Source organism: Magallana gigas, chromosome 7, assembly GCF_963853765.1.
Source record: "Magallana gigas chromosome 7, xbMagGiga1.1, whole genome shotgun sequence".
NCBI lineage: Eukaryota > Metazoa > Mollusca > Bivalvia > Ostreida > Ostreidae > Magallana > Magallana gigas.
Genome location: NC_088859.1, coordinates 27,722,411 through 27,848,617, shown reverse-complemented (window position 1 = coordinate 27,848,617; position 126,207 = coordinate 27,722,411). Strand labels below are relative to the sequence as shown.

At 34.1% G+C, this 126,207-nt stretch overlaps 8 protein-coding genes across 9 annotated transcripts; 5 read left to right on the top strand and 3 right to left on the bottom strand.

The window, feature by feature from the left end:
- The first annotated feature begins 4,156 nt into the window (after positions 1-4,156).
- Positions 4,157-10,968, top strand: LOC105348077 (major facilitator superfamily domain-containing protein 1). Its single transcript, XM_011457382.4, has 13 exons — positions 4,157-4,440; positions 4,738-4,844; positions 5,080-5,192; positions 5,519-5,574; positions 5,864-6,007; positions 6,251-6,409; positions 7,067-7,182; positions 7,614-7,714; positions 8,111-8,219; positions 8,400-8,537; positions 9,057-9,196; positions 9,533-9,650; positions 9,845-10,968. The coding sequence occupies exons 1-13, from the start codon at positions 4,407-4,409 to the stop codon at positions 9,968-9,970; spliced, it is 1,461 nt and encodes a 486-aa protein (XP_011455684.3). The 5' UTR covers positions 4,157-4,406; the 3' UTR covers positions 9,971-10,968.
- A 4,102-nt stretch (positions 10,969-15,070) lies between these two features.
- Positions 15,071-17,890, top strand: LOC105325776 (tripartite motif-containing protein 2). Its single transcript, XM_034458630.2, has 2 exons — positions 15,071-15,184; positions 15,949-17,890. The coding sequence occupies exon 2, from the start codon at positions 15,951-15,953 to the stop codon at positions 17,670-17,672; it is 1,722 nt and encodes a 573-aa protein (XP_034314521.2). The 5' UTR covers positions 15,071-15,184; positions 15,949-15,950; the 3' UTR covers positions 17,673-17,890.
- An 18,766-nt stretch (positions 17,891-36,656) lies between these two features.
- LOC109618439 (tripartite motif-containing protein 2) lies at positions 36,657-41,816 on the top strand. Its single transcript, XM_066067805.1, has 2 exons — positions 36,657-36,764; positions 40,025-41,816. Exon 2 carries the CDS (start codon positions 40,031-40,033, stop codon positions 41,717-41,719), a length of 1,689 nt encoding a protein of 562 aa, XP_065923877.1. The 5' UTR covers positions 36,657-36,764; positions 40,025-40,030; the 3' UTR covers positions 41,720-41,816.
- Positions 41,817-43,841: 2,025 nt separating this feature from the next.
- LOC105325777 (uncharacterized) lies at positions 43,842-46,683 on the bottom strand. The gene is made up of 9 exons (XM_066066772.1): positions 46,544-46,683; positions 45,691-45,805; positions 45,502-45,539; positions 45,088-45,205; positions 44,852-44,898; positions 44,595-44,712; positions 44,291-44,328; positions 44,046-44,163; positions 43,842-43,949 (listed from the first exon to the last, which is right to left on the bottom strand). Exons 1-8 carry the CDS (start codon positions 46,593-46,595, stop codon positions 44,048-44,050), a joined length of 642 nt encoding a protein of 213 aa, XP_065922844.1. The 5' UTR covers positions 46,596-46,683; the 3' UTR covers positions 43,842-43,949; positions 44,046-44,047.
- Positions 46,684-48,006: 1,323 nt separating this feature from the next.
- LOC105325778 (coiled-coil and C2 domain-containing protein 1-like) lies at positions 48,007-69,272 on the bottom strand. 2 transcript variants are annotated; one of them, XM_034458477.2, is made up of 29 exons: positions 69,077-69,272; positions 68,271-68,418; positions 67,607-67,716; positions 67,082-67,276; positions 66,552-66,669; positions 66,251-66,403; positions 65,752-65,867; positions 65,093-65,177; positions 64,764-64,835; positions 64,416-64,564; positions 64,214-64,286; positions 63,747-63,986; positions 63,374-63,516; positions 63,139-63,195; positions 62,556-62,684; positions 62,022-62,080; positions 61,745-61,861; positions 61,349-61,422; positions 61,032-61,087; positions 60,550-60,601; positions 60,134-60,233; positions 53,784-53,874; positions 53,370-53,507; positions 53,118-53,132; positions 52,985-53,019; positions 51,044-51,101; positions 50,581-50,710; positions 50,060-50,184; positions 48,007-48,835 (listed from the first exon to the last, which is right to left on the bottom strand). In XM_034458477.2, the coding sequence occupies exons 1-29, from the start codon at positions 69,134-69,136 to the stop codon at positions 48,794-48,796; spliced, it is 2,940 nt and encodes a 979-aa protein (XP_034314368.2). In that variant the 5' UTR covers positions 69,137-69,272; the 3' UTR covers positions 48,007-48,793. The 2 variants fall into 2 exon arrangements, with proteins under 2 accessions (XP_034314368.2, XP_019921704.3); XM_020066145.3 differs by lacking the exons at positions 48,007-48,835; positions 50,060-50,184; positions 50,581-50,710; positions 51,044-51,101 and adding an exon at positions 52,389-52,662.
- Positions 69,273-69,473: 201 nt separating this feature from the next.
- On the top strand, positions 69,474-86,281 carry LOC105332786 (E3 ubiquitin-protein ligase RBBP6). Its single transcript, XM_034458476.2, has 19 exons — positions 69,474-69,582; positions 72,027-72,247; positions 72,769-72,868; positions 73,033-73,069; positions 75,690-75,740; positions 75,904-75,992; positions 76,168-76,276; positions 76,390-76,526; positions 76,772-76,941; positions 77,219-77,666; positions 77,870-77,927; positions 78,138-78,204; positions 78,470-78,497; positions 78,602-78,672; positions 78,947-79,145; positions 79,396-79,476; positions 79,581-80,213; positions 80,331-81,365; positions 84,547-86,281. Exons 2-19 carry the CDS (start codon positions 72,082-72,084, stop codon positions 85,625-85,627), a joined length of 4,560 nt encoding a protein of 1,519 aa, XP_034314367.2. The 5' UTR covers positions 69,474-69,582; positions 72,027-72,081; the 3' UTR covers positions 85,628-86,281.
- A 3,909-nt stretch (positions 86,282-90,190) lies between these two features.
- On the top strand, positions 90,191-92,185 carry LOC136269859 (uncharacterized). Its single transcript, XM_066065289.1, has one exon. The coding sequence runs from the start codon at positions 90,733-90,735 to the stop codon at positions 92,068-92,070; it is 1,338 nt and encodes a 445-aa protein (XP_065921361.1). The 5' UTR covers positions 90,191-90,732; the 3' UTR covers positions 92,071-92,185.
- Positions 92,186-96,340: 4,155 nt separating this feature from the next.
- On the bottom strand, positions 96,341-122,986 carry LOC105325781 (kinesin-like protein KIF19). The gene is made up of 20 exons (XM_066065697.1): positions 122,517-122,986; positions 121,928-122,008; positions 117,829-117,939; positions 113,589-113,676; positions 111,599-111,735; positions 107,614-107,739; positions 107,138-107,417; positions 106,329-106,513; positions 105,285-105,438; positions 104,195-104,279; positions 103,810-103,887; positions 103,444-103,505; positions 102,854-103,038; positions 102,136-102,349; positions 101,318-101,439; positions 100,855-100,961; positions 100,081-100,567; positions 99,762-99,810; positions 97,450-97,521; positions 96,341-97,100 (listed from the first exon to the last, which is right to left on the bottom strand). The coding sequence occupies exons 1-20, from the start codon at positions 122,559-122,561 to the stop codon at positions 96,994-96,996; spliced, it is 2,775 nt and encodes a 924-aa protein (XP_065921769.1). The 5' UTR covers positions 122,562-122,986; the 3' UTR covers positions 96,341-96,993.
- Between the last annotated feature and the right edge of the window lie 3,221 nt (positions 122,987-126,207).

Sequence of the window (126,207 nt, the reverse complement as noted above, 5' to 3'; positions counted from 1 at the left end):
AGTACAGTATAGTCAACTTGTAAGTGTCTGTACTTCCGTGCTTTGCAAAATCATCAAAGAAAAAAATTGGTCCAGGTCAAAAACTTGTATTTACTGACAGAAATATGTTACTTTTTGTTAAACTTTTTTATCACACATTAATTTGGGAAAAATAGTTTAGCTTATTCTTAAACCTGTATTAAGTAATGCAATGCCATCAACATATATGTCAATGTTTATAGCCTTTGCTTGGTATCGTCGAGTAAAAAGAAAGGTTCGTGTTGCCCCCGAATTTCCAGGCAACAGTCCATATCTAAGTACTGTTTAGCTTTTATGGGGATTTTTCTTAAAACTGTTTGGGCTTGTGCGATATTTTAACTACGAGTTAATGACAACATGCGTCAAGTTTTGTTAGAAGCGGTTGTCACATTTCTGAAAAACAGGTCCTTTAAATCGTTCCAAACTTTGTGTAGCGGTTCTCTAAATTTTAGAAATCAGTGTGAAATCGATACTTGGGGGTTATCAATCTCGCTTATCGCTTTTGATCTTCTATTGATTAAAACATTATTGATATATCCCTCCTCGTTTTAAATTCGCCTATAAGGACTCTAAACTTTGTAAACTTTGATTTGAAAAGGTCGCTAAACGATGTGCTAAGAATCCAATTAAAATTTAAATTTTACATTAAAAAAATATAATTTCCAGCGATCGATAGGGGTCTTTGTTCGTTTGTGTCATATTGTTTTAGTTTGACAGGGTTTGGTGGTGTATATTGAATTTCTAAGTACGTATTTTATATCACGCATTGTGTCTATGCATTTTATTGCGATAAAATGAATAATTTATGGCATGCTTGATACAAGGACAACTTGAATGACAATGTCGTATCCAGAAGAACGGAACTTAACTGTAACTTGTAGTTCTCTCTCTCTCTCTCTCTCTCTCTCTCTCTCTCTCTCTCTCTCTCTCTCTCTCTCTCTCTCTCTCTCTCTCTCTCACACACACACACACACACACACACACAAGGGTAGAAAATGTCAGTATTACGGTACATACTTGTATATATACTTGACTCATTAGCGATTTTTTTCTATAAAAAAATTTAAAGAAGACATTGCGCATAACAAAATATCTTTAAATCGAAAAGTATAATAAAAGTAAGAAGAAGAGTATAAAATTTGAACCCAAGACGTGCAAATCTACGGTGCTTTCGCTTCTATAAAGGCAATGTTAAGGGAGGAATTGGTGAAATCAAAATCACTTCACTAGTAAATAACCATAAACAAATACAGAGAATGTTGTAACGAAAATACAACATGATTATGGTAAATGTATAGATCTATATATTTAAAGTATTGTTTTCTTTTATACGATGTTTGCATAAAAATCGAATCGTTTGAGTGATCAGTGAATGTACATGTATATATATATATATATTGATTTTGTCAATATGAAAATTTCCGCACAAGTTTTAGGCAAGTCTAGTCTTGGATAAAATTTTCAAAAAGTGTTTTTTAACTTTATATGTCCCAGGGTTTTTATCGTGTACTACTACGATGGCAGACAAATGTTTTTATAGATGTACATGTAATATGAAAAAATACGCAGGGAGGGTAATCTATTTTTTGTGTTTGAAATTTCGAGTCGATAACGATATTCCTGTGATGAGAAAAATGCCAATTTTTCTTTCTAAGAATACTACGAGTACATTTTTTATTTGTGGCTTTTTTCTTCTTCTTTTTTTTTTGGGGGGGGGGGGGGGGTGGGGGTGGCTCGGTTTAAGTTATTTTTTGGGGGTAACATCACTTTTTTTTTAATTACTTAAAGTATTTCTTCTTGAAAATATTGATAACCACCACCCCACCCCCCCCAAAAAAAAACAAAACAAAAAAAACAGCCGGTGACAAACCTTTAAATTAGTTTTTTAGAATGGTTGACATTCTAAAATATCATATTGACAAATTAAAATTGTAAATTGATTGATCTGTCATTTTTAACTATTTGGAATAGGGTGCAATTTTAGTTTCAAATCAAATTAACACCAGTTCAGTCTGTAAGTATATTTACCTCTGATTGTTGTTGTTTTAAACTAAATATTTTTTTAAGAAGCATTTTAAAATTTATAATATACTACCTTTAGGTCACTATAACCTTTGTCAGGTCTAACATTTACTGTGCTCCCATAAATCATTCTGTCAACTTTTCCGATCGTGATTGGTTTTTGAATCAATATTTGATGCATTATTGGTGTAACACTTCATCGAAATATTCAAAACAGGAAAAACTTTAGTGCGAACTTTTTCACTGATTTTTTTTTCTATTGCTAAAATTATTTTTCATTTTTTAATATATTTACTATTTATTGGAAGAGATGAGGGAACACATTCTGAACCTCCATGTGTAGTCAGACAGTGAGGGTAACGCATACAAACCAGGTGAATCCTTTTTGTAATTTTTTTATATTTTCAGATTAATTTGAAAAAAATATTAAAACTTACGTTTTGACAGCAAAATTCACAACAAACTGTTAAGAAGGCAATGGGACGACGTGCTTTATAACGTCGTCAGTACCTTATTCCCCGAAAAAACCTCAGCTTGATTCTCTAAGCCCCAAAACTTCAGCAAAATTACCCCTAGAAGCATGTAATCGTTGCCGTTGCTTAAGAAATTAATCAGAGCTAATCCTGAAAAGACCCACTTTAAACAAATTTCAAAGCTCGATAGGGAGGCCCTAAGTCAAGTATCGATCAATTCGTTATCATGCCGTCGGTGAAGAAACATTGCATGTGGTTGTATTCTCAGCGGAGAGAGACCAAGAAACAAGGCATTATTTTCCAATGTTTCCAAACAAGTCATATCGCTGGGCTCTGATTACATTCCTTTTACCTGCCATTGGCAAATGTTTGTCCAGTTGCTCAACAAAGTAGTTTCTGAATAAAATGTAAACGTAACTGTTAAGGAATTTGATTGAATTACTGGAGTGCATTTCCTGCTGGCACATCGAAAAATATTTTATTTTTTATTTTAAGAGAACAGATGAGAATCTGAATTGATTTTTACTTTCCGAGATACTGCAAAACTGCCTTTCCGGGAAAATGAATCTTTATTCTGCAAACATGGAAACCTGTCTTTAAAAGATTACATCGACGATTCTTATTTGATAAGTTGATTTTGATACTACATGAACAAGTGATGTAAAACTGCTTTTATATTGAAAGAAGTTTAATTCTTAAAAAACTTTTGCCTATAAAACATATTATATTTTATTTGTTTATCATTATTTTTCGGGGAAAGATTCTCTCTGACATCCCCCCTCCCCATCTTAAAAAACGATTCTACGTGCTTGAACATTAATGAGAAAAATGTTAAATTAATTCTCTCGATCCGGTCAGTGCAATAAGATACACGTATATGTTGGTCGTAGCCACCAGTCCGCTCCCCATCCATTGATCTTAAACGAGGACTAAAATAAAGGAGAGTCAGTTGTATATACATGTATGTAAACTTCGTTGCATATTACGTGGATAAAATTGAAAGACTCATTTCGTTCTGCGAATTCCGGACCATGGCTTGCGACGATAGGTTATCAGTGAGATTTAGTATTTTCGTGTTCGTATGAAGGAAGCGCACACCAGTCTAAGACGTGCTAGTTAGTACACGTGCGCGTCTTTGTGCACTGATCTAGCAGTTCCATGCGTGGACCCAGAACACTTTTGCCGGGGGGGGGGGGGTACGACGGCTATTTGAGTTTGACCCCCCCCCCCCCCGACCCTACCCTACCCTCACCTCTAGATCCGCGCATGAGTTCCAAATTCGATAGTTTGAAAATCCAGTGCAGTGGAATGGAGTTTAACCTGGATCACATTCTGACCGATATGATTTATGTACATGTAAATGAAAGTGAGACTCATATCAGAAGTGAGGTCGTCCAAGCTGTGTAGTTGGTGAAAATAGAAAGGATTTGTAAATATCTTTCTGATTTTTTTCTGCAATGCTAGATACCTTAACAATGGGATAATAATATATAAAGATTAAGAGAAATAATCATTTCTGAGAGCAAAAACAAAATAATTTTTCAATATTAATTTGAAATTGTAAAATTCTGAATTATTAATGTGATTTCACGAATAACCCTGCGACCGAGATGTCAAAATATAAACTCATTTCATGTACGACTTGGTCATCTCAAGTCAGCTGATTGTTATTTTTGGAAGTGCTTCCACTATTATTTGACAAAGTCTAACTTAGGGACGTAAATACCATAACTATCATATTTGCATATTGATAATTTAGATCACAAGGACTATGACCTAAAAAGCATATGAGAATAAACTTACTCTAATCCATACAGATACCATTTCTTTTGTAGTTTAGTATTTTTTTTATAGCTACAGCTAGTGTATTTGAGCTTTTCCTAAAATTGGAGAATGGAAGGTCCTTGTGGTATGGATCCTTCTCGGGGTAAGATATTTGTTTTGGGAGTTATTGGACAGCTGTTGGACAAGTAATTAAGCTGCACTGATAAAAGTCGCATGCATTTGGAATATTTTTAATACAATTAAATATTTAAATATCCAGGTGTAAGAAGTTGGCTGAACATTAATAGTTTTTAAGATACCTGTAACACAATTATAAAAAATAAACTCTGTGTCACAGTTTGATAATTCAGGAGTACATTGTAAACATGGAATAATAAGTCATTTTACTCTCAAATTACAAGTAACAATTTTGCAAAATGTATATTTTGTGCATTTTCAGCACCTTACAGGTTTCTCGTCCTTTTCTTCAACTGTATGCTGACATTCGGTAGTTATTTCTGTTTTGACATGCCAAGTGTTTTGCAAGACGATTTTACCAACAGTGAAGTGAGTATATGGACTCATTTTTGAAAGAGAATTTTTTTTTAATTATTCAGTTATTTCTGTTTTGTTTTGCAAGACAAGTTTACCAACAGTGAAGTGAGTATAAACTCATTTTTGAAAGAAAAAAAATTAAAATTTAGTTATTGATAAATATATAATGATGTAGATTATAACTGTTTCTTATGTGTGCAATATAGGAAGTTAATAGATTTGGAACTATTTATTTCATCTATAACAGAACTGTACCAATGTTACCGCTGGAAACGTGAGCCACCAAGTCTGTGACTGCGATGGCTGCCTGGGAATGTCCGACGATGACTACAATCTGCTTTATGCTATTTACGCCTGGACGTTAGTATTTGCATCTTTCAGCATTCAACTAGTTTAAAGAAGAAATATGATAATAAGGACGCAAGATAACAATTAATGTTGTTATTTAATAAAGTGCAACTTGGAATGACCTTAATTTTCCTAATTTTTATTATTGATTGTAAAATAGCAATTTCCTGACCAGTAACTGTCTATCTAATAATCTCGAATTGATATATATTTCATCTCCTCAAAAGTCTTATCATTTTGATGTTTTGGTATATTTATATTAAGGAAATTTTCAGAAAAAAGATTCCTTTATCTATATAAACAAGATTTGATGTTATTTTGCATTGTTTTCATTACAGAAATGCTTTGGTGGTTATAGGAGCAGGATTTTTAATCGATAAATTGGGAAACAGATGTGAGTCGACTCTTTTTTTCAGCAGTAAAATAATCATCACTGTATGTGCACCCATGCAGCCATGTTTCCGTTTTCAAAAGAAAATTACAATTTGATATACAAAATGAAAAGAGCAATCATGCTTTATAGATTCAAAATGAATTTTCTGAAACAAGGCTCGATCAACATGTACATTGATAAAAAGATGTATAAAATTATTTATTGATCAACCACATGTATATAGTAGTATAAAATTTGAACATGCACAATCTAAAGATAATTGTAATTTGTCAATTGATTTCAATTACAGTGGGCGTTTTCCTGTTTTCTTTCCTGTGCGTTTTGGGGTCATGTACATTTGCTGCTGGTGCTTTCCTTAAGGGGACATCCTATTTGCTGCCAGTCATGTTGCTTGGAAGATTATTATTCGGATCAGGCAATGGCTCCTTAACAAGTAAACAGTTCTTTGATTTATTTATTTTTAATCTTATTTTCAAAAGCGCATACTAGTACATGTAGTAGATGTCTTATGACTTTTGAAATGGCTTGAAAATTAAATTACTTTGATTGCATTGACTAAATTTCAACCTTGTATTGAAAAAATCAGTATCATTGCAGATAAAGTTACAGATTACTTTAATTTATGGATAATTTTGAGCAGAAATGAGATGTCACAATCAAAACTTTTTCTCTTCAGTTGTACAGAACAGAATTACAGCATATTGGTTCAAAAACAAAGAGCTGGCCCTGGCATTTGGAATCACTCTGGCCTTCTCTAGACTCGGGAGTGTTCTGAATTTCTTCCTTACACAGAGTTTTAAAGATGTGCATGGTTTACCATGGACTTTATGGGGAGGTAATTCAATTTTTGTTTTTCCAAAGACATTCAATGAACAACATATTGAATTACAGTAACATATTTATTACATGTAAAACTACATTTGGGTTGATGCGTCTTATAATTTTTTACAAATTTTGCAAAATTATAAATTAACATTATTATTAAAAAAAATTCTGTAGTTTATAATTGAAGGCCCAAATTGGCTTCCTTCATTTAGCAGAAAACAGCACCTTAAGTAACCCCTAAAAAAAAGATAGTGTAGATACTGAACTGGGTTTGAACCTTAACCTTTCCTTTAAAATGTTCTAATCGTGGTGTTTAACATAAATATACAGAAGACATTGTATTGAGTGTATAGAAACATACATATATATATACCAGTACTAATTAAATGTTCATGTCTGTCCTAGCTCTTTCAATCATCCAACTCATATGTTTATTGAATGTTTTATGTACATTGGATGTTGTATGTACAATCTCCATGTTGCCCCTTGAGAGCCTTTAATTGGTAAATAAAGAAATTGAATTGTACCAGTTAGCAACCAAGTCAAATTTTATTATTTATTTCATTTGAACCTAAAACCTTAAATATTTACATGACCTACCATTATGATGGCAAATATCCTCAGCCAGTGCATTACTAACTCAATATCTTTGTTATCACTATGATAGGAGCCATGCTGTGTGGACTTGGTTTTATCTGTGCCCTTGTGGTCAGCTTCCTTGACAAGATGGGGGTCAGGGCCTTGGGGGATGAAGATAACCTCAAAATGCAGTCCAAGAAGCTGGTAGGTCAAAACAGGGCTTTCATTAAAGAGCGACAGGAGGCAATTTATTGCTGTTTAAATTTCAAGAATCAGAATTTGCCACAGCCTTTAAACTAAAATGGTGTTTGAAAAACAAACTGTATGCAAGAACCATAAATCACGTCTTCAGATGGTTAAATTCATCTCTTTACTTCTTAATGATTAAAAGTTCCTTTAAAAGCGAGTTTTCCAGAACATTACTTATACTGTAGGAGATCTCTCACCTATTATGGTCAATATACAAATGAAAAAAATTGTCAAAAATTTCAATTTTAACTTAAGATATTGAGTTTTTGTACAAATAGGCACTTAAAATACATGCATTGTAGACATTTATAGAATGTTTTGTAAAAAAAGTAGTAAGTAAATTAGTCCATGTCACATTGTTTTTCATTTCTATCTCTCTTTTAAAGAAAGTAACAGACATCAAGCATTTCTCCCTGTCTTACTGGTTGTTGGCCCTGGCAATTATGTTCTTCTACAATGGAGTCTTTCCCTTTGTGGCAGATGCTAGGTAAGATTTGATAATGCTATTCTTGGTACACATTTGATTATTTCAGTTCATATGATAGAAAATTGCAACTTAGTGAAAGGAATAACTGTATTGCTTATTTTCAACTACAGTATTTCAGAGTCTGTTCTTTTATTAGTGTATCTAAATGTTTAGGGGAGAAATCTATTACATTTGTAGTTTAAGAGTATATTGTACTGGGGTAATCATGGAAATTTCACCTTTCAAAGAAATTTAATATTCTGATCCAGTTTAATGTGACATAACTCATAAGCAAAATTTAGATACATTTATGCATAGTTCATTGACTCACTTTAGCTTTTTCCAGAAAGTAGAAGTGTTTATATATTATACTGACACTGCTTTGTTGCTTAGATAAGACTTGGTTTGTTTATACAGTAAATTCATTCACTTAAAATACCATATGGATCCAAAAGTCAGTGCTTACATAGCTGGGGCAGTTTATGATGTTTCTATGGTGCTGTCACCCTTTCTAGGAGGGATTATTGTGAGTACTATATGTAACATACAATGTTTTATTACAGAAATGAAGAAGATAAGCGAGAAATATTTTACCATGCCTATTTTAACAGAAGAGTGGGTTCTCTATAACTTTTTGGAATTGTTTTATCCAATAAAACATCTATTGACTCGAGACTTAATTATTGCCCCTGTTGTATTTTTGTAGGATGTTATTGGGAGGCGGGGCATTCTGGCCCTTCTCTGTTCCTTGCTGACCATTCCACTGTTTGGACTTCTAGCCTTCACCACTGTGTACCCCCTTGTCTGTACCCTGTGGCTGGGAGTCACCTACTCCTTTGCTGCTGTGAGTCCTGGTTGCAATATTTATTCAGAGAATGTGAATTTTATTTTGCTCCTGTGAATATAAGTTTCTTTCAATTGTTTAGGGAACAGGAATGTTATTTGTCTTTGCAATTCTTTGATTTACATGTATGTTGAAGGAGGGAATTACTAACGTGCAATAATCACATACTAGTATACATTAGAGACCAGTACTTGACCGTCAAAAATTTCCGGAACTTTTTTTTATACAGAATTGTTTATTAATCACCCTTCACTAGATTTAAAAAAGTTTAATGTCCATGGCTCTTTTAAGCTATTTAAACTTCAAGGAAAATAAGAGTATTATATGAATGAATGTAGGAAAATACTTACACTTAGTTAAATTCTAAAGCTAAAACACTCAGTACTTTGAATTTACTTAAATACTCAAATACTTTCATGCTGATTTGATGGAATAATCTCCAGCTTCCTTATTAGTATGCATCCTAAATTTCGCAATGTAAAAGTATATTTTGTATCTTTTGATTTGCTTTCATTTCAGGCTAGCCTGTGGCCCTCCATTCCACTCGTTGTTTCCCAAGCCACTGTTGGAACAGCCATGGGACTGACCACGTCTATACAGATGATTGGAATTGGAATCTCCAATCTTATAGTGGGCCAGATCCTTGGAAAGAATGACAAGTCAGTGCACCTCTAATAATACTTTGGAATCATCATCGTTTGTGGGGGACCAATGTTTGTGGCTTTCATGGATAATTCTTGCCCACGAATTTACATCCCCAAGAATGTATATACAAGCATTTGTTAAATACCTATTAAAATAATCCTTAACTTGCTACCAACGAAATTACGACCCCAAGAACCAGGAAAATTTTGGCTGCCCACGAACATTGACCCCCACGAATAAAAATGATTCTGCAGTATATTGTGACATTAAGCATAAGTAATGAAGCTATTGAAGAGTTTATTTTACATTACTGTAAGGATGTAACAAACTAGATACCGTCTATATTCCAGAGACCAGGATGCAGATCAGACACTGAGGAGATGGAAGTTTGTGATGATATTCTTGTTGGCCAATTCCTTAGCTTGTGTGGCCACAACCACTTTTCTGAACATTAACGACAAAAGGAAGGTATGTTCAGTGTACTTTATTCGGCCCTTTCTAAAGAAATGTTTTTTTAACTGGGTTGATTATCTGAGGAAGGTTATAACCTAGAAATCACATGAATTGAGTGGTTTATATACAGTGTACCAATGCTTGGATTTACATCTCCATGTACATATATCTAGTGGAAGTGTTCTAGTTTCATTTTCTTTCTTTCCCAGGGTGGCATATTGAACATCAGTAGAAAAGAGAGGCAGCAACAAGAGTTTGAGAAATCCATAAAGCAGAAGGATGAAGACGACGAAGAAAAGCCATTGTTAGGAAGGCGGGAACACAGAATTAATTAGTGGCACTCATAGTTATGATTATGAGTGAAGCTCTGAGAAGTGGGGTGTTATATTTATTAAAAAAAAGCCGTACAGATCTAAAGATTATATTATTTTGTAGGGGAAAAGGGACGGAAATAACAGAGGAGTGAATACTCTATGCCTGTATTTTGTATGAGAATTGTTCTTTTTGGTTTATCAATCTTAAACATGGAAGAGCAGTAAAAAAAAATGAACAATAGATTTATTGAAATGTAGGCAAGGTTTTGATTTTCTTTTGGCCAAAAATTGCATGAGACAATCGAAATTGGGAAAATTTTTCCCAATTTGTTTTTTGCAATGATCATATTGAAAACCTTTATAATTACATACTTTTATTTGTATTATGATAGCCTATAATAACACATTCTCATAACTTGCAAAGAAAATAATTGTTTAACAAAAAATGCAGGAATAAATGGTGATTTTTTGTTAAATTTCCTAGATATAATAAGTTCAAACTTTAATGGTTTTAAATGCTGTACAGTAAATACCGGTATACAAAGCATTGATTAGTATTAATATGCAATTAAATAGAAAGAACATTAAATATGGATGTCATGTTGTTTACCAGTATGCAATCTTACTTGTAAATGTTTGTTTTTTGTCATTACATTGTATGAATAATTATGAAAGGAACCCATTTCACCATTAGGGATGAAATTGTATTTATGTCAAACTGCATTGGATGTAAATTTACAAGCTTAAAGGAAAGTGTAAACTATCTGTTTAAACATGTAACTTTAACTACATACATACTAGTACAGTGTTCACACATGTATTGAGTACTTGTAATATGTACTAGTATAACTATTGTTATTTTCATTCATAAATGTGCCAAAAGAATATAATTTAAAAGTGTTTTGTGTATACCCATGTGTAGATTGAAACATTGAAATTATATAAGTGTAGGATGTGAACATGTATGTAGGTTGTATCTGTCTGTCTCATCAATAAAGGTTATATTTTTACTTAAACAAGTTTTTCTGATTTGCATTGAATACTTCTTGTGCCCTACCAATTTCCTCTATAAAAAAAATCAACCCGGGTCTGATATTTATCTTATAAAGCCATTGAGCTTTACTGGATTTGATAATGCACACCCTGACCAAAATTCTCAACTTATAGTACTCATAGAATGATTCCTTATTCCGTCAAAAGATAAATAAAAATATGCAACTGCATTGTGTGTAACATGCATGTATATTTTTTTCTTTCTTTTGTGGGGGGGGGGGGGGGGGGGGGGGTTGATACCGTTATGGTTAATGTATAGGGAATATCAGGTTCTTAAGTTGTCCGAAAACTTTATTTTTTGAAAATATTGTCAAGATTCTAGTAATGGTAGCATAAAGATGTCGACAAAATAATAAATACGCATATTAATGTAGAAGACACAATATTGATTAAGGAATAAGGAATTATTCTTTGAATATTACGAGATGATCAGTATATATAAAGGGCTTCATGATACATGTAGATTTTATCTCGCCGTGACCCTAGTAATACTAGTATAAACTCATAGTATTAAAAAAAATATTTCTTATTATTTCTAATTACTTAATATATATAGTATTCAGTACTTATTAACATTTCTTCTGTTATAAGTAAGTATTCCGAATTAAAACCCGCTTGCGCCTCAACGTAACGTCATGTGCGTAAATGAAATTAATTGTCATTGATTCATACGTTACATATTTGATTCGTTTGTATTATCAGAGACAAAGACACTGGGAAATGTTTTCTGATAGTATCAATCTTGCGACATAAATCAATATTAGGAACGTGTTGGAAACCTTCAGATTTTTATTACTTATTTTTTCGAGAAAAAAAACAATGAAATTATTATTTACTACTAGTATACTTGCACATTTTTTACCTTTTACAATTTTGATGATTAGCCCTTCATGCGCTAGCACTCGTATTAAGTCGAGGAGGACAGCAGACAATGTATGTAGCATTTCTTGTGGTTAAACTGTTTAACTGGGTGACTTGAGAAAATGTTTAGTAAGCCAGATGACCTGGATTCAAATCTCAGCAAGAACAGTATATATGTAGATCTATAGATGTTACAGAATAAACAATAGACGTTATGTTGTAGTTTTTATATCGACCAACCTTCAATGGTAAGAGGTTAAATGTCACCCCTGCATTTTCAATGCACCTGTACTTCTGTAGGCAGTAGATATCGTTTTTAAAAGACTTACCCAAAATCCTGACAAAAAAATAAATCTTGATTTGATTGGCACATGTAACTTATATGAAGTTCGAATTAAAATATAGGCTACTCAGATAGATAGATAGATAGATAGATATGTATTATTTAGAGAACGAGACAGGTTCTCTATGTTTGATACAAATTTGGGGGTGGACGAGTGCGTAGCACGAGTCTACCCCCAAATTTGTATCAAACATAGAGAAACTGTCGAGTCTCTCTAAATGATTTGTGACACGATTCAATCAAAATGAGCATCTGACACATCTAACTGATCAGAAGTGTCATGTAAATTTCAATTCTTCCTAAATCGAAAAAACGGGTGCATTCCCGGGTCAATAAGTGTATTTGAGTTAGATGTTTATTACACAATTTCCGCAGATCGGGTGAGACTTTGTATCAGTTTAGATTTGACCACAGCTAGGGTAAGATGGACGGTAAGATGAACATGAGCTCTCTTGATTTCCTAACGGACGAGGTAGACGATATTACCCTATCGCAGGTATGCGAAAGTATAGAGACAGAGCATCACGTGTTTGAAGGACTTCAAAATCTTAGTTTTTGCGACGATTCGAATGCGGGCAATGCAGACAGCTTTTTAATGGACTTTGATTGCGGGGATATTATGACTTTATTGGACTGTGACGTTCAGAAAAGCGAAATTAAAGAAAACACTGCATCTAGATTTGGACCAGTCGTAAACGATGACGAATTAAGAAATCTTATTGAAGGTCAGGAAAACCGAAACACAAAATATAATACAAAATGGGCCTTGAATGTGTTTGAAAAATGGCGCGAGCAGAGGGAAGGGGGCGTTATAGAACTTCACTTAATGGATGCTACAACCATGAACCATTGGCTTGAACGTTTTATTGTTGAGGCTCGAAAGAAAGACGGATCAGAATACCCCCCGAAATCACTGTACCTTATTTTGTGTGGACTTTTGAGGCATTTGAGACAGAGAGGTGTATATGATAAAAACTTTCTTGACGAGAAAGAAACATTTTTTATTGGAATGAGAAACGTTTTGGACGCAAAAATGAAATCGCTCATTGATCGGGGAGTGGGATGTGAGGTCCGCCAAGCTGATCCTATATGGCCGGAAGACGAAGAGAAATTATGGCAAGAGGGTGTTTTTGGTAAAGAGAACAGCGAACAGTTACAACATACACTGTTTTTTTTATTCGTGTAAATTGTTTGGTTTAAGGGCGTGTGATGAACACCACAAATTGCAGTGCGAACAATTCTCCATTGGAAACGATGTTCATGGACAGTTCATTCAGTTTCATGGGAGAGCATCGAAAACTTACAAGGGCGGTTTGGGGCAGATGAATGTACAGACGAAGAATTTGAAGCATTACAGTGAGCCTGGTATGTATTAGCGTTTATTTGATTCAATTTATGGCGGGGTGTCACTAGCTTGTATTTCAATGGCTAATCATCATAGGCGTCAAAACCGGGGGGGGGGGGGGGGGGGGAGACAAGGGGATGCTTAGGGCCCACTTTTTTTGGCAGACATTTTTTTTTGCTACATTATTTCTGATAACTTTAGCCTCCCCCATCCCTGCTTTCAGTTTGCTTCCAACGCCACATATTATTATTACACGTATATATATCTTAGCAATGTATTGTTTTAAAATTTGCAGGTAATCGGTGCTTAGCAGAGTATTTCCGGATCTATCTTGATGCTCTAGACGGCCAGGGGCCATTCTATCGACGTCCTCTACCTGGAACCCCCGACAGGCCAATACGCTACGGCACACAGGTTGTGGGAATAAATAAAATAAAAACTTTTATGAAGTCTATTGCGAAAAAAGGGGGACTACAAGGGAATTATACAAATCACAGCGGCAAAAAAAACGTGCGCAACACAGCTTTACGTAGGAGGAGTCCCGGAGGCCGAAATTATGACCGTGACAGGGCACCGATCACAACAAGGAGTGAGGAAATACATGCGAAGTAAAGTTGACATGAAAAAGAATATTTGCAAGATCTTGGATCCGCCTATATCAACATCGGAGGAATCGCTGGAACCGTCAACAACCCAGGAGTCGCTGGAACCGTCTTCATCATTGCAGGAGTGCAGAAAACGGTCCTTATCTCCGGTTAATTCTGATAATTCTGAAGACGACGCGAAAAGGTTTTGCCCGGAAAACCAACACATTTTAAAGGAATTGTCCAACACTGCTTCAGTTTTTAATAACTGTCAGTTTTCCTTTTCGTTCGGACCTTAATAACTCTCAGTGGAATTAAGTGTATGTGTTCCTGAATGTTAAAAATGTCTTAATTCTCTTTGGGAATTTTTATTGAGATGTCCAAGAAGGACCCCTACTCCCTTTCTTGCTATGTTTATTTTAATAGTTTTGAATATTATTTGCATATTGATTTCTTAAAAATTGAAATTAAAATTGAATCCGTTGTACTGATTGTTGCATTGATTTTAAGATCGTTCTGTATTTAAGATACAGAACAGTTGGCTAATACAGAATGGTTTATTCGGTAATACAGTACAGTTTATCACCTAATACAGTACAGCAAATAGCTCCGCCCCCAGTAGCCTTGTACTGTGTTGTTAATACAAAATGGTAAACTTCAAAGAAAAACACCGCCATTGTGTCACAATGCTAATATATTAATGTAAATCTCATCAGAAACGATAATTGGATAAAATAAGGGGGGGGGGGGGGTACTTATTAGAAAATCACGAGCAAATATAATACTATCTAATTAAGAACAACGCAAAAAATTCAAACTTTATACATTTATCATGCAGAAAGAACTGAAACCGACAAAATAAAAAAACTACCAGATTTTGTTTTTCCGAACTGTCGGACTGTGGTAAGGAATAAATTCTACCTGTTTATCTACCTTTAACAACGAGGAAGTATAAAACAAGTCTCGTAAAGTCTCGTCCAGATCTTTATCTTATCGACATTCCAACGCCTGACAACATTCATGCAATTCATTTGCAGAAGTTTTGAACGGTAAGTTTTCATCCAAGATCTAGATACAATATACTTGATGCCAAATGGCAAGTTTGAAATAAATTATAATTAGTTCAATAGATAATGGGTCCATCAAATAACAGATTAGAAAATCTTATATGATATAGAAGACCTTGTAGATCTATTTATATAGAAAACCTTGTAGATATATTTCAGTATAAGTTTATCAACTACTCGATCAGTAGGTAGGTATATGATATGAACATGCATTCATCTTGCATTAAAAATACAATTTAATATTCGTAATGCATCGGTCAAACCATTCGTATACGCAAGTCAAATGGCAACATATTAAAACGAATATAGAGTACAAAGCGAAACCATTTTTTAAAATAAAATTTCGTACATGGTTGAATAAACTTAGCTTGTTGTATTTGAATCAGGGTAGTTTGACGCTACCAAGTTTATATGGAATAAAACAAGTTGACTTTTTACAGAAACATCATATAGAATACCTGTGTATATATATATATATATATAGATTTACCCGCATTTGGGCGTGATCCGGGACTCATCTGGCTCTAAGCTCTGCGTTTATGAAATGACCCCCCCCCCCCCAAAAAAAAATGTCAGATCGTATAGAGATAGAAGATGTTTTAAGTTGCTCATTCAAATGAAATACATATACATGTATATGCATTACTTTTTGGTAGGAAAGATCAGAATTATAGTTATACCCAAAATCCCTTTTTTTTATTGAGCATATGTTTTGATAATCGAAGATATCATTATCTTTCTTTTAGAAATGGCAATGTCCGAGGAAGAAATACCTGACACAGCCCAGCACTACTTGGTGTGTGGTACTGAAGACTGTAAGAAGAACTGTCAGTTTTACTGCAATCCTTGTCACCGAGAACTTTGTGAACAATGCAGAGACAAACATCAAAAGAATCCAGACACCGAGAATCATGAAGTGGTCCATTACAAACAACGCAGGCCACAACTTCCAGAAGTGAAATGCAAGCTACATCCTACACGAAATGTAGAAATTCTTTGTAAAGAATGCAATATTCCTCTATGTCCGAAGTGTATTTTCTTAGAAGAACACTCTGGTCATAAATTCGACGACTTGGAAGAGGGTTATGCGCAGAAGGTTAAACTGTGCCGAAATGAAATCACCAAAATCAAAGAGTATATTCTCTTGACATCAACTGAATTAAAAACGGAAATAAAGGGAGATAAAACAAGAATAGAGGAAACAATGAACGACATCAGGAAGTCCATAAATGCTGAAGCTGAGTCTTTAAAAGACTTGGTAGATAAAGTGACCTCAGATAAGTTAACACAAGCAAATACAATAGAGGATTCACTGAAAAAGTCATTAGAATCCCAGGAAACAATCTTTGATGATTACATTGCGTACATTGATCAACTTATTAAAGATTTTCACAGCTACTTGTCCTCAAGCAATCTCGAAGTTTTGTTTTCTGAAGATTTTGAGAATTTGAAAATCCAGTCCATACCAGAGACAACACAGCCAGTGCTACCAGTGTACACTGATGGTCAGTTCTGCAAAGATGATGTCACTAAGTTACTTGGCAGCATCAATTGTCCGAACACTATACCTGATAAAAGAAAAATAAAATCGATAGAGACTGTCTCTACACAATTGAAACCTACAGGCAATGAGATGATACGCGACAGAGAGAAATCTAACGTGAAAAAAACACTGTCTCTGTCTTCCTCTGTCAGCAAGGTTAGGGAGTACACGGTACCAGGTGTTGACAGTGTAAATCATATATCACTGGGTAAATCAGGCAGACTCTGGGCCAGTGACAAAAAAGGTAACCTTGTCCAAACAGATCTACAGGGGAATAAGCTACAGGAGATACAAACCAATGGTGGATATGGCTACCACACAGTCACACAGGATGGGGATCTCATCTATACAGACACACACAACAAAGTCATCAATAAAATAAAACAGGATAATACAGCCACTGAATTCATTAAAACAGAAGAATGGGAACCAATCAGCATACACTCCTCCCACATCAACGGGGACATACTGGTAGGGATGAGAAAGGATAAAGAGGCAAAAATCACCAGGTACAACAGGACAGGGGAAGAAATACAGAACATACAGAGGGACAACAAAGGACAGGACATGTATGGTGATCCACACTACATCACAGAAAACATCAATGGTGATGTCTGTACATCAGACTTGAACAAACATGCTGTAGTGGTGGTGAATAAATCAGGACAACACATGTTCTCCTACACAGGTCAGAGGTCACGGTTTTTTCCCTATGGTATCTGTACTGATCTCCTTGGTCACATCCTGATATGTGATTCATATACTAAAACTAATACAGTTCATCTTCTTGATCAAGACGGTCAGTTCTTATCCTTTTTACTCCCAGAGCGAGTGAAATCCATTAGTGTCTGTGTGGATAATGAGAACAATCTCTATGTGGGACATTATGATACCAAAAAAGTGAAAGTGTACAATTATCTACAGTAATTTCATATGTCTGCAGTCAAACGTGAAGATTAAAAACTTAACATGAATGTATACATTTTCTTACTATTTTATACATATTCATTGTACATACCTGTGTACCGGGTAATAATATTTTGCAATAGTATTTTTCACATTTATGAAAATGCATGTAGTGCCTTTGAATACTGTCTTAATAAAAAAAAATCCGCTATAATGCATTTAACATTGTATTATACGGTTCATATGCTAGTAAACATGTACCTTTCTACATAAAATTTGAAGGTCTCTTCAATACTTCTATATTGATTAAAAGAACCTTTAATCAAAACAGAACTAAATGATATCAAAATATGTTGGCATTCAGATCCACAACGAGAAAGAAAATAAATAATCGAAATATAAAATGATAAAAAATGGAGACTGCCCCTGTACAGATTACCAAAGTGACACAACTTTTGATATGAACTGAACACTAGTATGACTATAGAGAGTAAGAAAGCATTTATTTTGAGCGTTGTGATAAAGCGTGTGGGGGTGGGGGTTGCATGTAAAATAACTTGTAAAGTAAATTTAGGCTATAGTTTTTGAACTATATAAACGATGAATTGAGGCAATCTACTGTGACCAAGAAAGGACCACGTTTTGTGTTTAACCTTATACAGAAACAAACATGGGAGACATTCTGAATGTCCCACTATAGGACTAAACAAGAAGAGCAAGAGATCCACGAGCCACACCGCTAACCTGAGCAATAATTTACAATTTAATTCCGATTCACAAAATATAGTAGCTATCCTTCCCTCCTTCTCCGCAAAGATAGCATTGATGTCACAGTGGGGCCACATGGAGAGGATATAGCTTTTAAATTAAATTATATAATTCTTTTTTAATTTGAAGAAAATGGAAGCTTTTGATTGTGAAAGTAGAGGAAAAATTGAAAGAAATTTAAGAACCAATATTAAATCATACTGTTGCTCCTGCGATCACACAGATGGCATTATATCAATTATAGATGTTATATGATATACTAAGTGTATTCAGCTAATTCGATCACTGAGGCAGAAGTACTGTGCCACTGTGTTGCAGCAAGCTAATTTAATACATAGATGGTTTAATTCTGTGATGTGCATTTATCATTATGTAATTTGTATTTTAATATCATTATGTGATGTGCTTTTCTCATTAAATGATATCGGTAATGGGCGAAATGTCAAAGGAAGTGTTAAAGTTGTCTTAAATTATTACTGGATTCATGATTTAGCCAGAAAACAAAAATGAAAGAAGTTTAAAGAAAATTACGATTATTGAGTCTAATTTTGCGTTTTACCGAAGAAAAAGAATACATCAGATTTGTTGTTTTATATTCATTAAAGGCGCAAACATTTAGTAAAAACACTATAGAGACATTACTGCACTTAACGAAATTCTTAATCAATTTAAACTGAACTTCAAATAGAGGGTCTATATAGTGAAATCGAAATAAATCCAAATATACTTGTAATGGTGATTAATTGATACTTGTAATTAGAGTAAGTGCAATATAACGATGCAAAATGAAACCCCCAAAAAACCACACACACACACACACACACACACACAAATAAAAATAAGATAAAATAAAAACAAAAGACCCCCTCCCCTTGCTATTGTAACTTAATACAATCCTAGATTCGGGAAAATAAAACAGAAATTAATAACTGGCACATTTGAATTCTTATTAAAGATGAAGACTGCAGTGCGATATTGTCTGAATTAAGGATTGTGTCATATAAACGCAATAAAAATTTGGGTTATGTACTCACTTACTCTCTAGTTAATCATATAATCTGTACAACAGATGTACAAATAGACTCCTGATTAAAGCAGATTAGCAGATTAAAAGTAGAATAGAACTGTAGAATAAAAAAAAAACACATTAAAAACAAAATAAAAATCATGAAAATCGTATCACAACACTAAATTAGTGTCGAGTTCATTGGCGGATTCCAAAGGGGGGGGGGGGGGGGGGGGAGGGGGGGGCAGCGGGGGTTAATGCCCCCTTTCTCTGGGTCAAATATGTTTTATTCAACTTTATAAATGTTTGTTTAAAGGCGATTTTCCCCATCTGTAATCCATATTCTATAATTATCTAAAATAAATGCTCTAAAATTGCTTATTTAATAGAGTTTCGCACAACAAACCTTAATTTAGTTTTTATAAACAAAGCCCTTACGATATTTTATCAGGGTAAAGTACTTTCCTTCATCATCCGGTGTTTATTTTACCGATTAAAAATGTGGAAAATTAAAAATAAATAAATAAAGTAGTATCGCTAAAACACAAATTTATGTGATTATACACTAGGTATTTTCTTCTCTTTTTCTAAAGAAAACTCGTAGTTCTTGTAGAACTTGTAGTTCATTTGAACAATTAAATGCTTTCTCTGGTGATCGATAAGGGATATGAAGATGGCGACATTGCAGAAAAAAATACATAAACCGTGGTAGTTTTCTTTTTAATGAATAAGAGGTTAACTAAAACTGAATTTTAAACATAGTGATTTTCATCAACTCCACTCCACCCCTTTTCCATATTGTTGGATCCGCCTCTGGAGTCAAGTGAGGTGGGTGGCTGATGAGAGCCACTTTCATTGAAAGAAATCAAGTCTGTGTCAATGAGACTTTTGCATCATTAGATCATTTACGTTTGCGCCCGTAAAGTTTACAAATAAGATTAAAATCTTCCAAACCAGTTTTGACTTTTGCCGCTGGATCTTTGTCTGCCATCTTTAAACTTTACACTTTAAAAGTTGTCAAGTGACATTAATCATCATAACGAAAATTGCACACCACATAAGGATGTTTGTACATTACATAAAGATATTTTCCACTATAAAATATACACATGCACATGTATTTTTTTCTGTCTAAATATATACTACCTATATATTGGTTTACAGGCTTACTATAGAGGCGTGATTGTGCCGAGGTTGTTACTGCTTAGACAGGTCATCTCAGCAAGGCAGCATTTGATCAGGATCTCCTCCCCGGTAGAGTAGACACGCCCATAAAACAAACACCCGCCTACATAGAGAAAAGGTCTTAATTATACACATTAAATATCTAGTACATTGTTCTAAATGGAAAAAAAAATGTTGTCCACCGATTTTTCTACACTAAGTCTAAAGCCCGGTTCATAACTGAGAAACATAATTGAAAGAAGCTTATTTTGTCCATCTTCGATACGTTTTATCATTAAAACAATTCGAACAATCATTAAATGTAGGCATACCCGGTATGCTCATATGGAAATAGATCATAGAATGAAATTATATTTGCACTAGCAAATCTTGCTTGCGCAATATTGATATTAAAGACAATATGAGTATAGGTCCTTACTTAGACAAGCCATCTCTCCCAGACAACCAGGGATGACAACTTTCTCGTTCTTCTGATAAAGATCAAACATACACCCTGCTTTGAAAAAAATCAATGTTGATTTGATCCTATTTTTGCACTTATAATTTGATGCTAAAAAGGAAAAGCCTTACTTTTCGAATACTAAATCTTTTTAATATTAAGACGCACACTAAAGTGCGATCTATCGAAAAGGACATTACATGTATATGAAATGACAGCTGATGGAACAACGATGCTAAATTCTGTACTTTTATTAATGATTAAACCTTTTTAATTATGAAACTTCACATGAGAGTTTGCTTAAAGGGTTTATACATTCAGATGGGACCGTTTACATAATATTTCAATATTATTCAGCAAAAATATTCTAAAAACATGACACAATAGATTAAATACTTATTTTTGGCAAAATAAAATGCCCCAAATGTCACCAGCAACAATATTAAGATAGTAATTAAGGTCTTCCGTTTCCAACGGAAGACCTTCTTGTTATTGCTTTGTTTCTGTTTCCCTTATTAAGGTCTTCCGTTTCCAACGGAAGACCTTCTTGTTATTGCTTTGTTTCTGTTTCCCTTATTAATAAGGTCTTCCGTTTCCAACGGAAGACCTTCTTGTTATTCCTTTGTTTCTGTTTCCCTTATTATTATTCTTTTTTTTTCTTACGCATTTTTGTGCACGCGAGTTCTCGGGAACGGCTTGGCTGATTTTAATGAAACTTTCAGAACTAACACATATTGATCTGAACCTTATTGGATTTTTTTTACATTGATGACGTCATTTTCGTTTTAGAGATATTGACGTTTTTACGATTTTTAGAGGGTCGGCTTGTCCGGTGTTTTTCTCCTAAACGAAAACAGATATTTGATTCAAATTTTCAGGGTTTGTAGACTTATGTTTGTGGATATGACAGAAGCATTTTCATTGTTCTGTGACAAAAAACACCAAAGCTCGCCTGCGCTTAAAAATTGAGATAAAAAGCGTCATGATTTTTTTGTGGTTTTCTTTGAATATCTTTTTTCTCAAAAGTATTTTGTTAAGACTTATAGAACAAAAAAACTTTAAAAAGTCAAGAACTTTCATTTGACATTAGGGAAAAGGGGCTGACCCTTTATATTAAGGGCCGAAAGGGCTCTAAAGTATTCTAATAATATCTTTTTAATGTGAAATATTTTGTTATACTTTATAGAAGCAATTATGTTCATCGTAACGTTATGTACCTACACATGACAGTTGTTTACTCCTTTGTTACGTATTTAGGGATTTTAAGGGGCCAGCAGTCCGAAATTTTGATCTTATATATCTGAAAATGGAGAGAAATTTTGAAAAGCAATGTTGAACAAAAGATGCTCCAAATAATGTCGTTAACAATTTGCAACCATAATTTTTTTGTTATCCGGTCCCTAAAAGGAGTTATAGGGTCGGCCCTTAAAACGATCTCTTCCAGACATCTCAAGAACGGTACATAATTTCTACATACTTGTTGAACAAACTGTGTTTAAAATGACAAGAGCTTTCTTTTTATATCACGAAAAAGGGGCTGGCTATTCAAATTAGGAGCCGATAGAGTTCTAAAGTCTTTTAATCATAACCTTTAATTGTGAAATATTTTGTAATACATTACGGAAGCAATTATGTTAATCGAAATGTTATGTACCTATACATGAAAATTGTTTACTCCTATGTTATGTAATAAGAAATTTTAAGGGGTCAAAAGTCCGAACTTATCATCAACGTCCCAAAATTAAAAAAAAAGCAATTTTAAGGAGCATTATTGAACAAAATACGCTAAAAAATGTGATTAACAATCTGCAACCAAAACTTGTTTGTTATCCGTTCCCACGATCTCTTCCAGATAAATCAAGAACGGTTACAAATAACGTTTTACACAAAATGTATCGAAATCAAAAGACCTCTTATTTGATATGAAATAAAATGTGGCTGGTCCCTAAATTAGGGATCCAACGGGGTGTATTATCCTTCATCCATCGCTCTTTTAGATCACATCTGCATTTCCTGATATGTTTCGTTGATGAAGATAAAAGGCAAAGTCATTTCCTCTTCTAAAAATCGGACGGAAGACCTCCTCGTTGCTCGCAACGAGATCGTGTCTAGTTATTCTTCTTTTTTTTTCTTACGCATTTTTGTGCACGCGAGTTCTCGGGAACGGCTTGACTGATTTAAATGAAACTTTCAGAACTAACAGATATTGATCTGAACCTTATTGGAAATTTTTTACATTGATGACGTCATTTCCGTTTTAGAGATATTGACGTTTTTACGATTTTTAGAGGGTCGGCTTGTCCGGTGATTTTCTCCTAAACGAAAACAGATATTTGATTCAAATTTTCAGGGTTTGTAGACCTATGTTTGTGGATATGACAGAAGCATTTTCATTGTTCTGTGACAAAACACACCGAAGCTCGCCTGAGCTTAAAAATTGAGATAAAAAGCGTCATGATTTTTTTGTGGTTTTTTTAAATATCTTTTTTCTCAAAAGTATTTTGTTAAGACTTATAGAACAAAAAAACTTTAAAAAGTCAAGAACTTTCATTTGATATTAGGGAAAGGGACTGGCCCTAAAAATTAAGGGCCGAAAGGGCTCTAAAGTATTCTAGTAATATCTTTTAAATGTAAAATTTTTTGTAATACTTTATAGAAGCAATTTTGTTCATCGTAACGTTATGTACCTATACATGACAGTTGTTTACCCCTTTGTTATGTATTTAGGGATTTTAAGGGGCCAGCAGTCCGAAATTTTGATCTTATATATCTGAAAATGGGGAGAAATTTTGAAAAGCAATGTTGAACAAAAGATGCTCCAAATTATGTCGTTAACAATTTGCAACCATAATTTTTTTGTTATCCGGTCCCTAAAAGGAGTTATAGGGTCGGCCCTTAAAACGATCTCTTCCAGACATCTCGAGAACGGTATATAATTTCTACATACTTGTTGAACAAAATGTGTTTAAAACGACAAGAGCTTTCTTTTTATATCACGAAAAAGGGGCTGGCTATTCAAATTAGGAGCCGATAGAGTTCTAAAGGCTTTTAATCATAACCTTTAATTGTGAAATATTTTGTAATACTAGTACATTACGGAAGCAATTATGTTAATCGAAATGCTATGTACCTAAACATGAAAATTGTTTACTCCTATGTTATGTAATAAGGGATTTTAAGGGGTCAAAAGTCCGAACTTATCATCAACGTCCCAAAATTAAAAAAAGCAATTTTAAGGAGCAATATTGAACAAAATACGCTAAAAAATGTGATTAACAATCTGCAACCAAAACTTGCTTGTGATCAGTTCCCACGATCTCTTCCAGAGAAATCAAGAACGGTTACAAATAACTTTTTACACTAAATGTATCGAAATCAAAAGACCTCTTATTTGATATGAAATAAAATGTGGCTGGTCCCTAAATTGGGGATCCAACGGGGTGTATAATCCTCCATCCATCGCTCTTTTAGATCACATCTGCATTTCCTGATATGTTTCGTTGATGAAGATAAAAGGCAAAGTCATTTCCTCTTCTAAAAATCGGACGGAAGACCTCCTCGTTGCTCGCAACGAGATCGTGTCTAGTTTTTTTTATTTTTGTAATGACACGCACTTTTTTTTGTAAAGCTTTAAATAATTTTAGACAACCTAATTCACGGATATTTACAAAAGACTCAAAACATTACATATCTAGCTCTGATCAAAGAACCCCTATTTCGACATAAATTTATGGTAGTCTCGCCCATTTTAATACAAGATAGATTCTCGATTCCTTATATAGGATAAGTGGGACAAAAACACTCACAAAGAAAAAAGAAAGACCTGCTCTACCTAATTTATAACGTAGTTGTAAGATAAGAAAATTCGACCAGTATAATAATCGACGTTTCTTGTCAGATATTGTATAACCTTGTTGTGATCGTTTACACAAATAGGTGAAGGAATTGAAGACATGCCTAAAGAAAATATGTCGAAGTTAGGCATACACCGTGTCACATGCCAAAAAGTTTTATTGAAAACGTTTAAAAAATTGGATTTGATAGGAACAAATATACTTACCCCTCCCCCCACCCACCCCCCTCTCACACACACACATACACAAGCCACGTTTGTGGAAAGGCTTTAAGCCCGGTCCAGCTTTCAAAAGCTTATGGCTATGAATATCTGTATGTTTTGGATTTTTTAAAAGAATGATTTGTTCTGATACAAGACAAATGTAAAAATTGTTCTAATGGACATACATACAACACAACTAATGTTTTACATCGCTAGCAATGGTAGAAGTTATCTCAAAAACCAATATGTCTCGAAGGATAAAATATTTTACCTTTAAAAAGATAACGCACGATAACAAATCTTTAACACTTAATGTCACATAAATCTCCACTTTAATCGACCAAGCTGTACCTTGTATTAAGCGTCTTATCTATCACAATTTCAGACTCTGACAAGACCTGCAGAGGCAAATGATTATATGCAGAGGCAAATGATTATATGGTAAAAGTAAGTAAAATTATTTTAGTTTTTCATATATTTCATTTTTGCAAAATTTCCTTGTAACCTATCAATTTTAAGATTAACTTTAAAGTGAATCAATTAAGAAGTAAGATTTCAAATCAACATCTTGGGTATTGTCTTGTAACAAACAATGTCTGTGATATCATGAGGAAGAAAGCATCATCCTAGACCATATTTCAGAGTTCAACAACTTAGTTTTTATTTATTAGTAATACATAAGTAGTTCGTGTGTTAGTGATTTTAGAATTTCCAGTTAAAGAAGGATATGTTCAATTCAAACGATCCCTCATAAATGTACATTGTAGAAACTAACCACTGAGCAAAACATATTTGAGCAGCCTTCTCTTCCTATATACTTTTCAGGAAACTGGATTGTCCACTTACACGTTCTATAGCCCTAATTCAACGCCTTCTCTTGAAACAAAATCATTAACTTAACTTAACTCTCTATTGACCTATAAAAAGATTTTGGTTTTGCTTTACGTTAAGCAACATATGAGTTTACCTATCACAGTGTTAGATATTTGACAACACTCGGTCTACTGAATCATATCAAAATATCTATATTACTTGGAAAGGAATAGCAAGATGATAAAAAATTTGATTTTCATTTACGAATCTAAAATCTCTAACTTTGATTATTTCTGAAAAAAGTATATAATTTTTAAAAATCTTGAAATTTCATTCCCAATGAAGTTTGTCTTTAACGAGACCGGGTCTCATTTTCTCTTTCTTGAAGTTTTACTTCAGTGTCAATTATTTTTAGATTAAAGATATTTTATTTATTATCCCGATTTCTTAGGAGTTGTACCGAAAGTTGTCAATTTTACTATTGAGCAAAATGGAGAATTGTTGTATATGTGCAAAATGTTCACCTTTTTTCTATAGTTTTTGTATTTCTGCCCTAGGGTTTTCCTGTATGAAAACTTTTGTAAAAATTTTGACAACCTGCTTTGGTCAAGCAATTATATCAAAGTTGATTTTTTTCAATTTACGATATACATTGGCAAAAAAATTCATTATTAGAAAAATAATTTCAATTGCTTAATATATATTTCTTATGATGTCATGTAAAAAAAAAATCCTAACTAAAAACCTTTGTCCGCTTCACATTTTTTTCTCCGGCTTTATGCATAGTTTACATTGCAGGAAAACGATGTTGTCGTAAGCGCTGTTAAATCTTTTTATCAGATTAAGTATATGTTTTCACAAATTCTCGATTTACGAACGTAACAAGGAATCTTAACTTTGAATAAAAACAAGATGCAAAAGAAAGTGAATGCACCTTCAACTCCTTGAAAATAAAAAGCTGCGTAAAACCATGCGCACTCGAACTGTACTCAACCTCGTTAAAACAGTTGATTGTGCTTAAAATGATGATAAATTATTGACGAAAAGCTAATAGTGATATCAAGACTTTTGAAAATGAGACTAACCGAATCCCAAAATTTATCGTGTCCAAATGTGATAATAACTCTTTATTGAGTATGTCCTAGATTTCTGAATTTTTAAAAACGTGTTGGTTTTAGAAGCCTAAAAATTATCATATTGAAATTTTACTTGGACCATTTAAACTAAATAAACAGTTTATGGCTAGAATACCATCAACTTCCATCTCCATTTTACATTTATCTAGACAATAGGTCTTTGTTAAGTCACTTCTTCGTACTAAAATTTGTTACTTGAAGAAGTTTTATTTTATTAGTAATTGATATATTTTCATATGCAAATAAAAGATTCTGAAAATGATTGCCAACAAGTCAACAACTGATTTACTGATAATGTTGGTAACTGATGCATTTAATAACGCCTTACTTAAGCTTTTTTTTTATTGTTTTATTCTCATGGAATTTTGTATTCTTTTAAATTGAAGATCAGAATTTAAGTTTTATTTCATTTTATTACATTTTAAAACATGTATATTAAAATGAAAATTTAAGATGAACAAACTATAAAAACTATTTGATATTACAGAATAATGCAATAATACTAAATGCAATTTCAGATTTTACAATGTCTGAAGAAGAGATACCCAAAACAGCCAAACACTATTCGGTATGTGATATTGAAAAGTGCAAAAATTACTGCCAATTTTACTGCATTCCTTGCCACTTACAATTGTGTGAACAATGCTCATATGATCATTGGAACAGTCTGGAAAGCAAGAACCATGAATTGGCCTTCTACCCACTATGCACACGACAACTCCCCGAAGAGAAATGCAAGCTCCACCCAACTCGAAATCTATACATTCTTTGTAAACATTGCAATAGTCCTCTATGTACTAAGTGCATGCTCATGGAGGATCATTCCAGTAATCAAATGGATGATTTGGAAAACCATTATTTGAAAAAGGTTGCATTTTGCCAAATAGAAATCTCGAAAATCCAGGAGTATTTCCTTCCAACCTCACAAGGCTTGAAAAAGGATATAGATGACGATATAAAGAAATTAAAAGAAGTAATGATTGACATCAGGAATTCTATAAAGGCTGAAGCTGAGTCTCTGAAAAAGCTGGTAGATATAGTGGCGTTAGAAAAAGTGAAACAAGCCGTTAAGATAGAAGACTCACTCCTCAATGCGTTAACATCACAGAAAACAACTTATGATGAATACATTGCAGACCTTGAGAATTTCGCCCAAGAGTTTCATAACTACATGTCCTCAACCAATGTCAGAGATTTTTTTCCTGATCAGTTTGCAAAATTGAAAATTGAGGCAATACCAGAGGCAATTCAATTAGCCCTTCCATCGTTTACTAATGGTAATTTCAAACACGACGATGTCTTTAAGCTTCTTGGCGATGTAAACGTTAACAACAATGAACAGGTAAAAAGGAAAATAAAATCTCAGTCTTTCTCTGTCACCAAGGTGAAAGAGTTTACGGTACCAGGCGTTGGCAGTGCATTTCACGTATCAAATGATAAAACAGGCAGACTATGGGTCAGTGATGATGACAATAAACTGGTCCAAATAGATTTACAAGGGAATCAGTTACAGGAAGAACAAACCAGTGGTAGCCATGGTTACCATACAGTTACAAAAGATAATGATCTGTTATATACAGTATTATACAAAAATGTCATCACTTGGGTAACTCTCGGTAATGAAAGAAATGATTTTATTAAGACAGGAGGCTGGGCACCAATCAGCATATACGCATCTCAAATAAATGGGGACATTCTAGTAGGGATGATAAAAGTTATCGAGGTTAAAGTCACCAGGTACAACACAACAGGGGAAGAAATACAGAATATACAGAAGGACAACAAAGGACATGAATTGTATAATAAACCACACTACATAACAGAAAATATCAATGGCGATATCTGTACATCGGATATTAAAAGACAAGCTGTAGTAGTAGTGGATAAATCAGGACATCACAGGTTCTCATACACAGGTCAGGGGCCGGAGTTTCGTCCCTATGGTATATGTGTTGATTTCCTTGGTCACATCATTGTTTGTGATGGTATCAGTAACACAATTGACATCCTTAATCAGGACGGTCAGTTCCTGTCTCTTCTACTGACACAACGAGAGCTACAATGTCCCCGCAGTGTATGTGTAGATGTTGACAAAACTATTTATATTGGACAATGTGACACAAACATAGTGTCAGTATTCAAATATCTGTAGTAACAAAAGTAAACCTGTATATTTAACATAAAGATAAATTTCTTTAAACTTTCATATACAGCACAAGCTGAATAAACGCTTTCTTTTAATATTAAAAATAAATTCAATATCTAATATTCTTTAAGGTAGCTGGCGTGTTTGCATTCGTCATCAACTTGGACGATTCTTGTGGCCGTTTTGTGCATATTGGTTTAAGACGTCATAACGGAAACACCTCATGATTTCCCGCTTCGCTTTTATTACGTTAAATGCTAGGAGTAATTTTAAAAAATAATTATCAATTTTATGTTTGGTTTGAATTATATATGTGGTTTTTCATGTACGAATCACAAGTAGAAAATGGAAACAATTACATTTTATCATAATAACATAGATAATCCGGAAGTATTGAAGCTATTTTTTCAGTCTAATAGTATCTTAAACTGTACGTAAAACTAATTAATATCAGTGGTGTCAGAGCGAAACGAAAGAGACAGACAAACAGAGAGAGAGAGAGAGAGAGAGAGAGAGAGAGAGAGAGAGAGAGAGAGAGAGAAGGGGTCTGTAAAATGTCATCTTCTAGTTTGGCGATAAAATCTTTATCAAGGAACAAAGAAATATTATGACACTACAATACAAGCATAAACTATTTACTATATCATGTAACCATATTGGCCAAAAATAAGTGGGAACACAGTCGCGCATATGTATTTTCTGACCTAATAGTGAAGATCTTGATAAGCAAATTAAAGGCCACGCATGCGATTATCACCCGATTTCGAAATTTGAAAATGTTTAAAGTAATAGTTTACAAGATAATGTGAAAATCTGGAATCGGATAATATTGCACATGCTGACAAATCTGTAACCCCCTCCTTCCCTAGTCTCTTGATTATGAATATGAAACTTATTATGCTCGATATGCGTCCTCTGATTTGGAATAAGAGGGGGGAAATTGAGGTTTATTCAATTTATTATTTTTGATAGATATCAAATAAACGGATCTATTTTAATTTCTCTTGAAATTTCTGTATAATACAATAACAATATGATAGTTTTTTATATTGAAAATAATAGAAATAATTTTTTTTAATAAAATTATAGTTATTAACAGGTCCATACAATCCGGAGGCACACGGAGGTCCCCCCAAATCATGACAATAATATAATAAATAACTTTTTAAAATTGTTTGTTATTATGCTAAAGTAAGTTTATAATTTTAGGCGCTCTAATCACTTTAAATCGGAAAATCACTTTAACTGTAACAAAGTTTATATAATTGTATGAATATGTACATATACTTTCTCATTTCTGTAGTTTTGTGGGCTATATTCATGTAAACAGATAAATATGTGCTATCATTTAACCTTATATCAGGAAAAGTTTCATATTTAACAGTTTAAATTTTTTTAGTAAATGTTATCACTAAGTTTGTACTTCACCGTCAAATACGGAAAAACAAAATTGTAAAATAATAAAAAATATAAATTTAATAGCAAAAAATCTAGCAATTACATATATACATTTTTTTTATATAAAACATTTGTAAATCATTTTTTCTTTACGCATAGAAACATTTAATTGATTCGTCTAAATTGTTTAAAAGTTATTTTCAATTTCTTAAAATAACTACATCCATAGAATAAAGAGGAAAAGTAAGCAAAGTTGATAAAAATTTTACATAATGAACCGTGCATCCTAAGAAAATATATGACAAATTTTCAGGGTGTTTTCCCGTGAGATTTTTATAGGGTAAACACGACCCGCCTTAAGGAAAACGGGATTAAGTCTTTATTTGATTAATAGGTTTTTTGTAAAGGTTAATTGTGACTTAAACAAACAGGTTTTAGTAAACATTCTCTAAATAGTACCGGTGTGTCGATCTCCAGAACATAAAATAATGTACTAAGATTCCTCTGATATATTAATATGACTATGTCAAAGCAGACGGCATTAATTGCAGTTGACTATAAATCTGAGGCAGGCAAAGGACTGTGTCGACAATAACAAAATAATATAAGACTTCAAAAACGACACCATTTTACAGAGGACGTAAAATGAAAGTTAACGTTTATTTAATTTTAAAGCAATTGGAAGCAAGTTTTCATGAAGTGTTTATAATTGTTCTTTATGTTCATATCACTGTGAATGTACGAAAATTTGTCGCAGTCGCAATGCTTTGCAAATCGTTCAGCAAATTAGAAAACAAACAACAAATTAAGCTTCCAAATTCTGTTGACATAACAAAGTTGTTTTTAACTATTCAACTCTATCAATATCAATGATATAGATTATATATTTTACATACTTCCTTTATATTCCCAGGAGCAATAAAAGCTGCTTGTTTAACAACTTTGTTTCTGGACATCTCAAACATTTTGTTACATTTTTTTTTTTGAAATATTATATATAACTTTTATCTTTATTTATTTTTCTTTATTCCGGTACATACTTTATAGAATATAGAGTACTTTTATTAAACTTCTTTTAAAATACGTTTGTAGGGTATGAAATGGATGCAAAAAGTTTAAAATCAATTAGTTAGAAAAAATTGAATTTTCAATCCAACAAAACGCTCTAGATAATCAAGTGAAAGACAAACCAAAAACCCCACAACTTTGTCAATGATTCACAGAAATCCTTTAGATTTCAAAGTAAGCTGTCAAGAGGCAATCATAAAATACTAAAAGCTACGAAATTCCTAAAATTTCATGTCAATTAACTTTGAACATTCTGCGACTGTTTTCTTTCAAGGCTCCCTGAGTTAATGCTAAGGGATCTTCTTGCACCAGCGTCACAAACCTTTGTGGGTTCTGTGTTGTATTCTGAGAAGCAGTAGATCTTAATACATCTATTGAAGACGAACACAAGTTTCTTTTGAATCGAGTGTATTAAAAGAACAAGTTGTAAATGTACATCAAATGTCTCTCCGTTCTGCTTTCCCTCTCCTGTCTGTCTTCTTTCTCTCTCTCTCTCTGTCTGTCTGTCTCTCTCTCTCTCTCTCTGTCTCTCTGTCTGTCTCTCTCTCTCTCTCATATATATACTCTACACAGAGACCTAAATGTTAGCGCAGCAGGGCAGGAGGCTCCGGTACCAAGGCCTGCTACACCATTAGGGCACCTGTTAGGACAGCAGACACCAGTAACAGGGCCTACTGCACTATCAGGGCTCTAGAATTAGGGCACAATAATTAGGGCACCAATATTTGGGCTCCTATTGATAGAGCTTAATGATAAAAGAAATTACTAAACAGTAGTTATTTATAAAACAGGATTACATAAAACAAAATCGCTACAATTCAATATTAAATACTTTCAAATTAGCTAACCTTAGAAACTACTTTCATTCATTTACTCTGATTGTCTTAATTTTTTATATCAATCTTTTATAATATAAAATATGTAAATACTGTAAAGTAGGTGTACCTCTTGCTATAAATCTAACAATAAAATCTTTTCTTTTCTGGTTCGTTGGGTTACGCACTCCCGAGGTATTGAGTAGTGAAAATATATATGATTCTTTTTCAGCAATGATCACTGTACATTCATAGCCTGTGCGAATCACACACACACACACACACACACACACACACACACACATATTTATTGTGTAAACTATCAGGAGAAAAAGCATTTTTCTGTTATGTTGACATCTCGCTCCCTCTATCTGAAATTCACTTTAGTCATCCATACTGTATTAATAAAAAGTGCGAAAATTATCATTGTTGCCACTGTGAATGTTACCAAGAAAAACAGCAAATTCTCAACCAAGTGAAAAGTCATCACTATTTGGAATTATGCCTCCAGTCAATGCAGTTTGTACTCTAAATAAACTTAGATTTCAAACGAGTAAGATTTATCCATCATGACATTTTAATAGAAAAGTAAAACATAAGACACTGCTTAATGTAGTCCTCTACTCTGAACTAAAAGATTAATTTTAAATGATAGAATATAGATTAACCACCTAGCAATGGACATAGACATAAGAGGAGCCATTGGAATTAAGGTCAGACGACTCGTTCCTCAATTTTAGATAACTTTTTCCAGGAATTTGTTAATGGTTTACAACCACTTTGACAAGCTTTCTTGCAAAATATTAGGGTACCTTACCAGGCATTTCTGCAAAATACTAGAGTATGCAATGTCCTATATAATCTTCAAAATACACTTGAATTGCTGATATGAAAAAAAAATACATCTACAACACAGCTAAATTCACTATAATAGAACTATATCTCCGCTGGGGTGTAGCTTTGAACTCACAACCTATACGCTTCTGGCAGTGAGCGGCCACGGTTCTAACCACTCGACCATCTAGGCATATAACCAAACACAAGTAAAGTTTGATCATTTTTAAAGTAATTATAGAATTTTAAAAAATTGTTGGAACTCTTTATGACGAGGAGATACAAAAAAATTCTCGAGGAACGTGTCGTCTGACCTTAAGTGATAATTTTTTGGATATATTTATAACCTCTCAGCATTATTAGCGTTAGCAACTACGTTAGTCTATATTTCTGGAATACGCATGCTCGACTTCACGATCTGGCATTCTGGGAAAACTACAATAGATCAATTGTACGATGACCAATTCGTTCCATCATAAAAATAAATATGATTCGAATTCTGATGTTTCCTAATTTATTGTCTAACCTACACATAACAGTTCAAGAAAAACTTAGGTCATAGTGTGCCAAGATTGTAGATATCAATTGATAAAACCTAGCTTTCCTTCCCAGCCCTGATTACGGCGTGCGCATAGCCTCCCTCCTCCCTCTACCCCACCCCCCCCCCCAAAAAAAAAAACCAAACAAACAAACAAAACCCCTCAAAATATCTTTTCAGGGTATGTTAGAGAGACAAGAAGTGACTAATACACTACACTGATATAATTCTTTAATTTTTCTTTTTTCCTTTTTAGCCCACCTGAGCTGATAGCTCAAGTGAGCTTTTCTGATCGCATTTTGTCCGTCGTCCGTCTGTCCGCCCGTCTGTCTTTCCGTCTGTCTGTAAACTTCTTCTCAAAAACTACTGAGTCAAATTCAACGTAATTTAGTCTAAATAATCCTTATGGAAAGGAAAATATAAATTGCAAAATTTATGGGCTAATTCTATTTCAAATTTGAGTAATTTACGAAAATAATAATAAAGAAAGAATGGGGGGGGGGGGGGGGGGGGGAGGTCGATCAGTTTATAACTTCGGGTTCGGTATTTCGTATATCGAAAACGGGACGGTGTAAAAGTAGTTAGGTCCATATGTCCCGCGCTGTCCCAATTTCCTTTTTTGCGTCTAACTTATTTTCCAGTTATTTTTTTCAAATACCATTAATCAAATATCAAAAAGCATCTCAAGTTTAGTCGATTGTACATTTATGCTTCATATTAAACACTAATGAGTTTAAAATCGTCAATTTTTCTTCGCCAAAAGTGTAGATTCGACATATGTCCCGGACTATTTTTACACCATCCCATCGAAAACCAGGCAGCCATGTTAATATATGCCTTTAAACTTGATGGGAGCTATCGCTTGTGTTTTGGAATATTTACGTGTCAAATCAAACATAGCTGATTGTTTACCTGCGCAAAATGAGCAAAATCTCATGCACTAACAACGTATTTTAAAATATAGTTCATTTGTACTATTCATTATACATGTATTTGTAATTCGGTACGATCTCTACGTAATCGTTGAATAATGCAACGTGATTTGTTAAGAAGCCCAGCATTTTCAGTCTAAACGGAGATTTTTTTCGCTGCTAGAAATATAAAGGTATATTTATGATGAAAATTAAATTGTGCTCTTTCTTTGTTTTAGAGTATTTTTTCTTGTTTTAATTGTTTACAATTTTCTATAAATTACTGACTAATCTAAGAGTCAAGTTTCTAGTTATAAGCAAGATACAGAGCTTTGTGCACTATACTATGTTTGTACAAAGAGCTGAGGTCATACTTTAATTCGTTTATATTCTAAATGCTGAATAGAAAATACCAAGTTTCAAAATCTTAAGTTGAATGTAATAAATTCATGTAAACAAAAACATGACTTAAACCAAGGTCTGTATCTTCCTTATGATTTTACGATTGACGCTGAAATTTTGTTTAATCATTAGAAATGTCTTGCCTAAAGGATGATATGCAGTAACTACTTTCTGGTGCCCCTTCTTATATAAATTACATATATAAAATCGACACCAATTTTGATAGTTTTTTGTAAACACAAGTAAATATCACAGTATTGAAGTACTGAAAGCCGGACTCTTTTGGTGTGTCTTTATGCATATTGTGTAGTAAAGACTGAACATCTCTCTCTCTCTCTCTCTCTCTCTCTCTCTCTCTCTCTCTCATAAAAAAGGGAAACTTGAAACTTCGCAAAAAACTGGAGTTTGTTTAAATGACATAAGGGTAAAAAAATAAAGAGTTTTGCTTTTGTAGTTTTTCTGCAAAAAAAAAAACCCCCAAACCGGCCTCCTTAAATATTTTTCCAATATAAATAAACGATGAAATGAGTCTGCAGCTCAGATGTAAGCAAGATTCCTACAGAGACTGATACACCTCGGGCATTTTCGTTTTAATCAATAAAATACATCTTTTTGAAAACGATTCAATAAATAACACTTAGAATTATCATGATTACTGATATTGCCAATTAAAAAGTTCAGGTATCTAGCTTCATTAACAGACTGCTGAATTTGGATCGGGTTCAATATTTCTGTCTGTAAGATTTCGTGTCAGTATTTCGATACACTCGCTGGTACTAAGTCAAATTATATGATCAAGGCCTTTCATAGATTGGACAGTTCAGGCACGTAGCATCGTTTTTGAAAGTGGGGGGGGGGGGGGGGGGCAGATTCATCCAAAAAATCTAATATGGTTGATATTATAGACGTTGATAATAGGCCATGTTGCGATTGTACCATCTTTCAAACATCTACAGCTTATTCTGTACCAGATGTAGACAATATATGCTGGCGTTTTAGTTAAGGTCCTCTGCCTTGCAAAACAAACACAGTAGTCATAATGCTTTAGAGCTACACAAACAAGTCTAAGAATAGTAGGAATAGTGGTATATACCTTGCCTCCTCTTATTTCAAAATTCAGAGTACCAGGGCAAATTCCGATTATTCAACTCTGATTCCTACATGCATTTGGGTGCGAAATATTGAAAGATATTGCCTTTGACTGGATTGCATGTTTCAACCAGAGTCCTCTTCTTTGCATTGCTTACCTACTGCCCCGGGCTAGTAAAAATGCCATATATCTCTAGCTTATCATTTCTATCCGTAGAAAGCACAATTACGTTCTTTTTCTCACAGAATGGATAGTTTTCGGGTTTATGTCCTTTACAGAAAATAAACCAGGAAAATAACACACATGTATATTTACTCATTTTTATCAGATTTTGGGATCGATTTTCTACCCTTCACGAAGAGGAAGTAGAAAACAAGTCTCGTAAAGTCTCGTCGATATCTTTATCTTACTTATATATCAACGTCTGACAACACCCATGCAATACAAATAGAGTAATCCAACTGCGATTTTGTTATAGACCTGTACAATTTTTCACATATATCTAAGGTAAGTTGATGTCAAACATATATATGAGAGAACACCTTAATATAAAATAAAGGAACCTTTTCCAAGGTAAAAATGAATTTGTTATGAAAATACCGTTTAAAGATCGATATGCATTCGTCAAACAACCAGTTAGCACCCTTTCATTGTATAGCTTAAATGGCAGCGTATAAATGCGTATATTTAAGAAATGAACTCAATGTCTACCCAAGTTATACTCGTATAACCTGGGTTGGGGCAATTTACGCTTTATAATCCGCGAAGCGGATTATAAACAAGAGGCCCATGGGCCACATCGCTCACCTGAGGAACAATAGGTAAGATAAAGTCAGCTTAATGGAGTCATAATACAAACAATCTAGACAATGTACAACAATACGTGTAGATCCTGTATAAATAAAATCCATTTTTCCCCCTTGGAACTCTGATAGCCCTGATTGCTGCCAATATTTACAAGAGCAGACTTTAATCACCGCTCCTGCACATATATAGGGACTCAAAGTTACGCAGGCAGGGATGACCGCACACCTACGCAACTCAACAGGTACCAACGTTTACGCAAGCAGGGATGACCGCACACTTGCGCCAACAGCTCAACCTAACGCAAGCAGGGAGTGCCGCACACTTGCACTAGAAAGGCCTGAACACCAGCAGGGATGACCATACATTAGTGCTCCGCCGCTACCACCACCAATACAAACAGAGTTGACCGCACACTTGTATTAATGCGATACAGGGCAGGAATGACCGCACACTTTGTATCGAAGGTTAGAAAACACGTAGATTAGATAGAGCAAGGATGTTCACACACTCAATCTATCCATACCTGTTTAAGTTTGACCCCAAACAGTCGCTCAATGAATTGCAATAGACACTGTCCCTATATATGTGCCAACCTAAAATAATTCATAGTATCTAAAAATTGGAAATCAAAAATAAACAAACTAATCCGGCCTTACCCAAAACTTCTTATGCAGAACAACTTATATATATTGAATATTTATTATTGTATAAAAATAATCATCACAATAATTGGTTAACAGTGGATGCATTAATTAAAATAATCAAGAATCAATAAATCAAGGGAACTCAATACAGTAATACAAAAAGATTCTAATGAAAAAATAGCTGCCTGCTTCAATTTTATAGTCATATCGCATGTTGAGTATTGCAGTTCTCAAAAAGATCCTTTACAATTGTTTATATATGGGATATTTAGCTACATCAAACTCTGAACCTTCTTGTGAGGCCGAAGAATTGTCCTGGAGCCAAAGTTTTAACAATTATAAAGAATCATCTTGCTGATTAGTTTCTGAGAAGAAGATTTTTAAAGATTTACTCTATATATTCCTATGTAAAACTTTAACACCCCCCCCCATGTGGCCTCACACTACCCCCAGGGATCATGATTTTCACAACTTTGAATCTACACTACTTGAGGATACTTCCACACAAGTTTCAACTTTCCTGGCTGATTAGTTTCTGAAAAAAGATTTTTAAAGATTTACTCTATATATTCCTATGTAAAACTTCGACCCCCCATTGTGGCCCCACCCTACCCCTGGGGGTCATGAATTTCACAACTTTGAATCTACACTACCTGAGGATGCTTCCACACAAGTTTCAGCTTTCCTGGCTTTCTGGTTCTTGAGAAGAAGATTTTTTAAAATTTCTCGAAATTTTTCATTAATTTCTAATTATCTCCTCTTGAAAATGGGTGTGGCCCTTAATTTTCACAACTTTGAATCCCCTTTGCCTAAGGATGATTTGTGCCAAGTTTGGTTGAAATTGGCCTAGTAGTTCTTGAGAAGATGTTGAAAATGTGAAAAGTTTACGGACGGACAGACGGACAGACGGACGACAGACAAAATGTGATCAGAATAGCTCACTTGAGCTTTCAGCTCAGGTGAGCTAAAAAGCGTAAATTGCTCCAACCCAGGTTATACGAGTATAACTTGGGTAGACATTGAGTTCATTTCTTATAATTTAATTTTCTGGAATTTGCTGTACAAATTGAGTCCGTTTTACTTTAAAAAATGATATAAATCTGTTCAAAATTCAAACGTAACGTCAAGTGAATTAGTACGTTGGTGCATTGTGACGTGTCTTGTGACGTGCAAACCAGGTTATACAAATTTAACTAAATTTTTCTATCCAATCAAATGCCGCGTTACAACCAGAATTAAATTATTTATGTATAGTGTAAACGGAGGCAAATTAAATATTTGATCGTACGTAAATTCCATGCACGTTACAAGATGAATCAAGCTTATTTGGTTTTAATTCGTTTGATTTCACTCTTTGATAAGAATTACTGTAGAATCATCATATTTTGTGATGGCTCAATTTTCGTGGTGTTCGTGGGTAGCTCTTCCCCACCAATTTACATCCTCAACGAAAACAAATTATGAAAGAGTTATTTTTACTGAAACTAAAAACCGACGCATCCACGAAATGACATCCCCACGAATAAGCATAAAACCCAGAATCCACGACAATTTGCCCCCATGAATTTAAATTATTTAAGAAATGAACTCAATGTCTACCCAAGTTATACTCGTATAACCTGGGTTGGGGCAATTTACGCTTTATAATCCGCGAAGCGGATTATAAAAAAGCGTAAATTGCTCCAACCCAGGTTATACGAGTATAACTTGGGTAGATATTGAGTTCATTCCTTATAATTTAATTTTCTGGAATTTGCTGTACAAATTGAGTCCGTTTTACTTTTAAAAATGATATAAATCTGTTCAAAATTCAAACGTAACGTCAAGTGAATTAGTACGTTGGTGCATTGTGACGTGTCTTGTGACGTGCAAACCAGGTTATACAAATTTAACTAAATTTTTCTATCCAATCAAATGCCGCGTTACAACCAGAATTAAATTATTCCACAGTAGACGTTTCCTGCATTTGCGTAAGATATTCCTCTGACTCTAACCTCGCCTTTATGATCTGACGTTTCCTTCGTAAATTTCATGTTATAAAAGGGGTCAGATAAGTATTTTTGTTTTTTAAAATATAAAATTAATGTTAATATATTCTTGTTAACAGATTCCAATTTTTACGCGTTTTCCTTACTTGTGTAACTTTTAACTAAATGTCAAAGACTTATCATGATCTCAAGCTAGTTACTTTCAAAACAGTTCAGAACTATAGTTTTCATTTAGAATTGAGCAAAAGCAATTATAATATAATACCAGTATTGGAGCCAATCGTAGTATCAGATTAGGTACAATTAGAAAAAAAACTTTCTTTCATAGATTACAATGTCTGAAGAAGAAATACCCGACACAGCCCAACATTATTTGGTTTGTGGTACTGAAGAGTGTAAGAACAACTGCCAGTTTTACTGCAATCATTGTCATCGACAATTGTGTGAGGAATGCACAGATGAACATAAGAAAGGTCCGGAAAACAATAACCATGAAGTGGTCCCTTACAGACAACGCAAACCACAACTTCCTGAAGAGAAATGCAAGCTTCACCAAAAACGAAATGTTGATATATTTTGTAAAGATTGTAATGTTCCACTGTGTTCTAAGTGCATCTTCATGAAAGAGCACTCCAGTCATCAGTTTGACGACTTGGAAGAAAAATATGCCGAAAAGTTTGCATTTTGCCAAAATGAAATCTCCAAAATCAAAAACCATTTCCTCTCCACAACACTTGATTTCAAACAAGAGATAAAGGAAGATGTTACAAAATTAGAGGACGCAATGGAAGACATCAGGAATTCTATAAAAGCTGAAGCAGAGTCTTTAAAAAAGTTAATAGAAAAGGTGACATCAGATAAATTGGCTCAAGTCAATACAGTAGAAAATTCTCTTAAAAGGTCATTAGAATCCCAGGAAACAGTTTTTGATGATTACATTGCGTACCTTGATAAACTTGTTAAAGAGTTTCACAGCTATATGTCCTCAAGTGACTTCAATGTTTTATTTTCTGATGATTTTGAAAATTTGAAAATCCAGTCCATACCAGAGACAACACAACAAGTCCTACCGATGTTTACTGCGGGTCAGTTCTGCAGAGATGAGGTCACTAAACTACTTGGTTGCGTAAACATTCCTAGCCATGAACCCGAGAAAAGGAAAATAAAACCCATGGAGACTTCCTCTTCACGGCTGAAACATACAGGGGAAAACATGAAACCAACACTGTCCCTGTCTTCCTCTGTCACCAAGATCAGGGAGTACACAGTACCAGGTGTTGACAGGGTATATCATATATCATTTGGTAAATCAGGCAGACTTTGGATCAGTGATAGACATGGTAAACTTGTGCAAACCGATCTACATGGAATTCAGCTACAGAAGATACAAACCAGTGGCCATGGTGGATATGTATATGGCATCCACACAGTCACACAGGACAGGGATCTGATGTACACAGACGAAAGAAACAAAGTTATTTATAGGATAAAACAGGATAATACAACCACTGAATTCATTAAAACAGGAGACTGGACACCAATCAGCATACACTCCTCCCACATCAACGGGGACATACTGGTGGGGATGATGGCTAAAGTCACCAGGTACAACAGGACAGGAGAGGAAATACAGAACATACAGAGAGACAAAGATGGACAGAGTCTGTATGATTGTCCAAACTACATCACAGAAAACATCAATGGTGATATTTGTACATCAGACATAAACAAATATGCTGTAGTGGTAGTGAATAAATTAGGACAACACAGGTTCTCCTACACAGGCCAGGGGTCAGGGTTTCTTCCAAAGGGTATATGCACCGATCTTCTCGGTTACATTCTGGTATGTGATACACATATAAATAATGATACAGTTCATCTTCTTGATCAAGACGGTCAGTTTATATTATTTTTACTCTCAAAACAAGTGAATTCTACTAGTGTCTGTGTGGATAATGAGAATAATCTCCATGTGGGACGTCATGATACCAACACAGTGAAAGTGTACAAGTATCTACAGTAACTTCCATGTGTATGCAGTCAAACGTGAAGATTATAAACTTAACATAAATATATACATTTACTTACTACTTTATACACTTACTTACCTTTACAATTGTATTTTTCACATTTATGAAAATGCATGTAGTGCCTTTGAATATTGTCCTAATACAAAAAGTCCGCCACAATGCATTTAGCATTGGATTATACAGTTCATATGCTAGTAAACATGTACATAAAATTTGAAGGTCTCCTTAATAATTCTATACTGAGTAAAAGAGCCTTTAACCCAAACCTAAATTTGATATTAAATTAAAATGTTGGCATTCAGATTTACAACGCGAGAAAGAAAATAAAGAATCGAAATATAAAAATTAAAAAAAAAAATAGAGACTGCCCCTGTACAGAGTACAAAAACGAAACATGACAGAACTTTTGATATGAACTGTACACCAGTATGAATTTAGACAGTAAGAAAGCATTTATTTCGAGCGTTGTGATAAAGCGTGTGTGGGTGGGGGTGCGGAATGCATGGAAAATAACTTGGAAATTAAAGAATGTGTTGCAGTTCCTATGCTAATTTTCCCTAAAGGAGTTGCAGATAAAATAGAAAGATTAACTTATCTGGAAAGTTTATGTTAACTTTTATAAGAACATTATACAAAATTGAAAATGAATTCACAGACAAATGTGGCAAATTTCACGCTTAATAAAAGTGGAATCCTCATTGTTGTGAAAAACTGCCACCTTGAAACAAAATTAATTTAATCATAACGTTTAGAGTAAGACGATTTTTTAAAAACTGCTTTTTCCGATTTTTGTTTCACAGAGGCATATTTTTAGAAAATCTAACTCCTGGGAAAAATCATTTATACATTTGAAATCTAAGAACGCCATGTTTTTCCCCACTAAAAGTTATGTTAAGAATAGTCGGGTGGTAACGGTGTAACTGTGACCGACATTTTTGATTGGGTTCGAATCCCGAACCAGCTGGAATTTTTTATCAGATATTTCTTTTAATCGCATGAAAAGGTAATGTATATAGAAAATTTAAGAATGTCGGAATAAAGTAATTTAAACGCTTGTTCTTGTAATATTTTGTATGCGTTCTTAATTTTTCTCTTAGATTACCGACTGTGTGAAGTTGTGTGTGAATTATAAACATTTTCTTCTTAGAAGGATTTTAAAACATTGTACGCATCAATATAATAAGTTGATCCCCCCTTTTTATGAACTATATGCCGATTTCAAAATCATTAAAAAGGAATAAATCGGTAATGAAGCAATAGGTTAATGACAATATGTACAGATAAAGTTGTTTCCACCTTTTTATCTGGACTAGGCGTTTATATACTATAAAAAAGGTGTGATGATTATGATTACATCTCTGGCTCTAAAGAGCCAGAATCAGATTTATCGATGTTAAGCTCCAAAGAATGACACTTTGAATACGCTGGACCGTGAGTACAATGTCAAATTGATATAATCTGTTAACATCAAAATACAGAATACATGTATATGGCCATCTTCCTAACTGTATTTGGTAGTTGTCGTGTTCGATAGAAATGCGCGTAAAATGTGTATCACTGTATTTTCCCTACATATGAGATGTGTCTATATATTTAGATATGACTCTTCAAGCGATACGAATACATGTATTTAATTAAAGGTCCTTTCCACGTTAGGGAATATTCCCGCTGTTTTGCAACACTCTGTTTACAGGCACGTAGCATCGCTTTTGAAAGAAGGGGGGGGGGGGGCCAGACTCATCCAAGAAATCTTGACAAGCCAAAAGAAAAAAGGGGGGGGGGGGGCAGTATATCTATAACTTCAATATACCTAGTACATCTAAAACTTCAATTTAACTTCATTTTCACTACCTCTAATTTCCTTATTTTCATATCAGTTTTTTACATACTCCCAAAAAAGTGGGAAGGGGGGGGGGGGGGCAACGCCATGATAATTTAATTTTTATATGTAAATTTAAAACAATTTGTTGCTGCGAGAAAAGTGTGTGTGTGGGGGGGGGGGGGCAGCCTCGGACCCCCCCCCCCCCCTTCGAAAAATCTCCCCTCGCATGGGAGCATATTAGGGACCACGCCATGCAGACATTGATCAGTCAGTCAATCATCAAAAGGAAAATATTTGATAAAAACATGTTTAATTTAAAAATAACACACATGAAGTAATGGATGTTGATCTGATGAATCATGACGTTATTTGCTCATCTTGTCTTAGAGCGCCGCTCCAATCTAAAAAAAAAAGTATTCAACTTTACTAATATTTGAATCAATTTGACAGTCATGCATGAATTGAAATGTTTTGTTATAACAAGTCAGTTTTAGAACCTTTAGTGAATCAGTTCTTTGTAAAGGTTGTGTCCCAGACAGACGAGTTCTGTGGTGGTTCCTTGAATAGTGATGGTCTCTCCAGCATTTAGAACGAAGCCATCGTACAAACATCCGTCTGAAACGTCAAAAGAACGCTTTAAATTTAGACGTTTAATTAAAGCAGACGGCAGTACTGATGTAGTAGAAATCCCATCAAAATTGTTGTTGATTTTTTTATGCATTTTGAATTAAGCAATACCAACCTTGACCATTGCTGCTTCTTTTTGTTTCACAGTTTCCGCTACAAAAACACACATACAATTGTTAGCTAAGTTTCAGAAATGAAACTAAATATTAATAAAGGTTGATTATCAAAGGCCTTTTATTACCAAAAGTTTACAATTTTTAGCTAAGGTATAGATAATCTGAGATTCCTGACTTGTCAATCTAAGGGTAATGGTACTCAGGTGACCGTTCAAACCTTTGGGCCTCTTGTCTTAAGAAATAAAGGATCGAGGAAATATTCGGTAGATTTAAATATACTAACTTTACACTAGATTTGCTTACTATAGAGGTGTGATGTTGCTGAGGTTGTTTCTGCCCAGACAGGTCATCTTAGCGAGGCAGGGTTTGATCAGGATCTCTTCACCGGTAGAGTAAACACGACCATCAAACAAACACCCGCCTACATAGAGAAAATGTCTTAATTATATACATATATTGAAATTCCAAAAAATGAAAATGTGTTGTGCGCCAATTTTTAAATATTTTTAAAACGGTTTGACCAATGAACTATAAATGAGACACGTGGTTGAAACACTTACTTTGTCCATCGTCAGCACGTTTCGTCATTGTGTTAGAGCAATCACCGCTGAAACAATTCGAGCAATTATAAACTGACTGCATATCCAGTATATTTATATCGGATGTGAGAATAGTGACGAATAAAATTTATATTTACGGTAGTAAATCTTGCAGGCGAAATATTAATATCAAAGGCCAAAAATTGAACGATGTACACACTTAATATTTCTATATAGTTAGTCAGTACAAGACTTACAACAGAGGAGTGAGGCTGGAGTATAAGTTGTTACCCAGACATGTCATCTCCCCCAGACAACCAGCAATGACAACTTTCTCGTTCTTCTGATAAACACGGCCATCGAACAAGCAACCAGCTGTCATTAAAAAGGTTGACTTTTTTTTCTTTTGCAGAAATGAATTGCATAATGACAAAATGCGCAAGGAAAAATATTCTGCTTTTACCATTTATTCTATGATGAATGCAACAAAAGAAAATTGAAGTGGTTGTGTTACAATGCACATTTGACGTTGACCTGATAAAACATATGACCAAGACTTAAAAATCGACCAGAAGTCGTCGTTGGAAGTGTGTCATATTGCGACCTCTATTGATCTCATTTTACATGTAATCGAATTTTCAAGTCATCATGATTTTACACTGCATACTTACTTTGACCATTGGCTGCTCTCTTGTGTGGACAAACGCCCCTAAAAAGTATAGATATATTTGAAACAAGTGTATAACATGTTATACTTAAACTATTTTTTTCTATTACCGTACTATAATAAGAAATGTTAGCATGTACTTAGACCTTTAAAATTTGGAAGAAGAAAAATTATCATGATAGTACATGGTTACCCCCATTGCTGCAAATCGCCGTAGGCGTTGTTTCCTAGACAAGTCATGGCGCCTAGGCAGTGAGCTATCACTATTTGTTCTCCGGACGAGTACATTTTTCCGTCAAACAAACATCCTGCAAAAGGAAGAAACTTTCTAAAATCAAACTAAACGAAACATCGTCAAATTTGAAAAGATATACACGTATTATTATGCTTTGGATTCATCAGCTAGTGTGTTTTAACTTTTTTTAAGCAAACACACGACAAAAAATGTGTTTGAATTTTTCCGGGAAAACAAGAATTTTCATCCAAATCAGATGCGATGTTGATTTATAGTTTGAATTCATTAGAAGGAATGCTCGTTTAAAAAAAATTGAAATAGAATTTTGGTAATTTTCCTTCATTTAATATAATTTTTAAAAATAACTCCGATTCTGAATTGTACAACGTTTTAGTTTTGATTCAATCTCATAAAAGTATATACTAGTAAGTTAAAAAAAAATATTTGAAAAATAGTTTACTTGTAAACCGTGCATTATTTTTTTTCATCACAATTTTAACATCTAAACTAATCACCAGTATACATATAGGTACATTCTCCATTGCATATTTTTAATTTTAAAAAATCATCAATTTTCGTGGAGAAAAAATATCTGTGAGAAAGGTAACTGCATTGGCTTTACTTGTATTAAGCTGCTGCAAAAAAGTAACTGGAAGAGTCATATCCTATATGCCAATGCGTTGTGGATCTTGGCAAGCAACCAAAAAAATGGACGAAAATTCAACCTCAACGGTTTTTTTTAGGCTTTCGCGGTATTTTTGTCTGTTTCTGAAACGAGTCTTTTGAAAAAGAAAATCATCGTCTTTCTCACCTTGTTCGGCATATGCAATAGACAAAACGGCAGCTGCAATAAGGAAAAACATGTTTGCCAATCAGCGACTGAATTCGTCAAAATCCGAGCGGAAAAGGTTCTTACCAAATCATATATATTCTTTTATATTTATACTCACATGTTAGACCATGCTTCTGGGTTTATGTAAAGAAGATAAGGGAACACGTGAAAAACGGCGGGTCATGGTTATATTCTATAGTTATTCCAAAAGTGGCGCGATGTAATGATATTGTTACCAAGAATTGCGTAGATGATACCGAACTTGACATATATTTATGCAATGTCACGGTTAAAATATATATTCCTTATTCTTTTGAAAAGATATCGAATGACAAAAAGGGGCCGAAATATACAAGCAGGGAATGACTTTAGTAACCATGACATGGAAATCTTTTTCTTTGTTAAAAATATCCGTTTAGTAAGAATATTAGACTATGGGTCGTAACGCCAAAACTGTATGGCCCTTATTTTAAAAGTTACAATCTTTCTTTTGCGAAATGAATTTCATTTTCTTTCATTTCAGAAAAATAAAAAAGTTTAATAATCATTCCTCATATTGCTATGACAGGCAATAGAAGAATTAAGTTTTACAATTGTTTTTAATTTTTATTTTAATTAAATTGGATTGCCAAGAAATATATGATACTAATGCCATCACAAAAATAAAGCAAAGTACATTGTATCTATGGAAAAAATTTATAAGACATTGTTAAAGAACGCGGCGTCATTGTAATCAATTTTGTCTTTCTAAACAGTAATCATTTTCAAGTACGGAAAAAGTTGGAATTCGCTTTAATACCGTTCTTAAGATATTTACACTAACATTCAATCACGTATCGCAACGCAACCTATGGCTGATCGAATGGCAATCACACAGAACCCGTAACTGATTCAGCTTGTATGGAATATGGTTAATTATCCAAGTGTCCTCAATTATCCGATTTGAACCATGCGCGGATCCAGAATTTCTTCCTGGGGGGGATGGGGGAGGAGTCCGAGGGATAAGTAATAGTGTTTGCCAGGAGGAAGGTGCCCGAAGCGTATTTTCGATAATTTTACTATGTAAATTTAATATTTTTTTATTTTCCGGGGGCCGGGGGGGGGGGGGGAGGGTCTGAACCTCTCCACCTGGCACCCCCTGTAGATCCGAGCATGCTTGGACCACATATAATGAGTTGTTTGTTCAATCTCAAGTAAGTGACACAATTTTTATAATCTCGATTATAGACAACAAATATGTCATAAGTGCATCGTGGTGCATTTTGAGTTGTTTTTTTGTTACACATTGAACTGTAATGAGAGAAATCCAGAGAGAGAGAGAGAGAGAGAGAGAGACGGGGGCAAAATATAGAAAAAGGTGGAACAATGGGGTTTTCTATCATAAATTTTAATCATATAACAATAAAACTAAGAGGATAACAACATTACATACTAACAAAATGGACAATTAAAATGTGCTACGTTACATCGTAACCTTACAAAAAAACCATGGTTTTCACACACAACCATGTATATATATATATATATCACATGATTAATCATTTATAGAAGCAGAAAAAATATTTTGTAGAACTGGACAGAATACAATAGTTTTTATCCTAAAAAAAAAAGATAAACTTTATTTTAAAGGGTATATTATGCACGTAATTAAAAGTTATTCCCAAACGCTTTTTCTTGTTACAGTAAAATATGCTTAGTATAACACAATTTACAGTTTATGACGATTCAAAATGGTCTGTCCCAATCACATACAACTATAACTGTGTTTTACTTTATTTTATTTAAAGCAGTCAATGATAATACACGTATCATTTTATCTGTAATACCCAGGCAATATTAAGCTTAATTTTAATTATAATAATTTTCTCTTTTTTTACTAAACATATAAACTTATTTTCATTCATGTAGTTTTGAGCAATAGCAAATCATGTTCAACTCAAGCTATCTTTCTTTTATCCTCATAACAAATGCCCCTCAAAAAGAAAAATAATATTGTATGTTTTTTATCAAATTATTTTAAAACAACAGCGGCTGGCAGCTATGATATGGTTATTTTGCACCGTCCAAATAACCTAAATCCTTACACTTTTGAGAAATGTTCCTGTGGTCACTCAGTGTAAAGAAAAAGGACTTGGCCATGGAGCATCACGTATTCCCTACGGATTGTGTAGACTTCCAATTCACACTGTACATTTACTGTTGCTACAATTCAGTTGTGGTAGAACAGCTTTATCCAAAAAGCTGGGGATATTTAGTTTTTATAGCATTGATCTACAAAAAAAGAAAAAAAAGTTTTAAAAGACATGAATTTTCATTTTATTACATTTTTCTTTTTTTTATACATTAAACTTGCACATATCGAGGAATGCGCAAAACAGTTTATCTTTACACAGCATTGTCATTTTTCAAACCCACAAAAAATATTTTATCAAAATATTCAATTCGATGAGTTAGAGCCAGTAAGTATTTTATTACATACTTGTATACCACTTTCATGAATTAAAACTAAACTTTCCTGAGCTGAAAATCAAACTACTCAAGTTAAAAATACGATATTCGGGCTCATTTGATGTGTATTGAAAACTTTTTCATGAAATGACATTATAACAGGCTTAAAAAAAATACTGAGTCATCATTAATAAACTAACTGAGTTTATAAGTATATTAATACAGTCATATATTTGTATTGATATCATAAATATTATAAATCTAGCTGCATGGTTGTAGCTCCTGGTCTGAAAAATTTTGTAACAACAACCTGCAGCTACATGTATTTAAATTGTGGGAGGGTTAAAAACTATGATTAACTGTTTTACATGCTATTTATCAATTAGTATCCTCAGCTAGATAACGGGTCCCTAATTAGAGAATTACATAGGCTATTAGTGTAAACAATTTATTTCGCTGCTCAGCAACTTTACATAGCAAACTCGAAGTAATTAGAATGTTACAAAGAACAGGATTACTATGTATGGATAAATATATATTTCATGTATATCAAATATATATATCATGTAAACTCACACTGAACAACCATAATGTTAAACATTCTAGATTCTCTTTTTAAGAGGGAACTACTTTTTTTTAGGAGAAAATTATTTCAACTATTGTTCATGCAACTCTGGTAAACTGTGCATCATAGCTACAGCCTGGTCATTGCTTAGGCCTAGAAAAAAATATTGTGTGTTTAGGGTAACCTGACCAACATACAAAAATGCCCCGATCCTACCATTTTTAGATGTCTGTTTTTATCCAATTGTGATTTTCAAATAATTTCCATTATTAAAGACCCGTTTTTTAAAAATAACACAAACAAACATTCTTTGGATTTCATAGTTGTATTTGTGCCCTCATGCAAAAAAATATATAAATAAAAAAAATCCCTACCTACCTATGGTAACTTATTTATTCATCTGTGTTACCCTAAACACGCAATTTTTTTTTCTTCGGCCTTAGACAATGAACCTGTCTAAAAATGATTGAAAGTACATGTACCTCTCGTTCTGCATGTTTTTTCTTGGTCAGGATGATCTGAGCTTTATGCATGTCTCCGAGTTTTGCTAGATGACGAGCCTCTTCTTCATAGGCAGCCATGTCTGCCTTCACAGTCTCAACATATTCTTTAAAACAACAAAAAAAAAACCTATAAATCAAACCTGTCAAATTGAAAATTCTTAACTCTGCATCCTGAAGCATAGATGTATTAATACCAAATGCAAAGAGCACACTGTTTTTAATTTGTTATAAAGGTTATTTATTATAAATCCAATAAGTCTCAGATATGTTATACATGTAGATTAGGGAGAGAGAAAGTGACTTCTTTGTAAAGCTATAAGTATGTTCTTTACAGCTGTGTTTTACTCTAAATAAATATATGCCCTAGCTTGGATGACAAATCTTTAACATTTTCCAAAGAGCAAAAGGTTGAAATATGTTCCCATATTCCAGGTTGAACATGGTTGCTTACTGTAGATGACTGAGAGTTAAGAAACACCCTCCATTCCATCTCCACTTACTTATGAGTCCATCAGCCCCTCCTTTCTTCAGTTCCTCTTGTTGCTGCTCCATCTTCTCAGTGATGAGCTTACTTTTCTGCATTAATGCCCTTGTTTGTTCAACAGTCAGTCTGTCCCTTAAGCTTGCAATCTATTAATAAAACAAGCACCACTGACATCTCATAAAATAAACACTCTACACCTGGATTTTAATATCTACACATTCTTACAATCACTGACTAAAGTAATAAGTATATGTACTGTAAATACAACTGTACTGTAATTGAATTCTATCTGTTTTTTTATAAAGTAGCTTTCATTTAATGAATAAAGTGCATCACTAATTGTCATCTGTTAATACAAATGAATACAAAATAAAGTTTAATTTTTGGGGGCCTTATATATACACCATAATTACTAGTAAATCCTATTAAACATGTTTTTCCCTATAGTGTTTTAAGTGTCACTGTGACCTATCCCATACCTGTAAATCTAGCTGTTGTTTTTCATACTTCAACACTTCTAATGATGTGGTTCCCTGACTGCAAATATAGAGACAAAAATAAGCAGCATAAAAATGCCAACATCTTACTGCTGGGATAATGGATACTCAGGCACCAAATGTAAATGTTCCTTGTAGGAAAATTTCAAGATTACTTCAACAGAAAAAAAACCCTTCTTTCTTATGTTATATATATTTTGCAGCATACTGAGGAATAATATCAATTATGGTGGCTCAAACTGTGATCCATTAAAACACAATATTTATTACATGTATCTTTTATCAATAATGTAAATTGTCAAACCATTTTCTTAAATTACCTATTAAAACTTGGGCAGTCAACAAAAAATGACCTCAACTCCTCTCCCCGAAAATTAACTTAAATGCATAAGTAATTTTCGAATAGAATGAGGGCTTTTTCAAAAGAATTTTTATTACTGTTGGAATATTTCAGCAAAAGTTTCATGGTATTTGTGATTTTTACTTATACTTGAAAGCTACTATTTTTCACTCTTTGTTTATTGTTTAAAATGAATACAGTATTTCAAAATTCCATACTGATTCTAGACTTTTAACATATACAGTAAAACACGGTTAATAGCGAACACGCTTATAATGAATTGACGCTTACAGCGAAGTGAATTTCATTCCCCAAGTCTCTATTTCATGTTGTAAACTTGACGGATATAACGTATTACGCTTATAACGAAGTTAAATTGGCCGTCCCTGGGACTTCGTTATAAGCATGTTTTACTGTAAACTGTTACTTACATTTCCATACTGGATTATTTTTCGAGCTTATAAAAATAAATCAGATTAATTTTTTTGTATATATAGTATTTAATGGCAAGTTCTTTATTTTCACAACCAAAAACAGTGTACATGAAACAAAAATACAATTTGTAAATTATTGCATTTCATCACAAATAATTTTTTTCACCTTTTCCTTTTTGATCATTAAAAAAGACTGGGTTTAATCACAGTTAGGTTTCAATAAATCAAAAATCTACACAAAAAGTTGGATTGGTTGCAATGGAAAGACATTTAACTATATTTGTACATTTTTATAAAATATATAATTACCTAAATATATATTGAGATATATGTTGTGAAATGAAACCATATTGTGTTTCAATCAATACTGCTATACATTTATATCAATAGCTCTTTAAAAAATGACTAAAAAAATAATATGTAAATGGAAAAAGCAAATCATTCAATTTAAATATACATGTATATTGAGGTCATTGGAAATACGAAGTATAATATGTCCAAAAAAAAAAAAATTAATATATAAAAGTAATGCTTGTGTACATGGTATAGATGCATGTAAAATAAAACGTGTGTAGAACTTCAAACTTAAATTAAAACAAGAGAGGTAAAAAAAAAAAGATTTATAGAATATAAGATCACATTAATTATAATTATTACAGATTTATTGCACAAATTAAGTTCATAGAAAAATGTCACCAATTGGACGGAGATTTTATGAGGAAACTTTTATCATAATTCTTCTCTCATTTTTCAAACTAAGGATCCATAACTTGAAATGACAGCAGGTCTATCCTCAACTGATGGTACAAATGCTTGATTTTACTTTGCTGCAAAAGACAAAGCATTGATCCATCAGCTGATTGAAATAAACCTCTGTCACGTGCATTATTAGTAATCATCTATTATTTTCTGACTACCAGTACATGCAGTTAAAAGAAAGCTTTTCTTAATTTGATAAAACCAAAAACCCCATTACAGTTTTATATGAAATTCAAATTGATTTAAAAGTACTGGTACACAGAGAGGAAATATTAGGAAGCATTGCAAAATTTGTAAATGAGAGAGAGAGAGAGAGAGAGAGAGAGAGCAAGTTTTAGAGCATAGTTAATTTTTGTTGATAAAATATATGTTCATTTATAGCTTATTTACCTTTTGTTCACTGCTTGTTTTGGTGGAGCAGGTGCCTTCAAAGGAAAATAAGTATTCATTTATTTAATATTCAGTTGAAAAAAAAAATATTGAATATACATGTTAACATTCTAACATCCATGTAAAAACTCACTCTTCCCTTAGATGTCTGAAAGTAAAAAAAAAAAATTCGAAAGTTGCAAGTTTTGATAGTGCAGAAAGTTATAATGTGTACGAAACACACTGAGTGTTTAAGCATTAGCATTCCATCATTTAATCTTATTTTCAGCAATATGATGAATTTACATTGATGATTTTAACTTATCATTATATAAAATTTATGACACTAAGGTAAATTCCATTTCAATTTCTTTTCTGATACAAGTAATCTACTATTAAACTGTACCTTGTCAATTGTCTTGAAGAACTGGTCAATGACCAGCCATTTTTCCTTCGTCTCTTCCACCTGCTTACTTTTGAATGGGTCTCGTATTCGTATCTTTACCTCTAGCTTCCCCCCAACTGTCTTCCTACCATCAGTTACCTGCAAATCACAAGATTTTTAAACTTCTTAAAAGACAATGATTGCAGTGAAGATAAGCACATCTACATGAATCAATATGATTTTATTTTTTTGCATTCAATAATTTCTTCAATTGTTCTAGTACAGACTATTCTTTATGAACATATATTGCAGCAAAAATTAATGAGGAAACGGCCTTAGAGTATGGAATCCAGCTTATCTAAGTTCATAACAGAAGAAATGAAATATGGTTCTTTAGAATAAACAGTAAACTTTATTCTCCTTCAACAGACTCACATCATAGCTGTCATGGACTGTACACTTGTTATCCAGAGGTTGTAGTTTGACATTTACTGTGCCAATCAGCTTATCACTTTTCAAAAACCCTCTGAAGAGATTGAAATTAGAAATTATTATTGTAGCAAAATTTAAAGTCTGCAATTCTAGAGCAATACATAAATCAACATATGAAAAGAATAAATATCTTGAAAAAATAAGTTTAATTATTTTGATGTTACTATAGTTGCCAAACTATGGATCATGGTCAAGATTTTCAGAATCCATTTAACAGTAAATATTATAATCTAGAATTTCTTTTTTTATTCCAAAATCTGCAACAACTCAATATAAAAGTAAATATTGGTTATACAATATCCATATTTAAATACATAATATACCAAACAATAAGAAGATGGGATACAGCAGTTTATGACTGTCTTTAGAAGTTTGCATTAACGTGTTGTAAATTTTTTAGACATGCATAGCTGCCATTGAATCAGAATGTTAAATTAATTGAACAGTCATAATACGCGATAGCAATGATACATGTATTTTGCCTGACCATCAGTGATCTTGGTATTTATGCAGTTGCACCAGTATTCCAACAGAACGTAATCCCAGAGCTTTGCTTGTTTGCTATTATTGAATACAGAACAAGATATGCAACAGTTCACAATTTATTATTTGCCAACACAGAATCAATACACAGATGAGTGACTAAGTCAAAACACAAACATGTTAACCACAAAGTCCATGGGTATTGGCGAAAGGCCACACTGTCCTTGCTCGGCTATGGAAAGGTCTGGGGGTCCACCGAAATACCAACACGCAAAAAGGTGCACAACGGGCAAGACGGGGGCCTTGTGTTGATCACAAGTGCCAGAGATGTCCCATGCTTGATGAATGACATGTGGACGGGGATGACTCGGGACATGACTGTTTACCCTGTTTTCCGGTGATTGCTCCCTGGTATATACTCGTACTTGCTAACCTTGAGTACACCAGGTGAGCCTCCCCCCCTTTGTTAGGAGGTGGAGGGGGTCCCAAGTATGGCGTGATACTTGTGAACCCCAATCATTAGCACATGGGATGCCGATTTCCCAACACATGTATACCAGCCCTCCGCCTAATTGACAGATGGGGGAAAACGCACGGGCCAGACATGTCCCGAAAAGACCTCCCATTAGGTCCCCCAGGACCCACCACGGAGGGCAGTGTGACAATATAGTGTCCTAACGATTAAAATTGCTAGAGACATGAGTATTTTGTTGCTGAAAAGTTATCACAGCTGTTCGACATGGCCATTGGCTCCAAGATGTCAAGATGGACTCTGGTATAGAATATACTAGCATTGCTGGTTGTCAATGGTCTCTTTACCAAGACGGATTAAGGAGAGGCATGGTGTCTAGTCATCTTCCAGTAGGTTCTGATGAATCTGAAAGATAGGAGATACTGGGCGCAGATTACTGAGCTTTAGTGAACAATTGTAAGCAGATATGAAAAATATTGGTAAAAAGCTTAAAACATAACATATAGATTAAATTTAAAGTCAGGGCTGGGTGGGAGGGTTTTTCAGAGGTGGATTTTAACAAGGGCTTTACTTTGGCGGGAACAAGAAAGAGGAAGTTGAGGAATTTGATAGTTTGTACCAAGAATTACCTTTACTTCCTGTGCATGTTTGGTAGTTGATACCAAGTTTATTCACCTTGTGATAGCTTGTACAATTGTATTTAACACCGTTATATGTGTTGTTTACCAATATTCCGTCAATTAAGTTTGATTATTTGTATATTGCATAAAATAATCATTATTAATTGAACAGTCATAATACGCGATAGCAATGATACATGTATTTTGCCTGACCATCAGTGATCTTGGTATTTATGCAGTTGCACCAGTATTCCAACAGAACGTAATCCCAGAGCTTTGCTTGTTTGCTATTATTGAATACAGAACAAGATATGCAACAGTTCACAATTTATTATTTGCCAACACAGAATCAATACACAGATGAGTGACTAAGTCAAAACACAAACATGTTAACCACAAAGTCCATGGGTATTGGCGAAAGGCCACACTGTCCTTGCTCGGCTATGGAAAGGTCTGGGGGTCCACCGAAATACCAACACGCAAAAAGGTGCACAACGGGCAAGACGGGGGCCTTGTGTTGATCACAAGTGCCAGAGATGTCCCATGCTTGATGAATGACATGTGGACGGGGATGACTCGGGACATGACTGTTTACCCTGTTTTCCGGTGATTGCTCCCTGGTATATACTCGTACTTGCTAACCTTGAGTACACCAGGTGAGCCTCCCCCCCTTTGTTAGGAGGTGGAGGGGGTCCCAAGTATGGCGTGATACTTGTGAACCCCAATCATTAGCACATGGGATGCCGATTTCCCAACACATGTATACCAGCCCTCCGCCTAATTGACAGATGGGGGAAAACGCACGGGCCAGACATGTCCCGAAAAGACCTCCCATTAGGTCCCCCAGGACCCGCCACGAACATTGATATGATGTTCTCCATTACCCAAAGAATAACAGTCCTACACGCAGTCACATGTACCCAAAACAAGAAAAGAAAAACAATTTCACCTCCCTCCTGTAAGATTGATAGTCAAACAAAAATGTCTTACGAGAATTCCCTGGCAGTGTTTGATAAGAATGCTAACAAGCCCCCCTCCAAATTTTTGAGGTACAATTCATTTCCTGTTCGAGACAGGTGTGTGCCGTCATGTCTAAATAATTGCGTAAACTTTGCTAGGATGTTTCGGTGTGAAATAACCATCCCTCCCAAATCTAATACAATTGATCGAACTTTCCTATTGATTGTTTTTCTTTTCTTTTCAATTTTTTTCCCCGAATTAAGTGGTGCCCCATGCCAGTAGAGGCGAGGGAGAATAGCTGACCATACCAATGTGGTTTCAGGCATTAGCGCATTGTATCTTAAAAGAGCACACTCGATTTCCTTGATAAGTTTTTTACTGGTCAAACCTTGTGTGGTTAGGTCGTTGGAACCAAGATGGACGACTAAAAATTCTGGGGGTGGAGAGTTTTTTAACAATTGCAGAATATGGGGATCGAGTTGGTGCCACTGCAGTCCCCTTATTGTATGCCATTTAACTCTGGCGGAAAGGTTAAGGTTCCTGCCACCAGGTTGGGTGGCTGCCAGTTCTCCGGCCCAGAAAGGGATTGATGATCCAACTATCCAAATGTTTTTCAGGGTGCCTGAAAAACTTTGCTTGGATTAGTGGAAGCTAATAATTTTTTAGATGCAATAAAGGTAATAAATCCCACCCTATACCTACAATCTAACATAAGAGGAAAAAACTTGCGACCTCCACCTGCCTGAGGTTTTGATTATTTGATCTGGGACCCCCTGTGCTGCCATATCAGTTGCTCTCCCAATTCTGAAACTATGCGTACTGAAGTGCCCTTGGTGACTTATGGTGGAGAGTGCTTTCTGAAGAACTGAGTTAAATTGGTATCTTGTGAGTGGCTTGGAGTCGGCGTGGATGAAAAAAGGAGCAGTAGGGGCTGAATGGGGGCGAATGTTACTGTAATTTAAGATGGCCTGAATAGGACACAAGGCCTTCTCAGACTCTCTAGAAATGATTAGTGTGGAAGATTTGCCTGTTTGGTCTGTCTTAGAGTGAGGTATAGTGAGTCTCAAATTGGACTGATGACTATGAACTGTTACGTTTTGAAGTTTTAAACAGTGAGTGGATGGTGATTTGTTAGTGGTTGTGAATTCCCCTACCCTAAGTAGGCCAAAATAAGCCAATGAAAAGGCGGCGGTGAATAGCGTGGCCTCGTATTGTGAGGAACAGACGGTTGGGAGGGATGAAATTAATTGTCTCAGGAGGGGACGAGTGATTGGACCTCGGGTGTCGACTGTCTTGCCCTTGCTGCGTTTCAGGCCTTCGATTGCTTTGGATACAAGAAAAGACTTTGTAGTGTCGTGTTGTGCCTTAAGTTTATGATTGAATGAAAGGGCACGTACGTAGAGTTCTACTGTCTTAGCTGAGTATTTTTGAATTGACAAGTATGCAATGTATTTGAGTAAGGTATCAGTAGGTATGGGCAAGATGTCTGGCAGGTTATAGAGATCAAGGAAAAAATTATATTTTTTGTGAGCTGTACTATAGGCTAGTTTGGAGTTGTGTGACAGTGATGACTGAATTAATCGTTTCGATTCGGTGACCAAACATTCCAGATCTGGCTGGGAAGTTGAGTGGGCTTGGGATCTGCGTCTGGTGCCAGCTGTTGGAATTTTTTCCACTGTGAACGAGAAATGCAATCAGCTATAGAGTTTTGTTTAGAGGGAATATGTTGTGCTCTAACAGTGATGTTACACTTGAGTGTTACGAGGACCAGTTCACGCACTATTGCCATAACTCTCTTGGATTTGGATGTGGAGTTGTTAAGGACATGTACAACAGCCATGTTGTCAATGTGGAAAAGAATACGTTTGTTAGACAAGGAATTGCGCCAGGTCAATATTGCCACATAGACTGGGAACAATTCCAGAAATGTCATGTCATAGATGACATCAGTTTGTAGCCATTTTTCTGGCCATTTGGCGTGAGCCCAGCTTCCCGAAAAGAAAATTCCGAAACCCCCGTTCTCCCCCCCTGCGCTGTCAGTGAATAGCTGTAAAAAGGTATCTGACGACCAAATGTTATTTGAGATCACTGTAATCCCATTGTAGTTTGCTAGAAACTGCTGCCATACTTGGAGGTCATGTTTCATTTCTGCTGTCACTCTAATTCGATGATGTTGTTTTTTAACGCCCATGGTGGCGTCAATCAGCCTTCTGCAAAAGGCTCTCCCAGGTGCTACTACTTGACATGCAAAATTGAGCAGGCCAATGAGAGATTGAAGAAATTTGAGGGTGACTTTCTGATGTTGGATGGCGGTTTGAATTGTCGCTAAGAGGAGACTCAGCTTGTCTTGAGGGAGTTTCATTGACATGACAGTTGTGTTAAATTCTATTCCGAGATATGTGATAATTGTGGCTGGGTTTGTAGTTTTGTCTTGTGCAATGGGAACCCCCAAGTCTTGGCATATGTTCTGAAAAATGACTAAAGTGTTTTGGCACTGGTGAGAATTGGCTTTGCCGGCAAAGAGAAAATCATCGAGATAGTGTAAAATGTTTGGATTGCGAGATGTGTTTTGAGTTAACCAGTGTAGTGCTGTGGCAAATTTTTCCCAGAGAGCACAGCTAATTGAGGCACCAAAGGGCAGCATTTTGTCGAAATAGAAACTGCCTTGAAATTGGAAACCTAGCAAATCAAAGTCAGATATTGCAACTGGTAATAATCTAAAGGCTGACTTGATGTCAGATTTTGCTAATAAAGTGTTCTGACCTAACGAAGCTATCATGGCAGCTGCGTCATCAATGGAGGAGTAATGAACTGAACATGCTATTGGATCTAGGTAGAAGTTAATCGAGTCCTGATCTGGGTAAGATAGATGGTGTATGAGTCTGTAATCTCCATCTTTCTTTGGTACCAGGCCTATTGGCGATATTTGGAGTGTTGGAAAAGGGGGTTGTTTGAAAGGACCCCCGATTCTTTGTAGTGAAAGTTCTTTGCTGATTTTTTGGTTAATGATTGTTGGGTGCTGCTTAGCACTTTGTAGATTGTTTGCATGTCTTGGTCTTCTTGGGCCCGTGTATTGTAGTTGAAAACCATGTTGAAACCCATTGAGCAGAAATTGTTTTCCTCCCAAATTTTTTGCTTAAGTTTTAGGGGGATGTGGCCGCCAAGTGAGTCAAATGTTACAGTTTGAACTGGTTGATAATCACTTATGTCAAAAAGATTAAAATCTGATTCCTCAATAATTGAGGGGATGTTAAAAGACTCACCAGCCTGCTGTGGTGGTTGCTGACTCTCTTCTATCATCTGTGTGGGCATGATGGATGCAGACACATTGACCGTATCTGAAGACGTTGCTGCTTCGTCAGGTTGAACTGTCCTTCGCCTCCCTCTTCCCCTAGCAGGTGAGGTCCTCTGCCTCTGGACTTGTTTGTTGGACAATTTGGACTGTCTCAATCGGACGGGTGGCATGATGATTACGGATTTTTATCAGATTTTTTCAGAGGTGGATTTTAACAAGGGCTTTACTTTGGCGGGAACAAGAAAGAGGAAGTTGAGGAATTTGATAGTTTGTACCAAGAATTACCTTTACTTCCTGTGCATGTTTGGTAGTTGATACCAAGTTTATTCACCTTGTGATAGCTTGTACAATTGTATTTAACACCGTTATATGTGTTGTTTACCAATATTCCGTCAATTAAGTTTGATTATTTGTATATTGCATAAAATAATCATTATTGTTTTATCTTCTTAATTTATCTTACCTTTTGTGAAATATTTCAAACTTTGCGGTTTTTCTTTCTATGACACGAGCAAATGCTCTGGATTTCCGATTAATTTCTACTTTAAAAGATTCTTTGTATTCTGTAAAAAAAATATCACATATACTAGTAATAGTTTGATAGATAATGTTCTATTTGATTGGATTTGACAAAAAATAAAACCTTGGATCTCCCAATGTAGATCTGAATGTGTAAATTAAAATATTATCTTTAAAAAAATAGTATCAATTAATAAAATGTATTTTTACAAAGGCTTGTTTTTCAACAGTTAAAAATACATTACTTTCAAAGACTACTGGTAAACAATAGAAAGGCCACACCTCTCTCTCTCTCTCTCTCTCTCAGATTTTATTTTCGCCCAGTTACCGATTACTACAGGTAGTAGAATTAACATTCACCTGGATTACAGGATCCCTTTACGGTCTCTGACTGGGCCGTTTGGGAATCATCCTGTCACCAAAAAAACACAAATCTTTACCATAGAAACACCATTCAATTTTTAAACTACTGTCAAAGATTTTGTCTAAAACTTCAGTCAAAATGTCATTACAATTGAAACAGAATCAATGTGTTTAAATAGGAACAATTGGAAAAAGATTTGATGAATAAAGCACAATCTATAACTTTTTAATGGGAGAAAATACAGGTGTCTGGATAATGGATATCTTTGTAAAGGGTTTTTCTGAAGATTAACGGTTTACATGTATTTATGCAAGTATAGGGTGAATCATAAATATCTGTATCTATTTCAAAGTGAACATATAATTGATTAATTGTATTTCATGAACTGGTAATTTTTAATCTTCATTGTACACAAAGTATTGCCAAATCATAATTAGATGTAACGATAGATATGCATGGATAAGTATGTCATACTTACAGTAGGGAAAGGAAATTCAAATTTGATGTACGTATCTACATCTTTTTCTGAATATTCTGAAATTAATTAAATGAATGAAAAAACTTGTACATTTGAAGCTGTATTTCTAGATAATTGAAACTGCAAATGAACATAAATCTTATACTGCAATGTTGGTCACATTCAGAAATATAAAAAAAATAACCAAATATTCTATTTTACTTGTTTCCAAACAATGACGGTTACACTTGAGAAACTAAATGTACATAAATGTGTACGGTATTTATTTCATTAACAGTAAGGTGAAATGTATATTTGATGAGTACAAGCGTACTTACTATCAGGTAAATTATACTGTAATCCTCGGATAACTTCTACTTCTAAATCATTTTCTCCTAAATCTGTATTACATCTGAAAACAAATCATAAATCATGAAAGATCAAACCGTATCACTATGATATCTTAGTGCAATCACATTATAAAATACATCAGTTTTTAACATTATGCTACTTTATACATGTAGCTGGTATAATTGTTTCATCAATTGTTTAAAGCTTATAAGTACTGTGGAATCACATCAATAAATTTTTAGGAAGACAATTTTCTTAGGTTGTCACATTTTCCCAAGTTCATGGAAACTTTCAAGTAAATAGGTGGGTGAGGGAGGCCTATGAATTCAATTAATACTAGTGATTCAAAAGGAAATTTTGAAAAGTCTCCACCTGTTACTTACTGCACTAAAGAAAATGTTTTATTCTCGTAATGAAACTTAGGCACTGGGTCATTGTGTTTGAATGCATTTTTCAGGGCATCTAAATCCTTTCTACAACCATTCTCCATCTTCTCAAACCTAAAAATAACAATATGAACATTGTAAAAAATGTTTAATCAATGTTCTACACAGCTAAAATACAATAACAGTGAAACACCGGTAAGTCAAATATTGGAGATTCTAGACTCGGGGCAATAAAAAGATAACCGTATCATATTAACAATGTTTTTATTTTTACCTAGCAGCTGAAACCACATCTCCAAGTTTAGTAAAATGCTGAGCGTTTGTTGCAGAAATCTGAAATGAAAAATGATTTGAATATGAAAGTATGACAGTACTCAACTCTTGAGTCATTCAAATCATGATGGTTGCTTTACTACACATAATTCTGCTGCTGCCAGCTCTTTTATTCCTGTTTTTATTACTTTAAAAGTAATGTTGCTCTCCTTATCTCATTTTGGCGATGGGATACTTTTTGGGGTGCTATTTAGTCACTAACCCTTATCTGATTAATGAGGTCCTGCTCTAATTTCTATCCTTAATATTTTATAAGTTCCATTGCTCTATGTACCTGATTTTGCTCTGAGGTGCTGTTTGTTCACTTTTACTTTAAAATATCTGATTAATGAGGCCCTGTTCTCTTAGTCTATCCTATATACTTAATGAAGGAACACTTCTATCTATATCTGATGCTGTTGGTAACTTACTCTGATATGATTAATGAGGTCCTACTCTAACTTCTATCCTATATCTGATGCTGTTGGTCACTTACCCTGATCTGATTAATGAGGTCCTGTTCCAGCTTCTGATACACCTCGGTCCTATCTCCACTCAGCTCCACATCTTCCTTCTGAACCATCACAAATGACGTCTCCTCTCCTTCATCTAGAGAAGGGGGAATCTGAAAATTTTTAAGAATCATAGTAGCAATATAAATATAGATGTAGAAATACTGTATATTTTTACTTTACATGAGTACTGAATTCTGCAATCCGACGATTTTTGGTTTTTTTTGTCAAATCAGGAGAATATCAAATCGTAAGCAACAAAGTTTTGTTATAATTTCTTATAAGGTGCTTCTCACAAATTTACGTGGAAAATAATTCAAGGTGTCTAAATGGGAATTTACAGTAGTCAAGTTTTCTATGCCTCAGTTGTTGATTTACTGGTTTACAACCAGTATTTGTCATTGAAATATCTATCTACCAGGTACAACATCAAATGTTTTACAAGTATCTTATGGAAAATACTTCACATGTGAATCTGATATACATGTATGTGTAGATTATTACATATCTACAAGTTTCAATTTTATTCATGTAGATGTTGATATATACAGAAGTATTGTACACTACCTGAGACATGTCAACAGGAAGTCCTGACTCAGCAGCCTGTATCATTGGCTCAAATCCCTGAGAGAAAAAAATAACAGGTAGATAAATATAGATCTTGACCCTGTGTTCAATCATATCATGTACATTTTATACATGTAAGTTTATAAGAAAAACCACACAATTCTACAAATATCATTTATATCAATCTTTAAACATTGCAATATTAAATTAGATAAACAATAAAATAAATGACCACCTTTGCTATCCTGAGGTACTTCTTAGCCAGTTCTATGTCCCTGTTCTTCTTGGCCTTCAGAGCAGCTTGTTTGTACTCATTCATTCTCTCATTCAAGAAGTTCAGCTGCTGTTCAGCACGAGAAGTGGGACTCCTCTTTAGTGCTGTAAAAGACATCCCAAGAGAATTTTTATCCCTCAAAACAATCTCAAGACATTTTTTTATCCTTTAAAAACAATCAAAACCTGAGGTCTCTTCAGTAGAGTAGGTACTCCAATTTAAGGCACTGCATGAAAATCCTACAACAGCTAAAACAATTTTTCTGCTAAACAGAGTTCAGGTGCCATTTACATGAGTAATACATGAAAACAAAATTAATAATCTTTTGTCTTACAATGTCTCGACGTCTGTCTGTCTGGGGTAAGTTTCTGTGGGTGCTGTTGCTGTGTTGATGCATTTGGTTGCGAGGGACTCTTCTGTGGCTGTGTTGCTCCTGCCGCCATCCTTGCAGGTGAGGGCGTTCTCTGATTCTGTGCTGGTGACCTTTGATCCATGTTTGGTTGCAGCTGATTGGCTGATGAGGATGATGAGGATGGAGAGGCTTGGGGAGGTCCAGCAGGTATTGGTGCATATCCTGAAATAGTTTTTTATTAGTGTAAAAATTCTGATGTTTTGATTCTTAGGCAGAATCTAAAATAAAATTTTAGTCAACAGGTACAATGTACACCGCAATAATGTACTGTTTATATTAAATAAGGGTTTTTCTTTTTCTCTTTCGTTTTCTGTTATAAAAATGTGAAGGAAATTCATACTATAATTGTATAATTGCTATATTTGAGCAAAAATGGTTTTTGAACTCACCAGGAGGGGTAGGTAACTCATCATAATCCACAGGCTTTCCTGCCTTGTAAGCTTTTATGGCATCTTGATATTGCTGTTAGAAAAATGCCAAAACAATTTTTTTAACTTTTTAAACAGCATGTACCTGTACTCATGGTTAATGATATACAATTTGAGATTTGTTGATAAAATTAGCCATCTGTAAAATATTATTTCACATTACCTTGACGATTCTTCCATATCGACGAGCTTTTGATGATTCCCCCTTTTCTTTGGCCTCAACCTCTGTGTGCTTGTATTTCTGGAGACGTTGTTCCAATGCCTCTAAAACAGTCTTTGGTGGATCAGGGGCTCCAAAGAGGGATTTTGCTTCTATTTAAACAAAAGTTCGAGAAATCAAGAAACAGAGAAGAAAAAGTTGTTTTTTTTCAAAGAGTATACATGTGTTTCATTAGGATCTCTGTTTTTTAACCATGCAAAACATCCTGGTAAGTATTATGAACTGTATAAATTGAAGATATTGCTATATCAAACATAATTATCTCAATGTTTTTCAGACATATATTGATACCTTCAGCAGTGGGCTCAGGGGGCAACTCCGGGGGAGGTTTGGACTTGGCTGATACCACAGTTCCCGAGGACACTGAAATATACCACATATACATTGTAATTTATAAAGGAATCAAATGAATCTTTTACACATTTACACATTTGAATACATGTACATTGAAAATATTTCTACAAATGGACATGCGTTTATGTGCACAAACATTTCAACATACGGTTTTAGTCAGTTGGAAAGAAAGTTGAAAAAATTCTATTAGATTTCCTTGAAATGACACTTGTTTGCATTGTTGTATCTTAATACGGCATCATTTGATAACTAAATTTGGAGCATACCAGAAATAGCCTCCGGAGGAGGTGGCATCTGGGAAAGATCTATTTCTTTTCCTTCTTCTAAGGCTTTAATTACGTTATCAAATTGCTGCAAATCAAAATCAATATATATGCAATGTAAACTTGTGAAGTTACTTTACTCTAACAAGAAAATTTTATAATTCAATACTGTATACAGGGAAATATTCGCCCCCGTTTTATTTTCATACTTTTCGCCCTTGTTGTCTGCGGGCGAATTTAAGAATGGGCGAATTCCAATGTTTCAAATTATCTCTCTTTAAACAAAACTTTGTCTGGACGAATTCAAGACAGAGCGTAACTGTTTGCAAGTGAAGAAGGGTGAAAATAACATGGGGCAAAAATAATCCTGTATACACTAGTTATATATTTTAATTATCATATATGCACAATTGGCTTACTTTTCTAAATAAAGTATGTGGGATGCATGACTTACTGGTAACAATTAATGTCAAATACATGTACATGTATATAACTAATGCTAGGTTTCAACATTACATTGTACATATTTCACTGATACCAAGTGTTAGCATAGAAAGTCACTGATACTTAAATTATAGAATTGTTATTTAGACACATAAAAAACCTCTACAAGACAAACATTTATAAGAACATATCCTTGATGTTGAAGTACCGATAGTTACCTTGGCAACTTTGACATGCTGTGTGGCAGTGGTTATGTCCCCTGTGTGTTTGGCCTTCAGTGCAGCATGTTTATACTGATCTCTCCGCGCCGCTAACATTCTGTAAGTCTCTTTGTCTGCAGAGTCAAAGGTGCATTTTCTCTCTGTACTTTCATGTGAAATTTTGCATATGCCAAAATAATTCAAGAAAAGATATGAAAAACATTGATGCAAACATTTTCAGCAGACCTTGTAAAAGCAAAATTTTACAGAAAACTCATTGAATATATCATTTTTGCTAGCAAAAAACTTTTTAAAATATTGAATAGCAGCTGACCTCTTGGATAGCAAAGATTTCAATCTATTATTTCATAGTAAAATGTATCTCCCTTATCAAATAAACAATGTACATGAACTGTACTTTCAAAAATGAGCAAAATTCAAACAATGGTTATCAGTTTAAAAAATATATATTCATCCCCATAAGTCCCTTGATTTGCCCAAAACTTCAACTACAGACCTTTGTCTGACAAATCCAGATGAGCAGAAACTGATGGGGATGCTGGTTCTGGTTTTGGAGGGGCTGGCGCCGGTTTTGGTGTTGGTCTTGGTAAAACAGGGACAGGCTCTAGAGTTGGCTGTAAAACTGCTGGTTTCCTCTCTGGTTCTGATGCTACCAATACATGAAATCAAAAACAAAGAATTAGTATACACTGGTACAAAAATTATAGTACAAGACATCACAATTTGTACATACCACAGAGAACACACAAGATTTATTGGTTATAACTTAATGACTTCATTGGAATGCTGCACAATACCTGAAATGTTTACTGGTGAGGCCCCCCTTGAATTTGAGCCCAGGGAGACAGTGGGTGGGATGTCATCCTCTGCTACTGGCTTGTTAGCTTTGGCCTTCTTCAGTAGATCTTGAATTGTCTGTTATTAAAATATTTTAAAAAATTGAAAAAATTTACATTGCACACCATTTCACATTTAGAAAAGAAACTGAGAAAAAGAAAATTTTCAATTAAATTTATTGCTTACTTGTTTGAATAATTATTACTATAAAATAAGTGTTACACAATTATAAAGAATGATTGAAAAAATTGAAATTCTCCAAAAAATAATCTAACTTAAGAAAAAAAAATTAATTCTCCACAAAAAGTTCATCTTTAATTGTAACTTCATAAGAAAATTAAAAAACTTCATAACAAAATTAAAAAACTTCATAATATTTATCTTTAACTTAAAGAGAAAATTAAAATTTTTCCAAAAAAACCCAAAAAACCCATAAACTTTAACTTGGTGTACATATCTTTATCAACAAATCTATTACTGAGAAACACACCTTAGCTCCTCTGTCTAGTCTCCTCTGCTTGCTGCTGTCCCCTGCGGCCCGGGCGTTTTCCGCCGCTGTGGTGTACATCTGTAATCGACCCTCCAGTAGCTCCACCATCCCCATCTCCGGATGCTTGATCTGGGGGACAGAGCTAACAGTGTGGGATTTGCTGGGCCCCTCATCCTCATCATCTCCTGCTATTTCCTGAGAAGAAAATGATTACAAGATTTTCAAACAATCAAAAACAGAAACAAAACACCATTTAAAAAAAAAAGAGAGAAGAAGGTGACATGTAAGATCCCTTATCATTCCTGTTATAGCTTAAGTTTACAACAAATATTTACTGTTTTACATGACAGTTATGTGTAAATGTATCATGGGGTGGGATTTTTTTTGGAGGAGTTGCCAGTTCACATATAATTTACTAAGAATTGCTTGTGAATTTTATTTGTACATTTGCAAAGTACAATTTGCATGGCTTTCCACAATGACAGTTCACCTGTGTAAATACTGTAGTCATGTATTTTATTTTACCTGTAATTCTGCCAGCAAGTCGGGATCCTCTGTATCTGAAACTTCCTCATCACTCCCAATGTCTCTCAAAGCTTCTGCTGCAATTGTTTCAATATTCGCTGTTCCAATATCTGCAATATGATTTCTTTCTTTTTATCTTTTAATACAATGTATCAATCATTTTTTAAAGTTTGCCATTCATTATCCAATAAGTATGCCATTTATAAGGTATACCCAAAGTGAAAACAAAATATATATCTTTTATACTTTATATAAAGTATCAGCTACAAGTATGTCTTGAGGACATACATGGGATAATATTCAGTATTGAAGATGGGAATTTATTGGCAGATTTTTAGAAGTTAATTGTGGGGATAAGATCAAATTTCAAGTGGCCCACAGAGGAATGGTAAGGAGGACTGACACCCACCCCCGGTCTGGGGATTTCTCAGGACATTCTTACTGGACTTTTAAGCCTGTATATACAGTGCATATTATTATATAGATATTGCACAATACATAGATCTGAAAATCTTATAAAGCACCACTAATTTCTATGCTGATTTTAATTTTCATACTAATCAGAAAAAATTATTAGAAATGTTTCTCTTAATCTACGGTAACAATAGGAAGTTAACACTGTTATCCCTAAAACAGTTGTACAGGTCTTTGACTATATACTCACTGTGTTTTCTCCTGGGGGCTGGTCCGGACTGACTCCCTCCTCCACCCTCCTCTCCCTGCAAGGCCAATAACTCTGCCTCTAACTCGGCATCATTTTCCAAATCTCCATACAACTCCTGTTCTATCTGCCCCATGCTAGTATAGCCCATCTTTAAAGTGATATCAAAGGAAAATGAATAAACAGTGTAAATATATCAACTGCAGGACAAAATATAATATGTTAAATAAACCAGGCCTAAGGATCATGAAGCAATTTCAGACTTAAGTCAAAATTTCAGGCAGTCATATAATGATTGTTTATCATATTATGACTATTAAAATTTGTAATTGACAACTGTATATCAAGACACTTTTAATTGCATTTCTATATTTTCAGTGATTTCAATCAAGAGACATATTAGACATTTTATAATTACAATTTCTGAATTAAGTCTTGCTTAAATATTAATCCTCAAGATGCATATCAACAAAAAAATGACAATTAAACTTACAAATAAACGTCAGCATAATAGTTATGTCTGAATAAAATTTAAAACAAACGTTTCAATTGAGCGATGACAACATTCAAAGACAAACATGTATATATTATTGTATCTCACATTTTTAGATCTATCAGAAAAAAAATTAAATTATGTGAATGAAGTTATTTTGTTCTCAGAAATCCTGTACATAGATGTGTATTGTTTACCGTACCAGTAAACTGTCCTGAATCCTTGCCATATATGTGCTTTTTGTATCAGTACATTTATCCTACATTGTTGAAACTTTTGGTAGAGAAAATTCGAAACATTGTAACATTATTTATACCTGATCCATTAGATTAGCCCCCTTTCTTTTCTCGGGGACATCCCCTTTGCGCCTGAACATTTTCCTATTGATCACTCTGCAGTCTTATGATTGTGATTTGAGTGGTACTTAAGATTATTTACAATCATCAGTGCCTGTGGTCATTCCATTTCAATAAACGTATTTATGACTTCCTTCTTGGTCAATGTTCGAGAAATGTTTTATATACATTGAGGTGTAATAAATAAATTTTTAAATATAATTATTTTTTTTAAATTAAAAATAATAGTAACAATTCCTTAACATTATGCCAAATGATTGATTATTGAAATGAAAAATCTGTTATGATTTATTTCTATAAATTCTGAAATACATCCAAACTTTCGTACATTAGTAAAATCATTTTCTCTACGCATTAATCAACTTCCGCTTTGTTGAACAGGTTGAACAGCCATCTTGAATAGATCTCTTTGTCGAGAAAACATGTCTTCGGAGGTCACCTTAGCGTAAAAGACCGTTTTGTCAAGGTTTGTTTATTTAAGTTTGTAGAGATACTACTATTTTGATATTTGTTAATAGTATTTAATCTAGAGTAAACAGCATAATTTTTGCCGTGATGTACAGAACATATTTTATGATTTTTTAAAAACATTTTTACTTAACATTTATTATAATATACCCCCGCTTCAAAGGAGAAGGGGGTATACTGTTTACCCTTATGTGACTGTCCGTTTGTCCGTAACAAAAATTTTTGTCGCATTTTTCTCGGCAATCCATAGCAGATGCTTGAAATTTTAACACACTATTTGTTTAGGCATGCCATATCGTGGGATATATTTTTGTACCAATCGGACGACAACTTCCTGTCAAATGACGTTTTTGTTTATTTTGAGCTTAAATTTCGAAACAAATTTTCGTCATAGATTTCTCAGCAACTACTCATAGCAAATGCTTGACTGGGCTAGACAAATAGCATTGCCCGACGTCCGGGGCGAGTATTTTTACTGGTCTGACAACTAATATGTTAGGAAGTAGTTGTCCCCGGACAAGTACTTTTTTCTTAGACATTAAATCATTTGTATTTCCAATATGATAAAAAAGTTGACGAAAGTTTTCCGAGTATCGTGAAACGAAAGTAAACTCACAAACATTAAACTCATTTTATAAAATGAAATAAAGAAAAGTCCCGATAATATAGTCAATTATTTATACCCCCCTCTTAGGTCGTAATGAGAGTTGTTCTTGTTGTTTTAACGCTTCAATGGGATGTTTATCTGAGTAGCGATGCAAGCTTTAAATTAAAATAGAGCGATAGAAAAATGGAGAACTTCGTGACTAATCGGTACTTCAACTTCAAATACGTCCATAGTAGCGTCTCTAATTTAAAAATGAAAGGCAGACACAGATCTATAAAAACTACATTCCATCCAAACATGCTAAAACAATCAAAATGTTAGAGGGGGTACATTAAAGCAGAGGATAATAAATGACTGATCAAGTGTTAGATTTTGATGACTTAATCAATGAGTCTGTTACAGAATAATAAATGAACTAGACACCAGTTATTTGGTGTTGTTTTTTGTTATTGTTTAAGTTGAAGGTAGGGTGAGCAATTTTTTTGGTAGGGCAGATAATTTTGTGATTGTGACCTGTCCAAGGGCAAGTACTCTAAAATTCTATTTGTGTACCCCTGCTTGAAATTATTACACACTACTTGTTTAGGCATGCCATATCATAGGATATATTTTTGTAACAATCGGGTGTCAACTTCCTGTCAAATGACGACTTTATTTATTTTTAGCCTAAATTTTCGTCAAAGATTTCTCAGCAACTATTCACAGCTGATGTTTCATATGAAACATCAGCTGTGAATAGTTGCTGAGAAATCATATGTAACACACTATTTGTTTAGGCATGCCGTATGGTTGGATATATTTTCGTACCAACCGGACGTCAACTTCCTGTTAAATGATAACTGTTTTTTTTTTAGCCTTAATTTTCAAACAAATTTTCGTCAAAGATTTCCCAGCAACTATAAATTGCAGATGCTTGTACCAATCTGATGTCAACTTCCTGTTAAATGATGACTTTGTTTATTTTTAGTCTAAATTTTCAAACAATTTTTCGTCAAAGATTTCTCGGCAACTATAAATTGCAGATGGCAGATGCTTGAAATTTTAACACACTATTTGTTTAGGCAAGCCATATCATGGGATATATTTTTGTACCAATTGGACCTCAACTTCCTGTTAAATGACGACTTTGCTTATTTTGCATATTCGCCTGAGAGTGGGGTTTTACTAGTGAGCATTAGCTCACAGATGTGAGCATTAGCTCACAGATATCTTGTTGTTTTTAAAAACGGGTGAAACATTCTAGTTTTAGTATTATGTCGATATATTTAAAATTCATTTTATTTTTTTCCAGTAAGTTTATAATTGAATTTTTATCTGTATTGTGTTTAGCATTGCATACATCATACAATGGATACATAGGCATTATTTTATATCGTTCAATCCTAATGTTTATACACCAAAATTTATCATGACTTTCATTTAATATCAATGTTCAAGGCTAAGTTTAAAACTCTTTTCCATATAGACAAGATGAGTGTAGATGCAAAGATGCACTGCACTGTTGGTCAGTTTATCATTAACTAAACAGCAAAATTGATACTTTAAAAAAAATGCTGTTATATTATTCATTAGTAAGACCAGATACAATGTTTCTTTTTAAACTATTAATTTAGGGTTTCCTAAACTGGATGTTTATGAATAAAATATGGCTTAAATTAATTGATTTTATGGTAGCATTGGTTTTTATTAAAATTTACAAATGACAAGAGTTATAGAAATATTGCACGATTCCACATTTTTTTTTTAATTTATAAGGTAGTTCAACAAAGAGTAATGCATAACTTCCTATTCATCAGATTATATCTATTTTTATTATTTATTTATTTTTTTTGTAGTATTGGTGAATCGCCAAATCTTCTTGAACTTGGGTGAACAGTTGGATCTGCAGCCATGGCCTGTATCCACTTCAAGTTCAAGAACAGCCTGGACTATGATTCCATCACGTTTGATGGTCTGCATATTGCCCTGCGAGATCTGAAGAGGATGATAATGAACAGGAAGAAGCTCAGGGACACTGATGACGATCTACAGATAATCAACGCCATCACAAAAAAAGGTCAGTCGGATGAAGTCCAAAGTTCTGGACCTAAAAAATCAGCCTTTGTTTTCTTATTGGACTATTTGATTTATTCTTTATAGAAGGCATGATGCAATATATGCAGGGTGCCTAAATTGGTTAACTGTTGTTTCACCAATACTGTAAACCAACTTTAATTCGCGAGCGAGAAATTTTTGCGAGGTGCACGGGAGCATCATTGTCCTGAAAACAAGTCCATGCCAAATGGATGTAAATATAACAACACGGATTTGTTTAAGGTTTAAGCGCAAAAATTAGTCATCACCAACCAGATTATCTTCAGTAACTTGCAAAATTTAAGTTGTCTCGAATAAAAGTTGGTTAATATGTTACAGTATTTGTTGAACTGCAATTTTCAGGAGTTAGACACATTGAATTGTTTTGAATCAACTAATGAATTAATCTGTGCACCACACGTCTTTTATCATTTACCGTAATACCTTTACATTTGAAAATTCATGATGGTGTTTACAAATAACTAATGGGTCATAATTTTACAGCATACACAAATGAAGATGAAATGATTCCAAAAAATTCTTCAGTCATTGTTGCAAGGATACCTGTCACTAATGCTGCTCCACGGAATGGACCAAAAACACTGTAAGTGCCTAGTATCAGTCATCGTAAAAATGTTGAAGCTCAAAATTTTTGTTTACTTTTTGATGAAGATTGTATGGGGTTTCCATTTACAATAAATGGAGCTGCTATATGTGAATTATAGAAGTTAGAAGGAAAATTATTTTCTCCTTTTACTAACTTTTCAGCAACCATCCCAATGCCTACAAAGAAGACCCTAAACCAGTATGTATAAATCTTTGGTATTGTATAAGTCATGCAAATTTAATCTCTGTTTGAAAAAAAAACAAAAAAAAAAAACATAAATATCATTCAAAGTTCTACAATATTCATGAATCTATGATACAATTTTGTATTGTAAATCTGTCTGAACATGTCCTTTTGACTTTGTTTGTAATTGTGTGTGCTTTGTTGATATTTACATGATCTCAGATATAAGTGTCACTCAAAATGAGCTTTTTGGGGGTTGAATTGTGATTATTGGATTAAATGTACTCTCCAGGAGCAATCTTTTTTTTACTGAAATCTGATGTCTCATGTCAAATACTATACTGAAATGTTGTTAAAAGTTGGCCATATGTTGCACAGCATTTTGATTATGTTTCCTGCATATGTTCTGGTCAGTACTAAAAAAAATGATCAATAATAGAAGGAAATGCTGCTACATCTGTTAGATTTTCATAGGATTATGTATTTCCTGATATTCAATACAAAAAGTTGTATGATTGTTTCAGTACTTAAAAAAAACATTTATTATTTGTCAGAAATTGATATTGTTTCAACACTTTTGTTATTGATGTTCAAAATTTGAAAAGAACAGGTAAATATTAAGTTGTGTAATTCTGCAATGAATGTCTGTTTAATGTGTCACCAAAACTTGCGCAAAACTTCAGAAGAAAGAAGATTAAAAGAAGAGCAAAGCAGTAATAGACACTGAGTGATATAAAAACGCGTGTGAGCTGTTTATCGCGTGCGGGAACCTTGCCGAAAATGGACTTTTGTTGTTTACATCTCATTGTTCATTCATATCTATTCATTAGTGTTTGGGATATCAACTCAATTGTATAATGTTATAACTTATCAATTTTTGTTGTTGAAGTATTCACAAAAAAATAAAATGATGGGGAAAATGTTGATTTAAATGTAGAAAATCTTTGCAAAATTCATACATTCAACTTGTACCTACACTTTCATTTTGTGAAGGGGAAAATATTTTTTTGCCTCACCAAACAATTTGTAAAACTTATTTTCTTATGAAATTTGTTGTAAAGTATTTTACAAATGTATATTGTTTGGTTTGGCAAAATCTGTTTATTTCATCATCATTTCCCGAGTACATTGTATGTTGTATTGTTAAACTTACAAATGGTTTTTGTATTGATTAAGAATATCAAACTCAAGAAACCTCACACAGGACCAATTCCGACTGTTAAAGGTTCCTTGAATAATTTATGCTCACTTAACAATAATTTATTTTTAATCATATGCCTGAAATGTGTCAAATTATACATTGTACCATATATAAATTTATGGTTTTTGAGTACAAAAAAGTGTTTTCAGTTTTAATCGGCATAAAATAGGCATGTAATATACAGAAGCATATGTATTTGCTATTTTTCTGTAAACACTGCCTTACATTGCTATATATTGATTACTGTGCCAAATTATTTACTATGTTTATTTTATATATATACATGTCTTAATTTATAGGCTACGAGTTATTATCTTTTTAATGATTTACAATTGTTATTAAGCTGTGAATAAACACACAAAGACTTCCATTTATTGTCATAATTTGGATGCACTTGTGTGAGTGAGAGAGAGCCTAAGGATGAATGAATTCAAGTAATGTCAAAAAGTTAATATGGGACACAGTTGGTAATTCTCTCTTTCTTAGTCTACCATAAATTAAACTCCATTTTCCACATTGGTAATATAAATTCAGATTGAATGTTTGAGCTGTTAAAGTAAAAAATGTATTAAGTAAAGAGTCAAATTCTAGTATTTGAAAAATGTTTCTAAACCCAGCAAGATAATGAATTTGTGCATTCAAGGTTGCATCCGTATGTTATCCCAATCATAATGAAGATGAGAAATATTATATCCTAACGTCTTGATAATTGATGAAATGGAAACCATCAGAGAAAAAATGTGATTAAAAGGCCCACGAACTGCTTTGCTCAACTATAGGCAAAGTTAACACAGCATACACGATTTACTTCTGAACCTATTATAATAGTACCGAAAAGACAACAGGGAATGGGGTTCTAATGTCCACAATATTTAGGTGGTGGGTAACTGGGATGTATGTTGAGAATGAGTGAGTGCTTAATAAAGTCATCTTTTTTCAGTGTTCTGATTTTGTATATAGTGCCAGTAGTTTGACTCGAGCTATTGGAAGAAGAGATCCATATGTAACAACCAAGAACTGATTTAGATATTTGAAAATGTGCATAAAGGATTAAACAAGGCAACCCTGAAGACCTCTTGATGTTGACAGCTGGATACTTTATGAAAAACTGTTGTGACAGTAATGACTTGCATTTTTAATAGACGGACTGAAAGACCTAATGTGACTGAGAACCTTTGGGTTTTTAAGCATTGTCGCTGATATGTAATAAATTAGAACTAAGGAATAACAATAAATAATCATTTATTGCAGATGTTTAAAAAAAATATATTGATTAAGAAATCTTGATATGCATTTTTAATTAATTTTTTTTGGTTAATTTAATGAGGCTCTCAGTCACTGACATACTAACTGATATATTATATCCTTCTTCAAAAAGTGAGAAGGGTATGATACATGTGTGATGTTAACAAAGACATTTTTATTGAACAACAGGTCAGGAAGCCCATGGAAATTCCTGTGACTAAGCCCCAAGATCCTTTAGAGGTAAATGAAATTATCAAGGGTCCACTTATTTTGGAAAATTTTGGGGAGGTACCTAAGTCATTGCTTGTCAAACTTTGATATTTCATGGGGACACAACTCAGTTGAATGATCATGTTGATGTAATAAGAGAGTAAGATGGTTTATAATTTTCTGTTGTTCATAGACTGGTAACCTTATCGATTCTAATGCGTCAGAGGAAGACAAAATCAAAGCCATGATGAGGCAATCAACCATGGACTTTGATCCTTCAAAGTAAGAACCAGTTCTGTTGTACAGATTGAGATTTATCATGATATATTAAAAATCTATTCAGTTTCACCACTTTATTTATATACAAAAATTCTAGATTGGATATCTATGTGTGCATTTGAAACATTGTCAACCATGATAATATATAAAACGATATCAAAACTATCAACTATTACAGCTATATCAATAACAAGAAAGCTCCCATTGGAACTCCCTCACCTACCTACATTTGTAAGAAATGTGGAAAATCTGGCCACTTCATCCAGAACTGTCCAGTGGAACCAGGGGTAACATTTCTTTTAAACGTTTAATGATGAAACATCTTTATCATGATTAAAGTTGTAGTGCTTTATTGCATTCAGTGTAGTCCTTTCTTAAATTAATCATTTCTTATCAATAGGAGGCCTTTGACAAGGAGAAGATCGCCAAGAGACCCACAGGAATCCCCCATTCCTTTCTGACCAAGGTTAATGACCCTAATGCCAAAGGTGCATTATTGATAGGCCCCGGGCAGTATGGAGTACCCACCATTGACATGTAAGTTTTTACCCGATTCTTCTGTTAAGTTCATTTAAGCATATGCATGCATGTTTTACTATAAATGTAGGCTTTATCAAATTCCTCTCTTAGACAACTTCATTCGTTTAAGCATATGTATATGTATGCATGCTTAAAGAACTAACAATGGTAGATTATTTATAACATGAAAGCAAACTGATATTGCTGCAATATGCATTAGATGAATTCAGGTATCCACTAAGCATAATTTGGCTAATATATAGGAATGCCTACCAGACGAAGAAGAAGGAGCGACCACCTTTCCTACCGGAGGAGAAGCTGCCTGAACCGAAGAAGGAGGAAATCCCTGCGGAACTCCTCTGTCCTTTGTGTAGGGATCTGCTCTCAGATGCTGTCTTGATCCCATGCTGTGGAACTAGTTTTTGTGATGATTGTAAGGAGCTCTGTACACATATTACTATTCCATGTATTCTGCAGTTTGTGTTATTCAATGTATTTGATGTAGAATGAAAAATATTTTGTCAAGTACATTCTATTAATGATACATATGAAGTACATTGTATGAAAATTTATTAATTGTGTACGCTTGGTGTTTAACTTTGTGAGTCGGAAAAAACCTAGCTTGTTTAGTAGTTAAGGATTGGAAATAAAGGTATAAATATTATATACTCTTAAAAAACCCAATAACAATGGAATAAATTTCACTGTAGGCATCAGAAATGAATTGTTGGACTCGGAGGATCATGAATGCCCCCAATGTCATGAGACTGACAAATCACCGGACAGTCTGATTGCCAATAAATCTCTCCGGTCAGCCGTCTTTAACTATCGTAACGAGACTGGCTACACAAAGATCACCAAGGCAATGCTAAAGTCACAACAAGAGAAGGTGGCAGTAGAAAGGGCCGCAAGGAAATCAGAAGTTAAAGAAAAACGCACAGCACCTGCAATCTCCCGACCTTATGAGAAACCTGCTTCTGCACAAGCTATTCCAACATATGGGATGAAGGCAGGACAACATTACAAAGTGGGAGGATTTCAAGGGGGTCGATCTCCAGGCTCACCAGCCAACGCCTCGCCCAAGATTAGCGACTCACAGAATGGTTCGGATCCATCAGCTGGGACCAAGCCCTCCCTGTTAGTGTCAACCACCCCAGGGTGAGCATGAACTGCATTTCTTTGGTGTTTGAAAATAAAAGGGTTGGGGGAGTGTATAGAATCATTGTAAAAGTCAAGCCACTAATTAATTGTTTAATTTTTCAAAAGTCAAGAGAATTTTGCATAAATTAAATCTTATAATACTTGTAACACATAAACTGTAATGATATACTATTAACATATTGTTGACTTGATTTTGACAGCCCAGTCCCTGGGGGTCTCAGTCCTCCCACTCCCTGCAAGGATGAAGCAAATCTTTTGGTAAGACATTGCTATTGATCCCTCATACTGTATCGAGAACTATTGGTCATGTAGTACTTGCTAGTTAAATTAAGTATTCAGTGTAATGATCAGCAGTTACCAGTATTGAAATATGTAGGACTGCAATAACACAATCTATAGTAACGATATACACTAATCAATCTTCTCAAGCCAAGTAAAATTAAATTTGATGTGAAATTCTTTTTACAGACCCCAGCATCATCTGCCCAAGTCTCGGTTCAGTCCACTTCAACATCTGTTCAGCCTTCTCTGTCAGGTACTCATCAAACATTAACACACTGTTCTTTATTAGACGGAATTTATTTCCAGTTAAGCTAATGGAAGAAATGCTGAAATTAACATTAGAGGAAAATCTTTGTACAATTACGATATGATCTCATAATGCTTTTGATGTTGGAAAGATTATATTAATGGTTTTGAAGATGCACTTTTTACGATACATGTACATGACTATAAATACACTGCATGAGATTTTGATTGAATTGTAAATTGTTAATCAGATTCTTTTCCCCCTCTTTCAGCTTCTGTGACTTCTGTGATACCCCAAAGGTATGAATTGACTTCTACATATTTCAGTACTTTGACTTGTAAGTGCATTTAGTTTTAGTATGTGTGACTTCAGATTCTTGACTTTTTGACTTGACTTGATTCAGGGCTCCAGTGATCCCAGCCAGCTTTCCGACAGCCCCCATCCAGACTGTTGGTGTTCCATACCGACCTCCATGTAAGTGAAAAATAATGATCAATGTATTTGGTGACTGGTGAGTTTGATAACTTTCCTAACTAGACCTGCCATATTATTACAATATTAACATATTTTGTACACCTTTTTCATCATGAATTATGCTGGTTTCTTTTTAAGATTAAATTGTGATATTGTCATTCATATTGGACCACCAGCTTATTATTCTCACTGCAAAAGATCGGTAAATCAGGATGTCTTTTGCAAAATAAGGTGTAAGTGTTCTTGTAATAACATTCTACATTCTCTGTTGTAGTGCCGCCAATGGTAAACCCATCCATTCCACCCCCTGGGTTTGTGGCTCCCCCTCCAACCGGACCATTCGGGGCAGGACCCAGATTCCCCCCAGCACCAGCAGTGATCCCCCCATTCCAGGCTGTCCCCCCTCCCTCTATGCCTTTGAGTAAGGAGGAATTTTACCGACGACAGAAGAAAATGCAGGAACTTGAGAAAAAGTAAGTGCAGTACAGGAAGAATTCATATTAATGAGAGATATTTCAGTAGCTATGATGTTTGGCATGGCATCTTTCATTTTTGTGCTAAATAAGAAAAATTTAACTTACACCTTTCAAAATTTCTTATCATGCTAAAGTTTAAAAATGATATGACTTTCAAGTTGTGTTTGAGAATAACTTTACAGTTGAGTATTTGAGATTTCACTGAACTTGAAATGCATGACTGACTCATCCATTTTGTATGGCACAGGAAAAAGGCAGACCCCCTGGATGTGTTTGCCAGAGAACTTATGGATTACAAGAAAAAACCGAAGTCTGCATCAAGATCCAGGTAAAAGTCGTTATCATGATTCAAATTAGATTCAGGAATACATTTTACTTATGTTGTGTAATTGAAACAAAGAGTAGTTTTATATATGCAATGTTTCATTCCAGATCCAGATCTCGTTCAAGAACACCTAGACGTTCTATTACTCCCCGCAGGTCCAGAACAAGGTCAAAGTCAAGAAGTATAACACCTAGGAAACGATCTCGTAGTTTGACTCCCAGGAAACGATCTCGAAGTTTGACTCCAAGGAAAAGGTCCTACACGCCTAGATCAAGGACAAGATCTCGCTCCAGGTCACCCAAGCGATCGAGGTCTCCATATGGGAAACCTCCATATCGATCCAGGTCACGTACAAGGTCAAGGACACCACCTAGATATAGGTCAAGGTCTAGGTCTTTCTCACCAAGATATCGCTCCAGGTCACCAAGACCCAGGTCCTACTCCAGAAGTCCTGTAAGATACAGGGGTAGGTCCCCACCCCCACGATGGAGATCTCGATCACGCAGTCCAGGACGTTACGATAGGTGGTCACCTCCACCCTATGGGCGCCGTAGGTCTAGGTCACCACCTCCGCCACTTTACAGGGGTAGATCAAGGTCACCTCCCCCATATGATTACTTCAGACCAGAGTGGGATGCCCCACCCCCCATGTATGGTGATTACAGAGGACCACCTGCCAGACCAGGGGGAAGAGGACCCATACCTCCCCACTATCAGTATCCACAAGATCAATTTAACAGGTAAGCTTTCCTTCAGTCTCTAGTAAAAGCAAACTTTTGTTTTGATGGAGCTGTTTTGCTTGACTAGTACCAGGTATATGCATCAAGTTTTCACTCATTTTTATTGTGTTTTTTTAGGTTTGATCCTCATGCTTATGATGAATTTTACCATGAGTATTATGCCAGATATGGTATGCCACCCCCTCCTCCACCTGCAAATCAAATGTATGATGCCCCTTCATTTCCCCCTCGAAGATCTCGATCTCCAAGAGACAGACGGCCCTTCAAAGAAAGACCTCTTCCTCGCCCCAAAGCTGAAGACAGCAAGACAAACAGACCAGACAAGAAATCTGTTGACAAAAAGCCAGACAAGAAATCAAGTAAATCAAGTAGCAAAAGAGAAGAGGAAAAGGCAAGCAAGAAAAAGAAGAGTGAGAAACCTTCAAATAAGGAAAAGGATGAGGAAAGTAAAGTGGAAGAGAAAAAAGAGAATGGAGTGGAAAAGAAAGAGGAAGTTAAAGACAGTCAATCTAAAAAGAAAAAGAAAGGGTCCTCCAAGACCAGCAAGAAGGAGCCAGTAGAAAGTGATGTTAAGGAAGAAAAATCAAAGGATGAAGAAGATAAAAAGCCAGTTAAATCAGATGAAGAAAAAGATGGGAAAGAGGACATAAAGGAGAAAGATGCCCAAGAAAAGGTTGAGAAGAAAGAAATAAAAGATGTGGAAAATCTGGGTGTTAAAAAGGAGAAACTGGAAGATGTGGAAGAAAGTAAGGAAGAAAAGGTCAGATCTAAAAAGAAAAGCAATGCTAAGAAAGACAGTGGTGAAAAATTAGAGTCACTCAAATCTCCTAAACAGGAGATCAAGTCCCCAAAGGAGGAAACTTCTAAAGAGGGAGAAAGGAAGGCTAAACGCAAGCATAAAAAGATGGTGAAGGAAGCTGCAACAAAAGAGAAGAAGCTGGTGGAGGATGATGAAGCAGAAGAAAGCCCTGCCAAGCGACAGAAGACAGAGCCAGTTACTGACAGTGGGGACCAGATCATGCTGTCCCCACCCATTCTTTCCAAGTGGGAGAAAGAGGACTACCACGATGACGTATCCCCTCGCAGGAGTCGTAAAGCATCTCCAGACAGCAGGCCATCCAAGTCCAAACAGGACCGCAGAATGTTGCCAAGGTTGCTATCCAATAAATTTCTGTCTCTTCTTTTTGGGATTGCTGCAGTGCAATACCTGTTCAATAAAGTACCATGTGTCTTTAATAAAGAGAATTATTCTGTCTTTGTCTACTTTAGACATCAGACTGAAAAGAAATCAATCTAACTTTACATACTAATAGATAACCGATGTAATCTAATGAAACAACATAACATTCAACTTAAGATATATTATGATTCAGGGATGCATTATGCAAAATTCTGAACAATTTACCATTGGCTACTTCAGGATTTGGATTGCTCTTCAACTTTTTCAGAGGTTTCTTATTTGTTACATAAAACTTTAGGGGGGTTCAATATCAGTTTGTCTTTGTAAGGTAAAAACAGTCAGTAGTTTAGACAAGTGTTTGAAGTCTGAATAAAATCAGCCCTCTTGCCTCATTGAAAGAAGAAAGGGTTGTAAAACTGACAAAATTATCGCTGTTATGCACCAGAGAGAGCCCTATTTGCTATATTATTAGAAAAATATGTCATCAATGATGATATGATATTTAGAATACATCAAGAAAGATTGGTAGGAACTGAAGATGGTGATACAAACAAAACTTAATCGTGCTTGCTATGAATAATTTTTTTTTATTTGACCGGAGGTCAGTTTGCTGAATATTTCAGGAGTACATGTAATAGTGTTTGTTTCCCATCTAACAGTCGGTCCATTACATTTTGCATTTAGTTCAGTTTTAAATAAAAATATTCACACAGATTTTTCAAATTTTACGGAGATGGATATTTATGGGGGGAAACAATTTAAAGCCTTAAATGACTCTTCGATGAAAAAAATACAGACACTTTGAATAACTGCATCAGTAATAACATGGAAAGCTGAAATTGATCATATTTTTGGATTTTCAACAACAATAACAGATCTTTCAAAAATAAGGTTATTTGTAAAATCATAAAATTTTACAAAAGAAATTTATTATAAGAATACCAGATTTTCATGTAAACGTGTTCATTTGCTCTTTCTTCCTATGCTTATGCACATTGGTGTTGAAAATGTCATGTCTTGTTCAAATAAACAAGAAATAAAAAGATTCCTGAACATAAATTTTCATCGCAGTAGGCATTAAATGGAGCCTATACTTTGTTTAAAATTAACTTTTCATATACCAGTACAAAACATTTTATCAACTTCACAATAAATAGCATAAGACCCTGCTAGATTTTAGGAATTGTAAAAATCTATTTTGTATTACAAAATATAGAGTAGGAAAACATTTTGCTGCATTATCCAAGGTTGATATCCAAGTTCACTTAAATGTAGAGAAAATTTTTTTATTACACACTACAACATGTCTGAATATACCGGTAACAAAAGATGGTCAAGGAAATGGATGTTTTGAAACGAGCTTGATCCAAACTTCCAAGTTGCAACTTGTATTAATTATTGGAACATGGTCTTGCTTCCACCTTTCTCAAGAATTTTGGAGGCAGAATTTCTGGTTCCTTTACATGTGATAATTTTTTTATAGTTATGAAATGGTTTGCTGAACTTTTAGAAAGTGTCAAATAGAAATTCAAATGGCTTGCAAGATTTTGAAAGACTTAACAAAAATTTGCTAAGACTATTGAAACATGGCATTGTGATCCTATAAACGAAAAAATGGTTTTACAAAGAACAGGAAAGAAATTACTTGTAACACACCTTTACATTTCTAGATCCCTGGAGCTTGGTCGCAGATTTAAATTATAATTTTTAACAGTTTAAATGTAGGTGTATTTATTTATTCTAAAATTGCTTATCCCACTTTCTTACCTCTTGTTTTTTATGTATATCTAATACCGGTATATCACACTATGCCTGATTTATTAATTGGACTAAAGAGTCACAAATTGCTTGATGTTGGTGGACACTTTGCTATGAGGCCTAAACATGATGTTAAAAGCCTTATAAAGTTGCTTGGCATGTTGGAATGATTTTGTAATATTTTCCCTTAGGGGTAGTGAGTTTGCTTCAAGGTCAAAGGGTCTGGTGGCTGCTGAAGCCATAGTATATACGGTAGATTTCAACGTCAAAGGCTAAGGGTTCTCAGTGTTTCACAAATATGAGTAGGTAGTGGTGGAATCTTTTGTGATGTGGTTGTTTATTGCATGTGTACGTAGTGGTAATTGGAAAAAAAGGCAGAAAAGTTGAGGAAAATATTGGAGCGTCCTCCACACCACTGGGAAATTTTTTCTCTCTAACAGGCAAAAACTGGTTACATGTTAAAATGTATGATATTCTTACATATATGTACAATTTGAAACAGGCAATTTTAGGAGGGAGGGATGAGATCTTTCAAACTATTAGTTTTGTACAAGTAAACAAATTAAACTACATGCGATATATGGCCTAATAATTGGGATTTGCAGGTCAGTAGTGTGATGATACATTCACTGCACAGCAAAGTTCAACATAATTGTCAATGTAAACAATTTGTCAATGCAACAAGCTGCTGTATTCTGATGTCATTAGAAGTATAAGTCACAGGGTGTGGAGGACCCTTAATTGATAATGAATTATATGACAATTCGTTAAATTTAATTTCGCTGAATCAATTGAATTTGGATTAGTGATTTTAGTACGCTTTATTCCATAAGATACAAAGTTTAAAATCAAATGTTTAGAACTAACAACATATCTAAAAGTCTATGAACAGATATATTAAAAGAATATATGTTCAGATCATCAAAAAGAATTTTGTAATAATTCAGGTGGGCACAGGCACTTTAATTGACAGTTGCAAAGATAAAGCATTACAAGACATGACAGACCATTCCTTATTGACTCTGCAAATCAGTTGATATCTCTTTCATTGATTTATTTTTTCTTTTTCAATTTATTTTTATTTTCGCAATCCAACCAACATTTACCTAGTTCATTATTTTTTTAATTATAGTGAAGTGCTATACATACTCTTTCTCTTATATTATTAGGGGGTGCTTTTTGCTTCTTTTTTATGTTTTAATTTTAAATTTTTTTATTTTAAAAATTTATTTTTATTTTTTTTTTATATGATGCTGAAACAGCACAAAATTTGAAGATAGAATGTAACAAAATTTTGAACTCTAATTTGAAATGCATCGGCTGAAATATTTCTGTGTGAAAAATTAAATCGAGTTGATGTATGGAGAGATAATTTTTCCTCATTATATTTTGCAGGTCAGTCATAGAAAAAGCTGAAAAAGCCTTAGCATTGAAACAGCCTCAGCCCATCTCTGTAGCTTCATCAATCAAGCCTTCCTCTAGCCTCGCCAATCGACTCGAGAAATCCCCTCCCCCAAAATTAAGGTCCCCTGAAGGGAAACCTCGCAGGGTGTATGTGGAAAAAGAGTCCAACAAGAAATTGGAGGAAGACAGTAGGAAAGTGTTGAGTCGAGATCGATCTATGCAAATAACTGTGTCTGGGGATGTGAAATCAAAGACAAAGTCTAAAGACTCCAAGAAAGAAGTGAAAGATCTACGGGAATCTCTGTTGGAGAAGCGGAGAGCTTCAACTAGAAGTTCATCCACAGAAGAATTTGAACAGAACAAAGGGAAAGGATTCAGTCACGATGATAGGTTGTCTGTGAATTATGCTCGTGAAAAAGACTGGGATTACATAGATGACGATAAAAATACTGACGGATGGTTATCTAACAAGGTTAAAGGCTCCTCAAAGTCCACGAAGGCTCGTAAAGACATTACTGAAGAAAGGAGGTCTGCTTCCAAAGAAAAGTTGGTGGAGAGACGCAGGAAATCTAGAGAGGACAAGGAATCACCGAGAAGATCGAGGAAAGACGGAAACGGGGAGGACAAAATTTCAAAGAAGAATTCCAGATCTCAGGAGAAGAAAGACGATAAGAAGAGAAAGGAAGACCATGTCTCCAAGAGAGACAGTGCAGAGAAAGTAACAGAGAAGAAAGAGCATAAAGAGAAAGATGATGCCGAAAAATCAGGAGGAACAAAGCAGCAGATAAGGGTGGACAGGAAGGAATCCTTGTTTGATGAATCAGCTTTCGTCCCAGATTATAACGAGACCATGGGTAGTGAATCGGAGGAAGATGTGCCAAAACAGGAACTGAAAAGACAGTACTCCACCGCAGAGAGTGAGAAAGTGGAGAGTGAAAGCGAGGAAGAGAGTTCTGGGGAGGAGAGGGAGAAGAAGCAGAAGAAGAAGAAGAGCAAGCATAAAAAGAACAAAAAGAAGCATAAAAAGCATAAGAAAAAGCATAAAAAGCAAGATGGGGATGAATCTTCGTAACATTTTTAAGGGGTGTGATAGCATTGTGATTAAAGATCATTCAAGTTTCATATTTATGGGCATTATCAAATTAATCAGATTAGTTTAATTATTCATATCATCACTGTGCTAAATGCTGCTGGATGTTCCATTTTAGAAAGATGGAAGATGGGGTTAAATTTTGTCCGTGTTCATTCGAGTCATACCTTGTTTCTTAACTGCAAATGCTGCAGAGAACAATCACAAAGGCAGTTATTAACAAAAATTCAATAAAAATTTATTATTTTTTGTGTTATTTGCATACAAATTCTACTTTTTTTAAAATCTCTTTTTTTAATATTTTTTGTGGATATTTTCTGAGAAATCATGGGATGATTCTTTCAATTATGTAAATAAAAGTAACAGGAAAATCCTTATTTTGTAAATACTGAAATGTGTTCAAAAGTGCTTGGCATTTTCTACTGACATTTCCTGTGCAAGTAAATTTATTATTTTTAATGTTGTGATTTGTTTGAATTTTAAATGGAATTCTGTTCCTATGGAAAGTCCTTGTGTCTGACTAAAACTGCATCAGTTTCATTTTCTTTATATGTAAAACATATACAAGTATCATAGTATGGTTCATGTTTTTCATCCAATACTGTACACAAAAAAGTGAATAAAAAGTTAAACGTTTTTTTTTTTTTATTATTTGTAAAACAGATAAAGGAAAAGCTGAAGGTGCTCTATCAACAACAAGTTGATATTGAAACATCGTGTGTTAAGCAAATACTAGTAGTCAGGAATCAAATACATTTGTGTGCGGTGGAAGAGGTTTTGTTTTAAAAGAGAATTCACTCGCATATATATTTTTTTAAAAACTCCGGAAATCTGTATGAGAAGAAGTATGAAGAACAGTGATATTTGAGCTGAAGCTAGTAGAAGTTCTAGTAATAGTTTTAAATGCCGGAGAACCATTTTTTGTTGCCAAAAAGATTGGAGGACACAAGTTAAATGTACATACCGTAGAAGCAGATATTTTCGTTCGGTCCAAATTTCATTGATTTTTAACCAAATAAAATTCCGTTGGCATTTAATTTCGTCTTATCATAGTCTTTTTATATTCATTGATACTTTGGTTAAAAATTCGCCATGGATTTAATTTCTTTGATTCATACTGCCAACGAAAATAACGAAATTAAATCCTTAACGAATATTGTTGCTTCTACAGTAGTCACAGTGAGGTTCTGCTGTATAAAATATATTAAACCATTATTTTGGAATTATATACAAGAGAATTTTGAGCAACAATTTTTGGTTCAGTCAGATGACCTATTGCAGTTGATGTTCGTCGGTCTTCGTGCACAGTTATACATTTCTTATTGAAAACTACAAGGCAAATTGTTACCATTTTAGGTTTGAGGTAAGATAAATATAAATTGTGAAACTTATGACCTTAGAGCATTAGAAACGGGGCCAAATATGCAAAAAGTCCAAATTTTTCAAAGTCTTCTTTATTCCCACACTTGTGGGAAAAAACTAAATGCATGAGAATGATGTTCATGAAGTTTTCTACCTTTGTGAAATTCACGCAGGTCGGTGCCAAAATGGCCATGTAGTGAATTTGTATTAAATTTCAGAAAATCTTCTGTACTCCCATATACATGTACATATTTGCTGAAAATCATAACGTTAGCGCAAATATTTAAAGCATCGCCTATACATCAAAATGTATTGGGTTTTGGACCGACAGAAGAATACTTCAATTATATTATTAAAGAAGTATTATTTTTCTCTGTTTTATATACTGTATTTATATTCTAAAGCGTTGCTACCTTCATACCAGCTTGGACAACAACAAAAAATAGGCATTTTATTTATGATTGAATATTAATGGGACCACGGAGATATTTTTAAAAAACCAACAAGCATGGATTGGTAGTATTTGAATGTAAATAATATAACTATGTCACACAATACAATCGGAAGAATGATTCCGTAAATAAGACTCTTGATAAAAAAGATTACCGGGTAATCATTAGGGTGCGATAACGTAATATTAGTCAAAAACACAATTGATTGATTAAAAACGAAAAGAATGAGAAATTGACTGATTTGGTCGGCCTGTCAATATTTCAGCATTTGTGAAATGTGTATGACAACAATGTGTGGCTTTGATATGAAGCACTTTGTGTATCGTACAAATTATCTTAATGTTCACATATAATTTAAAATATTTTAAAAACGTTTAAAATTTTTTATATGATACTAAAACATCGTATACATTTATCTTGAAATAAGAAAATATATAATTTATGGCAGCAATCATTTTCAACGTGAGGGTGTTTTGTTTTTTAGCTCACCTGAACTGAAAGCAACAGGAGGTCGAACTTTTTCAATAGGAATATATAATGTAAATCTTTAAAAATCTTCTTTTCAGTAACTACTCAATCAGGAAAGCAGAAACTTGTGTGGAAGCATCTTTGGGTAGGGTAGATTCAAGTTTGTTCAATCAAGATCCATGGGAGGGGAAGGTAAGGTTGAGGCCACAATGGGTTTGGAATTTTTACAAAGGAACATATAGGGGGGAATCTTTAATTAAAGAGAAACCAATTGGCCAGAAAAGCTGAAACTTGTGTGGAAGCATCCTCAGGTACTGTAAATTCAAGATTTGTTCACATCATGACCCCCAGAAATAGGATGGGGTCACAACGTTTGGGGGGGGGGCAAAAATTTACATAGGAATATAAAGAAAAAAATCTTTTAAAAAATCTTTTTCTTAAACCCATTTTCCTAGAAAAGCTTTAACTTCACTGAAAGCAACCTCAGATAATGTAGATTCAAATTCTTTCAAATCAAAATCTTGAGGAGTAGGGTGGGGCCACATGTGGGATCCAATTTTACAAAGGAAAATATTTTAATTATTCACAGAAACTGAAATGTTATAATATTTGGTTTTACTTGTTTAGACTTTGGCATCTGGACGATTCTTGGGCCTCACAAGGGGTTCAGAGTTTGATGTAGGTTTATACATGTCCATGTATCCCATATATAAACAATTGTTTAGGATCTTTTTGAGAGGTGATATTACTATAAAATCACTCTGTTAAAAAAGGGACTTGATTATATACATAAGAATATCCATGAAAAAAAAATTGGATTTTTATTTATACAGGATCTACGTGTATTATACTACATTGTCCAGATAGTTTATATTATGACTCAATTAAGCAGATTTTATCATGCCTATTGTTTATCAGGTGAGCAATGTGACCCATGGGCCTCTTGTTTAGAAACACCCAAGAGGCGTTCAAAGTTGAAAAGCGTTCAGAAAGTCGCAGCATTCATTGCACATACATGTATATGTATAGTGTGGGTACATTCTTGCGCACTGATTGATTTATTTATGAATGTTTACTGTTATACTTCCTGATCAGATTCTTTTGCTTATTATCGAGATGTCACCAGATGCGGGTTGATATAATAAAAGCCTTTACATATAACGATATATTTACATTTTCCAGTGTCTTTGCCTGTGATAACACTACGTATCGATTTTGTACTATATAACTCATAATACATATGACGCCAAATTGAGGCGCCGGCGGGGTTTGCTTATTTATATTTAAATATTTAATTGGACAATGGCTTAAAATTATATAAATATAAGTAATAAGGAATCATTCTTTGAATATTATGAGGTGATAGTTTCGGTCGTGGCGTGATCAAATCTATCATAAAGCCCTTCAGGCTTTATTGGATTTGATCACGCCCCGACCGAAATTATCACCTCATAATACTCAAAGAATGATTCCTTATTCCTTATATAAAGGCATGACACTCAGGTTCAGTAATCAGTCTCAGTGTTCCTTGTCTCACCAGCGCATGATGTTCCGATGGATCTCCTGGCATATCCTGACTACTGTTTTGCTACATGAAAGTTCTAATAGCTGCACCATCGCTTCTTAGTCCAGACGCTTGTTTTGTTTTTATTTGAGGAACAGTCCATACCAAAGTTTTGTTTTTTTTAATTCTAAATACAGTTTTGAGCTTTGATATGGACAGGCGGCGAAAAATATCGGAAACCATTGACTTTGATTGGTTGGAATGTGGTGGTGGTGGGGGGGGGGGTCCTTATTCTTTTCGACACGTGTTTCTTATCACGCTTTAAAAGGCAAAACTACTTACCTAGTAAGCACGAGACACTTCTGCGAGTTTTGATATATATACAGATCAAGACCTGAAAACTGTGTGTCACCAAAAATTTACTCAGTCAGAAAAACACGAACATTAACCTCTTGGTGTAAGCGACTAACTGATTGCCTTGTTTTCTCCTTTCGATCGAAATTTTCACTTGATCTTTTCGACATCGACTAAAAGAAAAATTTAAAAGAAACAAATGAAAGTAAATTACACCTCCACTCTTTAGTATGTGAATCTCCCCCTTAAAAAAAGTTACCCTTTAAATGGAAAACAAACTTATTTGTATAAGTTATCTTAGTTTCGTCTCTAGATCCGGGCGGTGCGTTTTCTTCATTTATATTTAAAGAACTTGAAATTGACTAGGCGTAGCCTATAACTCTATGTATCAATATTTTTGTCTTATTTGTCCTGGGTCATCGGATCTATTCAGTGGCCCCATGTAAGCATTATGCTTAATCAGATTGTTAAATTCTTTTCACATCTAAATGAAGCATAGCTGCAATTGTTTACTTGCAAATGGATATACCAAAGACAGTTTTTTAATTTAATTTCGGACAGAGCGGTCGTTAGTGGGTGACATTCTAGTCAAAAGTGAAAGAACAGACAGTATTTCGTTGATATACGGAAAAAAATATTAAATACACGTGTTTTCGGACAGCAAGGAAAAATATATATACTAATGCACTCTGGATAACTTTGTGTATTGATCACGTCTAGAAGAAAAAAAACCCACAGATAGTAGCTGTAAATGGCGAACAGACGAGATTGATTTCATGGATGTAGAATTTTATTTCATCTTTAAAAAGCCTCACCGCCACGATTCGCCGCTTATATGGACCAATGATGTATAAAGAGCGACGAAGGTTTTTTTAACATAGTTCTTATTAAGAGATGACGAGGATATGACTTATATACAATTCACACGGGGGTGATTACAGCTCGCCATGGATCGTCATTCGCAATTCGATGTGTTGCCTAGTTACTCGAGATATTCTAAGCACGATATTGTCAGAAACCACAGTAAAGAAGCCGATACTGAGGATTCTACGTATGCCAACATACGCAAACGGCTCAACTCCACCGTACTGTCGGTGCCTTATGAGCATAAATTGGAACATTTCAATGTTTTCAGTAAAAAGACCCATCAAGGTGATGGCATCCATTCTCACCAAAATCTGAGGAATGGTGAACATGAGCCGTGGAGAAAACCGCGCTCACGTGTAAATTCTGAGACGGAGTCTCATTTGCATGAAAGTCATACTCATCATAAGGTTAGTCGACCACGTGACTTAGATGGTTCTCAAATGTCCGACAGGCACATCGGAACACCATCATCAACTTCTAGCAAATTCCCGCGAGTGAGAAAGGATCGTGCACCCTCAGAAACGAGCACAACATCCACTGTAAGTCGACCGTTTTCGTTTTCGAGATACGAGTTGGATGAATCGTTTTGGATGCCGAATTTTCGTGAGATAGAGGAAATCAAAGAAAGATATGCTGAGAATAGCGAGTTTGTGGCGTCTCTTCATGGCTTTCTGGAGGAGACCACGAAGAAAGCCAAGAAAAAGGTGGCTGCAATGAATTCCCCTTCCCATTCCCAGCAGCAGCATCCACCTAAACATTCAAAACACTCGAAACCCTCGTCTAGGGACAGTTCCTTAAGCTCCAAAGATATTACAGAGAGATATAATGGTCATATTGACCATTTCAGCCATAAGACTTCGGAAGTTCATCAGCATCAGCATGAACATTTGCATCCTCAAAGGGGTCAAGGACGAGTCATTTTACCCGCCATACACAGACCGGAAGAGGACACGATCAGTGTAGCAAGTACTCATGGGTCTATGAGTAGCAATGCGTCCACTATCAAACACTCGAAAAAGCACAATCATCACAAAAAATCAAAATATCGTAAAGTGGAGTTTAATCTCTATCCCAAAAAGCAACGACCTGTTCTTCTTCCGGCATTGAAACCTTCTTCAGTGCCAAAGGAAGACCACCATTCCAAAACTCCAAGGTCTATTCTGAAAAAGCTCGGGAGTTTGGAAAGCCTAGATTCGTCTGTGTTTCAAAACGAGGAAGAAAACAGGGATTCATCGACAGAGGAGAAACATACGACAGAGGAGCGCGGGAACTGGGATAGACATATACCGCGGCTTTTATCGCCCATTCCTGCCTCCGCCACCAGACGAAACCCTGTGGTGTTCAAAAATGCATCGAACTTTCATTTCAACTGTAGCAAGGAATTTAAAGCGGTTATGGGTAATATTGAAGACGAGTAGATTTTTTTGTATCATGCAATGAAAATATATTTTGTTCACTAATGACCTTTCAGAAAAATATTTATGTTTTATGAGATGACGAATTTGGAAACTATATTAAATATATAAATTAACACTTATCTGCGTCGTGTAAAGTCATTTGTCTCGTTAACAAGAGCTATTTTGTCAATCTTGTTAGCAAGTCGATTTGTTCGCACGTAACCGCAAAATCAATTCATCTTATGGTAAAAGTCTATCTACGAAAAACGCTGGCGATATATTTTTGGGGGGAGCCAATTAAAGAAACTCCATTATTACCCCCATTGTTAGAAATTTATATAATTTCTGCTCTGTCATTTTCAATCGATGTAGCGATTGGATCTAATATACGACACAGGATAGAGTAGTATATATACATGTTGATAATAGATATTAACATCATTATCGAGTCTGCTGTCTACCAGTAACGATGTCTTGTTAAGTTTCTTATTGATTTTGCTACCATTTGTTGTGAAGACACGGCGAAGTATCTGTTGACAAGTCAGGAAGTTATCAATTTCACTACCGAAATGTCTATTTCACCTCCTTCCCATTCCAAAGACTTGATAGCAATATATCTTGCAATTTCGTCTTCGAATTTTTTTTCTCAAAATATGCAACATGGCTGCGCTTAGTTTTAATAAAATGTAAGAGAATTTGTCAATGTCTAGCCTTCCCTGACAAGGATAAAATCGCAAATTTTAATTTTTTTTTTCTCAGTTTTATTAAAATCTTCATACTCCGCGATTTGCACGCAATTTCATGAATTGCATTCCAGCTTAGTATCCAATAATACAAACCCCATAGCCAATTCTAATATATCTCTTTCTCAAAGTTCAATGGTCAATGGTTCAAAGCCATTCACATTATCTAATACACCCAGAGCATAGCATTGTGTCAAAACGCCTTTAAATGAAGAATTTGTTTACTAAATTAGCGTGCCATTGCTTTGTCTCTAATTGTAATGAGAAACAGTCTCTGGGTAATGTTCGACTAGACCTGTGTGCACAATATGGCGAAATAAAGAAAAAAGGGCCGATTGTACGTTCATTGTCTTTTTGCGATACATAGATGTGCAGAAGTTCAATGCGTTCTGATCTAGCAAGGATAAAATTTCCTTTTCTATTCACGATAAAGCGATCTATCTATTTTTTTTGTACATGTACGTTTCGGTCCGTGGCGATCGGCTTTCAAGGGCTAACGTTCTGTTTGTGAGGGGCGGAGAACAATGGGATTTGGACCTTTAATCTAATAAGCCTTTTTTAAGGTAGTTCTTTATCAAAATCAGTACTATGGCATAAATAAAGTTCTTATCTTGTGCATTCAGTAAACTTAATTAAAGACGCATTTGTTGTAAAACATTATTATTTCAGGCCAAAGCAATGGAATTGTGCGGACAACCAAACTACAATGTATATAACAAACGTTAATTGCGCGAGACCCAGCCAGGGTATATATATATAAGGTATCTAACGATATGTCAAGTGCTGCAAGAATTTAAATTTAAATTGCAAATAAAATACTTTTAACCAACTCTGAGTGAAGATAAAGAAACAGTTAGAATTAAATGACGGCATTTTCACTGTGAGATTTGAAGCACATTTTTTTCCCCTTTATTGATCGAATGTTAAAAGAATCGAATTTAATATCTAGCTCAAGGATGCAATCGTATATATGAATTACATGTACTTAATGTCAGAGATACTTCTTAAAATGCTTTTAAGTTTGGAAATGACTCCAATGAAATAAAGCCTCGCTAACAGCTTTGGAATGGTAATTTAATCCATTTCAATTCTTCTGCAGTATTGATAGTTTACGAAAGACTACACTCGTGGCTTCTTCAACCATAACAAAACGTTTTAACTGACTTGTATCAAGTTTGATAGCAATCCTTGTAAATTCGTTATTACCAATTTACCTCGATGATGTAACCAAAAACAAAGGTTGTTGCCATTCAATGTTAATGGTTTCCCCATAGTACTCAATCTTCCAAAACACAAACATGAAAATTCACGATTCATATCTCTCTCTCTCTCTCTCTCTCGGTGAAGGGAGGGGCTCTGAATGAGAATTTTGCATAAAAATAAGAAAATAGAAGATATCAGAAAAGAAAAATGAATGTAAAAATTATCGGTAGTTTAAATAATTTTCAAGTTCAAATCGTACTGTTCCCCTATTGAAAAATTGGGAAAAAGAAAAAAGAAGTTACTTTATTGCGGGGTGGAATATAATATTGGATTCCAGTAAAGGTAGTCATTTACTTATTCTGAATACGTTGGACATCGTGGCTTAATTATGAGAGAGGGTTCAATTATACAAGAAAAATCTTCTAATGAGTTTAGAGGACGTTTATTTGTGAAATCAATATACGTGTAGAAGTAAACTATTGTATGGAGGCACAAACAGACTACAATTTGGTACAAATGAATTGGACTTTCTTCAATTTACTTATAAGTACACAGAAATTCTTCCTAAAAGAAAGGCTTTCTGTAATAGTTAAATAGATACATCATACATACAATGGTTTGTAAATTTTATGATTGTATAAAATAATACGTGAAAGGGGTCAGAGAAAAACTAGTTAGGGATCAGCTACGCGAGTAATTTTAACATTGTTGCTCGGGTAGTCATTGTGGCCCACGGGCCTCCTGTTTCACGCTTGTTTGAAACTTTTAGCTTGAAATAACGGAATACACGGTCTGTTGTCAGATTTTCTTTCAAACACAGCAGAAGGGATTTCCATATACATGCAAGAATTGGCTATTCCTTAAAACTGCGAAATACTGATGACGATAAACGATGATTCAGGCAATTTTAAAAGTATGAAGTGAACTTATAGTATAAAATAGAAATGCTTTCATAGGTGGTTCTAACAAACCCTGAAGGTAGCGATCATTGCTAGAAGAAAATATAAGGTACTGGAATGAACAACCAGTAAAAGCATTTTATTGTTTAAATCAACCAAATTCATTTAAATAAATGACACCAAGAGCCCCCTCTGTAGTTTTATAAAGTTTATTTCATCATATCAATATTGCCAATCATGCAATAACAAATCTTATGGAGAAAACATTACAAGAATGCAATTGAAAAGTCATTATAAATGCAAAACAATGATATTGAATACAATTCTAAAATCTATGATTAGATAAATCGTCCCTTCTAATTTACGTTTTTTGTGCATGTCCTACGAAAATCATAAGTGCAACTTCGAAAATAAGAAATCCTCTCATTCATCTAAGAAAAGTTTGTATTAAAATTTCAAGGTCACTTAAATGTATCAGCAGTTTGTTCTTCATAATGAAACAATAGGTCTAAATTATTTTGTGCATAATTTACAATATGCCTTCAATTAAACTCATAATATTGGGTAAAAAATTCTTCAATAACATTATAAAAAACGTCGACATCTTTTTTTTCTTTGCTTAATATCAATCTTATAATGCTAGGTAAAAACATTGCATGATATCACAAAACCGAGGAAAAAATAACCAAAAACAAAGAACAGAATTCAATAACAATAATAAAAAAGACAATAACAAGAAATAACAATAAACTGATGATTAAAATTACTTTCCAATTGCAGTGAGACAGAAATTGCATTGTTGAGATATATATATGTACTTGGGCAGCATTATTAATTCTTTTTTACACCAAGGAGGGATATTTTCTGTAAGAAATACAATATTCATTATTGCAAAGAGGACATTTAGTTAACTGGATTTTTTTTTCTCTATTTTGTAATCCAAAAGTTAATTAAAGATCTTTTAAAATTAAGGCGGAGAACTCAAAATCAAAATTTATCAATCTAATTCACTCAAAAATATGAGTTAAATATACTTTCTTCAAAATGAATCTTTTAAAATTATATTTTTTTTTTCAACAATAACATATATTCTTGGAAATACAAAAACTGAATTCCCACACATGCAGGAAGAATATACATGAATCTACATCATTCAGGAAAAGTTTCATCAGCAGTCACAATATCACAGTCTCTCTTATGGCAAGATTGAAAAATTACCTGAAGTAGAAAATAAAACACAACAACAATGTCACAGTTTCAACACAAAGAAAACTAAAGTTACTATGTGGGCTAGTGCATGACTTTGCTTTCAATTAAAATTTCACAAAAATATGAAGTGACAGGTGAAAAATCCCCTGATATACAGGTACATGAATTGTATCATGACAAGATCTGTATCCAAATAGAAGAAAAAACATCTTCATAAAAACAAGCACATTTTGTTCATCATATTGGCACATTTGATACAAATTACTCTCGCACACAAAAGAGTTATGAAATGATATTGTTCCACATGCAAACAAATTCATCTCAGAAACAGCCACAGTATTACAAAGGAGTCAGTTAGAATTGCCAATCTCTATATTGCAGATAAACACTTTTCGGAGTGGAGTGGACACATTAAACCATATTTTGGAAATCATCTCATTATGCATACTTTGAACTTCATATCATTAATCAAAGAAACAAATGAAAGAGAATTACACTGGAAGTTTTCCCCTAAACTGATTTTAAAACATTTAAAGAGTAGATTTATAGGTTCAAAACTAAATCTTTTAGCACAGGTGTGAAAAGAACTGCTATCATAATTTTTCTTTTTCTTTAAATCAATTACAGTCACAATTCATTTAGACGCATTCATAAAATTAAATTTACAAATTATTAAATATCCTTACTGTATTTGTATTAAAAAAACCAAACTTCAAACATGCAGAAATTAAGCACAAAAGAATATAGTTTTTCACTGGATGATACATGATGTACGTGTAGTTCAATAAATGGACTTTTCCAAATGACTTATGATAAAATATGCAACTTGTCTCAAACAAATTGGCAAGATTACATGTATGTCCACCGTTTTTACGTGTAGGAGCACTAAATTATCTCGGTAGGCTAAATCCCATAACAGTAATGTCCCCTTTTCTGTATGATGGAATTGTGGGAACTTTTTTCCTGTTATTTGAGTTGCCATTATATTCATTTGAGCCTGAAAAATATTTAAGTAAAAGCTTATAAATGATGTGATCAGCGTGATTCTGTAAGCAAAGCTAATTCAATCAGAACAGAGATACCAGTGGGCAGTGAAAGCTAAATTCAAAATTCAAAATTACAGTCATTATAATGTTATATGTATATACTGTGGTTTTACTAATTTCTGCACATCAATTTTTGTGGATCAGTAAAAACCTACTGTTTTACCATACACTGTGGAATCATTAAAATTTATAGGTACTTTATTATAATATCCATGAAAGTTTAAATAAAAGTTACAGTTTCAGTAATATTAAGCAAGCAAGCATATTATAATCATTTATGTCAAACACTTCAATCATTACCTCTGTTGCCGTATCTCTTGGTTTTCCCGCCTCTTTTGTTCACACTGGGTGGAGTCCAGTCCCTGCTGTCACCTACAAAACACAATCAGAATCACTCAAGAGTTTGAAATTTGAGGGGAAAAAATGCAGTAAATACCGTATATTAAAATACAATTATAATTTTATCTTCACTCCTAATCATATTTCCTTATTAAATATCAAATATACTCAATTTGTTCTTTAGAAATATCATTACATGTATATGTTAAAGAAATGGAAAAACAGATAATTACGGATTATGATTGATAGTTTGTAGTGTGAAAAAAACACATCTGCGCTTCAATATTTGATTTGCTGTGTTGATTTGCATGTGCAGTAATTATATAACTGTTGTATATCCAATCTGTTTTTTGGATTTTTTTCATTCCATCACAACCATTTTAAAGTGTGAAAATCACTTCAGTAAACTTTGTATTTTTTATGAAGTGCTTTGCTTAAAAGTGACGTGCATCTTCATTAAAACTTGTAAAAACCACCACATTTGTGCTTTACACTTGAACACGATATTGCTTAGCACACTTTTGTTGCTCTGTGCACAGCACACTTTTGTGCAACAATTCTGCTCAGTGAGCACAGCACTTCTCCATTTTTAACCAGCACACAATACCAGCCTGCTGTACCTATGGTATCTACATCAGCGCTCTTGGACAACAAGTCCTCCTCTGCAGACTGTTTGCTCCTATGTGTATAGTCTAAACCATATCGAGCACTTCTGGGTCTAGCACCTTTGGGTGGTTTTCCCTCTATTTTTAGAAAGCTGTCCGCTTTCTGGACTTTGTGTGGCACCCGTTTAGAGTTGTTGACCTTGGCATAAGGTCTGACTTTCTTCTGCGAGGGTTTTCTCTTGACGCTGTTGCTAGCTCTTGAGCTGATTTTACCACCTTGTTTGATTTTACCCTTGGCATTCTCAGTATTGCTTTCCTCCTCCTTGGCAGACTCATTTTCTGTTACCAAGCTCTCTGCCAAATTGGTGGATGCTAAGCTGTCATTGTTAGTTACAGATGCTAGATTACTGCTAGTTTCTACTTCTGCAGCAACTTGAGACGATTTTATTGGAGGAACAATGGGAGAAGGCAACTGAATTTTACTATCAAGTGATGAGGACTGTGCCGTTTGTTTTGCTGGAGTCTTTCTTTGTTTAAGAGAGGAATAAGCTGTTGGCGGCTGTTTTGAAGTCTTGCTGTCCTTCTTGACAATGTCTCTAGCTTCTTCTCCAATTTCAACATCATCATCCACATCAGGAACAATTGTATTTTCCCTTGAAGGCAAACTTTCATAGTGTTCATCATCTGTAGTCATTGGTTCCTCTGTAACAACAGTTTTGTTTGGCCTCCCTGGCAGTGATGACCCCTCTTTCTTGGATGTACTGACCTCCCTAGATTGTGAACTATTGACTTGGGAAGGTTTTACATTCTCTCTTGGTCTGAATTTAGTAGGCTGCTTAATTTGTTTACCTGCAGTTTTGTCTTTCCTCAATCCTACGACTTTTGAGCCAGCTTGTTGCCTATCCCTATATCTAATGGTTGAACCTCTACTTGATATGCTTCTATTGGCTTTACCTAAGTTGTCCTCATTGTTTTCCTCTAACTTTTCTACAGTGGAGCTTAAATTAGATCCATGAGAAACAAATGTATGATCTCTTCGCATTCCTTGAGTTTTTGGCCTATTTACACCAGTTTTCATAATATCAGTTCCAGAGACTTCTGAATGAATTGAAGACAAAGTATTTTCTGCTCCAACACCCTGTGCCACTCCCATTAGAAATTTATTCTGGGGAGTCATATGACTATGACTAGTTGATCTTCTTGAGGATAAGGTATCTAGCTCTTTAGGAGTACTAGTAACTAAATCTCTGGGACTAATATATCCTGCCACATTCAAACCAGGATCATCCAGGAGGGCAGAAGTTTGTCCCTCTGGTGCACTCGATATCTGCCTGGATAGTTCTACCTCCTTCTTGTAAGTCTGTGATGTCAGCGGTGATTCACTAGACACTTTGGGCTCCTCTGGGGCACTTGATATTTGCCGCAGATACTTCTGCTCCAATACTGGAAGTCTGCTCCTAGCATTTGGCTCAATTTCAGGATAAGTTCTCAGCCTTGAATTGTTGGACTGGTCATTTTGCAGGGCGTTCAAATGATCCATTGATTTGCTTAACTTATTTGGGACTTTTGCTTTACCAGTAGTTGATCTTTTAGGGTTACCAGGTTGATATTTTCTCTGGGATTTATAACTGACAAAAGAGTCATCTTTTGAAAGACTTTTCTTATTACCTGGTTTCCCATTGTCTCCATGAGCCTGAGATCTTCTATTCTGGGACACCTGTTGAAAAAAATAGAAAATTCATTTAAAGAATAATTTTATAGGTATTCATTACTGAAACAGAAAAAAAAGTTATTTCCCTTTGCAAAATAATTCTAATTTAGAGCCTTTTACACTGCTTCTTGTTCTGTACAAACAAATACCCGGTACCTATAGCAGCTTGACTCTAAATGTGCATATTCATGTTTATGCTAATCCACTGATGAGGGAGATAAGGCTAAATTTTACCCTTTAATTATCTAAAGCTTCACAGTATACTAAATAACCTACATCATAGCCCCTTGTCCTTCTATTCCTCCTGATATCCCCTCCTCTCCTGAAGTTATTCTCGTTCCTGAGAGGAGGTAACGTGCTGTCTGTATTGGTACTCTGCTTCGTCCCTGTCGAAATATTGTCCAGGTTATCCTCACTGGGTGGTTTACTCAGTGGTGGCAGCACTAGTTCACCATAGTTTCGGTCATGTTTCGCCAGAGTGGAAGGAGATAAATAATCGTTATCGGAATTCCTGTTCAATGTACGAGGCTCACCTCCGAATTGTCTCTCTAGGTTTAAAAGGTCATTGTGTGCTTTGGAGCGTTTCTTGGCAGCCAGAGCCGCTATGCTGCGCGTGTTTGATGTGATTTCCTTTCGGTCCTCAGGAGGGGTATATCCACTTGCACCATTACTTAGATTAGAGTCATTCCTCCAAGCACCAGTTAAGTTATGACTTCCTTTTAGTCCTCTTGCACTCTTTGAAAAGAGTTTGTCATCTCCATCACTGTGAAAATCAATTTAAAGTACATGTAATTGAAAACAAGAATAACACCATTCTTGGTAAACTGGCCAAATAAATTGATAGCATAAAAAAATGTTATTCTGGACATGCTAAATGAAGATGTGAAAATACATTACTTTATATAAAAATACAAACATTTTAATAATAACTCGAGTTGTTGCAGTATTTTTTCATAAATCAATTACCATTTTGATTTTTAAACCAACACAATCCACACAAAATATGCTTAATAACAGAAAACATATCCTAGATTAAAGCTCTTGACTGACCCTGATCGGTAGGACAGGAGGTTGCCTCGCTCGTCCTCCTCAGTGAGTGTACTGAGTTGGTCCACCTCTTCTGCCATATTTCTGTAGTTACTGGAGATTGACGGAGCCTAGAATGAATGGTATATGGTTACCATATTGCAATAGTATATCAAAACTCAAATTAATTGTCATGAATGTATTTTCATCACTTAGAGAAAAGCTTGAAAATTGTAAATTTTGTGGTTAATAGAGAAGCATTCAAAGTTAAATGCCAAGGTGTGATTTTGCGAAATATGCAATTCAATAAAATAAGGAATTTTCAGGCTCCTAAGTCATAAAACTCAGAAATGCTGAATTTGATCCCAGTCTCATGAAAATTACACTCTTTTCTTCACTTCTACAAAAAGAAAATTTTGTGGAAAAGTGAGACTGAGATTTAAATTGAGCCTGAGGAGTCTGTGTAATGAGTCTTAGAGAGATGTACCTTCAGCCTGAGCTCAGGACTGAGTTGTCCTGACTCCTCTCTCAGCAATATCCTATCGTCTCTCTCATGTTTATACAGACTGTATAGCTCCTCCAAATCCTGAGTGGGCGCTATTTTATTCTCTGTCAAAATTCAAACACTGAGAGTCAAATCCAGCTACAAACTCACTATTACAACTATGATTTTCAATTTTTTTTTAAATGGAAAAATAAATGATTTTGGGTATTACTTAACTAACCTACTCTTTGCAACATTCATTTGCCCTTAATATATGAACACTAGCTGATTTGGAAGATATATGTATAATACACATTTTCAAATACTTTATAATGATACAAGTTTATATACATGCAGGTTTTCAATGATGACATGAAATAGAAGAAAAAATATATTTAAAAGATACTGTATTTAAAGAAACAAGTCATATTATGATCAGAAAATCATAAACACAATTTTATCTACAGAAGCAATTAGTACCCAGCATCAAATCACAAATAAAATCCCTCTTTTGGGGAAAGTTTACCAAGTTGGAACAAAAATGCAAACACTTTTCAAACTCACAGCATTTACATGTACATTTTACATACATATCATCTACCTGATTTCATTATATCTGAGGATAAAATTCATTCAAATAATCATAAATGAAGTAGTCGGAAACATCAGCCAGTAAAAATAGTAAATATAAAGCCCAGTTAATGTACACAAATGATAATAATATAGACTAAATATTGGTACAGTATAAGCATTTGCCCTATTGTCATGCATAAAAAAATATCTGAATAAAGTTAACTTTCATGTAGAGACATCAACATTACCTTCCATGATCTGTTTCTGACGTTGAATAATTTGGTCGCAGAGATTCTGGTGTTGTCGAAACTTCAAAATCACCATATCTTTGCGTTTAATCTGGAACTCTCTCAACAGGCAGGCAGACTGGGTCTCGGTATTCTCAATCTCCAGCTCATGCACCTTACACAGCAGACTGAGAATTTCTCGCTGATCCTCTGTGTTAATTCTCTTGGGGATAGTCTGTTACAAACAATGTTTCTATGGTCATTCTGATATACAAGACTAATATTTTAAATTTTATTTTTTTTCTGGGGGGGGGGGGGGGGGGGCGGCAGACAGCAATAGAATTGTGGTCAACCATCTAAACACATTATGACCATCATCAGTTCATAATGAAAAGACTTTATTTAAAAATTACAAGCAAGTTGCTGTGAATCATTAGAATTCCTGGTGCCTCAATTTTCATGGATTTCATGAATTCCAATTGTCCACAAACTTGCATACTCAAAAAAATTATGAAACATAGTTTTAATTCATACATCATATGAGTACATCAATGAAATTTTGTCCCCATGAACCTGTGAAAAATTAAAAAACAAAAATTGGCCCTAACAAAATTCAAATTTTCCTAAGTTACAGTAGTGTTTATATACCAATTAACAGCTCCTTCAAACCAGCTGCAAATAAGATTTTTGAAACTGCAGAGTCATAAAACAACAGCATATGAAAGCATGATAAACACACCTCCTCAATCTGCCTGGTTTTAACCCTGGCTTGCTCCAGCTCTTTCATGACGGTTGCACGTAGTTTCTCCGTTCTGTGCTTCTCGTCATGGAGGACCTTCAGCTCCTCGCGGGCCAGCTTAACATCCTCCGTCTCCTGGAGTTCATCCGACCCGGCACCAGCCAGCTCCAGGGCCTTGGAGTCTTCTGTAAATAAATTGGAAAAAAAAAAGTTGAAAAAGAACTGAGAGAGTCATGATCTTAGTATTCAGGGTATTGTTTTACTGAAGAAATTATGAATTACTAACAAATTAAAGAATGCTTGTTTGTCATAAACTATTCAACTTTTCAATTAAATGTAAAAAGTAAAAGATAATTTTAGATACTGAAATAGTGTTGAATCAATGATTTATTTAAATGTTAAATGACCCACAATGCATATTTATAATTTTAAACACCTCTTTTTGTATGTTTCATTATATTTTTTTTTTCATTGTTGATTCTTTTTTAACCCTATACTTGAAATATCATCACTTCATGATGATCAAGTTCAACTATCCTACAATGATAACACAGGTAGTGATAAAAATAACCCAAAATGGTCAATGTTACCTGTATCTGCCTTATCTCCTCCTTCTTTTCTTCTAGAAGACCTGACCTTATCCAATTCCCACCTACAAGTACATGTAATGATATATCAATCACATGCTAGCATGAATCATGCAAAACAGAAAGAAATTACGGAGGCTAGACATTGTCAACTAATTACTTATCAGATCTGACTGAAAATTTATGATTACTTAGTAAAGAAAAAATTTCAATTATTTTAACTTAATCAAGGACTTAAATGTTTTCCAATATCTTGAAATATTCAGAGTTTTTCTCTTCAAGAGATCAATAGAGTCTAAAAGTGACCACTAGCTACCATCCAGTTCTCTTAAATCATAAATGAATAATTTATCTTTTCAATAAACTTACTCGCTAATGACAAGTTGATTTCTATTGGTCTCCAAACTGACTTCCATGGAGGCATTATTCAACTCCATCAAGCTTTTCCTAAAAGCCATAGAAATTGATATTTATTTATAAACACATCTTTATTGTAATTATTGGCCTTCATTTTTTGTTTCAGTCACATTCTATATACAGTGTATTAGGAAATTTGGGTTCTCTGAAAATTGTCTTAAATGACAGATGAAATAAAAAAAAAATCATTTTTTTTTTCAAACTTGCCAAATATTAAAAACCCCCAAAATAACCTGATTCACATACAGTATATCTCATGGATTTAATAAAAATGTCACAAATAATTTATTGGTATGTTAGAATATCATAAGGATTTCAGTTTCCTATAAATAACTACCTGAGTTCCATCTGGTCTTTGAAAGATATCAGCAGTTGCTCTTTTAATTTATTTAGTTCCTCCCTCTTGGCTTCAACAACTTCAGCTATTTAAGATAGAACATTTGTAAGTACCGGTACCTATAAACATATGATATACACATGTACTGGTACTCATATGTTCACTTGCACTGGCTGTATAGTCATTCCTTTTCTCATTACTCTTCAAAGTTTGCAAGAGGAAAATGATATACATTTAATTGGATGCTCCAGGTAATGAAAAATTGTATACACTAAAATTTTGCTTTTCAATAGTTTCCACAAAATGACAATTCTCATTTTCTTTTTTTGAATAAGTGTAATCTTGAAATGACAAGAAGTCAAAATAAATGAAAAAAAGACTTGAAAAATTTCATTTGCTAAAAATCTTAATGAAACATCAAAATCTGGGATTGTATTCTGTGTAATAAGAAAAGTCAATAATAAAAGCCAATTTCCTACTCTTAATGATACCAATATTAAGGTTCATAGATAACGATTTCTACATTTCTCTACAGGTAATATATTTCTACAGGTAATATAAAATCTATTAATAAAACAGCACTGGTTTATTTTTTTTTTAAATATTGAGAGCTCAGACTGATGAAACAATACGGTTTTCTGATATACCGGTACATGAAATGTTGACTATAAGAACGGTTTCTTTTGTGCAACCTCTGATCTCATAGGCATGAGAATATGCCCAAAATCTTCTCTACACAAGCATAACCACAAGAGTTATGCACCTTACTGTACAAATCTTGTCAGTAAACTGTGGGCAAAGACCACTGAACATTCTTACACTAAGAAAATGGTACATGTTCTCTGAAAGTCTAAATGTTTAAATTAACATTTTAAATTCATACATTTCATGGTGAGTTTTTTTTTTTTTTTTTATCAATAGTCATTAAATATATAATGTAAGATGTAAGTGGAAAATTATCTGCATGATCAAAATATAAAATGAAAAGTATTCATATTCAAGCTTTATGTCATATCTTTGTTGACCCCTTATTAGAGATAAGCCATGAGACACTCTAGCTCTACAATATAAAATATGCAGAGTTGAGTACCTTGGACAGCCTGTATGTTGACGCCGGGGCGGGGACTGCCCGTGGATTTGTCGTGGAGCCTGTGCCTCAGTCGCTGTATCTCCTCCCTCAGCTCTTGTATTATGTTGGTGTACTGGGCAATGTGATAGGACACGTCGGTCACATTTCTTCTGACCTGTGTAAAAACAAGCAATGATATCCATTCCATTTTCTACTTGTTATACTATTTGATATCATATATTGGCATTTTTTTTATTTTAACAAAATTCTTTTAGATTGAATATGAAGTGAGAAATACTACATGGGATGTACATATGAACATATTGTACAAATATTCAATGAAAGCACAGGAAAATAGGCACAGAAATTAACTGTCCTGACAAAAAAAAATATTTTGGATATGAACATGTCAATTCATGAATACTTTTAGGCCTAAAAAAAAAGTTGTGTGTTTAGGGTAACCCGACCTAACCTACAAAAATGTCCCGGTTCTACCATTTTTAGATGTCTATTTTTATCCAATTGTGATTTTTATATTATTTCTATTAAAAACCCATTATTAAATATGACACCAACAAACATTCTTAGGATTTATGGAAAAAAATATGATAAAATAAAAAAGATTTCCTACCTACCTAACCTAATTTTTTCATCAGTGTTACCCTAAACACACAATTTTTTTTAATAGGCCTTATCATTCTACATGCTTCATGTGCAGAATGAGGCATGAACATAGAAAAGATTGCTAATAAAAAATAAATTTCACATCTTTTGTAAAAAACAAAGTTTATAATCTTTAGGGAAACAGTCAATCTTATGAACTTAAAAAAGAATGAAAAACGAAAGAAAAAATCCATAGTTTTGAGGGAAATAGAATAAATTCCATTGCCAATTTTAATAGAAATTCTAAAGTAATTCAATATCCTGGTTATGAAAAAGGTGTAAATTTCATGCTTTGGGACAAGAATAAAATTGTAAACAAGTCTTTTTTGGATATATTCAAGAGTCATGGCCTTGACATCAAAGAGCAGTGGATTTGTGTCGAGGTTAAGGATGAACATGTACCTTTGTTTTAATATGTTTTGCCCTGTCAGCATAAACCAGTGTGTTTCTGGACTCCTCAAAATGGATGGAGGCGGGACTAATGTGGGCAATCATGACCGTCTTACAGTTTCCTCCGAGCGCTTCCTTCAGCAGGCGTGTTAACTTACTGTCTCGATAATTGACGTACTTGGATCCCTTTGTATCCGCTACACGAAACAAAAAAAATTATTTTTTTAAAACCTTGTTCGTGACACGATATTTTTCCTTTATGGCTGTTTTCAATGTGTTGCAATGATTCCTATTCTGTTTTGTGGTGGTTAATTATTTAGGATTGGGAGACTTTTAACACCCTTATGCCCTTTACTGATGCTATGTGACATAACTCTGCTCATTCAATAGGATCGTCAAAGGAATATCAACAGTAGCATCTCCTACTCATTAGCTTAAAAGCAGTTTTATTACACTTGCTATGACTTTGCAGATCTGAGTAGTCCATAGGTAAAATCCTTCATTGATTCCCATAAACATCCCATAATAGCTATTAACAAAGATAAAATCTGTTTGAAATTTAAACTAGTTATCTATTATGCATATTTTAAATGTTTTTCGGTACCATAAATCTCTAAATAATATTAGACGCGATGAAATACTGGAGAATATTTCACAGAGTATTCTTTCCTTTGAAAATAATACAAATTATCCAATTACGTATGCGTATGTTAAATGTTTTTAGTACCATAAATTATTATTATTAAATTGGTCAGGAGATGATACATAAGAATATAAAAAGAAATTTCCTTTTAAACAAATAACACAAATTATTCACTTACTCAACGCATTAATGCAGTTTCCAAGAGCAAGCAGTGACCTATTTATATGAGCCCCTTCGACCATACGTTTTCCGCGGTTATGCGTGTTTGCTGCCCTCTCTGATCCAGCCAGATCAATCATAAAAAGTCTTCCAATCCTGACTTCCTGTGTGGTGCTGCGGACCCGATTCTGTTGTTTGACAGACACTTGTAGTACCGCATGGGATCTTGAGGACGTTTTGTTTGCCGCTGTAGGTTCCTGTGTCCTTTCTTTGTTTCCTTTCAGCAACATGTCAATTACCTAACGATTAAAATTTAAAATTAAATTTATTATTTTTTACATCTAAAATTAATTCATAAACCAGAAGATTCATCCATACATTTTAGTACTGTACTTATTTTCAAATACATGTATATCAACTTTATTATTATTTTTTTTTAGATTTGTATTAGTTTTCAAGGTCAACAATTTATTCAGGGTCATCATCAAGACTGACCTCATCTGTTGACCTTGCAGTGACCTCTGACAGCCCTGCTACTTGAACTCCTCCCTTTGCATCTTCTCGCAAGTCTAAAATTCCTGCACTTGGATTTAAAAGGTCTCGAATCATTTCATTGTAAATCTGCAAAACAGAAAAAAAATAATGATTTAGCAAGAACTACTCAATACACTTGCACTCATTTAGTACAAAGTGATCATAAAGGTTGAGAAAATTAAACCAACTCAAATAGGAACTGTTATAGGTCATCTATTGAGCTTGCTAAAAAAAGGCTGCTCAGAACACTAATAGATACTGATGATATGGCTGTATACTATTGTTCTGCTTTAATTGACCATGGCAACCATAATTCACTTGGAAAATTAATATTTTCTTTTAGCACCAAAGATAGATTAGAAATCCAATCTGTCATTCTCAATTTCTGTTATCATTTCTGCAACCTGTGAAATGAGAATCAAGTACAAAGAAATGAGGTCTGCTTAAAACAAATCCTAAGTGCAATAGAACTGATGCATCACGGCAGCTAGATCACTTCGAAGTTTTATTTATTTTGAGCAGCTTAAACAAAAAAAAGAGAAAAAAAGTAAAGAAAAGGAACAGATGGTGGGCAAATATTTCTTTTATCAAGCCGAGGACTGTAATTTCAACAAGCTTTATCTTTCAGACCCATGCAGGTACATTTAAAGCCTCGATCACCTAATATCATAATTGAACAATCATGTCCTCAAATATACCATGATGTTGGGATGATGAATAAATAATGGCAATCTAAAACCAGCATTACGGAGTGTTTGATAAGGTCTCAATAAGAGTGCGGATTGCCATTTGTTTTCCTACTGTCAAGTAATATAATGCCTACATAATTTCAACATTTCGGAGCTACCTGTCATTGAAACACTGCTCTCTCAACAACGACGGAACACACATATCACATAATGAATTTTTTATGTTCATCATTACTCAACTTCAATAGGCCTTCATTTAGATAAAAAAAAAATCTACCAAATAACGAATTCTTCCCTCAGAATAACTTTGATGGAGTCTCTAGGTGTATTGAACTATGATGCAATACATAATTAAAATGCTGTGTTCTTGTACGTACAGAAGTATAATAATGGCATGTAATTACAAATTATGACACATAACACTTTAAGTGTTAATCTATTTTTGGGTGTGATATTTAATCTTCTTGAATGGAATTACTGCTTTACATGAAAAGGGTTCAACAAAAATACAAAATTATGCAATCCATAAATTCAATAAAAGAAAATTAAAAAAAAAAAATTTCTATGTTTTTAATTTCATCAAATTTGGACAGAATGATATAAAATTAAAATTAAATCAAACATTTTAATGGTATCTAGCTCGACTATCTTAAATAAATATTCTTTCTTGACTGCTTGATAGCAATTTAACTCTATACAGATCCATCCTGAAACCTTAGCTGTTCAATGATGAAAAAAGGATGAATTAAATGACTCATTGAAATACAGAATTAATTGCTCTTAATCCGTGTTATTTGCTGACTATGCTTGCATGTTAACATTACAAAAGCCAGACCAAGACGTTTGGCCTTCTTTGCCTTTTAAAAGGTTATCTCAGTGCAAAATAAGCTTCAATTCTTATGAAAATCCTGATCAGTCTAAAGGGGAAAAATTTTATCCTTGAGCCTTACCAGGAACATTCTCTAAATTTAACTTTTCTTTCGCATGATAACATGAAGACACATTAGGAGTTCTACGTCCTGAATTTTTTTTTTCTTTTTAATTTAATACAGTAATTTTAAAACATGGAGAAATGATTAGACGTTTCATGTTTAATCCTAGTTACACTACCAAACGACTCTCTGGTTTTGAAAGCATGCATCACAAAGGAATTTTTTTTTTACTGTTACATGGTAACTAAACATTTATAGCATGCTTCAAAGCAGCGTATTGTCGGATACAGTGATAAAATTGAGCAAGATCATATTTCATTTTCATTACTGCACATTAACCATGAATAATTTATCATAGAGATCAATACAAAACTCTTCAGACAAAATTATAGCCAGGGACGTGAATTCACTTGTCATCAAGCATGATCTTCCCAATTTCTCATTAAAAAAAAAATGTTCCTCCATAATTGTCCGCTTCCTATAACTTCAAGCACTTTCCATTCTCTTTAAAAACCAAAGCCACATCTCCATTTAATTCATTTTTTTTTTCTTTTTTATTAAATTAACATAAAATTTGAAAATTGATTTTGGCCAAGGGTGGTCTTTGGAGATCACAAAAACTGAATATCTGTGACCAAGATGAATTGCTTGCAAACACAGACCTGACAACAAGGTCAAAAACAAGCAGAGAAAAATCAATTTTTTCTCAGCATTGACTGAACAGACAAGTTTGAATGCATCAATCACTTAGAACATCTAATCGGATGGAGCCCAAATTCAATACCCAGTTAATTATCTTAACCAGGAGACTACCCTAACTGGTAGGATGTGCGACTGATGGGTACCCTTTCAGGTTTCTGCTTGTCTCCATGTAATCCGGTAATTCCGTCAGATTTGGTAATAAAAGTGTTGCATTGAAATTTTAAATATTCAGCCCTATTCAATCAATGGCTCTGCCTTTTCTTATAGAGCAAGATATCAGATATATAATTATGCATGTATGTTCTAAAGTATGAATCGAGACATTATCGGTAAACTTCACATGATTTCCTCTTCAAACTAAGTGTATCCTGTATGAGTCCTGAAACTTCTTTTGAAATGTCTTTCCTGTATTCACGATACTAAGCCGATTGTATACATCATGTCGGATATCCTTTGAAGACTTAAGGGATCATACCAGAACGAGCGAATACTTTAATGGATATCAACGCAAAGACCAATTTGACTGATGAGACCGTGCCTTATATTCAATCGTAGGCATCTCTTCTTTACAATCACAGAGAACCCAACTTAAGGCATCGGGATCTGGCAAATACTTGATTTCAACAGAGCTGTTAAGTGTCAAAATCATCTACAGAACTCACGCAAATCTGCCAATGTGCATGATCAATTCAATGGCAAAAACTGGTTCAATCCCTGCAATTCAAGCCTTGTTTGTTTAGCTGGATGTCCCTAATACTGTCAATTCATACATTTATATGCGCTCAGAAGACATTAACTGATTTAAAAACATTTCAAATGAAAGTGCTTGTCATAGTTTAAAAGAAAATCAATGTAAATTTCATGAAATGGCAACAAATAAATTCAGCCCTTTTTCTTTTATACCAGTAAACAACTACTCATTTGAAAAAAAATGCTGAACTTTAATGTATTGATCGTGAAACAATACTACCATTAAGTTTTATTGCAAAACGCAAGAACATATTTTAGTTATGAAAATAAAGCAAAAAATGGCATTTGAGTATGTGAAATTTGCTTATCGTAGAGGTACATGTACTTCTCTTATTGCTGTCACACTTTAAACCTTAACATACAGGCAGTACTACACTGCTTGATATTCAAAGAAGACAGTTTAGAGAGATTCTGCATAAAATTATGACAACTTTTGTAACATTGCATTACTACTGTACAGTACAAATTTAATACTTGATCAATTTTTATGGGATGCAATTGATAGTCATGCATATTGGATGTATTGAGACATTTAGTTAATTAACTACCCAATGTTTTCCAAAATGACACAACACATGCAATACACTAAATGTCACTGAATGAGCTAGGAGCTATGTAGGAAAACTTCTTGAAGGCAGACTATGAAAAAACTTTTTTGTAAGGAAGTGGAATAGGTGTAATGTTAAAAAACTTTGCGAGGTTTGTGCAAACCAGTCTCTAATGTCTTTTTGTAAAATTTTTACAAATATTTCAAATTTTCAAGCATAGATATCTTGATATGGTAAAAATCTGTTGGTAGCTGTGAACCATTTCATCACTTGCAAATTGTGAAATAAAGTTTGCGTGGGTTTAACATATTTTCGTTGTGCATACCTCTAGATAGGACATGGTCACTTTATAGGACATATCCTGGCTTGTTCTGTCCATCTCTAAGAACAGGTCATTGAGTGCCTGGGCCATGATGCCTGGTTCATCATGAGCTCCCAGCATTGTGTAGGTCTTACCAGCACCTGTAAAAAGATGTAAAATGATTAGATGAGCTATTCAAGTTTTGTTATGTTATTTGAGAAGTTACAGAATATACATGTACAATAGTGCAAGTATAGTTTGAATCATATGATTCTTCTAATTATGGTCTGAAAAAGACCTAATGATTTTATAAACCTCCATCATGATTTCAAATACAAGGGTTCGAAAAGTACTTCAATCAAAAACACCTGAATTCTTAAAGTAATTAACAAGTTGAACCATAAGCATGTCCATGCACTTTGTTTTTCTGCTAGATACCAACACTTAAGCAAAAAAGATTTTTTTTAATTTTTCACATAAATCTTTTATAATTAAATGATATTTATGGCCCCTTAAGGCTTGTGGTTAAATGTATATTCCCCTTCCCCTATATATTCTACAAACCAAATTTCATTAATATTGGCACATGTAATTAAAGCAAATGTAGTTAAAGAGAAAAAGCTTAAAAAAAATTCTATGGTTTACGACCAACCAACGACAAAAACTTATATAGCCCTGATCAGGTGGTCTTAATACATGTATTTACCTTAGAATCATTGATCAGCCGAACAATTTGATAACAAATCAAATTCCATTTTCCATTCATTCAAAGGGGTAATTGTTTATCATGTTCAAACACAAATATTTAGGTATAATGAGAGGGTATCATTTTCAACACCTACATATCTATTATAAGTGCCCTTTCTGAAAACACAATCAATTAACAAAACTGCTTATTACTTAAAGTAAATATATATTCTTCATTAAAAATTAAACGATTCCACTCGAGATTTTTGTTATCCCACGAGGTATGCTAACATTATTTGGCGAGCAGGATTGGGAAACAACAGAGATGAAAGAAAATGCATTTATATATTGCCCGATCTCTAGCAGTCCTCCATACCGATTTTAGGACCACTTCATATGGTCTCCATTTATCTCAAGCTGTTTTTCCAAATGTATTTACCCAACACTTGGAAGAGAAAATCTCCTGATAAAATCAATGTACAGGTCTCAATCTCCAAGTATCAATAAGTCAGTTTATGGTTTCCATCTTTCCTGCTGTAAGGTTTGAGTGTGTTACCACAATATGTTAAAAAAACCACTTGTGATTTCAGATGCGCATTACGTCAACTGCAGCAGTGAGTTTTAATCCACATATTGGAAATAAGAATGAAGGCACCTCGAATTGCTGCCATAATGTCATGATTGCAGTACAAAATAAACTTTCAAGAGTTCACAAAAGTACTGAATATAGTATATTTATACAAAACTGGTCATATGTAAATCATTTTTATGCCTTTAGATGAAGAAATTAAAAGTAGATAGTTTGTGGGGTTGAGGGAGTTCATGAAACTGAACGTTATTTATTTCCCAACAATTAATAAAAAAGCATGGAACTTTAGTGTGAGAGGTTCATTGGCGTGGGAGGAAGTCAAAGTACTCGGGGGAAACCCATGTGTCCAAGCGGCCAACTGCGATACCCTATCACATACAACCATTGTCGATCACGGGGATCAAACTATGGTCACAGCAGTGAGAAGAGACCATACTGTCCACTGCACAGCTTGGACAACCAGGGGGTACACTAAAGGCACCTCACTGGCATTTTTTATTTTAAATTCTACTGGTACGGGGAGATGGAAATGACAAGGAAACCTACCAGTGGCATCTTAAGCAAATATGACCAAATTTAAGTAATGTTTCAAATTAATGCATATTGAATTAAATTAGAAAATGAACAAAGAAAAGAGACTTGCCAGTGACAAGTGGGAAAATCATCATGACTGTAGTTGTGTATATATTACACTGAGAATGTATGTCTAAGGTCTAAAAGTGTGAGGAATTAACTTACCAGTGGCCCCATAGGCAAAAACAGTGGCATTGTATCCAGAGATTACACTCGGTATCAAAAACCGGGAAGTAGTTCTATAAACTTCCTCCTGAAAAAGAAAAATATAAAATACAGCATGGGTGTATGGACCAGTTTTAAACTTACATAAACATTGTCTATCTGTTCTTTTTGCTTTAAACCTTTAGCCTTAGAAAGACAATTTCGAAATACATGTATCTGACGTTTTCTTTAAAAAAAAACAAAGAAAACATAAGATATTTTGGACTGAAGAGAGATGAGTTTTTGACTAATTTACTGAAAGTGGGCAAATTCATAGATCCATTTTTGGAAATTTTTTCGATTAATTATTATTTTATTAACGAATGCATTAAACTAGAGCAAAGCCAGTTCAAGAAAACATAATGAAATAAAAGGCAGATAATGGATTTTATCATTTTCAGATACCCCTTAAAATTCATGTAGGTGAAATATGAAAATTTCTATTACCGGTTATCACTTTGTTTGGTAGTTATTGGTATTTTATTTAAATCCAAAAATATTCAACATTTTTCTTTTTACCAATGCCTATATTTACTTAAAAAATTTAAAAATCAATGTTAGTTTTCATATCCAAATATTTACTTCAAATCACTATTGTATCCCACTAAAATCATTTTGCCATCAAATATATTCGATACAATGGCCATTTTGATAATGCACATGTATTAAACTTATTTTATTTCGACCCATATTGACCGAAGCTGTGCCTGTCAAACTTCAATTCATTATCTGTAATGGAATTTTAAGGTAGCTAATTTTTCTAATATCATAATGCAAACAGTGACTTTAGGCCCTGGTTTCAAAACTAGCCCAGGTTCAATTAGCTTATAGGATTTTTCTTCTAGAGGCACAGGAATGTATAGACGAACAGAGCAATCAAATATCTACGCTCCCTAAGGTTCGTTCACAATGTGTCATATTTCTATGCAATTTTTGAATTATTAATATCTGGAGTAGTATATTCTGTTGAACAGTACTATGATGACTGATGGGTTTTTTTATATTGTAAACAGTTACCTTGATACCTATATGAGGAAAATATCAACGATATAAGATTTCAGCTATAAGCAACTTTTGTTATTGTTGGAGTGTTGTTTGGTGTAATTTGTAACTGAATATCTAGAGACAATGTTGTCATGTACTCTAGAACGAAGATGATGATTAGTTGCCTAAAATTGCAATAACAACTCAATAATTCAAGAAGATTCCTTTTACTTGTATTAATATATTGGACTCTTTCAATAAATTTATAAATTAAAGTACATAGGAATGCAGACCGAAAAAAGCAATAAAAAGCTATAGGATATCAGAAAACCTTTGAAATTACTTCCTCAAATTACAACTATCAATATTTTATTGAACAAAGATTATCTTATTGAATCGTGTTTTCTGTATTTAATCAATATACCACACATTTTTCTGTACATCCTGTTTCTTTGAAAATCATGTATGAGTTGTGTCAAAACAACGCACCTCTTAAACTATGAAAGTTCAATATATACTTATTGAATTTTCTCGTATATTATCTTACAGGATATTTATTTCACTTGTTTGACTTTGAGTACCGGTATACCAATGGAAAGCTTGTATATATAAACACAACAGCACACAAACTCATCACCATGGGCAATCATTTTTGTACTTCAAGAATAAAAGAAAAAAAAAATTCTTACATGTTTCAAACAAAATATTTGAATTAAAAACTTGGTCATTTAGTGTTCAATGCCAGCAGATAGAAAAGCTTTGTATATTCTTCAACCGCAAAATCAAAAGCGTTGAATTGCCCAGTCAAACAAACATCATTGCTCATGCTACCACTAGGAAGAGAGAATAAAGACGGCATTTTAATCTTGTTTGGATAAATTTAAAGTCCCTTGTTCCCTTTATAGTTAAAGTGCAAAACATTATGTTACTTAACAAAATAATCACTTCCATACTTGTTAGAGATTCCTTTAATTTCTCTTATATTGATTCGAAAGATACTTTTTAAAAAATAAAAATCCCAATTAACTAATCATTATTATTTTTCAAAAACTTGATTACATAATTCAATTTCATGACCAGAGTATATTTGTTAATTAACAAGAGATTTAACTTCTTTGTGCATGAACAACAAAACAATCCAGATCAAGCTCCGATTAGATCCAGCCCCATTGTTGTTTTTTAAATAGAAATAATTGGGAGCCCTATTTGGGGCTATCAGAACATTACAAATTGTTCCCTACTGCTTCCATTTCCAGGTCAGGCGAATGCCAAACATACACTAGGAGCAATAGCTGTTCAACAACCAATTTATGACCAACTTCTCGGAAGTCGTTATTTCCCTATTGCCACCGTCATTGCGTCAAAAAAAACAAAACACACACACTGAAAAAACTAATTACCTTATTCGAGAGTTTGCAAAATTTATTAACTAAATACACAACCTGATTAATGTATGAAATCTGATGGCAAAATAACATCTTATTAGCATTGCAGAGGGATATCAATTTCATTTAATATTACTGCCCTAGATCAAATCGCTGGTTCTCTAAGGTGCACGCACCAAGCTGCACACGATGCATATTCAGCAAATGTTGCAAACTTGGCAAACCTTCATACCCTTAATCCTTTTCAATTCAAACTGATTCTATCTTATTTGTATGTTAATTCAGTTTATGTGTTGGATATAAATCAGTAAGACTTTTCACAATGGCTTCAAGTTATCAAATTGCTCAAAGATTAGCATAGGAACACAGCTATCATTCTGGTTATCAAGTGACTGGAATATTCTAGCTATCTCAACAAATAATCTTTAGCATTTTATCAAATCAAGATTTTATACATGCAGATTAGATTAAGAGAGAAATAATACTTGATCTTCACTCTTGCACTCATCTTCACCCATTTTGAATAAAATACTTTTGCTATCATTGTGAAAGCAAAATGGTTAAGAAAAAGGAAAAGACACGGTTAAATCTATAAAGATTGAAGGGAAAGGGAAAGAAAATGAAAATCAGAAATGCATGGTTGTATAAAATTATCTATATTATCATGAATTACTGTATACGGGGAAATATTTGCCCCCATTTTTTTCGCCCCTTTCGCCCTCGTTGACAGCGGGCTAATTTAAGACTAGGCAAAACCGTTTGCAAGTAAAAAAAAAAATTAACCCTGTTTACAGTAGTCCTTCCTCATCTTCTACCAAAAGTCAATTAAAAGAACATCCTAGAACCCTAACTGATTTTTTATTCCTTTTTCTATTCAGCTATCATAGTCGTATTGGACCAAAGGAACCTATTCTATTGATGATTCCTTGGCACTATTTTGCGGTACTTTGTACTCAGTCAGTCTGATTCTATTCCACACTGGTCATGCATGCATGCCACTATGTGAATAATAGATTGTGTCAGGATTAAATCACAATTAAATGCAAACACTATACAGTTATTTAAGCCTTAACCCACAGCTTGGAGAAAAACTGGGTTTAACTTGATTATCAACAATAACACACACACCGAAACCCCATAAAATTACAAACTGACTAAGGGTACTACCAATAAGTACTGAGGCTTAGTAAACACTGACTGATGAGTAAATAAAGGGCCATAAAGAAACCAATTGTAAACTACTGGACTGGTCAACCAGGCTGTAACAGTTTACTATGTATGTTACTGGGTAATCAAATTGACACATAAACACCCGCATTTGCGTAGCTCTCTAGAGTTGATTATTGCCTTATCAATATGAGATGTGAGTCGATACACGCATGATTTGTGAAAAAGAAAAACATCATCATCTCAAACACTGCATATGGTTCTATACATGTGGCTTAATTGAAAAACTCCTGAAAATTTTATGATTTTCAAGGACTTTTGTTTTTGAGGTTAGATTTGGGGGTTAACATTGAGGCAAATTTTAAGGACCCATGTACATGAGATGCGAGTTGATACATAAACAATTCAAGAAAAAAAAGTCATAATTTCAACTATTGGCATTTCAAATCTGATTCCCTTGAAAAAAAAAATGTCAAGGTCAGTACAGCTGAACTTTGATATCTCGAACACTGATATCTCAAATACAATGGATATGTCAAAGTGATTTCTAAGTCCAAACTACTTATTTTTTAAGTATTTTACCCTTGATATCTTGAATATCTCAAAGTTTTCAAACTGTCCCATCTAGTTGGAGATGAAAAAGTTTGACTGTATTTAGGATGTACCTGAGAAGCTCCACCATCAAAAGTGCAGTCAAAGACGAACTGTTTCTCTCGCGAGCGATTGGCTCTCAGCACATCTTCGGGGTCCTCCATTGGGTCCATCAAGACACACATCTACAAAGGATGACAAAATTGAATTATGGATATCGACAAACAATACGAAAATTCTACACAATGAGTATTTTTCTAACACAAAAATATTCATTAGGTGGATATCTGTACGTCTCAAATTTTTTTAAATTATAACTATCAGATATCTACAACCAACAAAATTTACCACATCTGCTGTTATCAACACATAAAAACTTGAAACAGATAACTCTTTACCCCTGTGTTTATAGTCTCTCTGATAATTTACATTGTTCTCAACTTTTCTTTTGTAATGGTGTCTTGTGTTGATGTTGCCTCAGGTTTTTTGTTTTTTGTTTAAGAATTGCAGAGATTATATAAAACCTGCAGTATCTAAAAATGTTGCCTTTGCATGAACTTCATCTTTACTAGCCAAGTGTTTTCCGTAAGAAAGGTGGGGATCAGAAACCCTTGACTTGGGAAGATGCATGAACTTTGGCAAAAAGGCATTTGACTGTCGACTAGACTATCAGCAAATCATAAAACCCAAAAAGGAACAAGTCATGTTTCTTTATGAGCTGAATGTACTAAGAAATCCTAATTAAAACAAAAATATCTCTCTTATTACCCATCTGGTAGATGCATTTTATACCAACTAGAGAACCAACATCAGGCCTCAGTGTGTAGTTAATATTAAACAGACATTTAATATTGTTTAATGTGATGCACAGAACTTTAATTGCCACTCAAAAATTTGAAATCAATACTTTGCTTTATCATTGCTTCTATTTGATTGTTATACCACTTCTGCAATTTCAATTTAATTTGTCTATCAACAAAAATAATTCAAATCTTAATACACATTTCAATTACATCGCTAGGATTACTTGATGGAGCATAATACACATTTCAATTGCACCGCTAGGATCACTTGATGAAAATAAGAGTGTCTCTTTATTTCTCATTTAATGAAACTGAAATAAATTGCAAAGGATTCATTTGCCCATTAAGTTATGCAAATAAAGTGGGGGACATATCATATTTTGGAGCCCATGCATGCAACCATTCCGTGTGTGGTACATCTGCACATTAAAAAATATGTATCACAAGGGTTCAAATTTGTTGACCCTTCTTTTAATACATCTTTTATCAAGCCTCTTTTTATACTTACAGCTGAAGTTTACTTTCAAGATATTGAACACATGCAGGGCTTTTGAGCAATTTTCCCCTTTGATCTTCACAATTTCCATTATTTTCACTTTGACAAAAAACCCTGATGAGTAGACAAACTCGATATTCAATTACAAAATGGGGAAATCCTAAAGAGTACTTTTCTGAATTCTTCATAACCATTTTGAGCAATTACATAAAAAGGGATGAAATAACTTCATTCTCATTTCTGATAAAGTCATGAATGATGAATTCTGAGCCAAAGTTATTTGAGTCACCCAATATAAACATTGATTTTATCCGTGTATGTAAACTATAATAAAAAGAAAAATAAGTGCGATTTGACGATCAATAACAAAAAATGTTCCTAAATCTCAACTGAGGTTTCTTTCAGTTGTTCTGACAAAGACGCAAAATAGGCCTTTTCATATATATATATCGTTTACAAGATTTCCATTTAACATAAATGTTGAGAGAACTCAGGATTTCAATAACATGCAATCTAACTCTAACTCCTTTGACCATCGCTAGAAACCAATGGCCAGTCTCGATCAACACAGACTTAAGCACTAAAACTTTAAAGTAATAGGGCAAAATTTTATTATTTCAATCATTACCAAGAATAATCTGTAAATAATCTTGATTGCCAAATAATCAAACTGAAACTAATTTCTACGTTCTTTCAATTTTGCGAAACTGATCAAACATTAAATTCGTGACCAGCATTTCAAAAGTGTAAAGCTTGTTGCTTTTGCATTGTTTGCTCGTAAAAATAAATGCTTAAATCAAAGCTAGTAAATGTTTGCTTTGAATTGTGTTCCTTTCATGAATAACAAATTACTTATAAACTAATATAGATTTTTTCTTAGCAAAAAGAGAACAGCCATGAAAAGCTTTATGTGTTCCATTGATACTCATTGATTTGAAGAAAAAATGCACATGCTCTCTCTCTCTCTCTCTCTCTCTCTCTCTCTCTCTCTCTCTCTCTCTCTCTCTCTCTCTCTCTCTCTCTCTCTCTCATTTAGAAATGCAATTGATCTTAAAATTTACACTGTAGGTTTGCACATACCGGTATGTATAAAATTCAAGATTTCTTAATTTGTCCTACCAATATTTCATAACCTTTATTAATCCTACAATACAATTTAGAATGATCGAATCAAATAAAACTTACAGTGTAAATACAACCTGTCTTAAAAATTCAGAAACAGAGGTAAACCAAAATAAAAATCAATAAAAATCAATTATTTCCATCTTGATAGCAACATTAAGGCACCGGTCTTAGAAATAAAGCATTGATTTTATTTTGCCAAGAATATACAGCATTCCCAGCATCATTACGCAGGGATCGATGCATGTATCTCGATGACTATATATACAAGATACATGAACAAGTTATCCAAAAAAATGACCTTACTGCACCAAATACTAAATCAATTTTGTCACATACCCCTCAACCCTCAAACACAATGAATATATCACATGCTGATCAAATATTTATATCAAAACACCTCGCAAGTCTATAGACCTACCCTGCATGAAATACCCATTCTTAATTGCAATACCTACACCATTGTTTATAGATAATTTAGCCAGGTATATTTATTGCAATTACCTCGGACCATGAGGTTGTTTGGTATTTTTTCGCATGATATAAAACCTTGGGAAAAGGTATGGTGCGAAAATTTTTACTACAACATCAATTTTTAATTATCATCATAATTGTACAAAAGAATCTCTTTTCCTCCCTTTTTTATAGCTATCAAGGCCATGCTGTTTGGCAAACAAGACCGATATCCCCGAAGTAATAGGAGTAGGCATGAAATAATGTGAATATGATTACAAGCCATTTTTAACATGCGCTATTAAAATCCGTACAATTTCAACTGATCTTTGTGCGTTCGGTGATGTTATCAATATATATACCTTCTTTGCAATTTTCATCGTTTATGTTTATCGATCAGAGTAACGAACTGCAATGAAAGTTGCACTTCAATGCAGCACCATACAAAAATACCCACTAGCAGTGACATGAAAATTATACAAGCTACATAGGAAGTGCATTTGCTCTTGTATTTAATTGCTTTTCTCTCTCTTTCCCATAAAGATATCAAAATTGTTGAAGAATTAGGAAACCATGAATTTTTCAATTCACTTTTAGATTAAAATTCATGTTCAGATACTGCGCAAAATAAACTTTGTTATACCAGTATTCATTTTATATCCACAAAACATTTTCCTATCTATGCATTTCTATGATGGAACATTAAAATTGAAATTTTTATTATAGCCATTAACAAAATTAACAACTTGGAAAACTGCAAGAATACAATAAATATGGAATTTTAAATCATACCTTATGGGCCTAGCTAGATTTTATCTCTTGGGCATAAATCTATGCATAATGATCATCCGTGTCAGGGAAATTAAAAGTTTCGAATATCAAAAAGTGGAATCAAAAGACAGCCAATAATAATACATGTAATATACATGTATACTCAGTTTAAATAACAATTCAGGTTCATATATATATAAGAGATAAAATGTGTCACAGTGTAATAAAATCTTGTCCTCTGACAGTTTCTATTAAATGAATAATTGTTCAATTCAATAACTTTTTACGTGCATGTGTACCTTGCATTTATTTTTTTAACGACATAAATGTATCTTCAAACCTTGGATTTTTCTTTTGATATCAAATATCATATTTATCAAAACTTTATTAATTCGTCTTTGCATTTGCATAATTTTTTTTTATAACAAGCATAATTATAATCAACTGAAACACAATTCAACCACAACCAAGAATTTATTTGATCGATGCTTGCCAGTTGCTTTTACATTTTTTTTTCTTAACTAGTACCTTCTTTTGGACCTTGTGTGCTATTTGCGTGGCTCCCATCAAAATCTCATCTTCATTCATGGGTCTTATTCGAAGTGCCACCTGCAAATTTGAAAAGAACTGGCTTGTGATAAAGATGCACCATAAATTAAAATTCTTACATACCTGTACCTACAATGTCAATTCAATTCCATCTATAGTTTGATAGTCTGTGTAAAATTTAACAAGTCTGAATTCCCTTTCTCAATTTTGCAAAAATTTTTTAACTGTTGCATATGTCAATCCTCATGAAAAAAATTTTTTTTCTCATTTCTTGTACTCGTTTTTCTCCTTAATCATGTTTCTTTCCTCCATATATGAGAACCAATTATCAAGATAATGAAAGTAATTATATTTGATAGTTATCAAAAACATCTATTTAAACATCTGTTTTAAAATTGAATACTGGTGGCATGTCATTGTCCTAGAGTTGAAAGTACTAATGATAAGTAATTTTAGCAACATAAAATGTCAGTGCAATAGATAGTGTAGGTGTCAAATAATTTAATGACAATTCAATCTTTTTTTTCATTTCAAAAATGAAAGGTTCAATGTATTCTATTAGGCTTACCGTAAGGTTCTGTTCCCCTCCACCTTTGTTTTTATTCTCTGTCATTGTCTTATTTTTTCTATAAACATCAAAGGTTTTAAAAAATCCAACTCAAAAACACATAAAAATTCATCACACTATATGCCCGAGTTCATCCCATTGTGATTTTTATTTCCCGAATGAAAATGATGCCATCAGTTAATCCTTTCTAATTTTTTAAACAGAACCTGCTCTCATCAGGCCCGAAAGAGCGTGGAACACAGCGATCCCCCATTCAAACCATTCGTAGTTTGTAAACTAAAACGTCTAGATATTGGAAATCCACACGCATGTGACAGACGGCGCTATGAAACGGGTCTGCATGATTGGTCTTGATCCAAGCCTCAGATTGATTGTAGTTCCCTGCTGTATTACTCCGCCAGGTAAAAAAAAATCTCAATCAGCCAATACAATTGCCTGACTTTTAAAAGAATCAGAGACATAAACATATATATATACATGTGGACTAAGCGCGATTGTAACTTTAATCTGGGCTTAGCGACAGTTTTTACATTGTTGAAATATTTAATAAACCGAACATCAATTCTTGATATAATCAGATTATTTCGTTAGATTTTATAATTAATTTGAATTTGAATTAACCATATTAGTCATGATTATCTTATTAAAAATTAAATATTATTTATTTAGTGTTAGTAGTTTACTTGGATACACCGGAAATATCACAAAGGTGGTAAAATGTGTAAAAATGACGTATGACGTACTTGCATATTTCCGGATGAGACACACTCTCTCTCTCTCTCTCTCTCTCTCTCTCTCTCTCTCTCTCTCAAAATTTTATAGACAATAGTTTTGATATAAAACGGAATCAGGAAATATGAACGTGATGACTTTTCAAAATTCCGTATCTGCTTGAAGGTGTCCCAAGCCCCAATGGGCCTATGGCAAAGCCCTGGACGGGGCCCAGTGGGCGAAACCCCCAGAAGCTCCCAGGTATATTTCAACATGCCTGCCCCCCCCCCCACACACTCTCTCTCTCTCTCTCTCTCTCTCTCTCTCTCTCTCTCTCTCTCTCTCTCTCTCATGTTGACGCATGTACATACACCCCTTTGATCGAGAGTAAATGATACACGTACTTCGTTCTTGCCATACTGTCAGTGTTTCAGTCTCAAGTTGTTTCCATTTCATTAAAACATCTTTATCGACCAAACAAAACAATATTGTTTTTAAATCTGCATTTATTTATCTTTATACATGATGAACCGGACACACCTATATGTATGCATAAAACGAAGAATACAGTCATTTTCCTTTAAAATCCAAACTCTTCTCCCATAAAAACGGATAGCTACAGGTATTTCAGAATATTCTAGTAATGCTGATTCAAGAGACAATCTTGCAAATTTTGACCTATAATGATCAGTATCAACCAACCAGATTTACATTTGTGTGTGTACACACACAGAGAGAGAGAGAGAGAGAGAGAGAGAGAGAGAGAGAGAGAGAGAGAGAGAGAGAGAGAGAGAGAGAGAGAGAGAAACCCATGGCTAGCGAAGATAACAATTACAGTACTCTGTATAAATACATGTGTTTTATATTGGAAATTCTTCAATGGAGTTGTTAAACTATATCTAAACGATTTCTACATATAATATAGATCTGATTCATATTTTTTTACTTTGATTTTTAACTTTCCTCGCTGCCATATAGATACGACAAGCCAATAATTGTTTTCGTTTTAACGTACAAAATTAAAAGGCATTGAGTTAAGTTAAAATCATTTACATCCAACCCCATATTTTTACCTCGATTTATTATCTCTGCAAATAAAAATCGTAAATATAAAGAATTTTTCTCCATTAACGCATCGACATATATCCCCATTTACAAACATCATTTTAAAAGAAATGTTGCATTTATCAAATGACCGGGTACTAGGGAACATCGTTTATATATGACGTGTTGTCACATCAATCAAGCATTACCTCAAATTCTGAAAGGACACCCATGTATGTTTTTAGTTTCATATGCGGATCGTGCAAATTTATATGGCTTTAATTGGCCCCAAACACACGTATCTATTAAGCTGCTCCATTGGCCCAATTTAGTTAAATGCAAAAGTTTCATTTTCTATCTTTTATTCAAATAAGTTTTATTTGACGTAGTAGCAAGCTTTAGATTTGACACATGATAAAGTTAATTCTTATATCAACACAATATTTTTTTATAGATCATGAGTATTTGTAATAAAAATCAATATTGAATTGTTAAAGCAAATCGGAAAGCTGAAGAACAAAATGTAGTGGGATAGAAGAGATGCATGGTTGGGTGTTTACTAAAAAAGGAAAATGAGGTAAAAAAAAAAAAAAAAAAAAAAACTCTAAGAGTGCGTTTGGGTCAAAATTGAAATAATGATATCACAAAAAGTAAGATAACTTTACAATAATTTTTTTTCCTTCTAAAATATATTCCAAGTAAATGGAATTAAATTTTCAATGCATCCATGCAGTCTTAACGCTCTGTACAACGATTGTTTGGAGAGATTAAGGACATGTATACATGGTTTTAAGTATTGGTCAATAAAGACCCACTCTTTTCTGAACATAAATCGATCAAGTAAAGCATCTTGAGCTTCTGAGGTCAAATCGACCTGGCAGTAATCAACTCATAAAACCAAAAGCTCCCCCCCTCTCTCTCTCTCTCTCTCTCTCTCTCTCTCTCTCTCTCTCTCTCTCTCAACCGATCGCTTCCAAACGATTTTTACATCTTTTTAATCAATGATGTATGTAAAAATATACATTTCTATAAATTATAAAGTAACAATGTTGATAAAAATTGAAAAATTTAAATATATCTATAGACACTTTTTGCGTGAAAGGTATCTTTCGTTTTTAAAAATGGAATTAAATGTTTCACGAGAATATATTGCCTTTTATTCTCTGATCAGTTAATTTAATCGACCGATTCTTAAGCCGTGGTGACCAAATCTTCGGCATCTACATAAACATGTTGTAAGAATTAATGGTTTGAACATTTTTCATTGCATAAACATAAACAAATGGTTCGAACACAGATTCTTGCAACTTACAAGGCTCTGGTCATAGATAACAACTTACAACTGTGTAATAACTTGGAATTGATAGAACAATTAAATGTAAATAAATATTTATGTAATATTAACAGTTTTCTTCGAATTTGGTCTAGGCAGTAATAGGCCTACACTGAAATTAAGAGAATCTACAACAATCTTTGATAAATCGTTAAACAGCTAAAAATAGACGTCGGTTTAAATTGACACCCAGTGATTCATTTGTCCCCAAAAAGTAAATGAAAATTAATACTGTATACAGGGTTATTTTCGTCCCATGAATTTTCGCCCATTTGCACTTACAAACAGCTTTGCCCCATCTTGAATACGCCCAAAAACAAAGAGAGATAATTTCACCCAGTCTTAAATTCGCCTGCTGACAACGAGGGCAAAAGGGGCGAAAATAAAACGGGGGAGAATATTTCCCTGTATATGCAGTAATGTTAATTTCATTTAAATCTAAAAGGTTTGAAAACAATTCATTTCGTGCATTGGTATATTTCCCCCCCCCCCCAAAAAAAAAAGATGAGAATCTTCTCGTATTCCACATTGAAAATTATGGCTTTCAATTATATTTCTTCTGAAGATATCGAAGTTTTAAATTCAGGCATGCAAGTTTTTGTG

Bases quoted from the DNA above. Each gene is read 5' to 3' on its own strand.
- LOC105348077 (XM_011457382.4), top strand. From the start codon at position 4,407: ATGGAAGGTCCTTGTGGTATGGATCCTTCTCGGG. The intron at 4,845-5,079 runs GTGAGTATATGG...CATCTATAACAG, and splicing joins ACGATTTTACCAACAGTGAA to AACTGTACCAATGTTACCGC. The intron at 8,220-8,399 runs GTGAGTACTATA...GTATTTTTGTAG, and splicing joins CCTTTCTAGGAGGGATTATT to GATGTTATTGGGAGGCGGGG.
- LOC105325776 (XM_034458630.2), top strand. From the start codon at position 15,951: ATGGCAATGTCCGAGGAAGAAATACCTGACACAGCCCAGCACTACTTG.
- LOC109618439 (XM_066067805.1), top strand. From the start codon at position 40,031: ATGTCTGAAGAAGAAATACCCGACACAGCCCAACATTATTTGGTTTGT.
- LOC105325777 (XM_066066772.1), bottom strand. From the start codon at position 46,595: ATGTTTTTCCTTATTGCAGCTGCCGTTTTGTCTATTGCATATGCCGAA. The intron at 45,806-46,543 runs GTGAGAAAGACG...TTCCTTTTGCAG, and splicing joins TATTGCATATGCCGAACAAG to GATGTTTGTTTGACGGAAAA. The intron at 44,329-44,594 runs GTAAGCAAATCT...GTGTTTTTGTAG, and splicing joins AGCAACATCACACCTCTATA to CGGAAACTGTGAAACAAAAA.
- LOC105325778 (XM_034458477.2), bottom strand. From the start codon at position 69,136: ATGTTCAGGCGCAAAGGGGATGTCCCCGAGAAAAGAAAGGGGGCTAAT. The intron at 61,423-61,744 runs GTAAGTAACAGG...ATTTGTTTTCAG, and splicing joins AAAACATTTTCTTTAGTGCA to ATGTAATACAGATTTAGGAG. The intron at 60,602-61,031 runs GTAAGTATGACA...TTTTGGTGACAG, and splicing joins TTGAATTTCCTTTCCCTACT to GATGATTCCCAAACGGCCCA.
- LOC105332786 (XM_034458476.2), top strand. From the start codon at position 72,082: ATGGCCTGTATCCACTTCAAGTTCAAGAACAGCCTGGACTATGATTCC. The intron at 73,070-75,689 runs GTATGTATAAAT...ATTGAACAACAG, and splicing joins ACAAAGAAGACCCTAAACCA to GTCAGGAAGCCCATGGAAAT. The intron at 78,205-78,469 runs GTACTCATCAAA...CCCCTCTTTCAG, and splicing joins TGTTCAGCCTTCTCTGTCAG to CTTCTGTGACTTCTGTGATA.
- LOC136269859 (XM_066065289.1), top strand. From the start codon at position 90,733: ATGGATCGTCATTCGCAATTCGATGTGTTGCCTAGTTACTCGAGATAT.
- LOC105325781 (XM_066065697.1), bottom strand. From the start codon at position 122,561: ATGACAGAGAATAAAAACAAAGGTGGAGGGGAACAGAACCTTACG. The intron at 103,888-104,194 runs GTAGTTATTTAT...TATGGCTTTTAG, and splicing joins AAAGACCAGATGGAACTCAG to GAAAAGCTTGATGGAGTTGA. The intron at 103,506-103,809 runs GTAAGTTTATTG...ATGTACTTGTAG, and splicing joins AATCAACTTGTCATTAGCGA to GTGGGAATTGGATAAGGTCA.